The following is a 144,179-nucleotide window of genomic DNA, read 5'->3' on the forward strand; positions in this document are numbered from 1 at the left end:
TGTTTTTCCAGACCAACCGGCTTCACAATTGCAGGAAAATGATCCCGCCAAATTGCGGCACGTGCCACGGTCAGAGCACGTTCCTGGAAATTGACATTCGTTGAAATCGACATCACAAACGTCACCAGTCCAGCCACTGCGACACTGGCAACGGTAACCATGGGTTTCAGTGTTGTCGTTAGTACAATTTCCGTGATTGCAGGAATGGAAAGAACAAGCATCAATCTGGTCACAAAGTCGCCCGGTCCAGCCTCTAGAACACTCACAGCGGTATCCGTACGCTGGAACTGTAGAGTCAGTCACACAGTGGCCGCTGTTTTGGCAGGGATTGTTAGAACAGAGATCGGGAATGGAACAATGTTGACCAGTCCAACCTATAACACGGAGAAGATGGATCTATGGTGTAGAGTAGAAGATTTTGAGCTTTAAGTCTAATTTTTAAATAATATATATAAAGTTGTGCATTTTTAGTCAACATACCGACAAAAGGATGAGAGAAGCACAATTCTGTTTTTAATCTCGTACCGACAAGGTGGAATATAGTACTAGACATCCTTCATTCATTATTGAAAACAAACGTTTGGGGAGAGAATATTGAGAGTTTACATACCCGTCTGACATATCGGACCAACTCCTTGGATACATGTTCCTCGAAAGGCACCTTGCACTGGAAATATGGAACATTGTTGGGAACAGGCCACGCCGTAGTAAGGGTCTTTACACACCACCAGGCCTTGTTCATTACAGGTCTGGTGAAGGGAGGGATCAGCTTGGCATTGGAATATCTTGTAATCTGTCGATAGGCTGTCAGATACAAATGGTAAATTTAGCAAAGACAAACAATATTGTCCAGTCTGTCGGTAGACGAAAAAATACAAATGGTAAATTTAGGAGAGACAACCGTAGTTATTCCAGTGTATCTATCTGTTATTCAGTGTATCTATCTGTTATTCAGTGTATCTATCTGTTATTCAGTGTATCTACCTGTTATTCCAGTGTATCTATCTGTTATTCAGTGTATCTATCTGTTATTCAGTGTATCTATCTGTTATTCAATGTATCTTTCTGTTATTCAGTGTATCTATCTGTTATTCAGTGTATCTATCTGTTATTCAGTGAATTCTTGTTATGCAATGAATTTGTCCGTTATCCAGTGTTATCGTCATTTATTTAATGAATTCGTCTGTTTTGAAGTGAATCCATCTATTTCCTGGAGCGGTTTTCATTGAATACGTCACTTCGGAATCGATCGTAGGTACATTGAATACGTCACTTCGGAATCGATCGAAGTTACATTGAATACGTCACTTCGGAATCGATCGTAGGTACATCGAATACGTCACTTCGAAATCGATCGTAGTTACATTGAATACGTCACTTCGGAATCGATCGAAGTTACATTGAATACGTCACTTCGGAATCGATCGTAGGTACATTGAATACGTCACTTCGGAATCGATCGTAGGTACATTGAATACGTCACTTCGGAATCGATCGAAGTTACATTGAATACGTTACTTCGGAATCGATCGTAGTTACATTGAATACGTCACTTCGGAATCAATCGTAGTTACATTGAATACGTCACTTCGGAATCGATCGTAGTTACATTGAATACGTTACTTCGGAATCGATCGTAGTTACATTGAATACTAGTACGTCACTTCGGAATCGATCGTAGTTACATTGAATACTAGTACGTAACTTCGGAATCGATCGAAGTTACATTGATGTTGTGTCATTAATTGACATAAAGCAAGAAAACGGCAGCATTTTTTTTTTTTCATTTTCTCAACATTTTTTACATAAAAATTTGTCAAAATATAACTTTTCTGACATATGTGATAAACAATATCTTTAATTGGATTTTATTTCACGTGATGTTTTATGAAACTCGTTCCAATGCTTGCTCATCAAAGCTCGCAAGAAAACTCGTTTCATAAAATCTAACATGAAATGAATGCACGCGTAGCACGTATCCCTTGAATTCGCCCATATTTTTGTATAAATTTCACTAGTGTACTATATATTGGATCGTTTTTCATTGAGTGTGTCAGCTAAAAATCAAATGTGATGTCATTATATGGATAATGATGTTATGTGATGGCTTGAAAGTAGCACAACAAAATGGCTGCCTCCGTTTGATTTTGTCCTCTACACTTCAAACTTGTCAAAATCTAACTTTTCTTAAGTATGTGATAAAAAGCACTTTAAATTTGTTTTAAAATCAAACTCCTCTCGAAGTTCTAATTTTTCATCCTTAAAACTTCTAAGAATTACTTCATAAAATATCATAGTATAATTTTGGGCATAGCCTGTGTCATAGCGCATGTTTTTCTAGAATCATTGTTGGGTGTCCCAGATACAATACTTACGGTTACCACGGATTGTAAAACTCGGAAAAGTCCGAAACTACGGAGTATAACAACGAGGGTTACATGAAAATCCGGTTTCATTCGATCAAAGCTGTTTTATAAATCATTTTTATGTAAATATTATTTTGTATTCTCTCGTGAATGTGACTTTGAACGCGGTCATGCGTCTATGTGTACCTCCGGTACTTCCGGATTTGGAGATATTTTTTCAATTGTAAGTATAGATGAATTTCGTGGACTTCCATTAGCATGAAACTGTTTCAGCTTTAAGAAAGGATGTCTTGAGATAATTGATTTACAGATAAAATATACTCACGAAGCTCCTGTACGGAAGTACGCCATAGATGCGTGGTGAGTAACTGCGTGTAGTTCATCAGGGGCGATGTCCCTGGGATTAGGCTGTACCACCAACTGACCAATGATATTTTGAAAGTTGCCATCTGCATAAGCTGTAACACGGTATCTAGAACGACCCTGTAAAATTACAGGAAAACGAAACAATGATGAGTGAGAACGAAACTACTGCATAAAGTTATTCATAATATGAATTATGGCAAAGTCATCTGGAGCGAGCATATTAGTATCACTAACGTATTTCATTGTGGTAAACAAACGTAACAGATCACAATATTTATCTAACATGAAGTTTAAAGAACTCTTCATTCTTGAATATTGTATTTACTGTGTTCCTAACTATTTAATGGTATTGTCTGTTTCCAGTTTTAACCTTTCCGACAACCTCTGTAGGTTTGCCAGTCCAAATACTAATCGCTTAGACTCGTCCAGCCAGACACTTGTTTTTTTGTGCACGTGACGAAGCGTCTTGGTGAGTGAGACTATCTGTTGCTATGTCCGCCATGTTGCTATCCACCATTGGCGCAAAGCATTACAGTAAGTACGAACTTTTCTACCTTTTATTCCTGCGCACGTGCTATCTTTAGAAGCTGTTCGAGCTACGCTCGCAATTACCTGTCGTAGTTATATTGGACGCTTGACTTTTAAAACACAATACATCATTTTAGTGAGCGCATCTTAACGAACAAAAAAATATACACTAAATCAGACCTAGCAATCTACATTTATTCAAATTATATTCTAGAAATCGAAATGGAATGATGTAAGTGCCTGAAAGTTTCAGATTAATAAGTGTTCCTTAAATTTTATGAATGTTTCTCTCGACTGATAAGTCAGTTACGTGGTCCGGACGGGATATTTGAGGATGATGGCGGTGCCGATGTACACTGTACAGTAATATCGACACCCTAGTACCCATGCCTCTCACCACTATGCCTTATTATGCAGCTTTCCGCAGCGAAGTTTTTATCACAGAAATGTTGAACATCATTATAAAGTGGAAAGATGAAAACGACATTCGAGATTGATCAAATATTGATACGGACTTGATGTTGGTCGTACTTGAGAATTTGAAGCGCTTAGGCCTTTTGTCGGGTTTTCTACTTCTGGTTCCTACATAATTTCTCTTATCGTTTGTTGTATCTTAACCATGTTAAACGCTTGAATGCATTTTACACTTTATCTATAAGATATATAAATATTGATTCTGATGTCAAAGTACGATCCAAGGAAGGTGACTTTCAACGTAATTTCAAAATACCGTATTACCTGTTTTTTTCGCGGGATTATATTTTCGCTTTTTCGCGGTACATTAAAGTGGTTGTGAATATTAAGTCTGTGAAATAATGAGATACGTGTGTATAAGATATCTTTTACATCCAGATCGCAAAATTTTATTTCGTTGAAATAGCATTCGATCGTATTAAAAAAAACCGCCCCACCCCCACCCCCATTACAAGAACTACTTGTATATTAATAAAACCCCTAATATAATTGGACATATATATATCTATAACATACATTTGAATTTTTGGGAACTTGGTCGCTTCGTTGTTGGATTTCTGAAGGAGCTAAGTTTCAGCATTCTGATCTCTCAGAGTTACTTCACAGCCCCTTGGGGCAGATATTGGGTTTGAAATAAATGACATTTCGCTTTTACGCGTGCGCTAAAATTGTGTGTAGTAACACAGTAAACACGTCTCTAAATCTAGAGATCTGGAATGCCCCCACCCCCACCCCACCGCCTGGACCATGCCTTGAGTGTTTTTGACGAGTACTTACCGACCATGTTGGAATATGGATAATGACTGGATTAGACAGGTTCCCAATCGGTGAACCAAAATGGGTTTCACCATACCCCGCAGGAAGGACATTGCTGGTAAATGTTTTCACACAAGAACTGGAAGTGCTATCTCTGAAACAACCAACAAAGGTATGAAAGTTAGAAAGACGGGCTGGAAACTGTTTACGTACATTTCACGTACAGGGATATAGATAATGAAGCACTTTAAAATTTGGATACATTTATTTTTTTTTTTTTATTATTTTTTTTTTATTTTATTTTTTCTTTACATTTCTACTTATAGTAAATGTCCCTTATCAAAATCGGATCACCTTTTCACTCAATTTCATCCACGCGTGGCGTGTGTTAAAAAAAAACAAAAAACAAAAAAAAACTTTAAAAGTCTATAACCCTCTAAAACAAAGTTAAAGTTCCAATGGCTATAAATAGAGAGTATGCACTCTATGGGTCCAATGAAGGCACAACATCGGCTTGACATGCTGCGAATGAGGTGCCGTATAACCATATGTGGAACTCGTGGCAATTCTTGACGAAGACCATCAGCAAGGTAATGTCGGTTGACAGGAAGCTGCGGATGACTAATAATACGTTGTGTAATATGTCCTACGCATGCTCGATCGATTGAAGCTACTAATTCCTAATTCACATTTCTAGTTCTAGTCGAGCATTGTCGTCCTTCAGTACAAACTTAGGGCCAACAGCACCCACAAAGGGTTTCATCCCGGTACCGTAACGTGGGAGGCTACCACCACGTTCAATCAAAACTGATCGCCTGCCCAAACCATTACCTCTCACCCGTCCCATGCTAAATGTCTCCTGTCATCACGAATGTCCACATATAATTGTTCATTTTTTGTTGTTGATACCATGTGATCCCTATTGAAATGACTTGCGCCGAGTCTTCACCTCTCAAAACATGGGGATAGACATCAAAATGATTTCGATACCATTCATTGTTACTGAGAAATTGATAAAAAGATTTTCAGTAATGGCGGCCTTCATTTGCATATTGTTCGGAATCCCCAAGGATGACAGAGTGGCATCATACAGATTTTGAAAGCGCACATATCAGAGATATAGAAACAGCAAAAAAACTTTGTACGGACCGCGATGTACGCCTGATGGTGTCTGCCACCGGACTAAAACCTGGACTTACACTGACACAGGTGCCCTATACTGCCGAGCTACACGGTGACGGCGTGTGAATCAAGGTCGTAGAACGGGACTCTAATGGTATAGTCCAGAGTTGTGAAGTCTATTCCTCATTGTTTGTATAGAAATTCTTCTTCCAGTTACCTAAAGGAAGTCGTTATTCAATATGGTGGACTTGCAAACCGATTTCACCAAGTAAGACTGCTTAAATAAATATCCTGATAGGCTGTCGTACATCGTGGTCTACCGATCAACAAAGGTCATCTGGAATCTATTCGGTGATCGAGCAATGACACTCTGAAACACATTTTATTTGTCCAGGCCTCAGTTCGATGTGGTCGTCCTGTTTGCAGCATGCCGACTGTTCGTCCAGCCTCTGCAGCTGTCATGTGGCGTCTCATACTAACAGATGTTCAAATCAGGACGCAAAATGGCAAGACATTCAGAAGGAGCACAACATTTGTTAATTGATTTGACGTAAAGTCCATGCAGACTGTCAATAAAACCACAATTGACAGTCTGGTCTTAACCCAGGGTTATACGATGTCTTGTTGCACGTTTATCGTAGGTTGCACGTGCAAATCGTTACCGAAACGTTACCGTGCATACATTGGTGATAAAAAAGTGGTCAAGGAGTGTTAAACTTTATTCTTTTTGATGGCTGAAAAAAATCACATGTTCGTCATCTTTAACTTTTTGTGTCCAGTATTAATATTCGACGTATTAAAAAAAGAAGACAAAACAAAACAGAATTTCATCTCGTCTCATACATATATTCTCGCGAGAGTGCAACGCATCTATGTTTATCGTTGCTAGGAGAATCTAAATAGAAGGAAAAGATAACAAAACAAAGGAGAATTTCATCCTATCTCATACATATATTCTCGCGAGAGGAAAACGCGACTATGTTTATCGTTGCTAAGGGAATATGAATAGAAAAAAAATCAGCTGAATAATGAAATGAATGAACGCCGTGACATCGTAACATAACGGGATTCAAACTTAGCAGGTGATTCATTTTGAATAATTTTGAAGGTAAGTGACATGATGTAATAACAGAGCATTGTGTTAGCAAGGTGTCACACCAATAAAGCGAGGAATACTTACAAGTAGCAGACTTCTATGGTGATGGAACAACTTTCTTTACAACCAAAGATACCGGGGGGTTCGTAGTTTACACAGCATACAGCACCCTTTGTTTCAGTAGCCATGAGATTTTGAGGGTTGTTTAGTCCGAGTACTCTGACAGACAGGATTGTTTCTGAAGTAGCCTACATAGAAAACAATGTCATTTACCTACAGCTCAGCAAGCAGATCATTTCCGGTGTTTATGTTGGCTACAGCGAATGCACTTCCGGTCGCTTCACCCACCGAATGCAAAATGACACCTTCTGCCAGACAACAGTGATTGCATAAATGAAATGTTAATTTGAAAGACATTTTCATTGCTAAAAACGTACATGAATTAGTCTGTACGATTTTTCTCCAAAGGAATGACATTATACACATAACTGATACCTTTATCCTTCAATAGGACTCATTCTTAACGTTGATCACCTCAGAAAACACATTCCTCACAATAAACATTTGTTGTTTCCTTACAGTTCTTAAATTCAGAAGGTATCATACAATAAACATTCAAAGCTGTTCAATTCTCAACAGGTTCACTTGTTATGACTTTATTAGCATCGAAAAAATATTTACAATGTGCCGTAATCAAAGTGAATCATTTTATATAAAGGAAAAATAACTGTGCTTAGAAATAAAATTCTTACATATCAGTCAGTATTTACCCTAATAGAAGAAAATGAAAATAACCCAATTTTAAAATTAGATGGACTTGTGTTCCACTATTTTGTTGTACCCAATTGAAATGACATTCAAAGACCTGAACAAACAAGATTATTCTAGATCTAACCTGCAACAAAGTTAACACACGGGACCATTCCCGAGGTAACCTGCAATAAAAACTACAAGGAAATACCAATAGTTCAACACAATCATAATCAAAACTCAAATTCGATAAAACATGGCAAAAATTTATACAGATTCATTTCCGGTGTAACCTGCAACAAAGTGATCATACAGGGCAATTTCCGATGTCACCTGCAACAAAGTTAACAAACAGGACCATTTCCGGTGTGACCTGCAACAACGTGATCATACAGGACCATTTCCGGTGTACCCTCTAAGTTCCTGTTTCCCAATATCAAAACAATTACTGTGATACGACATAGTTTAGTATTGTCTCCCACCAGTCGTCATATTTCGGATTTGGACATCGGTACATTTCGGAGGTAGGTAAAATGGCTTCTGAACTCTCCAAGAAATAATTAGTGATACAATGCTTACTTATCTCCGACTTCATGAACCTTTCATTGCGAGGATAATATGTTCCCGACTGAATTCACATCATCATTTGTCTTAATTATTAAGGGAGGAAGACATGATTCCCGGTTGGCAGTAAACGAGATGAAGTAAATGTGACGTCATTGGTTTTGGCGTAAGGAACTTATAACAAACAAATCGTACCTGTTTTACGGCCAAACCCAACAATAAAACCACGTAAACAAACATTTCGGAATTTCCGGTTTTGCGTTCCAAGATTAATGGTCCTCCTTGAATTGTGCGCAAGAGTATGAGGCGTGGTCCGTTCTATATAAATTCTAGTCTTTCTTGATAACGATTATTTACTCCATGTGAACTGAATCAGTTGACCTGATCTAGTCCACAGGCGTCCCCGTGATAAGATAATGTTTTACAATGTAAATACTGTAAGTGACGAAAGAAGATATGACAGAGTTCGTGACCAGCTTACAACAACAGAGGAACATTATCTCTTCTTCAGATTATATTCTACATATTTTGAAAGTTTGATCAGTATGGTGCCACTTAACAGAACGTGGACACCAAATATGGACATTATGAGCAAAACACCGCAAAATGGCGGATCAGAAACGGGAAGGGGAGGTAACTCCTGTGAACTAAATTATACTTCAAAGATACGTTCCGTTGTTGTACTTGCGAACGTGATATTACTAGCGTTGTTTGAGCCAGATTTATAGTACGATTGTCGTCGATGACGCTAATTTTTCCGGAACACATGGCCGTATTCCTGTTGCACCTGTTTTATTAGTCTCCGTGTTCACATTTTTCTCTAGTTTTATTGAATTTGAGTTTGGATTATACTTATGTTGACAAAATTGTATTTCCATTGGGCAGCGAATATAAACACAAAAACAACCCGAGTTTTGTTTTTGATTGAAAATATTACATACATGAAAGAAATTAACAAATCTTAATCGGACTTAAAACCTCAATTGAAGGTTGGAGGTGAGTGGCTTGCTCTCTACTCTGTTATATAGTGTTGCCTAAGTGATTTAGAACACCTGCTGCCTGGGATAGACACTTTACCGCAATTCTCAATATAACATTCGAGACGGGCCTCCCGCATCATGTTCCAGGTGACAGCTATGGAAAGGAGGTATCACCATAAAATGACCTGTGCTTGTCACAGAGCGAGCAATTCAACAGCTATTCAATAAGCTTACTATACATTAGTTCAAAGTAATAACTTGAAAAGATAATATGGATTTTTTTCAAAATGAGATAACTGAAATATTTCAACGAAGGACATGGTAAGTGATATCAACTTATTTATTTGTTATGATGAGTTGTTGAGGATGACAAAAGTTACAATTTTCTTTTGACTGATCATTTACATATACTTAAATCTACCTGTTTGTTGTGTGTTAGAAACATTCACGTGCAAAATCGAACTGTCCGTACACCTGTACCTGTGTTATCGCCTCATATATCAAGGTAATCGTATAGTAAGTTAACACTTCGATGATAATAATTCTCCTGCAATTTTGTAAAACACTTCCATTCAGATCGTAATTTAATGTAAAATATCTAATCGTAAACTGATTTATTTTACAATATTCGGAATCTGAGACTCTCTGCAGAATCCTTATTTCACATTTCTGTTTTGTAGCACAGTGACGTAATAGTCGCCGGAAATTGTTGTTTAGAGTAGTCAATTGAATTGCAATGTAAACACTGTTATCTGGCTAAATCTGCTTTTCTCGATTTGAAATAAGGTTATGTAATTAACCGCTAGCAACCCTGTCGAAATGACGAGGATGATTATTTGAACTCCCTATCAGCACAGCTATTCAGCAACGACAAACAAAACACCACCATTAAAGGAATTCCATTTCATGTATTCAAAGCAAAGATAAATATTCGATGGTACGAAATGATTTTTTTATATAATCATTATAACAAAATAATTTGTAACAAGTATTTATAAATTATTACTGTATTTGAAATGTCGTCGTGTCTTTCCCCTTTGTTCTTTAAAGATTGACTCGGAAAAAAACTTTCTTACTACCTTAGTACATATTGGAAACACCTACATTATTGCATGTAGACCTGTCGCTGTTGTATATAACACACTAAAACAAAGATTATTGAATGTTAAAAGACAAATCCTTATACCTACATGTCGGTGACAACAATGATTTACAGTGTTATTAATGTAAGTCAACTGAAGCAAAACTTATAGAAATAACTAGAAGATTTAGATTGTCCGCGCATGACCTTAACATCAAAATCGGACGTCTAGAAAACACTCAGAGAAAAAGCAAACTGTGCAACAGTAGTAATAACGCTGATAAGGATAACTGGTTTTATTTGATAGTTACATCTCATAAAGAATTGATGGGGAATATGTAGAGGAGCATTACTTTAAAAAATCCCGGTATGTTTTAATTAAACATTTTTTGAGTGAAAATAGTATTAGATAGCATTGTAACTTGTCCATTGTATACATATCACTCTTTGTATACCATGTCGCCCACTGTATACCATCCCACCCACTGTATACCATCTCGTCCCCTGTATAACATCTCGCTCTTTGTATACCATCTCGCCCACTGTATACCATCTCGTCCACTGTATACCATCTCGCTCTTTGTATACCCATCTCGCCCATTGTATACCATCTCGCCCACTGTACACCATCTCGCCCACTGTATACCATCTCGCCCATTGTATACCATCTCGCCAAATGTACATTTTTCGCCCATTGTATACTATCTCTACCGGTGTATTCCCTCTCGCTCATTGTATACCTAAGAGCAATGTACTCTACACACAGGTCCTTGGCCTTGCGGCAGTGTTAGTCATCTAAACATTACACAGATTGTTCTTATTGGTGGTGATACAAGCCCAAAGAACGTGTTTCAATGTCCAATTTATGTTTCGTTGTTGTCAAATTACATAAGAATATCGAATTGATTTTTAAAAAATATAATATGCAATGAAAAAGTACTGAGCTTAGTCTCTAAGTTATACAAATCTCTATCAGGTTTTAGTGAATCCCTTAAAGACCTGTGTTTAACCTTCATTCCGGTAAAGTCCGGTAAGTCGGTAAAGTCCGGTAAGTCGGTAAAGTCCGGTAAGTCGGTAAAGTCCGGTCAGGTAAGTCGGTAAAGTCCAGTAGATATCATTAATGCCATTGATAAAAGATAAGTTTTAATGGGTCGATACTGCACTATTGACCAATGGAAACCTTAAGTCCGATAAAAAGCCACAGCGGCAATCGTTCCCATAGCCCGGCGAACACTTCACCAAATGCATGCAACTTGTAAGCAGTGTTAATATTACTGAAGTCAGGCATAATTCTATCTCGTGGGCGGGTAAAACAGGTAAGTTTTGTGCACTCATTCGCAACTATAAATCACCAAAATTTTGAAACGGACATTTTGCTATGTTTTGATGATAAATATATAATGTATTTTGAAAATTTCTCGTCACAAAACCACAACAACATTAGCTTATTAATAACTGAAACATATCAAGTAAAAGTATGTTTCCTATTCTTTCTTCTTCAGGGCGAGTAAGGAGATAACCGAATAAATATAGGTCTTACAGAAGAGACGAGAATAAAATGAAGGGGATGCCATGGACCCAAATGATGTGGATCGGTACATACCTGGTGTGGGTGACCGTGGGATATCCTGGATCGTGGAACTGTTCAACAGAGGTACTTGTTTAAGATAACACATCTCTCAACACTTACGGAAATTTTACAGAAGTTAAAGGTTAGGTCCACCAAACTTCAGATAATGATAAGCATCTTCATACATTGAGGTAAGAGAATAGGGGTTCGGGACAGTAGCTTGTAGTCACTCAGAAACAAAAAGGGATTTGTTTTGCTTGGGTTTTTTGTTTGTTTGTTTTTTTGTTTAAAAAAATCATATTTATCGGAATTAATATTTTTTTTTAAATATTTCTTTTTTTTATTTTTTCTCTTTTCATATTTTGTGAAATTAAAGGCTCTTTAAGCATTTGTTTGGATATCAATTGATTTCCGCCTCCAGCTGATAATGGCTTCCTGTTATAGTATTTATTAAAAAAATCATCATTTACTGACGTCTCCATGGTTTACGGTTAAACCTCGGATAAAGTTGATTTAATTGTGTTGTTGTTATACAGTTGGTCAACGTATCAAGGTGTACGGTACGGCATTTTATTAAGGATTTGCTAAATGGAAATTAGGATGATTTTCTCGATGTAATTCCAAACATAAACGAAGGTCACAATATCGAAGTGCTGCAATACATCGACAAGGTGCCTTATATAATCTAGGGTCATTATTTTGGAAGGTTTTTTAAACGCCGGCCAAGGGTGTCGCCTTCAAAAGTATAGTTAAATCATAGGTCTGATAGCATAGATGGCCCCTCTCTGCCTAATGTCCACTTCCCACTATCATCTCCCTACTCATTTCCCTGCCTTTTCTGGTCTAATGAAAGGTCGAGAGGTCGTAGTAGTGGACGTAAAACCCGTTAAACAAATAAATCAATCTAACGTTTATATTACATAATCAAGGAGAGTTTTTACTGTTTATAAACGAGGGACATTATATCGAGGTTTTACTGTATATAAACTAGGGACATTATATCGAGGTTTTACTGTATATAAACAAGGGACATTATATCGAGGTTTTACTGTATATAAACAAGGGACATTATATCGAGGTTTTACTGTATATAAACTAGGGACATTATATCGAGGTTTTACTGTATATAAACTAGGGACATTATATCGAGGTTTTACTGTAAATAAACGAGAGAAATGTGATTAATTTTTTAGTGTTTTTGCCCGTTAGTAAATCTAATAAAGTGTCGTCATCTTACGATTCATTATATAAATAAAATAAAAATAATAATTTAGGTCAGTTTAGATAATTGCAGGTTAAGATACGAAAACGTACTGAGGGACAGTATATCGAGTAATTAGGACATAGACATGTTCAATAGCTAAATGCAGATTCGATGTCAGTGTTTACTTTGGAATCATTAACAGATGCGTCATTTGTACGTCATAACGTTATGATGACGTTGATGGTTACTCGGTGTTAGAATATATTCAGTCGACATTTTTACATTTATCTACAGGTCACACGATGATGAGGAGACAGACCAAGCTTAACTTTGTTTACTTTAGACTTGGGACTCTTCTTCTTTGCCGAGCATCCAAAATATGTCCTTCCCTGCCTGTAGTGATAATTGCACTTACGTACACCTTACCTGGACTGGAGAGAGTACAAATTGTCTAACCCGTTCAACAAAAGTTACCATCAAGTGTTATTCAATATGCTGTTGTATATCATAATTTTTAAGCGGGACCATAAATTAAGGGTTACATCGTGCGGGTTTGAATGTATGCGCTTCCTGGCAGCAAGTTCCTGGGTTCGATCCTTCTGATTCGACCTAGGACGTATCAGTCGGTAACTTGTTTTACATGTACTAAGTCATTTATCCTCTGTAATTAAGAATTTATTATCATTACAAAATTTCATAATTCACCTTGTGTTGACCTAAGACGTATTAACCGTCTGATGACCTAGGACGATTTCTGCTTTCGTCGATCATTCAGCTTTTGTTGACAGGTTGTATTCAGTTTATGTTGACCTATGTGACATATTACCGTCAGGAGATTCACTCTCTCTTGACCAGGGACGAATTCTCTCTTTGCCTCTGTTACATTGTTGATGAGAGGTCCAGTGGTGTATCATGCTACCATGTCCGGGTGATGACATATAAGTTCATTTTTTTTCTCATTGAGATCGCTATCGTAATCGATTCTCTACTTCAGAGATAGTAGGTTTAAGAACACGGATATCAGACCAGATGCTCCTTATCATACGGATAATGTTGTGTGTAAATGTGGTGGAGAAATGTGGGCAAAGATAGAAATTCAGTAAATGTAAAAAAAAAAAAAAAAAAAGATAGAAAAAGCTTAGACTTTTGATATCACGCTTACTTTACAAACTGTTTATAAACAGGTGACATGCTTAACAGCTTTGTCGTTTTCTATTGGTTTCAGCCCGACGTTCCCTGCACAGCCTACGAGATCATTGACGGTAAGTGATTATCTCGACATGATTTCATTGTGTGTAAATATTCGAGTTGTTTATCAATATTGATAACTGCGTACTCTTGTCAAGATAGCTTGTCACTTAACACTGCTCAATAGTTAGGTTGAGTATTTCGGCGCTATAAAAATTCGTTTCAATAGCCTCAAAAATCTTATTCATATTTCACACATTTTTGGTTTGCATTCGTTGATGCTGTTGGCAGCGGTACATGTTTTGTTTGCTGCCCACGCTAATTACAATAACAGCTGACAAAATATTCTCATGAAATAAAACTTTAAAATTCTTAAAACCTACCATACTCTATCATAAAACAAGGTTTATCTGTGGAAACGAGAGCTGAAAGTTTGTGTTCGTAAACCAGCATTTGCTACTAAATGTTTGCTTTCCGTGCGCGGAGGTTTCCAGGTTACTAAACCATCTCCATTTTGTGTTGGACATATTCTATTTAAGAGACGATCTCAAAAGCACGAGCTTTGGTGAGAGAGTGTTTGTGTGTGTGTATTGTGTGTGTGTGTGTGGGGGGGGGGGGGAACTTTCGAAAAATTAACTATTGAGATAAGCAGAAGAAATAGCGTAAGCGTTAACCCCGACTTTTTGTGACCTTTTTCTTGCACAATAAAAGATATAAATAGACAGGTGGGTTTGGTCAACAATATCAGTTGGGTAGCAATGATATTACCTATTGTGAAATGTCGCTTATCAGCATGGAAAACTGTCAATTTCAAAATTGCCTGTCAAAAGCACAATTTGTTACATATCAAAGTAAGTAAAGAACAGGTTAATTATTTCCAATGCAAATTACGAACGAAAATGTCGGTACAATGTTTAATCTATAGTAAGATGACGGATTTATCTAACCCTGTATGGGGCGGTGCTGTAATGGATTTATCTTCAAAATGTGATATAATTAATACGAGTTCGTGATATCAATAAATCATTTTATAATATAAAAAAAATTCAAATTTGTGATATTATATATTTATTGATATCATTAGATATTTATTAATATCGCGAATTCGAATTATCGATATCTTTAAATGACGTAGTGATATCAAGAACTCGAATTAATGATATCACCTTTTGCAGATTGAGACTAAAACGGCGCCAAATAGCTCTCGAGGATATAACAATGCAGGCCATTAGCATCACAGACCAGTCTCAGAAGAACAAAACAATTGTTTGAATATTCGAATATTGAATCAGTCGAATTGATATCCCATTGTGTTTATGTATAATTTGTACAAATCCTCTAATTAATGTTCTTTTCTGCCTTCTGTTATCATGCTCCTATTTTCGAATTGATTCACAATTCACAATTATGTCTTGGCCGCCTCTGTGTTTTGAGTTTGCAGTTTGACATTTTTTCGTTAGTAATCGTCAGCTGATCGGAAGGTACATTTGATTAATTACGATTCATCGCATGTGTTTGAGATTAACTTCGTTACGTAAGTCAATATACGCCATCACCGTCTTGTATCATGGCTAACGTCATCATTATTGTTTATGAGTAAAACCAGCTCCTGGGTGGGAAAGCATGACTCACGAGTTATAGGGGTGTCTACCAGGGTCAGCTGAAACATGACTTCAGCACGAAATCAGGACACATTTAATATCTAGTCAATTCTACACTGGTATATACCTTGTCATTAAGAAATTGACACGAACATATTAGTTTTGTTTTAACCCGCGTGATCCTCTTCCATGTTACCTTCGACCTTTAAACATTCTCGTCACGTGCATTAATCGTTTATACACGAGAGCATCTGGTGCACAGACGCGATCTCCATAGAAGTACAGTCACCAGGATTATGTGATTATTCTTAAATCGAAATTTCAACGTTGCCGCAACACCTTCGATTCATATTCTCACTTAGAGGTAATCTGACGCTCCGAAACTGTTACAAGTGGGGATAAAAACACGGTTATTTTTCCTATGAAGTTTTCATTTATCATACTGTATTTTGTAGTTTGATATGTCTGTAAATAATTATTGATTATAGGTGATGAATAAACCTTTCAAGTTCAATCAGCTCGTTAATTCCTTGGATAAAAAATAGATAAAGTTCCAATATTGTTTTTTGGTATTTTATTTCCATCAGTGTCATTTTTTTCAGATCGGATTAAAATAGAAAAGTTTATTCTTAGTAAATCTGTTGTTGAACCACTTGACAGGGGACTCTTTCAGGTCATGGTTTGGTAGGAAACACATTTATGTCATGGTTTGATAGGGAACAATTTCATGTCAAGGTTTAATAAGGAATAATTTCATGTCACGGTTTGGTAGGGAATACTCTTATGTCAAGGTTTGGTAGGGAATACTCTTATGTCAAGGTTTGGTAGGGAATACTCCTATGTCAGGGTTTGGTAGGGAATACTCTTATGTCAAGGTTTGGTAGGGAATACTCCTATGTCAAGGTTTGGTAGGGAATACTCTTATGTCACGGTTTGGTAGGGAATACTCTTATGTCACGGTTTGGTAGGGAATACTCTTATGTCACGGTTTGGTAGGGAATACTCTTATGTCAAGGTTTGGTAGGGAATACTCTTATGTCACGGTTTGGTAGGGAATACTCTTATGTCAAGGTTTGGTAGGGAATATTCCTATGTCAAGGTTTGGTAGGGAATATTCCTATGTCAAGGTTTGGTAGGGAATACTCTTATGTCACGGTTTGGTAGGGAATACTCTTATGTCACGGTTTGGTAGGGAATACTCTTATGTCACGGTTTGGTAGGGAATACTCTTATGTCACGGTTTGGTAGGGAATACTCTTATGTCACGGTTTGGTAGGGAATACTCCTATGTCAAGGTTTGGTAGGGAATACTCCTATGTCAAGGTTTGGTAGGGAATACTCTTATGTCAAGGTTTGGTAGGGAATACTCTTATGTCAAGGTTTGGTAGGAAACAATTTCATAACTAGGTTTGGTAGGGAAAAATTCATGTCAAGGTTTAGAAGGGAACACATTCATGTCAAGGTTTTGTTGGGAACACATTCATGTCAAGGTTTGGCAGGGAACACTTTCATGTCAAGGTTTGGCAGGGAACAATTTCATGTCATGGTTTGGTAGGGAACAAATTCATGTCAAGGTTTGGTAGGGAACACTTTTATGTCATGGTTTGGTAGGGAACATTTTCATGTACCCTGCGTGAAAATAGAAATTAATATTGTATTATTGTTTTCGGTCGAAATTCAAAAAGGTTGAAAACCGCTTCAAATAGGTCCGGTCCAATACCGAGATATTTACTTGTAATGTGTACGATTTTAGCTTGTCCTTCCATTAGACTGTGACGTCACACGTTCAACGACTGATAGCAACCGCTATGAAAGGAAAAGGCCAGATTGAGAACAGTTATGCAACGTCAGATTGCAAGTAAACGTTTTATAGTTTACAGGAATAAGAAAATTCTGACAATTACATTATATAGACAGTAAACAGCGATCTCCTGTCTATATTTGCAAGAATATTTAGACAATGATAGATTTTAACATATTTATCGTCAACGGTGAGGAACAAGTAAATACAACTTTATGTCTTCTCCCAATATTTATTATGTATGGAAATATTTACTATCATGGAAACATGCACACATCTATAATAATCTGTATAGCATTAATGAAGGACAACACAAGCTTGGAGCTATTTGAATAATAAGCTCTGTGATAAGGTGAGGTTTCACGAACAAAATCGTATTTAAATTGAACGCAACATTCAAAGAAGTGAAAGTTTGGATCGAAATATTCATTTAAATGGTATAAAGATAGCACATCGAACGCAATGAAATATGTTTACACAGGGATTACCACACGTACACGACGGTTAATTTACTAAAGTGTTTACAAACAGACGACTCCAGAGTTTTACTATGGAGCTTAAAACTAAGACAAGTCCGCGATTCAAACAATTTCCAACAGTTGCAGCTCTTCATTTAATATATACAGATTTTGATATATATATGTATGTTTTCAGGATAGTCATTGTTTTCCATATATTAAGGTACATTGGGAGAAAACGTAATGTTGTGATAACTTGTGCCTCGTTCCTTGTGCTACGCTGGACAGTAAATATGTTAAAATTGATCGTTCTCTGCAAATTCTGCCAAATTTCATATGACTATTTACAGTCTACATAATATCTAATTATATAATTCCTCCAAATTATTAAACATTCATTTACAACCTAACGTTGTATGGTCTAGTTGTTCTCAAGCTCTCCTATTCTCTATGGCGGCTTGTGACTTGTGACGTCACAGCCGATAGCCCCCCCCCCCCCCCCCCCCCCTTCAGCACGAGTCACCCTTAGGCTGATTAGTAGTAGGACAGGTGAAAATCGTACACATTACACGTCAATATCTCGGTATAGGCCAGCCGATTTTGATGCGGTTTTCAACTTTTTCTTGTTTATTTTGGATCATAAAAATTATAGTACGTTCATGTCTATCTACGCTCCATGGTACACTATATCGTGGTTTGTGGATTGGTGTAGGCTTCCGATTTCCCATTTTACAACAATGTTCTTATTCATATATATTATTTGAGAGATGAATGGACGGTTCTCTCTCTGAAAATTTCCTGTATTAGGTTCGTACATTTAACGCGTATTAACTTCCTGAAATAGCTCCGGATGGCTTTGATAAATGAAGATATAAAACTGTTGCTAGTCATTATAAATACCGGTTTTTGTACTGTTGTACATGTATAGTAAATCTCAATTTGTAAAGAAAGGGTTGGTGGTGGGTTGTCGTTGATTTGGCTGAATTTTCAGTCGATTGTCAGTTTATGTTGTATAAAGCACAAACTAAGATAGGTCCCTGTGTAAATTTAGGGTTCGTCCTATTTTTAGAGACCAGTTGGATTATAAGAAGTATAATATTTACATCGCCGGATTATAAAAACACATTAATTTAGATAGCATCCGTTTAAGTGTTCAGTCATTCATATACAGTTCATTGTCTACTCAAAAGGGGATAATTTCGTACTTGAATTTGTAAAATTTATTCGCTGATGTATGAAGCGCTTTATTTATAACCAATAGAAGTAAGAACTAACGAAAAACACCACACGTAAGTAGGTAAAAAGCTCTCATATCGAACACAAAATGGAAGCTTCCGGTATATTCTATAGGGTAGTTTTCACAGCGAACTTGTGACGTCACTAATGTGGGCTACCCATATCGAGGCGAACGCCGTTGAGTCAAAGGTGTGAATTGCAGATAAATCACAATATTTCGGAAACAGAACGTTCGTACTTTCTTTATCTTTTATTGTTTAATTTGAAGTATTTCATAACCAAATATATCAAAACTCTCGGGGTACACCGCATGATCTAATGGTTTTATTTCACAACAACAACAATTCATTAATAGAGATCATTTCAATATGGACTCGTAACAATTTAAATATTGATGAACAGTGTGTGGCTAGTGTTGTTTAATGGATGATAAAAAGTAATAGTTTAAATTTTGAAAATGAAGTTAATTTCATGCTTATTGGCTTATGACTAGTATTGGTGATTACGGTTTAAATTCCTTCTCTTTTTCACAGACAGATAAGCTTTGCTGTGTAACGTATTAATGGTATATAACGAAAGCATGTTCACCCTGGTGTTGTAGATTCCGTACTTCCAGAGTCAGACTATTTCTGTTTGGATAACTTCCCTCTCAAGTACAGTCAAAATCACACAGAACATGGAGTGGTAATCAACTGGTCTTTCCAATTCAATGGTTTGTCAATCTTCATTTTTTTTCTTCTCGGAATATGACGTGATAATTTAACTAAATGTGACGTCATATTGCGGATTCTATCAATATCTAAGCATTTAATTACCTGTACGTATAAAACAGAAAGTTTAACAACACAAACAGAAGGAGTTTCAAGTATGACGTTTCGATGACTACACCGTCACCTTCACAATTTTGTCTGATGAAGGTGACTGATTGTGTCTCCAGAACTTTTCATTCTATTTATATAGAATATATTACCAACCTAATGAAAATGTTGTGAAAAGTCTGATTCATCAGATTCACTTAGCACATTATAAACAAACAAAATCCACATTAATTATTTGAAATATATCAGTATGACAATTTTCTCTTTGTAAGAGTGCTATTTGTATACCTAAATATATATATATTATTGAACATATAGATACATGTACAGCTGAAATTTGTTAACATGAGCTACATGTAGATAGGGCAATGAAAAAACCGATATTGAGAGGCTGTGGCGTGAATGTCAGGCTTTTCAAATCTGGGGTAAAAAACTACTTATTGTTACGGCAAAAACATCAAGAAAATAACAACGTGTCAACATAATCATAATCCAAACTCTGATTCAATAAAATAAGTGCAAGTTATGCACACAACAACAAAAAGCACAACGAGAATAAGACCGCGTGTTCTGGAAGAGTAAGCGTCTTCTGCTTCATCGATGACACCCGCCATGTAAACCATTGTCAATCCAAGTAAGTAATGTCACGTTGTCAAAAAAGAACAAGATATACAACAGCGGACCCAACAGGCAAACACAGTCTAAGAAAGCGTCACAAACTCCCTCTAATTCCGGATACTTTTCTCTAGATATCTGGACTGACGAACTACACGTTCACACTCTCTACCCTGACCACTGGCTTTTAAAACGGATCTCCCTCTCCTGATTAAACGGATTTTGCTATTTCGAAAAATGATTTACAAAATAATTTTCTCACTTGTTCAACTATACGGAAGGCTCAATTTGCCGTTGACTAGTTATAAGAAGGGACTTTTTCAACAATCGTTTACATTGAATCTCAACGCAAGATTGTACCCATAATTACCTGTCATACAGATGTAGATGCAGTATAACGGAGAACACTAAGGTGATTATCTGAGTTCAAATAAAATACCATAGATTGTAATATAAATACACATATTTTTTTCACTATATATATATATCTTAATACTCACTTCCTGTAGTAATTTACTTACTATTTCGTAAATTATAGTATAAAAATAAGTGACAGAAATAGATTCGATGTTATTGTACGTATCTAGGAACATTTTAAACAGTCTTATCTTTCTGTCTCTCTCTGCAGATACCCAGATAGACGGATTCTGTGTGGAGACACCAAACCTATGGCGAGTACTGCTGATACAGAATTTGGAAGAGAAAAGTTTTCCGTTCCCAGTAAGACTGTATATCATATTGAATTTAATAATGCTAGCTGCTCAAACAAATAGGGGGTGGTGTCGGGGGTGGGGTCGGGTGTGTGTGGGGGTGTGTGTGTGTGTGTGGGGGGGGGGGGGGTTGGTGGTGGGGGGGGGAGGTGTTCCTTTCTCGTTCAGATTTTGATTTTCGTTTGGTATTAAGAAATAATGTCCCCACCCCCCGAACCTGTGTCCGCCTTAGTAGATTTTCTATTGTATTCGGTTCGCAACTGTCAGTGATGTTTTAAAGTTCAAATATAAGTAGAAACGCACGCACGCACGAACACACACACACACACACACCCTCACACACAAACACACACACACACACACATATATATATAGATCATTTCTTTCAACAATGATGTGATTTTTATACTTAAATTTAAAAAACAAGGACTGCTTATGATATTCATAATGATAATAATATACCTATTATGACAAAGCCTGTGTTTTCCAAACAGACCTGACTAGTCAGATCTCCTCAGAACTAGTCTCATACTGTTAACAATATTTAGATCATAATGCCTTTTTAAAAGCTGAATCTGACAACAAGGATCGATGATAACGATGATGATGACGATGAAGAGATCTACATACACCCTCTTATGACGCAAAAAAAAAGTAAGTCAGGATTGGCCAACAATTCATTTGATACGTAAACAAAAACAAAAACAAAATTCAGAAGAATTTTTATATTGGTAAATTTGTTTGTTACTGAATATTCTTGGTCATAAGGTTTATTATTGTGATGAATAGTTTGATATGTACATTAAAACAAGCCCTTTAAATAATTTCCTCGTTTTATGAGTGCTAAATGACCATTTTTGACAATCTGTGATATTTGTCAAAATGTTTGAACTGGTAATTTACTTTTATATGTCCCCGGTTTTTTTTATGGTGTATATTTAACTTCGATTTTGACTATTTGGTATGCAGTGAAGTCTTTATCTTATACGCTGATAAATTGATACACTAGAAAACTATATTGGAAAAAGGAACATTAAAAACGTGATTCTCAGAGACCTGGAAAACTAGGTTTTAAATATAGTGGTCATGGTGTGTTTATTATAGAATGGAACCACGTGACTAGAAATACTGAATTTTACGTCCGTCAGATTTCCTCGGAAACTGTGACAATTGTCTTTACTCTTGATATGGCTGTTCAGTCCCACATGGTAGAACAAGTCGCTGGTAACTGTGATAGCTACGTGGACGAATCGGCTACTGAGAGCTTCCGGATTCACTCCGTAAGTAACTGAACAGACGAGAACACAAATAAATTTCAGTCTGACAAAGTTGCAAAGCTTACTCTGATTTCTCCAAGACTCAATGTTCTCCTTGATAAAGTCAGTTTGAATAGTAACCAACAACGGAAATATCAACTTGTCGACGGACTCATGATCCAAACTCAAATTATATAACACTACAGTAAAGTATTAACAAAACTCCCAGTACGTATTGTAATATTCCTTAATGAGAACATATAAATAAACAGAGCTACCAAATACAATAGCGATCCTTGCGTCATATTCCTTCAACACTTTATATCTCCAAAACAATCTTTCAAATCTCCCTAAAAATTGAACAGACATTTTTGCATACGAAAAAAGCAGCCATAAGCAACACTGCTCCGGTTACATCGACATAAACGGCACTCATCTTTAACTTACAAAACAACATTTATTTTCCTGTCCACAAAATCAGCACTCATCTTCAACAAAAACAAAAACAAAAACAAAAAAAAACAAAACAAAAACAAAAAACTAAACAAAAAAAATAATCATTTTTCCAAAAAATAGCACCAACAATCGACAAAAAAACTCACTCTTTTTAAACCCCAAAATGCAACACCTATCTTTTTCATTCAATACAAATTAAAAGTGAAGAGGAAGGTGTAGAGTAGGCCGAGACACATTGTCCTTTTAAAAATTATAGTCTGATTTCTGAGTAGGCGTATATTTATTTTGTTTCAGAATAAAGTCATATTTTCCAACCTGACCTTTGGAAATTACTGTTTTATGGTAAGTACTTCTTGTCTAAGCTGAAGTAATACTTATATAATGATAAGTTCAGTTTACTTAAGTACAAATAATCTACTCATCAATAAGACTTATCTTGTAAAAAATACATCTTACCTTATTATAAGTATAACTTATCCAATCATAAATACAGCTTACCTTATCATAAGTACAACTAACCTTATCATAAGTACAGCTTACTTTATCATAAATACAACCTAGTTTATCATAAGTACAACTTACTTTATCATAAGTACAGCTTACCTTATCGTAAGTACAACTTACTTTATCATAAGTACAACTTACTTTACTTACTTTATCATAAGTACAACTTACTTTATCATAAGTACAGCTTACCTTATCATAAGTACAACTTACTTTATCATAAGTACAGCTTACTTTATCATAAATACAGCTTACATTATCATAAGTACAAATTACTTTAATCAAAAGCAACTGACCCAAGATTGTCTGAAAGATACAGTGATGAATATCACATTTTAATACAAATTTAGTGTTACATACAGTAGAGCCAAAAAATGAATTGACCTGCATCCTACAGCTGTCCTTGTAGGATCGACAGAAAAGGCATTGCTTACCCGGAGAGATGCATTGACACAATAATTCCATACATTTCGGAATTTTCATGCATTTTAGAACAATGTCAAGTATATCATGTTCTGAATCGCGCTACTTTTTGTATGAATTTAAACTTAACATGCAAGTTATGGAAAACCTTAGGGAGTAAAGTTAAATTATAAATAAGATTTGTGAGATCATAAGTAATTATCATAACCACACTGTAGAGTAATACACTGTAGAGTAAGGCACTGTACAATTAGACACTGTAGAGTAATACACTGTAGAGTAAGACACTGTACAATTAGACACTGTAGAGTAATACACTGTAGAGTTAGACACTGTAGAGTTAGATACTGTAGAGTTAGACACTGTAGAGTAAGACACCGTACAGTTAGACACTGTAGAGTAAGACACTGTAGAGTTAGACACTGTAGAGTAAGACACTGTACAGTTAGATACTGTAGAGTTAGACACTGTACAGTTAGATACTGTAGAGTTAGACACTGTAGAGTAAGACACTGTAGAGTTAGATACTGTACAGTTACACACTGTAGAGTAATACACTGTACAGTTAGATACTGTAGAGTTAGACACTGTAGAGTAAGACACTGTACAGTTAGATACTGTACAGTTAGACACTGTAGAGTTAGACACTGTAGAGTAAGACACTGTTAGATGTTGTACAGTTACACACTGTAGAGTAAGACACTGTACAGTTAGATACTGTACAGTTACACACTGTAGAGTTAGACACTGTAGAGTAAGACACTGTAGAGTAAGACACTGTATAGTTAGACACTGTAGAGTAAGACACTGTAGAGTAAGACACTGTACAGTTAGACACTGTAGAGTAAGACACTGTACCATTAGGTACTGTATAGCCGAACAATAAATTAAGTTGCATGCTTTATTTCTATTGGATCACACCAGTTTACTCCCGTAGAACCATATCCACTCGACCCCGCCCACTGTGTGTGTTACTATGGTAGTACCACGCTCCGTCAATGTAACAGGTGTGGAAGGAGTGAAATGACATACACAATGAAAGAACTTGAAGAGGGTAAGTGTCATCATCAATTATGTGTAGTTATAAAAAAAATTTTAAAAAGTAAACCAAGAGGGAAACGTTTACTGTAAGCGTGTCACTTGTTAAGTCGTCTTTGATATTTGTATATTTTTAAAATTTGTAATGTAAATATTTGATAAAGATTATTACACAAAATCAATAAATAAATGCACAGATCGATAAATCAAATAAAGTACGTATACTGCAAAACTTGTTATTTTCAAAGGATTCTCTTTTTCACTGCTTTCGTGGATGGCGTCGGATCACGAAAAATATAAACATTGAAAGTAACGTTAAAAAACAACTTTTAAGCTTCCAGATTATGACTGAACTACTAATATCTTATCATTGAGAAAACAACCTTTACAGAAATGGAAAATGTTTTTCTGTAAAAGTCATGCTATTAAGGTCGTACTGAAAAGGTCATTCTCTAAAGGTCATGTTATTATTGTTTATAATGGATTCTTAAATCCCACAAGAATCCATATAAACAACGATTTGTCGTCGGGTCGTCTAGTTGTTTAACCAAGCCTTTGTCAAAGCCTTTTACAAACATTCTTAGTGCTATCAAATCAGGGTCATCCTTATAATGACACTGTTTTGTCTAGAAGTTGAAATGATGGTATGCAGATTTTAAAGAACTTAAAACATCCTCCTCTAAAACGGATCTTCTACAAGATTATATCATTTTCTAATGAGTTCACTACATGAATCATACCCCATTCCAAACTGAAGGAACGTGTTCGTTTTCTTGTTGTGATTGTGAGCGGTGGTATAAATATATGATTGTGAGCGGTGGTATAAATATATGATTGTGAGCGGTGGTATAAATATATGATTGTGAGCGGTGGTATAAATATATGATTGTGAGCGGTGGTATAAATATATGATTGTGAGCGGTGGTATAAATATAAAATTGTGAGCGGTGGTATAAATATAAAATTGTGAGCGGTGGTATAAATATATGATTGTGAGCGGTGGTATAAATATATGATTGTGAGCGGTGGTATAAATATATGATTGTGAGCGGTGGTATAAATACATGATTGTGAGCGGTGGTATAAATATAAAATTGTGAGCGGTGGTATAAATATATGATTGTGAGCGGTGGTATAAATATATGATTGTGAGCGGTGGTATAAATATATGATTGTGAGCGGTGGTATAAATATATGATTGTGAGCGGTGGTATAAATATATGATTGTGAGCGGTGGTATAAATATAAAATTGTGAGCGGTGGTATAAATATAAAATTGTGAGCGGTGGTATAAATATATGTATAAATATATGATTGTGAGCGGTGGTATAAATATATGATTGTGAGCGGTGGTATAAATATATGATTGTGAGCGGTGGTATAAATATAAAATTGTGAGCGGTGGTATAAATATAAAATTGTGAGCGGTGGTATAAATATATGATTGTGAGCGGTGGTATAAATATAAAATTGTGAGCGGTGGTATAAATATATGATTGTGAGCGGTGGTATAAATATAAAATTGTGAGCGGTGGTATAAATATAAAATTGTGAGCGGTGGTATAAATATATGATTGTGAGCGGTGGTATAAATATATGATTGTGAGCGGTGGTATAAATATATGATTGTGAGCGGTGGTATAAATATATGATTGTGAGCGGTGGTATAAATATAAAATTGTGAGCGGTGGTATAAATATATGATTGTGAGCGGTGGTATAAATATATGATTGTGAGCGGTGGTATAAATATATGATTGTGAGCGGTGGTATAAATATATGATTGTGAGCGGTGGTATAAATATATGATTGTGAGCGGTGGTATAAATATATGATTGTGAGCGGTGGTATAAATATATGATTGTGAGCGGTGGTATAAATATATGATTGTGAGCGGTGGTATAAATATAAGATAGTGAGCGCTGGTATAAATATAAAATTGTGAGCGGGGCTATAAATATATGATTGTGAGCGGTGGTATAAATATAAGCGGTGGTATAAATATATATATGATTGTGAGCGGTGTATAAATATATGATTGTGAGCGGTGGTATAAATATATATGATTGTGATATATAATGATTGTGAGCGGTGGTATAAATATATATGTGATGATTGTGAGCGGTGGTATAAATATATGATTGTGAGCGGTGGTATATATATATGATTGTGAGCGGTGGTATAAATATAAAATTGTGAGCGGTGGTATAAATATATGATTGTGAGCGGTGGTATAAATATATGATTGTGAGCGGTGGTATAAATATAAAATTGTGAGCGGTGGTATAAATATATGATTGTGAGCGGTGGTATAAATATATTATTGTGAGCGGTGGTATAAATATATATTGTGAGCGGTGGTATAAATATAATATTGTGAGCGGTGGTATAAATATATGATTGTGAGCGGTGGTATAAATATATGATTGTGAGCGGTGGTATAAATATAAAATTGTGAGCGGTGGTATAAATATATGATTGTGAGCGGTGGTATAAATATATGATTGTGAGCGGTGGTATAAATATAAAATTGTGAGCGGTGGTATAAATATATGATTGTGAGCGGTGGTATAAATACATGATTGTGAGCGGTGAGCGGTGGTATAAATATATGATAGTGAGCGGTGGTATAAATACATGATTGTGAGCGGTGAGCGGTGGTATAAATATATGATAGTGAGCGGTGGTATAAATACCTGATTGTAAGCGGTGAGCGGTGGTATAAATATATGATTGTGAGCGGTGGTATAAATATAAAATTGTGAGCGGTGGTATAAATATAAAATTGTGAGCGGTGGTATAAATATAAAATTGTGAGCGGTGGTATAAATATATGATTGTGAGCGGTGGTATAAATATATGATTGTGAGCTATATCCACGCAGTATGATGTAAAACATATGATAAAACATGATAAAAAATACACGGAGGACGAAATCATAAAATAGATCGAATTCCTGAGTGACATTACATTCGTGTATTTTGGCGTTAAGGTCTTCCAACAAACAATCGGAATACCCTTGGAAATCAACTGTGCTCTTCTTTTGGCTGACTTGTGTTCTGTTTTCATACGAATCTGAATTTAATGAAGAACTTATCAAGGCACACCACAAAGAATTCGTGAAATCATTCAATTTCACTGTCAAGTATATTGACGATGCCTGATTTTTCAGTTTTATTGACAATGCCCATGCTAAATACCGACCTGATCGGAAACAAGGGATATATCATACTATTCCACGTCAGCCGCTTATCTCGATTTATTCTTGCTACAAAGTCAACAGGGGTGGTCGGGTGGTGCAGTGGTAAAACTCTCGCCTTTCATCTTGCCGTCCGGGGTTCGATTCCCGGAATGGATGTGAAAAGGTAAGGGGTCACCTGCCCGACCACGTGGGTTTTCCCGGGTACTCCAGTTACTTCCCACACTAAGACCCATCGCGCGCTTCCGTCCGGGTCACCAAGAGTGATTTATATAAGTTGGAAAAACTTTTTCGTAATTGATGTAAAAAAATAATAATAATAAAGATTACGTTATATATATACAGCCTTTTTCAGCAATCTGCATGGTATGCGCGATTATTTCAATATCTAATGTAAAATTTTCCATTTCTTGAGAGTAACAACCGTGCATCCCCAACCTATGGTGTTTACATTCGATTTTACAGCTAATTTGATATTAGACTTGTTCTCAATCACGATTTTCATGACAGATGTCGGCAATTGAAAAGAAATTCAAAAGAAAGATTTTTGAGAGATGCAGGTTGGTGATGATGACGGGGAAGATTTACAGTCGTCCAAACGTTCTCATGGGGAAATATTAAATTTTCTTTTGTGCTATAAAGTTTAATGCTCGTTAGTTTGCCTGTTAATTTCCGTTGTTGTATATCTTGTTCTCATTTGAGAGCGAGATATTACCTATTGACTAAGATTTACATGGTAGATGTCGTCGATGAAGCAGAAAACGCTTATTCTTCGGAAACACCTGGTTTTATTCTTCTCACACATGTAATTATCCAGGAGTCTTTGTGTAAATCTTTCTTTTGTCCATATCTTGCCCTGGTTTTATTGACGTCAAAATACTTTTACTTTAATCGTAAAGAGTTCAGACTTTAAAACATTTCTTTCTGAAATCCAAGATATGATTGGTAGAATGAAGCTATTTCTATCAACGCAACTTTCCCATGTTTACAGGTGAAATATTTTCGGAGACTGTGACGGTGAGTGCAGAACTTCCGGAGGCTACCTCAACGCAGAAGAGAAGTAACCACGTTCCTTTAGTTACGCTGTTGGGAATATCTGGTGGGAGTATCGCCGCTATCCTAATAGTCATCGTTGTTATCATTCGTAGACAACACATCCGAAGTGAGTTATGGGCCTTGTCGATGTATATGTAACTAATGCTGCACACTTTCGTTTTAACGCCAATTAGCCGATATTGGTAGAAAGACTTGTTACCAGAATTTGACAAAGTGAGGTATTACGTTAACACGTCTACCTGTTAAATGGTCCCTTTATCCATTTACATACCTTTGTATTGCCATAAAATCACTGGTTCGTCCCCAAATAATCCTCAACACAATCTTATCACGGACCATCACTGTTTTTTTTTATTATTATTATTATTATTATTGAATTTGATATAAAAATTCATTCCTTAACATCAACACATCTTATTCTGTATTCGTTTCAGATTTTCTGGTAGGAGTTAAGCTACACAGAAGAAAGATTCTGGTCCTGGCAACAAACGATAGTGATATACACAGCCAGTCGGTGGAATGTTTTACTTACTGTCTGCAAACATATTGTAGATGCCATGTTGACGTCATCACCGGTGACAGCAAAGAATCTTTCCGAAACGTCGATATGGTCACTTTTGATGTGGTAATTGTCATGCTTTCTCAGAAACTTCTGACGTTGCTGCAAGAAATAGAATGTTGCTGTCTGAAAAACAGAAGACTTTTAGGGACTCGGCGGTCAGTTTTAGTCCAAACATTATCAAAACTGGTTGAATCAGATTCTGAAACCAGTGGCAAAGTCGTGACCGTACATTTCAACAAATCGCCAAAATTGCAAAATTTCAAAAACATTTTATCGGCGTCCAATTTCCACATTAGCGATGATTTCAAAATCTTGTTATTTAAAATTCATCATTCTAACCAAACCTTACCGAATGTTTCACGTGAGTGTTCAAAGATGATGAAGCAACTTCAAAACACGGACAAATTCAGTGAATTAAAATATCTTGTAAACTCTGTGGAACAGTTAGAAATGTCAACAGAGGAAGTCACTGCCTCCAAGATCAGATTGCAGAGTTTGAATGTAGATTCGGGCCTAGCGTCTTCAGTGTCACGCGTAAGCATAGCTGTTAACACACAATCGAGGTCTGATGAAAACACTGATGAACTCAGCAGTTGTTCTGTATGGTCGGATTCTGGAAGGAAACATCATGACAAAAACAGTCTTCATCACTCTAACGAATTATACTGTAGCAAAATCCCAGACTGTGCATACGATAGCAGTAGTCTGGCGACAATTGGAGAGTTCAGTGTTTGATTTTCGCAGAATGTGGAAAAACGGGATTAAGTATGGTAAAATTTCTCTCTCCAAGTACCCTCGTTGCAAGTGAATGTGCAAGAGAAAATATGCAGTCACACCTCAACAGAACAAGCTGGATGTGATTTGGCAATGAAAACTCGCTAGCTGCTTCTGATCCATGCTTTCACCACCTCTTAATCAAAACGATTTCCCGGTGAAAAAGGAATCAAGACATCGTGACGGAACCAGTTACATCACCCGAATGAAATTAAAACAAATTCCAACGGCTTTTTTTTTATGTCCGACGAAGATTTCTCTTAACATGAATGTTGACCTTTAGTCCGACAATTTTATTTAAAAAGAAAATAGGTAAAAATCTGAATATTGACATTAAATTATTCTGGTCTTGGTAACTCCCTACCTGCTTTAAGGGAAACGAATAACACAAGATATCCCCCAGTAAGTGTCTTTATATACACCATGTATCTATTCCGAGAATGCTTGGGAAACAGCCTGCTGGTAGACCGTAGTCATCAAAGTTTGTCGTAACTATCTGGACGGTTGGTTAGTTAAAAGTTTAATATCGGCGTTCACCATTGTACTTGTAAACAGTGTTAGGAAGAAGGTGTGACTTTCATTCACGCCTCTATGAGTCTAAGACACTGCCCATTCGATTCAGAAACTTTGTTATGCTGGGGTTTGGTCTCTGGAAAGAACTAGTGTATAGCATGATAACTCCAGGGTTCCATGATGGCAATCGTCCATGGCTCGACTTCGACATTCGGTGGATATGACCCCGCACGCTTAATTTGATTAATTTGAATAGTTGTACAGTTTAGAATAGAAATAATTTGATATAAAAGCTTATCAAATTTACAGAAGTATGTGGGTTGGAGTAAATGTTGCCATATACTATATCAGTAAAGATTTAAATTCTAATGAACCAAGAAAAACACTAATTAACCTGGTAACTTCAAAGTTATTATCATTTTAACATATTCACGTCTCCATTTCAAGAAGAAATAGGTGAACAAATCTATATACAACCCTTAAGACGTGTCTGAATATCTGTTTAATTCTGGGTAACCCCCTTTTTCAATAATTGAGAGATATTTCTTTCCATGCTCGGAAAATCCTGGTATACACCGCGATTTAGGAAAACTGAAGAAACACAGCATTAAAATCATAACAAACATTAGATATCTTTATTATTGTTGTCAACATAATTATTGCTCCATTCAAATGACATCATGAATCACAGTATATAGATAATAATGATAAAACGTGATGATACAATTAAAAAAAAAATACAGAAATGAGAATGTGTGACATATGCTTTAACGTCTAATACAAACTCACTTTTTTTCTTTATCACATTGTAATTCAGTACAGATCTAGCACCATGTTAATCTTTGACTCAAATTACCCAATTTTCACACCAATAACCTCTTAATTCCCATCCATCCATACACCATTTTGATCCCGGAGAATTGCTGCCCTCGTTTTTACTCTGTCAGTATGTGATGCTATAGCATTAAGCTTGAGAGCCGATGGGGGTAGAGAATGTCCAGACATGAAACATTTAGCTTCACAATAAGCTTCTAGGGACTTGCATTATGCTAGACGTCAAACAGAATTTCACCATCAAAACGATGCAACAATATCTCGATTTTTGTCATACACTCCATAAAATTCTGAAACTATTATGGGATATGTGCAAAGCAAAAAAATGGCAAAACAATTTAGCCCTGTGTGCTCTTTATACTAAAAAAGACTTAATGTAAAGAATATTATATTTAATTTCACAATCACAAATCTAACTGGAAAGAAATTTCACAATGGCCACGGTCTTTCATTTTCAGCCCCCAATGGCCGTCAATCATATCGCTACAGCATCTGAAAGAGTGAAACAAAGGGAAGTAACTCTGGAGATCAGAATGTGGTCATTCATAACATCATATGATTTTCTGTTTGTGATGCAATAATTTCTTTTCTTTATATACTAACCAACATCAACAAAATGTTTCACATGTGTACACTCCAATTATAGACTTGTTTTCAGGAGGATATGACGATTAATTAACCTGAGAAAGTTGAAATCCCCAAGGCCAATGTATTGATAAATCATTATATTAACCGGAAAACAGATTGATAACTGTTTTATCATATGACATTATTCACAACTTTTTTTTTACATTACAACGTGTTTATATCCTGTCATTGGATAAAGTGGATAGAAAGAAAAATTAGTGACTGATGGGAGAAAGAAAATGAGATGAATATGACAATAAAAAGTAAAAAATAAAAAGCAATGAATGATCTTATATTGATTAAATTTTTAAAAAAAAATGAGGCAAAGCCACGATTGGCCGAGTTGTGGGATGTGTGCAATGTTATATGGACAGTTAAGGGTGTCATCTTGGATTTTTCACGCCAGACTGTTGAAAATGACTAAGTTCTAAAGCCTTGAAAATCAAGAAGAAAAGTCCGGAATGAATCCTAAATTAATAGGTGCACATCTTCAACATATATTTAAACATCCTATAAAATTTGAAGCTTCTATGTCAAAAACTCTAGGAGTTGAATCTACAAAACTGGTACCCCTTTTCCCCGCCCGTTCGCCCGACATTCACTATACTATAACCTGGATTTGCACTATGTGCAACCCGGCCAATAAAACTTAACATTCACTAACATTTTGAGACTTGACAGTAGACAATGCTAATCAATTGATCAATTTTAGATAATAGAGACGTCTTATCATCATCATTGATTGATTTAATGGATTCATACATTTTGTCATTTTTTCAGCCAGGTGATAAGAATTAGAGTCAGCTTATCAGTAAAATGGGGAAATAACAAAATCGAGATTAACATAATTAATGCTAGAAATCCCAGAGAGATCTTGATCCCCACAACTGTTTGATCTTAATTCTTCTTTAAAGGTTGGATCTTTTTCTTTCTTTTCTCTTCCTTCCTCTGTCTGTTTTTTTTTTACGAAATTTGAACTTTCCTTTGAAGAAATATTGATAATAATCTGTAACTGCAAAATTCAGTCTGTCAGCCATTTTGTTCATCTGATCAGTCCGAAAATACAACAGGCATTACTCGGGACCAAGGGGAACCTACATATCAAATGTGACAGCGATCTATAGAGTACCTCTTAAGTAATAGTATTAAAAAAGCTCCTTGTAAAAATGCAATATGGGCATCTGTCAGGTATTTTGTTTTTCTGATCAGTCCCAAAATCAAACGGGCACAACTGAGGACCAAGGGAAACCTACATATGAAATTTGAGAGACATTTATCAAGTTCTTCTCAAGAAATAACAAAAATTGTTTACAGACACACAGACCTGTATGATGGGTTAAAAAGTTTGGTAAAATACTGATCTAACATGAAATTTAGATATTTCTCCACCCACTGAATATGTTATAGCAAAATCAAAAGAATCATGGTTTTTCACTGGATTTCTTGTTTTATAACTCTGAATATTTGCTTTGTAAAATTCTTTTGTCATTATCAAAAAAAGTAAGATATTTCTGGTTTTAAGCCATCTTGCCCACATATAACACAAAGAGGTCACAGATATTTCAGTTTTGAAGCCATCTTGCCCACATTATCCAAGGGTATAGAGTAGATTAAAATCTTATTAACAGAACTTTTTCATAGACATCTATTTAAATGTATGAATTATGTATTATACTATAATTTGTTGTTTTCTGGAACCTTTACATTTCAACTGTTATCAAAAAGATGTTTATTCAATGAGTGCAGTGGTTACCACATCTGTCCACATATACAGAGTGAAATAGTTTGTAAATATTCACAAAAAAATATCATACTCACAGAATCCGTATCATTTAGTTATTCCATCCGACATGTAACTGTAATGTTATAATAACTTGAGTACTAACCAGATTAAGAACACTATCATTCTCCTGACAAAACTTTGAAATTAAAATAAAACTTCAGTTCATGTCTCTTTCACCTGCTCCAGTTGTGAGAGGTCAGGAAGGTCACATCCTGTGTAGGCCTTGTTTTCTATGCAGTAATGTATTAGTGTTTGCCAATACTTATCCTGTAAAACGAAACCAAGCAGATTAATAACTATATGTAACTTTCTAACTACTCTGTCAACATTTAAACATGGTCGCAAAATTTCACCAAAAATAGTTGATGAAATCACCTTATTTGAACGTAAAAAGTGTGATTACAAGTGTGCAATATGATAAGTCAACAGTTGTAGAAGAAAAAAAAACCCAAATAAGTCAAATCAAGAAGCTAAAGGTTCAGGTCATCATCAAATGGTAGCCTCTCCTCCAAGCATCTTAAAATATCAGCACTCATGGACTTTTGCTTGTTGAGAAGAAGTCGTTTGTATATTTTAACATATTTGACCCCTGTGACCTTGAAAGTGGGTTGAGGTCATTCATTTGAATAAACTTGGTAGCCTTTCCTATCTCTCAACACACGTTATTGTAAGAGAACCAATTGATCACCACTGATAATCAGGATCCACTGGGCCTGTGAGACTTATATGTACCTGTGACAAAATACTTTCCTGCTGTTAGAGAATAAATGTATTTCGAATGAGACTTAGCTCAGAGAGAACAAATGTATTTCTAATAAAACCTACCTGTGAGAGACCAAGTGTATTGCCAATTGGTCTTACCTGTTCAGACTTACCTGTGAGAGAACAAACAGATTGCCAATATAACTTACCTGTGAGAGAACAAATGGATTGCCAATATAACTTACCTGTGAGAGAACAAACAGATTGCCAATATAACTTACCTGTGAGAGAACAAACAGATTGCCAATATAACTTACCTGTGAGAGAACAAACAGATTGCCAATATAACTTACCTGTGAGAGAACAAACAGATTGCCAATATAACTTACCTGTGAGAGAAGTTGCCTGGGCCTTCCAATTATTGAGAAGAAGTCGTTTGAATGAAAAGTTTACAGACGGCGCACGGCCAATATAACTTACCTGTGAGAGAACAAACAGATTGCCAATATAACTTACCTGTGAGAGAACAAACAGATTGCCAATATAACTTACCTGTGAGAGAACAAATGGATTGCCAATAATGATGAGGAGACATTGGGCCCTGGAGATGGCTACGTTGAACCTTTTTGGATTGCTCAAGAAACCAAGAGCATGCTTTATATCAAACCCTATGAGACGTTCATTGGATCGTACCTTCAAAAAAGAGAACTACTTTGATTGGAGAATTTGGAGAAAGCTCACCTTGTAATATATTCATATTTAGGAGATACTGATTATTGAGAATTATTAACATCGTTTATTTTTTAAAGAGAAAATTAAAAAATGTGTAAGAGCCCTTTTACATTTAGCTCCTGCATTCCCTAGTAAAGTGAAGACATGAATCAGTGACAGGGTACAGACATTGGTGAGAGTCCCCTCTACTCACCAACAGATACAAATCTTTCAGTTTATATCCACTTTAAATACTGACCGTTGATATGATGATGACCCTTCTCTCCTGACCTTGGAATTCCTCCACTGACCCAACCTTGACCATATCCATCCCAAGTTTGTCAATCAGCAGGCGAATTTTCTCCACCTAAAAAACAAATTTTATGTAGATTTAATCATTCTTATATACAATGATTCAGTCGATATTCAGTTACAACTTCAATGAATCCAGATCTTGTTAAACATTTAGAACAACAGATTAAACATTTTTGGTTCTATGTGGTTTACCTGTTTCCTATATGGAGTTATCACTCCCACATCTCCGGTAACCACACAATGTGTTTCATCTCGCATCAGTCCCTGTAGGTACTTTACCACCTGTACAGTTTCTGCTGGATTGAACCATGATGGACTATCTCCTTCTCGAGTATCCTCACCCTAGAAACATGTTGTCTCAAATTAACTATTACTTTGGCTTTTTTTAGAATCATTTTAAACTTTGATTCTGCAATTAAATTGACCAATGCTTTTTTTTTTAATTTGAAATACATGTCGCTTTGGTAACATTGATTTTCCTAATCTATCTTATGTTTTCAACTTTCCTAAGGAATGGGTGTTGTGTCTGACATTTTTTCTTTTTCAACATTCCTCTCTATTTCACACATTAATTTTTCAGGTAAAGTTGAGCTATGACTCCTGTAAAGGTTAATTGTGTCAGCTGACCAAATTTAGGAGCAAAACAAACAGACAGTGATCAAATAGACAATTGTAACACAGACAGTGGTAAAAACAGACAGTGGTAAAACAGTCAGTGGTAAAAACAGACAGTGATAAAACAGACAGTGGTAAAAACAGACAGTGGTAAAAACAGACAGTGGTAAAACAGACAATTTAATACAGACAGTGGTAAAACAGACAGTGGTAAAATAGACAGTGGTAAAACAGACAGTGGTAAAATAGACAGTGGTAAAACAGACAGTGGTAAAAACAGACAGTGGTAAAACAGACAGTGGTAAAAACAGACAGTGGTAAAATAGACAGTGGTAAAACAGACAGTGGTAAAATAGACAGTGGTAAAACAGACAGTGGTAAAACAGACAGTGGTAAAATAGACAGTGGTAAAACAGACAGTGGTAAAAACAGACAGTGGTAAAACAGACAGTGGTAAAAACAGACAGTGGTAAAATAGACAGTGGTAAAACAGACAGTGGTAAAATAGACAGTGGTAAAACAGACAGTGGTAAAACAGACAGTGGTAATACAGACAGTGGTAAAATAGACAGTGGTAAAACAGACCGTGGTAAAACAGACAGTGGTAAAACAGACAGTGGTAAAAACAGACAGTGGTAAAAACAGACAGTGGTAAAATAGACAGTGGTAAAACAGACAGTGGTAATACAGACAGTGGTAAAATAGACAGTGGTAAAACAGACAGTGGTAAAATAGACAGTGGTAAAACAGACAGTGGTAAAACAGACAGTTGTAATACAAACAGTGGTAAAAACAGACAGTGGTAAAATAGACAGTGGTAAAACAGACAGTGGTAAAAACTGCAATTGAAATACAGACAGTGGTAAAAATAGACAGTGGTAAAAACAGACAGTGGTAAAAAAGACAGTGGTAAAAACAGACAGTGGTAAAAACAGACACTGGTAAAACATACAGTGGTAAAACATACAAATGGAATGGAACCTACCCTTATCCCATGGAAGAGGACTGGAAAATCTTTGTTGGTCAGCATGTGCCAATCACACAAGGCATGTGTGACCTGTTTGTCAGCTTTTTCCCTTAGTTCATCATGATAAAACAGTTGTGATGACAATGATAGAATAGCTGAGTGAGAACGATAGTTGTCCACTAATTTTGTCACCTAGAGAGAAAAAGAAAACTTATTTCAGTGTAGAAGAACATTCCACCTATACCATGAACACTGGATGGTGTGATCATATAGTGTGTTAATGAATCTGATTAGGAGTAATTACCAGGAGAGGGTCATAACAGCCATGGTCAGCAAACATGCTTTCATTTCTTTGATACAATGGTGAATTTATCAGCCTTTCAAGAAAGGAGAGCTCCAGACCATATTTCCGTGAATGTTTGGATCGTAAAACCGGTCCAAGTTGCATAGGGTCTCCCGCCAGTACAATCTACAAGGAAAGATGACATCATCAATAATGGTGAATCAGAAGATATATAAAGGTAGATACAGGCAGCCATGTTACAACAGACAGAGGTCAATTAAGGCCTCCCTAACTGTTTCACCTACAACTCAATGAAAAATTACAGAGTGAACTTTGGTTTGCATCAGTTAAGCACTTTTAAACCTGAAAAATAATCAAACCTGAGTGAGCACAATCATCCATCACCATGGTAACAGATTTTCACTATTGAATCAGTTGTCCCCCAATTTCCCAAAAATCTTAAAATTTCAACCAATCAGCAGACTCACATGTGTTGTCATAGAAAACCTATGAAACAAATTTTGATAAAATCTAAATGATTCCAGAGTTACCAATTTTTTCTACAATGAACAGTGACCAACCAGTAACTACAAGTGTTAAAGCAACAATATTTTTCAGATAAGAATGGTGTTGGGCATGTACATTTGTATGGGAGAAACTTGAAGAAATACTGTAGAAATGAAAGAGTTGACAGAAAAAACAGATGGCTCTATGGCTACTATAAGGAACCTTCTTTTTATGCGGCACATTTATAATCATAAATTGCTAACAGCACAATTTGTAAAACAAATGTTATTACTCTGTATTATAACTCTCCATAGAAGCATGCTGTAAATAGATATGGCCGTTATTTATCATGAATATTTGACTCCGCACCACAGAACAAATCTCTTCCCTTACGGAGAAAGCATAGATCAAATTAAAGCCAATCTACCCAAGCAACGATCAATCACCAAGGAATCTAAGACATACAATAAAAAGAATTTACCTAAAGAGTTTCCTCCGGCCACCATCCTGTACAGAATCATAAATACACCATGCACATTACTTACCTGACCATCTGTTCCGGCCACCATCCTGTACAGAATCATAAATACACCATGCACATTACTTACCTGACCATCTGCTCCGGCCACCATCCTGTACAGAATCATAAATACACCATGCACATTACTTACCTGACCATCTGCTCCGGCCACCATCCTGTACGGAATCATAAATACACCATGCACATTACTTACCTGACCATCTGCTCCGGCCACCATCCTGTACGGAATCATAAATACACCATGCACATTACTTACCTGACCATCTGCTCCGGCCACCATCCTGTACAGAATCATAAATACACCATGCACATTACTTACCTGACCATCTGCTCCGGCCACCATCCTGTACAGAATCATAAATACACCATGCACATTACTTACCTGACCATCTGCTCCGGCCACCATCCTGTACAGAATCATAAATACACCATGCACATTACTTACCTGACCATCTGCTCCGGCCACCATCCTGTACGGAATCATAAATACACCATGCACATTACTTACCTGACCATCTGTTCCGGCTACCATCCTGTACAGAATCATAAATACACCATGCACATTACTTACCTGACCATCTGTTCCGGCCACCATCCTGTACAGAATCATAAATACACCATGCACATTACTTACCTGACCATCTGTTCCGGCCACCATCCCACAGGGTATCAAACATTCTGGTTCTGTCGCTTGGCCTGACTAATAAGTAAGAAATTTTTAATTAAATTTACAGCTAATGAATGACTTATATTTGCTTTGAACATTAACACAGGTCAGAGTGATCTATATCAAAAAAGTCTTCCTCTCAGTTAACTACAGGTCAGCAACTAAGCTTACAGATATTTGTACCCTAGGATTTGTCAAAGATTCCCTTGTTCTGTAATTGCCAGTAAAATATACCTATAAAGTTATGTTTTGAAAAATCTGAAAGACAAAAACAGTTTAGCTTATTGAAAGAGTTTTTTTTAACGGAATCTTCTATGTAGACAGAGTAAATAGCATTAAAATGAAAAATGGCAGAAGCATGCAATAAGATCCCATTTTACACTGACTGATCTATATAACAAGTCCCTCAAGGAAAGTGACACAAAACTTTCATGTTCAATCAAGGAATCATGAATTCTCCTTGGTGAAAGATACCTGTGTTGCCTATACATCATTCAACCACTCATTAACATCGACCTTAAATGTCACTAACCAACTAACCTCATCTACAAATACATGGGAGAAGTGACCAGCCTTGATCCCGAGGGTGTAGAGAATTCCAGCGGAAGCACAAGTACAAACCACCACACGGTAGTGACTGGCAAGGTCAAGATTATCACCATAGCAACAATATGGCTTCACGCAATCTGGAACAGTCTGGAAGTGACATTAACACAAAAACAACTATAATGTCATATTTGTCCTATCTATAATCTACTGATAGCTTTTTCAAGACAATCAGTCATTTTCCTAGTAAACCTTCTTTTTGATATTACAAGTTTTTAAAAGTATAAACCCCATGTTTTAAATCAGTGCCACACAACTGAAGACCAGAAAATCAGGACAAATACATCTCTTAACATCACAAAGGTGTTTAAAGTGACACAAATGAGTTCTGTAAGTGGTTATGTTTAATATCTCGTCACACTATTTTTGACCTTAGGGTCCATGGGATTACAGTACATCCGAAAAAAAATTGGTCTATTCCTTACCAACTTGTAAAAATGTACTAACCTCCATGTTTCTCTGGGCAGCGTTTAATCGCACCATATCAGATGTTTTTACTTGTCCACTATCATGTATCCTCTCTGCCTGGCAACACAAGACATTCACTGTTTCCAGCATTATATAAATACAAAATTTTTCTTGTTAGATCACATTTATTTACAGTTGTGGGATCATACAATGTTACAGACGATGTACACAGACAATGTACACACAATGTATGTACACAGACCATGTCCACACAATGTATGTACACAGATGATGCACACACAATGTATGTACACAAATGATGTACACACGATATATGTACACTGATGATGTACACACGAAAGATGTACACTGATGATGTACACAGACGATGTACACAGATGATGTACACAGACGATGTACACAGATGATGTACACAGACGATGTACACAGATGATGTACACAGACGATGTACTCAGACAATGTACTCAGACAATGTACACAGACGATGTAAACAGATGATGTACACAGACAATATCCATATGATATATGTACAATGTGCGTACAATGTTCTCAGTGCATTGTGTATTACCACAACTGTACATTATTCTTTAATTAGAGCAAACTAGTTTCAATATGAACAATATCTTCTTTAAAACAAATGTGCACTGGACACAAAAAAAGATAGTACAAATGAAACATAAACCATAGCTTTATTTAAATTCCTTAACGACATGAATCAGGTAGTGGGTAGGACAATATTCTCACCATCAACATGAAGCAATCATTTAATTTATATTAAAAAGTTATTCTCCTTAAAAGATATCATCTTAATTATAATAGTTTAATAAAAAAAAATCTATATCTAACTTTACTATAACGCTGCTATTTTATTTTCGTCTGAAGACTCATGTTTTGAACTGTGATTCATATTGATTTTAATATTGTGATAACTTAGCAGCAAAATGTGTCAAATTAATTCCGCCTCTTTCATGATTTCTTACAGATTGTGTGTATCTTGTATGTATGTAGAGTAATAGAAGATTTATATTGAGTGTGAAATATCATTTTCATGTTTTGCTTCGAGACTCTGCCATCGCCTGCATTCTCTTTTACAAGTACTTAAAGGACTCCCACAACTTAATCAGCCAATCAGCAAATGGGATTCTGTTTTACCCAGTTAAAGTTCGTACCTAAATTGAGATTTGGTCAAAAATCTGCAAAGTCAAATTCATAATTTATAACACAAGAAAGAAATCTGCATTGATTGGGCTTCAAGAAAATGTGTAATTTTAACACATTTCAATGTATCTGAGTTGGATTTAGACAGGTGTAAAATATCTGGGCTTTTCCCTAAGAGGATAGGTAGTTTCACCTGTAAACTTTCGAATGCTGACTTCTGGAGGTGATGGCAGTCCATAATGCCATTTAACCTACTAAATTATGGCATATATAGCCTTTGACAGGTATATTTCTATGAATATAGATAGTTGTGACCTGTGTTGAACTATTAATGCTATGTGCTTAAATGCTATGTAATGAGATACAGTGGTTGATTTAGTTGAGTGAGATACACTTTGACACCATAAGGTTCTTACTATAAGGTCTGCAGCACTGTTGGAAGGGGTACAGGCCAGGATCCGACTTGAAGACATCTTCTTCAGAATCTGAATTATGGCTTCCACTACTGTCATGGTTTTTCCAGTCCCTGAGAGACAAGAATATCAATATTCATGATTTGATATCGGACCTAACTTTAAACCACAATGTAGGTCGAGAGTGAAAACAACACAAACAGCTCCTCCCCAATTCACAATTTATTCTTATAGCAAGTTGTTGACATGTTTGGGAACCAACTTAGATACGTGTTCGTGTTGTCTTCACTCTCGACCTACATTCTACCCTTGTTCAGGTTCTCGACCTACATTCTACCCTTGTTCAGGCTCTCGACCTACATTCTACCCTTGTTCAGGCTCTCGACCTACATTCTACCCTTGTTCAGGGAGGACTCGGTATACACTTGTATCCACGGCAGTTCCCGGAATAATTTACTGAATATCATCGATTGTGGGATGTTGTGCTTCCACCTTCCGGTGTTTAAATCACAATGCATCAGGGAAATGTCCTAAAAATATTTAATCAAAATAATACAACACTACTTATTTTATAATAAGTATTGTACTTTTAATCTGTGATTACTCCTCAGAATTTTATGAGTACAAAACTCACTAAATGAAAACGTAATTACCATGACAACAGAGTATAAACTGGGTCACTTTAAATAATTGATCAGATATGGAAATCTCCAGTTGGAGAAAATTCTGATAAACTAACATCCTGTTAAATTCATGAGTGTTGAGGTTTATTTTCTAGACTTCAGGAGGATATCTAGTGGTATACAGACTTCAGGAGGATATCTAGTGGTATACAGACTTCAGGAGGATATCTAGTGGTATACAGACTTCAGGAGGATATCTAGTGGTATACAGACTTCAGGAGGATATCTAGTGGTATACAGACTTCAGGAGGATATCTAGTGGTATACAGACTTCAGGAGGATATCTAGTGGTATACAGACTTCAGGAGGATATCTAGTGGTATACAGACTTCAGGAGGATATCTAGTGGTGGTATACAGACTTCAGGAGGATATCTAGTGGTATACAGACTTCAGGAGGATATCTAGTGGTATACAGACTTCAGGAGGATATCTAGTGGTATACAGACTTCAGGAGGATATCTAGTGGTATACAGAGGTTCCTTAAAAGCAGTAAACAATTAAAAAATTTAAAAGAAGATCACCAACTCGTACAACCAGGTAGGCCCACCTTGCTTCAAGGTTTCTGCTTTTCTTTTTCATGTGTGAATTGTTCCCGAATTTTTTTGGTTTTATACAGTGGATGACATACATTTTTTTTATTCTGCTGAGTTTCCTTACCTGGAGGTCCAAAGAGAATGTAGGGTAGGGGGCGACACTGTCCCTGTAAGATGCGAGTTACAGCAGCCTTCTGCTGAGCATTAAGATCTGTGTTGTAGTAGGTCAATGACTGCACTTTGTGAGATGTATGTTTTTGTGAGTTGAGAGGAACTACATCTGCTCTGCTTTTCTTTGAGGTCAGCATGCGGGACAACTTTGGCAACAGCATGCTGGGAAACAGCACTACAAATCAAACTGACTGGTAAGTCAGAGTATATATTTATCAAATTCTAACAAAGTTACTGCCCGTAACAATCTAGAAAATCTAATGGAAGGTCAAGATATAACATGTACACGACGATAAGAGTCAAAATAACAGTACTACATTGAGATAAGAGGCCCATAGGGCCTGTATCGCTCATCTGGTGAAGATTGCTGAAACTGATTAACTTAAACTAAAGGAAAAGTATTTGAAACACTAATATTCCTTCCAGCCAGGTGAGCTAAAAATCAAGACGCTGTAAACTTAAACATCACACAGCTTTTATTAGTGATTTCAGAAGCTCAAGATTTACAAATTGAATGCCAAGACTTAAGAAACATGAATAAGTCCTCCACTCACCGTTTTCACCCAAATTAACAGCAAAGTTTATCGCCTGATGGCATCGTCTCAGAGGTGTCCTAGTGATACAACAAAGGACTGATGACGAGTTATTTATATGGGAAATGAATCAGGTTTTCATATCTATAACTACCATGTATATCAATATACTAGTATTCCATGTGTGGTCAGGTGGCACAGTGGTGACACACTTGTCTTTCACCTCAACATCCTGGGTTCCATTCCCAGAACGAATGTGAAAAGGTAAAGGGTCACAATTCAAATCATGTGAGTTTTCCTTGCATAATCTATAAGACCCCTCATGAGCTTACATCCAGGCCACCAAGAGTGATAAGTTGAAGTTGAAATAGCTTGTTTCACAATTGTTGTAAAAAAATCAAATTTATATTTGTATACCAAGATACTAGTTGGTGCAGCATCACCAGATTCAGTGTAAGATATCATCTTTATTATTCTGTCAGGAGATCCTTTCGAGTAAAATAAGAAATTATGAGATGTTTTACCTGTTGAAGGTGAAGACGACATTGAAATCCTTGCCGTTATTTGTCAGGTGGAAGTCTTGATTGAATTTTAACAGCACATCTTCACTCATCAGCTGAATCCACAAACATAACAGAAAATTAATGTCTACGAAAAGAAATGTCCATGAAAATTTATGATTTTTGCAGGAAAAACCTCTTATAGGCACTTTGAGATCAATTTTTGACATCCATTCAAGTTATCTTGTAGCAAACTAGATTTCTGGTTTTACATCAGTGACCTTAACCTTCTAATATGATTTTTTTTTGACATTTTAATATAAAACTATTTGTCCTTTATATTTTCAAGTAACATATGGACACAAAAGCCCTTTATCAAGTCTTGATTTGATTAAACAGCAAAAGACATGATTCTATTATCAGGAAAATTATATTGTAGGTGTTTAAACAAGATTAATTCTTCATTTTTAATTCAAATGTAATCTTCAAAAGCCTTTTCAAGCAGGAAAACCCATCAAGATTTATACATTGATAAAAGGAGTGTAGAAACCAGGGAGGATTTATCACACCTCATGAACATATCCTTCATAAGCTGGTCCAATCGAGTCCCCAGGCTCTGTGACGATAATCTTGTCTCCAATCAGGACCGAAGGACGACCTTCAGCCAGACCAGGTACCTTCAGCGCCAGAAACTCACGCATTGGACGGAAGTTAACCTGTAACATATGTTATATATTTGAATACAATTGCTCTGAAACAACGAAAACATTAATTATGAAATATTATACAACAAGATTTGACCTCCTTCCAGTTTCCTATATAGTCAAAGTATTGGCTTGATGAGTAGGCAGCTCTTTTCTAGAGCCCTGAAAACAAAAATTTCACATTTAGAATATCAGTAATTATCATGCATTATAAGCCCAAAGACCAACATACAGAGTCAAAGGGTGGGCTTATTACAGGACAAAAGTCCTGGGGCTGAAATACATGTACAAATTCTGACTAAAAGTCAGGGAGTGGGCTTATTACAGGACAAAAGTCCTGGGGCTGAAATACATGTACAAATTCTGACTAAAAGTCAGGGAGTGGGCTTATTACAGGACAAAAGTCCTGGGGCTGAAATACATGTACAAATTCTGACTAAAAGTCAGGGAGTGGGCTTATTACAGGACAAAAGTCCTGGGGCTGAAATACATGTACAAATTCTGACTAAAAGTCAGGGAGTGGGCTTATTACAGGACAAAAGTCTTGGGGCTGAAATACATGTACAAATTCTGACTAAAAGTCAGGGAGTGGGCTTATTACAGGACAAAAGTCCTGGGGCTGAAATACATGTACAAATTCTGACTAAAAGTCAGGGAGTGGGCTTATTACAGGATAAAAGTCCTGGGGCTGAAATACATGTACAAATTCTGACTAAAAGTCAGGGAGTGGGCTTATTACAGGACAAAAGTCTTGGGGCTGAAATACATGTACAAATTCTGACTAAAAGTCAGGGAGTGGGCTTATTACAGGACAAAAGTCCTGGGGCTGAAATACATGTACAAATTCTGACTAAAAGTCAGGGAGTGGGCTTATTACAGGACAAAAGTCCTGGGGCTGAAATACATGTACAAATTCTGACTAAAAGTCAGGGAGTGGGCTTATTACAGGACAAAAGTCCTGGGGCTGAAATACATGTACAAATTCTGACTAAAAGTCAGGGAGTGGGCTTATTACAGGACAAAAAGCCATGGGACCAACACACTCTGAATCAAAGTTAGGGTGTGAGTTTACTTAAATACTGTGGACCTTCAATAATCCAGATAATACAATTCTATCCCGATTGAAAGTTTTACAGCCTTATAGCATCAGGTGTACCTGTATATACAGTATATTGGTTTATGGAGGTTTAGTAATAAATATAAATATAAACTTTATTTGTTTTACAACAATTGCGAAACAAGTTATTTAAACTTATACTAATCACTCTTGTTGGCCCGGATGTAAGCGCGCGAGGGGCCTTATTGTGGGAGGAAACCGGAGTACCCGGGGAAAACCCACGCGGTCGGACAGGTGACCCCCTTACCTTTTCACGTCCGTTCCGGGAATCGAACCCCGGTCGGCTAGGTGAAAGGCGAGTGCGTTAACACTGCGCCACCCGACCACCCTAAACCCCAGGTTTAGTAATAGATATATGGTCCTTATATAGATACATCATTTGTCTATCTGTGAAATATATAAATATTCTTGTAGATAATTATTTATTTTCAATATATTTTCTTGTTATTTGATTCCACTTCATATTCAATAACTTTGGTTAAAGCGAAATTGATTTCATTAAGAACATTTTAATTATGGAATACCCTTTCCAGGTCAAACTCTCTGATGTCGATGTCCATCTGAATCTCCTCCAAATGCAGCAGAGCTTGGAATCTTGCAGTATAGTTCTCATATACCAGGTCCTGTACCACGTAAAGAAAAAGAAAAAAAATTGCAAGAATGGAGATTTACAGAAACATTTCAATGAAATACAACTTGGAAACTGTAATAAGATTAGAAATAAAGTGCCATGAAAACTTCAATTTATCTCAAATAACATCAAGCTATTAAAATTCTACGGGTCAAAATAAATATTTCTTAATTAAGGATATATGTGCCCTATAATCTTATCTGCCATGACTTCCTGAAGAGCTCTCTTTACATAAGCTTTATTACCTGTTCTATAACTGGAGCCACGTCCTCCACATCCTCGCCTTCAAGGATACAGTCTTGTAGTCTTTCTGGAACTGGAAACATCGGCAGACGACAGGGAAGATATAACTTACGCCATCCCATCCTATCAAGAAATCCACAGTATATAAAAAATAAGAAGCAAGGTACACCAGTCATTAAAGCATGAGACATATAGAATAGAACTTCTTATAACAAAATCAGTTGAAGGTTTGAGTGTGATGTTCCTATGTCTACATGGTCGCCTTCATCTTATAACACAACCAGTAGGAGATTAGAGTGTGACGTTCCTATGTCTACATGGTCGCCTTCATCTTATAACACAACCAGTAGAAGATTAGAGTGTGACGTTCCTATGTCTCCACAGCCACCTTCATCTTATAACACAACCAGTAGAAGATTAGAGTGTGACGACGACTACATGGTCGCCTTCATCTTATATTACAACCAGTAGAAGATTAGAGTGTGACGATGACTACATGGTCGCCTTCATCTTATAACACAACCAGTAGAAGATTAGAGTGTGATGATGACTACACGGTCACCTTCATCTTATAACACAACCAGTAGAAGATTAGAGTGTGACGATGACTACATGGTCGCCTTCATCTTATAACACAACCAGTAGAAGATTTGAGTGTGACGATGACTACATGGTCGCCTTCATCTTATAACACAACCAGTAGAAGATTAGAGTGTGACGATGACTACATGGTCGCCTTCATCTTATAACACAACCAGTAGAAGATTAGAGTGTGACGATGACTACATGGTCGCCTTCATCTTATAACACAACCAGTAGAAGATTAGAGTGTGACGATGACTACATGGTCGCCTTCATCTTATAACACAACCAGTAGAAGATTAGAGTGTGACAATTCTAAGACTACATGGTCGCCTTCATCTTATAACACAACCAGTAGAAGATTAGAGTGTGACGATGACTACATGGTCGCCTTCATCTTATAACACAACCATTAGAAGATTTGAGTGTGACGATGACTACATTGTTGCCTTCATCAGACAAATATGCCCAGTTAGATGTGTACTAGCACTGATGAACACAGTATTCGAGATGGTAAGGAATCAACTATTTTGGAATAATCTCAGTATGCTTTGTGGAATGATCTTTAAGTGCAGATTAATTGATCTAGGACTGGGAAAGTTTTCATGTTACCATCTTGTGTGTTTTTCGGTCTGTAATCTGTTTACTTTCTCATCACACTTTTTTCGGCATTAGTGCACATAAGATTATGTTACAGCCGAAATGTTGGCCGATTGTGTACCATCTTGTATGTCAGTGCTAGTACCCTTCATATTTGTCATTTGTCTGATAAACATAACCATATAGCTAGTCATCGTAACATTACACTCAAATCTTCCACTGGTTGTGTTATAAGGACTTTTATTCTATTGACATTACTCATCTGAAGGAAATATTCCAAAATAAGCAGGTAGACATTAAAAAAAAAAGATTGAAACTAAAAGAAATTCATTGAGCCCTCTTATTGGATTTGCACGAAAGGAGTTTTAATTTTGGTGAATTTTGCAATGATGTACTTTGTCAGAACATGATCTTTATGTATTTTGGGAATGGGGCCCATGGTTTTGACTGTAGGGTTGACTGAATGTAAATCAACAATGAACCAAATTAATCAGGTCACCTAAATAAACTCACAAACTGAAACAAACTGAATGAATATGTAGTAGAGAGAAGAGAAAATGAGAAGTCTGTTTGTACAGGGACATAAGGGTTTTACCTAAACACCCTTATATCCATCAAGCGTATTTGATTCTACTATATTTGTGTATTTAGAGGAAATTTCGTATTATTTGAAAAGTGCTTTTGACTTTGAACTAAAATTCATCAGAAATATAGTATCTCATCGTGCAGTAATGTTAGATAATTTGATTTATATTGAATTTAAATATCTCAATTGATTTTTTTTTTTTTTTGCTAAAAGGCGATTTTATTCTTGTTATATCTGGAATGAAAAAGATTAGTATGACTTTATGCCATTTCTGAAGAAATGTGTAGTTATCTTGTTATCATAAGCTTATTCTCACAAAGTTATCACAGTAGAATACTTATGTGTATACCTGGAAGGTTTTTCTCCGGGGACAGTCCAGCCTGTTGGTGTACTAACTGACCTTCGATACCTAGACAATGCATTTCTGTTCTGCTGTTGGTATTGTGGGCCAGAAGCCACCAGGTTACTGTAAGCATCCTGTATATTAGCTGTGATGTAGCGACCGATTCGAAAGTCCTTAAATGTGACGACAAAAAGCTGTTTCTCCAGGCCAACCGATCTTAAAAACAAACAATTTACATTTGCAATGTTTTTGACAGCTGAATTCATTTATGTTACGTGGAAATAATATTTATTTTTCTTTTTGATTTTCAGCCTAAATTTTTGGGATATCTCACTCAAGCATGGCAACGCTTGCTGATATTGGTATTTGACAGCATACCACATAGAAGATTGTCATATAATAAAGAACTTATTGCACCAGTTAATAATTTTTGTACAAAACATAATTCTTTTATTTCTTCGCCAAAAAATGTTGATGCAGCATTTTCATTACATTCACATTTTACTTATTGGCATCATACCTAGGCTCCAGGACTATATTTATATAGAGTGAGGCTGCTGGGTACAGAGTTATGTCCCCTGTTGCAGGCTGGTTTCCTGCAGCCATTCTGGCACCATGTTCCTGCAGTAACTTCACACTCTCCACTCGTAATTGTGTTGCCTCCGCTGGAAAGTGGCATCTCTGAAATAACTGGGGTGATTTCCCCTTATTTTCAATCCATATCAACATTTTCTTTGTTTCCCCAATTTTTATATCTCCATAGTCATTTTTCATGGAAACCACTATTCCATTTTTGTCTCGCTGCAAGTCCTCAAGGAAAGATGACTTTGTAGGACTAACTAGAAATTTAGCACTGAAAAATACAGTCATATAATGTTTATATTTTGTAAAAAGTAATTCATGGTCTACTATTGTCAATCAGATTCTGGAAAAAATATATTTTGTATCAAATAGCTAAACAAAAAAAATCACATTACTGAAATACTCTAACTCACAGAGTTTTTTTCAATGCATGATATTAATTGAAGGTATGTAACTTTTAGACTTAAATGTCAGATGAAACTATCTTAAATTTTGAATGACTTGAATTTTCAATTATCTTGTTACTTTGCAATGAATTGTATATTTTGACCAGTATAAAATGACACATTTCTAACCTCTAAAAACAATCCCAGCATCGATATGGGGAGACAAGCTGTGATATTAACTTCAGACACTTTAATTTACACATACCTGGGAGTATAAGATGTTGTTATCGGCTCTACCCTGACAGCACGCCAACTGTTTTTTCCCTGGGCACTCTCTATGGCAACAACCTTGACCTTGTCCCACTGTTGAGGGTGCCACTCTTCTTTACATACACAATAGTTGAAGAAGATTTCTCCGTCAATGTATCCATGGTTCTGTAATGCTCCAGTGACTTTGCCTTCTCTTTCCTCTACACGTAAAGGTTTGACATTCCGACCTTCAATTTGGCCTGTATTGGTTTTTGTAATGTCCACTGTGACATAATCTCCATTACAAGGACAGAAATGATCTTCCCTAACATCACTTTGCTGGAAAGTGAAATGAATATAACCATTAATGAACCCTTCTGTACCTTTAAAATTGGTTACAACACCAACAACTGCATCAGGTTCTGAGAGATCCTCAACAACATCATCTCCATCTTCATCCCAAAAATCATTACAAAGAATCACTTGTTCTGCATGCCAGCCTCCATCTGAGTGTTGTTGCTTGGCAACCCCTGTCACATTATCACCTACTACTGGATATTTATCACCCTGTACTGCATCAAAAGAAAAGTAAATTTCTTTGTCTATCAGGCCGTGGGTATTATAAAGGTGTGTCACTTTTCCATCAATACTTTTGGTCTGGGCAGAAGAATTTGATATACTTTTATTTTTCTCAGCGTCATTTCCGGTTTTTGGAGAAGCAACAATATTTACATTATGGCTATATTCTTCCTCTTCTGTCCAAAAGTAGCTCACAACTTTACCTAGCACACTGAACATCACATTTGTGTGGTATTAACACCATCTGAAAATTTTACAGAAATGCATACAATCAGTAAATGTTCACTGTGATAGCCAACATGTTGGACACTCTTACTGTCAAATGAAGCTATGATCAGTGATTAATTATGATATTTTTTATTAACTTTACATTCAATATTTACGGAGGAGGAAAACAACAAACCTGCAAAAGGTAACTTTAACAGTCTGTGGGGACGGACTTGTATGTAATATCCTTGATTTTGTTGACGCTTCCCTAACTAAGTCAAGCACTTGAAATTATTGCATTGAAACATACGGTTGTCTAAGTTCAGGAAAATGAAAACACTTTTTCAGTTATTACGGACGAACTGTCAGCGGCTAGCAGATTGTTTCCACATGCCTTCTCGATCAGCCAAATTGGAGTCTCATCTGCGTTTCAATTTCGCGGGGTCTGTCACTAAGCGTTTCAGTGATATTGCTGGAAAATTTCTAAAGACGTCACATCCGTTTTGGAAGGAAATCTTTGTCTGTTTGTTATTATTTGACAGTGGTGTGATTGGTTTTGTTAATCTTAATTTTTCAACATTATAGTGGACATTCTCGGCCTAGAAAAGGTAACTCAATATTTAGTGTGTCGATTTTTGCCAAATATACCTGAATATATATCGGATTTATTGGTAAAGTGTTATTCATAATGCCCATGGGGTCTTCGCTAAAATATTACGCATGCCATGTTGCTATGAGCAGGTCATTTTCTTTTAACAATAAATGTATATTTATGTATCAGAGTTTACTTAATTAGGTCTATTCCCATCATGCAAAATTTTCGTATAGTGTAATCTTTTTGATGAGAAAATATGGACTCAATCACGTGTACTACACTCGACTGTACGAAAAAATACGCAGATAATGGGTACCAAAATTGAAACGTCACTAAATATTTTATCTGTAATCACAGTATACAGGATTATTTTATTGTGCTGATCGAACTTTGGATGTGGGCCATTTTCTTTATTGGTTCGCAAGAGATATGTCCGTAAAATTGCACTTTCCTAATTGATGAACCAGCTGATCAACCAAGATCACTTGTCTTTTGACCAAAATGTATTGTTTGGCTTCTTAATTCCCAAATGTGCATTACGTATATACTTCCCTTGTTCCAATTCTCTTGTTTCTAAGCATATAATTATGCAATAATCTTGATTTTTTTTTGTGGGTTTTGGACATTGCTGGTCAATATTGTTACATCATTATCCGGACTTTCATGCACTTATAGGTGTGTCGATACACGTGGTTATTTATACAATCGTGATGTCATTATCATATGTCAAAGAGGATGTTAATATTTGACATGAAACTTTTTCCTGTTTTGATTTCATAAAACATTTCTTGAATAGGAAGCACCATTAGTCTCAAGTGATTATGTTTTAGATAGTCTAAGGAAAAGGATGATGAAACAACCATTTACAAATACATAACATATGTACTTCATTTTTCACCTGGTCTCTCCAAAAGGCTTCCATCTGGATAGTATTTCCCATCATCCATTAATAAGGGTACATACAGAATTATAGAAGTTGTACCAGACTTAAGGATTTCAAGGAATTGTATATATGTGTTGTTCTGGATAAATTGTATTGCACACTGATTGATATGATGATATTTGAGATTTAATCTTCTAAAGAATAAACAAGAAAGACTTATTTTGCTTTGTGGAGTTATTATCCAACACAGCAGCAACCCCTACTCCCTTCCTCTCCCCTCTTCTCCCAACCCACTGTACTCCAGGTATTAAAAAATAACACCTTCTTGTATATAATTATATCAGGAAAGAGAGAGATTTGACACCTTTCTTGGATGTTCTTTTATTAAGTACAATTTGTATTTGAAATGAATGAATATCAGTTTAATTAACATCCACTCAGTTAGTTTCTAGCATATTCATATACATTTTTTTAAACATGATATTCAACTGTTTGAATATATTGAATGTTAATAAATTTGTCAATGTTCATATTGCAGTGACAATCTTCAATTTGTTTTCATGAATCTTTTCAACTTGTTTATAAAATAATGGGTCCTGCAATATCAAATTTAAGTATATTTATTTCTAGAAATTCTGAAAGTCCCAAAAATATTCTACCAGTTCAGGACTCTTAACTCGCATATAGATTGATCATGGATATTGTAAATTAAAACCATTTTGCAAATAGATTTTTTAAATGAATAATTTCTTAATAAAAGCTGTCAACTTGACAGAATTATCAGAAACTCTTTCCTTAGGTCTATAATCTGGTTTAATTTGAAGCCAAGATGTTCCAGTCAGTAGATTATAAGTGTATGTTTAATGTTCCTGTTTCAGTGGATCTGGTGGTGTAGAGTACTTCAGACAGCCAGGGAGACAGAAATGTCTGTGGAGATGAAAAGTCAGGATTCAGATAACGATTCTGACTATGATCAATCCGATCATATGGACGAAGATGATGAGGATTTTTGTGGTTACTATGACAACGACACAGACGACCTTGACATTGACAGGCCAAAAAAAACAGATGATCCAGAATATTTTGAATATGAACTGTTGAAAGTTGAAGATGTTGAAAGATTGCTCAATGAGGATGTAGAAGTTCTATGTAGCTATCTTAAGGTAAATTCTAAACAATACACAACATCATTTGTCCAAGATCATTAAATTCATGAAACAGTCATTTGAATGAGTTCACTGTCATCATCTCCAAAATTGATAATTGATACATCAAATTTATGTAATATTCTTGGAAACAAGGACACTTACCATCTGGCAAATGATACTGCCTGTTATCTTTATATACTTAAGGAACTGCAAAGCTGTCATTGTTCTTGTGTTTTTAGGTAAATCCACATCTAGCCATTGGTTATAATAACTGTCATTGTTCTTGTGTTTTTAGGGTAAATCCATCTCTAGCCATTGGTTATAATAACTGTCATTGTTCTTGTGTTTTTAGGGTAAATCCACATCTAGCCATTGGTTATAACTAATGTCTTTGTTCTTGCTTTTTTAAGTAAATCCACATCTAGCCATTGGTTATAATTAATGTCATTGTTCTTATATTTTTAGGTGGATCCGCATCTAGCCAAAATGCTGCTCCAAGTCCATCATTGGAAGAAAGAATTAATTATGGAAAGGTGAAAACAAAGTAGTTTACACTTAAAATAACTTCTGACCTTAGTATGACCTGGAATTTTCTGGTCACATATAAAATCAAAGAATGGTCAAAGATTCTAATTTGACGTCTTCTGGTATTTTACTCTGTCTAGACAGTTAAAGAATTTGATATTTAAGAAGAATTATGCTAATTATATATCTCTTATTGATCCCTGATTGACAGTATCAGCATTTTCAAGCAAAACCAAAATAAATGAAATTTTACTCTACCTTCCTCCTCCTCTTCTTCCTTCTCTTCTTCCTCCTCCTCCTCCTCCTCCTCCTCCTCCAAAATAACAATTTTTTCTTGATTAATGATAATTGTGTAAACACCATAGATATTGATACATTGTAAAACCTGAAATGAAAGTTTTGTGATTGTCAAAATGAACTCAAATATACACTTTTACCCCAAAAACAACTGCATTTCTGTTATTTCTCAAATTCTGTTTTTTTTTATTGCGATCCCATTTTGTCTTGTGTCATAAACTTTATCATTTTTACTTCTTCTGGAAAACTCCTGAACCAATTTCAATGAAATTTTTCAAATATCTTCCATGGCTTATGGTGCACCAAACTTGTAAATTATATGGTCCCCAACCCCAAGGGGCCTGAGGGGCAGGGCCAAAAAGTGTCAAATTAATTGAAACTTCAAAAATCTTCTTCTCAAATCCCAGGTATGGTAGAATCAAGTTCTCTACATGGATGGAAAGGCCTTCACATGCTTTACCAACATTATAAATTTCATGACCCCAGGGTGTCACATTTCCCATTGGAGAGGGGGTAAAGTTTTGTATAATTTTTATAGGAAAATCACAATTTTTAACATTATTTGTTTATTTTCTATTGGAAATAGTTCAAACCTGGATAGAATTATTATTTTAAGAAGACAGTTTAATGAGATGCACATATCAACCTTGACAAACTCCCAGGGGCTGATAGGCAGTGTTAAAAGTGGGTCAAATTGGCACATATCGACCATGACGAACTCCCAGGGGCTAATGGGCAGTGTTAAAAGTGGGTCAAATTGGCTGAAATTTCAAAGACATTCTACTGTTCCTGAATGGAAGATTTTATGCAGGAAAATTCAAATCTTGAGTGAAATTTCTTTTAATTCAAACTTGGTTAGAAGCTTTAGCTTGGGACAGCAGGTAATGTATACACAATTTAGATTTGTATTATGTATACAATATAGTTAAAGTTATATAACTCTTTTTAACAAAATCATTTCTATGACGTGTTACAAGAACCATTGTGACACAGGTGACCATTAAGGCCCTTGGGCCTCTCGCTTGTTTTGTATTTGTATTTGTCCCCAAAATACACCAAAAGGTAAAGTTGATGTAATCTATGAATTAAGACATACTGTATATATGTACTTAAGGAGAAACTGAGCAAAAAACAATGAAGCTTGTTGGCGTATGTTGTTAGAATCTGGAGATATTGTATGATGGATATGTTGGGGTGTTCAGTATGTGATCTAGATATTTATCAAGTGAAATGTTGATGATGATGGTGTCAGAGAGTTATACTGTAGCTTATGTGACATAATACCGCAGAAAACAGGAATATTGGTAATCGGAAATGGGAATATCGATTGCATCAATTATATTATAAAATTTTTTAGTTACATTGAGTGTGTGTATTATATTATATTAAATCATCAATACCTTCTGGAGTGATATTTACTGTATATGTTATATTACCAATATCTCTAACATTATATTGAGTGTTTAAATAATATTGATTTCTTTTAGAGTTACAGAAGTATACATTATATTACACCATCTTCCATTAGAGTTACAATGAGTGTGTGACCCACATATACATTATATTACACCATCTTCCTTTAGAGTTACAATGAGTGTGTAACCCACATATACATTATATTACACTATCTTCTTTTAGAGTTACAATGAGTGTGTAACCCACATATACATTATATTACACTATCTTCCTTTAGAGTTACAATGAGTGTGTGACCCACATATACATTATATTACACTATCTTCCTTTAGAGTTACAATGAGTGTGTGACCCACATATACATTATATTACACTATCTTCCTTTAGAGTTACAATGAGTGTGTGACCCACATATACATTATATTACACCATCTTCCATTAGAGTTACAATGAGTGTGTGACCCACATATACATTATATTACACCATCTTCCTTTAGAGTTACAATGAGTGTGTGACCCACATATACATTATATTACACCATCTCCCTTTAGAGTTACAATGAGTGTGTGACCCACATATACATTATATTACACCATCTTCCATTAGAGTTACAATGAGTGTGTGACCCACATATACATTATATTACACCATCTTCCTTTAGAGTTACAATGAGTGTGTGACCCACATATACATTATATTACACCATCTTCCATTAGAATTACAATGAGTGTGTGACCCACATATACATTATATTACACCATCTTCCATTAGAGTTACAATGAGTGTGTGACCCACATATACATTATATTACACCATCTTCCATTAGAGTTACAATGAGTGTGTGACCCATAATATCAATTTTCTTCTAGAGTTACATTGATTAGCTTCCTTTTACAGATACAAGAGAGATCCTGCTAAATTCCTTGTGGATTCCAAAATTACACCAGCTGTCAAATACAAGGTAATTTTATAGTTTATTAAACTTACTGAACGTAAAATTCACCTCTATAGTAGATTGATTATCTTGTAATTATATCCAGACATCACAGATTACGGTAAATGTATCATACAGGTTACAGTCAGTGTATCATACAGGTTACTCTGTCAGTGTATCATACAGGTTACTCTGTCAGTGTATCATACAGGTTACTCTGTCAGTGTATCATACAGGTTACAGTCAGTGTATCATACAGGTTACTTTGTCAGTGTATCATACAGGTTACAGTCAGCGTATCATACAGGTTACAGTCAGTGTATCATACAGGTTACAGTCAGTGTATCATACAGATTACAGCCAGTGTATCATACAGATTACAGCCAGTGTATCATACAGATTACAGTCAGTGTATCATACAGAGTACAGCCAGTGTATCATACAGGTTACAGTCAGTGTATCATACAGATTACAGCCAGTGTATCATACAGGTTACAGTCAGTGTATCATACAGGTTACAGTCAGTGTATCATACAGGTTACTCTGTCAGTGTATCATACAGATTACAGTCAGTGTATCATACAGGTTACTCTGTCAGTGTATCATACAGGTTACAGTCAGTGTATCATACAGGTTACTCTGTCAGTGTATCATACAGGTTACAGTCAGTGTATCATACAGGTTACTCTGTCAGTGTATCATACAGATTACAGTCAGTGTATCATACAGGTTACAGGAAGTGTATCATACAGGTTACAGTCAGTGTATCATACAGGTTACAGTCAGTGTATCATACAGGTTACTCTGTCAGTGTATCATACAGGTTACAGTCAGTGTATCATACAGGTTACAGTCAGTGTATCATACAGGTTACTCTGTCAGTGTATCATACAGGTTACAGTCAGTGTATCATACAGGTTACAGTAAGTGTATCATACAGGTTACAGTCAGTGTATCATACAGATTACTCTGTCAGTGTATCATACAGGTTACAGTCAGTGTATCATACAGGTTACTCTGTCAGTGTATCATACAGGTTACAGTCAGTGTATCATACAGGTTACTCTGTCAGTGTATCATACAGGTTACAGTCAGTGTATCATACATGTTACTCTGTCAGTGTATCATACAGGTTGCAGTCAGTGTATCATACAGGTTACAGTAAGTGTATCATACAGGTTACAGTCAGTGTATCATACAGATTACTCTGTCAGTGTATCATACAGATTACAGTCCATGTATCATACAGATTACAGTCAGTGTATCATACAGATTACTCTGTCAGTGTATCATACAGATTACAGTCAGTGTATCATACAGGTTACAGTCAGTGTATCATACAGGTTACAGTCAGTGTATCATACAGATTACAGTCAGTGTATCATACAGGTTACAGTCAGTGTATCATACAGGTTGCAGTCCATGTATCATACAGATTACAGTCAGTGTATCATACAGATTACTGTCAGTGTATCATACAGATTACAGTCAGTGTATCATACATGTTACTCTGTCAGTGTATCATACAGGTTGCAGTCAGTGTATCATACAGGTTACAGTAAGTGTATCATACAGGTTACAGTCAGTGTATCATACAGATTACTCTGTCAGTGTATCATACAGATTACAGTCCATGTATCATACAGATTACAGTCAGTGTATCATACAGATTACAGTAAGTGTATCATACAGGTTACTGTCAGTGTATCATACAGGTTACAGTCAGTGTATCATACAGATTACAGTCAGTGTATCATACAGGTTACAGTCAGTGTATCATACAGGTTACAGTCCATGTATCATACAGATTACAGTCAGTGTATCATACAGATTACTGTCAGTGTATCATACAGATTACAGTCAGTGTATCATACAGGTTACAGTCAGTGTATCATACTTTTTTTGTTTGATGACCTCCATATCAAAGTTCTTTTAACTTTACATTTATTTATTGAAAACAGGAAATGTAAGGAGCTCTTCTGGCATACAAAAATAAGTACAATATCCTGATGTTATATATGTCGATCATTTGTTGTGTCATGGCCTGAAGGAGGTATTAAAAGATTGATTTTACTTACAATTATTTTGTTCTAATCTGATTGTGTTATTTTCCTGTTGAACAGAGTGCACCACTTGGGCTACAGAACACATGTTCTGTATGTTATAAAAAGCTGACAGCTGATCATTTCTGTCACCTTAGCTGTGGTCATGTGTTCTGTAGGGAATGCTGGGACAGCTACTTCCAAGTTCAGATTCAACAAGGAGTTACATCAGGTAACGTAAAGTTAGATAGATCCAACAAGGGGTTACATCAGGTAACATAAAGTTAGATAGATCCAACCAAGGGGTTACATCAGGTAACGTAAAGTTAGATAGATCCAACCAAGGGGTTACATCAGGTAACATAAAGTTAGAAAGATCCAACAAGTGGTTACATCAGGTAACGTAAAGTTAGATAGATCCAACCAAGGGGTTACATCAGGTAACGTAAAGTTAGATAGATCCAACAAGGGGTTACATCAGGTAACGTAAAGTTAGATAGATCCAACAAGGGGTTACATCAGGTAACGTAAAGTTAGATAGATCCAACAAGGGGTTACATCAGGTAATGTAAAGTTAGATAGATCCAACAAGGGGTTACATCAGGTAACATAAAGTTAGATAGATCCAACAAGGGGGTTACATCAGGTAACGTAAAGTTAGAAAGATCCAACAAGGGGTTACATCAGGTTCCAGAATACAAAGAGTCCAAATATTTCACCAGTAGGTCTTCATATAAATGATCTTGGCATACTTTCAAGGTCACAGGGGTCAAATATTTCAAATTTTGTAAAGAATTTTTCTCTACAAGTTCTAGTCACAGACCATATGATTATTATATCACTGTTAATTGATTCAACATCAATGTGAGTGATACAGGCCTGTTTAGCCTCTTGTTCAAAATGGCTTCTTGGTTTATATTGCTTAACAGCCAATCAAGAGCTAGGGTCATTTAGCGATAGCAACCCAGTGTGTTCGTGATAAGTGAGTGTGATAAGTGAGCATGTGTTGAATAGATAAGTTTTTTTGAGGCTGCGATATGTACGTATAAGCATCTTTGTGGTAGTGTGGAGCTGAAACAAAATTTATAGTGCTATCACACTGAAGCATATTGTCAAGTGCCCTCATTAAAATAACCCGCTAAAATGGCTTCTAGAAAATAAGCTAAGAATATGATATGCAGACAACCACAGTGCAGGGATATGCAGTCCCACTAGGCTGTAATTTCAATGAAAAAATCAAGTTAAAATTTTCATAATTTTCATGTAAATAGTTCAGATATAGAACCATTCAATGACTTAATAAGTTATAAGTAAATTATTAATGATTTTGTTGTATGGCTGTAGTTGAGTGTTTCACTGACGATTTTCAGCAGTTTTTATGTCATCATATCCTGCTGTTAATATTTTCTTCATGCTGAGGAAAATAAAGATTCATCGTAATTTCATTGAGGATGAATAATGTTTACTTTTGTTTCAAAAATGTATTGAGTGTTTGAAAGTTATATCATAGTCTTTATCATTGAAAAGTGATCATAAAAGATTTAACACACAGGTATTGAGTGCATGGAAAACAACTGCCACATCTTAGTACCAGAGGATTTCCTTTGTCGATCCCTGTCCAAACCCGAACTCCGTGACAAGTACACCAAACTTTCTTTCCTGGATCTTGTCAATGTAAGTATAAAAAAAATGGGGCAAAGCCACAATTGGCTGGTTCGCGGGATGAGTGCAATGTTATATGGTATTTATAAGACACTTAAGGGTGTTCCATTTGTTGAGTATGTCCGGAATGAATCCATAATAGGAAGTGCACATCTTCAACATATATATAAACATCCTTCTAAGTTTCAAGCTTCTACGTCAAAAAATCTAGGAGGAGTTGATTCTACAAAACTGGTACCCCTTTTCCCCGCCCGCCCGACATTCACCATACTATAACCCGAATTTGCACTATGTGCAACCCGGCCAATAAGCAGTTTCTATGTTCATTCTTTAGACAAACCAAACCCAACATTTTATAGTAAGGTTGTTTACACTGTAAAAATTCCTTTTTTACGATGTGAACTTATCTTTACGCTGAAAGAATAGAGTATCGGTCAATTTTCATAACCAGAAACATGATGTTGTTATGAATTCCCTGATGAACTTGATGTTTTTTCTGGAGTCCCTTTGTGTTAGCGGAAACTCCAGCTGAAATTATGTATGTGTATTATAATGCAAGAATCAAAGTTTACATGCAGATATCGCTGGGACAAGTGAACTTGCTCCAAGTCACACATTATGTGGTAAAAACCTAAGGAATCTTTAATTTAGTATTCCTATTTTGATTTAATATCTATTTTGACAGACACATCCACAGCTGAGATTCTGCCCCGGGCCAAATTGTTCCAATGTTGTGAGAGCCAAAGATACAAGGTCTAAAAAGGTTGACTGCGCTCAGTGTAAAACCATATTTTGGTGAGTACAGGATTGAAATAATTAGGTGGTAATTCAGGAAAGTAAAACCAAATTTTGATGAGTACAGGATTGAAATAATAAGGTGGTAATTCAGGAATGTAAAACCATATTTTGGTGAGTACAGGATTGAAATAATTAGGTGGTAATTCAGGAATGTTTGTTAAGGAACTAGACTAAGTGTCGTTTGTGAAAAATGTAACTATTTACAATATTACAGACCTAATGTAATTACTATCTTCCTTGTCTTAATGTGTGATTATTGATTTTCATGAATTGGATTTCATAATGAAACATGAAAGGAAGTTTATTAACTGTATCATTTGGTACTTAAGGAATGATTAAACAATCTTATGTCTTGTAACATAAATAAATCAACCACAATGCTTTTGGATTCAGCTTTGGATGTGGCATCGAATACCATGCCCCGACAGACTGTGCCACCATTAGGAAGTGGCTTACCAAATGTGCTGACGACTCAGAAACGGCCAATTACATTAGTGCTCACACTAAAGATGTAAGTGTGTTCTAAAAACCTTGAAATTCTGAGAAAACATTTTGTTTATTTTTATGTTTTTAATACTGCACAATGAACTTACAAGGATCAGTGTCACATACGACACAGTTCCGTTCGAACATATTACACAAGAGGCATTTCAAACCATGCTTTGCTTTTGTAGCTTTCTATTGTCAATTCAAATCTTCATCTCAGTCCTTCATTGGTCATTTGGATTTGACCTGATTATAATGAACTCTTTGTCATATGCCTTGTTCTGAGTAGTATATATCAGGTATTTTAAATGTAATTAACAGTTTTCTTGTTTATTACTTATTGTGGAAAAAACATACATAGACGTATAATGTATACATTCCGCTATTAGGGGCTACTTACGTTATCTCAATTCAACTCGCGATTAATTTACAGTATACATAGAGATAACAACACTCCAGTTAACTTCAGTATAGCTGGGAAATTGCAAATTGAAAGGGGGATTTCCCCTGAAACGTTTATCATCACATGCAAAAGGTTTAACCTATTTTGCATCATTATAGGCTGATGTTGATTTCAGTAAGAATTTGCTAAGTACTTTTTCATCCTTTGAAGCCACAAGTTCATTTTCCCCAACAAACATGATGGAGCTTGGCATATCATTTAATATATATAGTCTTCATCTAGGGAATACTTCTTCTTCTCCAGAGTAAATAAGTTTGAGTTGAATTTTATTGCAGGACTGGATGTGCTTTGGCAGACATGAGATTTACACATTTTATTATTTTATATCTGTGTATGTTGAGATTTCTTCAGTTTTAGTGTTGAATTTGTGGATAAATTCAGACAAAATCACTACTGACAGTACTATTTAATCCTCAGTATAATGTAGACCTAATGCATTGTATCTTAAAACCCCAAGTGTTAGGGTTAAAGGTTAAGTTATCTCTTCACATTATAAATGACCATGACCCTGGAATGTGGAGGACGATTGCCATGTAATCCGTTAAAAATTTTTTGCTGCTTTAAGAAAATGGTCTTCTCTGTTTTGTAGTGTCCAAAATGTCATGTTTGTATCGAGAAAAATGGAGGCTGTAATCATGTGGTAAGTTATTAAACCTGTCACCATTGTTCTGGTGAGTGTTCCTTATATAGATTTTTATGCCCTGACCATTATATGATTGGTTGAGAGGTAGTGGGGATGGCCTGTCATGTGACCCCTGCCAGTCCCTTCCTGTATTGTCTTGTTACATATCATTGTCATCTGATGCTTCCAAACACAACTGTGATCTTGGAACATGGTCCAAAGGTTAAGGTCACTGTTACTATTTATAGAATTTTTTAGACATTGATACAAATTTGTAAAGATTGGAGTCATTCATATCTCTCAGACATTTTCTAGTTGTTTGTCGTAGATGATTGCATTATAAAAAATCTATCCTAAAAAAAAATAACCTGGGTAAGTCTTGCATGACTTACCATAGAACAGCATTGGACGGGTAGGTCTTTCTCCTTATAGTAAATCAAATGAGACTGTTATATGTATATTATTCACATGGTTTAGATACTTAGAATACTAGATACTTAGAATACTAGATACTTAGAATACTCGATACTTAGAATACTAGATACTGATACTGACACTGATTTTATAAAAAGAAAAAAAAAACGAAATTGGCATTAATTAATAAAAAAATTATCTTTACTATTTCATAGATAACTTGATAGGGAAAATATGTTATTTTACTTGTCTATTTTACTTGCCAGAGATACATTTCAGAAATTGGATTTAAATTATGATTTGGAGCAAAACACCTCTTAAAATATACCATGTGATTAACGACAGATTGTCATATTGAATATTTTAAATGTGTCATTTCTGTTTTATTTTTACAGCAATGTACGAAATGCAAAAATGACTTCTGCTGGATGTGTTTAGGAGGTCAGTAGTTTATTGCTTGGTATTTCATTTGTCGATAAATTTGACCAGATTAACATTGATTTTGTCGGAGGAATGCATCCTTTGCAGTTTCTTTAGGGGAGAGAACTGTTGATGCTTAACTTTAAATAAAAGTATTCAAATCTGCTCCAGGTTAATAAAGATAGATAATATATATGATAATTTTGACATTATGGTCATTTTCAGCAATTTTTGTATGGAATTGTGTTGTGACAGAGTTCTTGATACCATTGATACATAGGCCTTGAGAAAGGCCACAAAGCACACTTCGTGAATATTAGCCGTAGAACGTTTTGTCAACTCGGTGCATTTACAAGGCTGTGTTACCTTGGCAGATGTAATACACATTCAGTAAACATGGGTGTATTGCTACTGACCGACCAATACTACACAGATAGAGACTAGCAAACATTTATGATAATTTCTCTCCACCTAACTGTGGTTAATCTAAATCCCTTAGATCAATGATTTGGTCATCATTTTCAGATTGGAGAACCCATGGAAGTGAATATTATGAGTGTAGTCGATACAAAGAAAATCCTAACATTGCAAACGAGTCAGTTCATGCTCAAGCCAGGGAAGCCTTAAAGAAGTACCTCTTCTACTTTGAACGGGTAACATTTTTCATTTTTATATTTTATTTGTTAAGAGAATGTTGTCAACTTAAGTTGAAGAATTTGAAGTATAAGAAAATTTCAAGATTGTGTAGACATTTTTTGTTCATCATGATAAGGAAATCAAGAAATTAATGCTAATTACTTAAAAATTAGCGACTTTCATTTGAAACCAACGATGAAAAAATAATTAAATTTTTCATTTTCACCATTCTTTCTCCTCCTTTACTATGTATATACAGTATGAGAATCATGCCAAGAGTCTGAAGTTGGAGGAACAAACACTGTCTAAGATAACAACTCGTATCCAGGAGAAAGTCATGAACAATTCAGGCACTTGGATTGACTGGCAGTACCTCCTTGATGCTGCAGTCCTGCTCAGAAAGGTATGTAAACAAAAAAAATCACTTCAAGGGAGGTAACCATACCATTTACTAAAAATACAAGATCAATTCAGCATTTATTTTAATTTGTAAAATTTTACATCAAATATGTAGCCTAGATAATGTTTTTATAATGAGACTGAAATAATTATCTGAAGAAGAGTATATTTTTATAGTTTCACTGATTATGCAAAATGTACAAGATGTACTGTGATAAACTGAAAAATGTATTATGACATACTGAAAAATGTACTTTGACAAACTGAAAAATGTATTATGACATACTGAAAAATGTACTGTGATAAACTGAAAAATGTATTATGACATACTGAAAAATGTACTTTGACAAACTGAAAAATGTACTGTGACCAACTAAGGAAGCCCTCTTTGAAAGAACTATGATTGAATCAGTATAAGTCAGCAGATTCCTGTCAGATATTGAGATGGATCAGCCTCATTTCTTTTCAACCAGTCTGGCAGAAACAGGAAAGTGCTTATTAAGTAGCTTTCACTATCTCCATGAAATATCTTAACCCTTGTCGTAGACCAGAAAAGCAGTTCACTTTAGAATTTCAGAACAGTACTTTCTTGATTGATAAACACAGAAAACAATTTATCCCACAAACATCACCTGTTAATCAATATTTATTAAAACTTCGATCTTAGGCTAAAAGGTTGCAATAGTGGGCGTATAGTCTGTTCAATAAATGAATACTTTTATCATTGACAGTGTCGTTACACTCTCCAGTATACATATCCCTACGCATACTACATGGAAAAAACAGCCAGGAAACAGCTTGTAAGTACATACAGCACATATTCTTTTTCTTAAGACTCGACTGTTCACTCTAATGAATATTTATAATGTGTTTAAATGCAGATGTATAAAATGTTTTGTTGTTGTTTATCAATTTGAACATTTCAGTCATTTTCGTGTACAGTGGACCTGCAATAATCGAGTTATTGATAGTAGGGAAAACTATGTAAGGAAATTTTTCGGAACAAATTTCGGTAATGTAAATTTGCAATCAACTGTCCAGAAATTCTAATTTTAGTTCCAGAACTATTTTTAAGGAAGGGAATGGACTTTTCATAGTAATATCAAGTCTATAGTCTTGACTTTTTTTGTTACAATGTGTAGGAAATTGTGTTCAGTCAACTGTGTTAGAGGTGGATAGGTTACTGCAGGGCACTGTTTAGTCATTACAACTGCTGTCGGATCATCATGTGATGCATTCACCTGTTGAACTCCTGTCAGAGTAAACAGTACTTCTACACAGGACAAAGTGAATTAATCGAAGGAAAATACCAGTCTTGCTCTGGTCTTGTTTTCGAAAATTTGGCAATGATTCCTGGATTATTTAATATGTGGTTACATAGAAAATTTTATACAGAGAGAAATGTTGTTACTCCCTGTGTAATGCACATCTTCGTTGATAGTAACCTAGATATAACATTTAAACGTAAAGTGTTCATGAGATAGAATAGGGGAAAATTGTAATTAACGCTGGATATGAATTATAAAAAAAAACTTGATCAGACTTTTAACAATGGGGTCATCGTCCCTCAATATTTCCACATAACTAACGCAAATAGACACGACACAGATGTCCTTGTTAGCAGTCAATTGATTCTTATGAAAGTGAATGGAGAGAAAAAAATGTTTTCATATTTCAAATGGCAGTATTTCATTATATTAAAATTTACAAGTCTCAAATGTGAATATATATTTATATGTATGTGTTAATCGTGCGGTCATTCTGACCAACCCAATAAAGCATGAGTGTAGAATACTCCTAGACGACAACAAATTGTCTTCCTCTTTGGATAATTATCAAGGCATATGGTATTCAAAAAGCATGGTTATTAAAGATTTGTTTTGTAAAACATTACTGTTGATCCCGAGCAGGTATTCAATGAATAGTCTGCAATACTGGACTTCATTCGATACAACTTTTCAGAGTTAATACTATATAGACATTCTGAAAAACCACAGCATCATTTAGACAGCTTTATTATCGTGTAATCAAAGAAATTAATGCTGGATATATTGATCACTTGACTGAACTCTTCAGTCTGGAAAATTCTCATCCAGACATTTTTGGCAGAGAGCAAAGTTGTCTAGATTATTGAGTGTCCGCTGTAATCCAACAGCTCCACTTAACAACCTGATCTATGATAATAAATAGTTTGTTTGAAAATCATAATAGCAGTTAATTGTTTATTTTGATGGTATTCAAATGTTTGATTATAAAGTGATACAATCTACATATTAACATGTGGTTATCTATGTTGTTGTGCCGTCCCTTTTTAGTGTAGAAAAAAAAATTCAGTTTCAAAATTTTCAACAGGAATTCAGTATTATTTTGTAGACTTAATTTATGGACATTGGTTTCCATGGGGATGAAAACCAGAATTTAATTTTTCAGGTTTTATGTGGTATGAATTTTATAGTTTTTTTCTTTTCAGTTTGAATATCAGCAAGCCCAGTTAGAGGCAGAGGTGGAGAATCTGTCTTGGAAAATTGAACGTGCTGAAATAACTGATAGAGGGGTAAGTGTTAAAATCTCTCATTCAAAGCAATCAGTATTTTTTTTTACAAACTGATCCTCTCTTGCTTACTATGCCTCAGTCTCTTGTTGTGTTCAATTGTGCACTGAAACGATGTAGGCCTCAAGTATGTCTAGTTATGCTCATTGAAGGGAGAGCATAAAGTTGTCCGTCTGTTGGTCCGTCATAACTTTGTCTGAAGCATCTCACAAAAATTACAAGAGGTATTAACAAGAAACTTCAGAAGGTAGATAGATCTCACTAAGGAGAAGTACAGGGTACAAGAACCATAATTCTCTCATGCATAATTTAGGTGTTTAGAAACTTAGTGTATACATTAGTCATACTAAGAGAATGTGCAGTATACCAAAATTATTGGGGCTGTGACTTCTTAATTACAGAATTATTGCCCTTTGATTAAATTTTGTGTCCATTAAAGTCATTTGCAGGGAGTATTCATCAGCTTCTGTGATGTTCTTGTTACTAGATGTTTCCTAGGCGACAGGATTCGTGTTTTTCATTGTTCTGTTTTACTTGTAGGATTTGGAAAACCAAATGGACATAGCTGAGAAAAGAAGACAGACACTACTCAAAGACTTTTTAGAAATTTAAAGTGTGTTCTAAGTCCACAGTGCGATAAACAAACATTTGACTCCAGTTTATGTAAGCTTGGACTCAGGGAAGGGGTGTTGGGCACCATGAAGCGTGGACTCGGGAAGTGATGGTTGACAGCAGGTGAGGACTCCGTCTTGTACAATATCATCTAATGTTTGAATTCAGGAATGTTTGTGCTCATTGAGCATGGCTTAAGATATTTGTCCTCAAGATAAGTGGTGTTAGATATTTCAGCCCATGGGACACGAATTCACATGGATATGCTCTTACAGAAAGCAATGGGAACCTGAATCCTGCATGGAAAATCAGCCTATCAAACTTACAGACAAGCTGGATATCTTGCCATAAGTAAACTAATGCTTGCGGTGTTGAAGAGGAATGGTAAAAATGTGAAGTGTTTGAGATATACTGGAATTGTTGTTATGTTTGTATGAAACAACACCTTCAAATGGACGTGCCAGGTTCATGTTTGTTTGGGTGTCAAACTATTTGAAGTAATTGAATGTTTTTTCTTTGAATGTATACGTAGTGCGAAAGAAATTATATTAATTTATGTAATCATTAATACAGTCAACGTACAATCAATATATATATATATCTCATACATAGAATGTATGACTGCCAGAATCCTGGTATGTGATTGGTGAAGAGATGTCACATGACCATGCTGCTCTTTGTATTACACCCATTACTCAACTTACTTCTGATGTTGCCCGTCTCAGAAACTGTATGGTGACACAAATCATTTCAGTATGAATACTTACTATTGTAAAACTTGATACGTGTCATGTTTTTTAGGTATGTCTTATTAACCTTCACTGCCTATCAGTTGGTAGTGTGTTTACAGGGTCTATAAAATAACACGCTGACCTCATTACAAGTCAGTAATGGTGTAGTTGATGTAGTTGGACCACTGGTTATAATGGTGTGATTATTGTTAGTGTAAATGTGAGATGGATGTGATTAAGTCTTCTGCAAGGCTAAGCTAACATTGTCAGATTTAGTATAAAATATCAGTATATATATGTATTAGGTGTTGTTAGATTCTAAATCTTCACATATCTGTGATTAGATGATAAAAATCTTATTAAAACTTCAACAATAAACTAAACATTTTTTCTTCTTGGAAGTGATGATCAATTAGAGCAGTGAAAAGTTTGTAGGTGTAGTTAATTTGTACCTGTAGGTACTTTGTACTCGGACTGATATCATGGTCATGTTCTCTTGCTACCTATTGTGTGTATCTAATTTATCTTTTTTTTAATAAGATGTTTCTATAAATTTTCATTAACTCAATGAAATTCAATGTGGTTCTTGATACTGTATGAAATAAAAGAAATCAGAAAATTATATATGAAAAAAATCAAGTAAATTTTCTTTTCTTTCAAGTTAGTCTAAAATGTTTGCTATGAAAAAAGTTTTCAGTTGACAATTTCCAAAAGAATAATCTGTGACTGTGATGTTCACAAATTGATGAGTATCACTTCAGATTTTTTTTTAATAAAGAAAATTATTTGATAGGTTGACATTCCAGAAATTATGATACTAGTGATAAATAGTTATTTATAGCGATTTTTTTACCCGTCTTTGATGAAATTCATGTTATATTATTGGTCAGAATGACATTTCACAGGGACTTGTAATAAGATTATATGACACAGGGACTTGTGATTAAGATCATATGACACAGGGAATTGTGATAAGATTATATGACACAGGGACTTGTGATTAAGATGATATGACATAGGGACTTGTCATAAGATTATATGACACAGGGACTTGTCATAAGATTATATGACACAGGGACTTGTGATTAAGATCATATGACACAGGAACTTGTGATAAGATTATATGACACAGGGACTTGTGATAAGATAATATGACACAGGGACTTGTGATTATGATATGACACAGGGACTTGTGATTATGATATGACACAGGGACTTGTGATAGATGATATGACACAGGGACCTGTGATAAGACTATGTAATACAGATTATATAATCAAAACTATTATGTTTATTCTATTGTTCTAAACTTTTGAAACTTGATTCTGATATTTATTATTGATTATTCCTATTTGTCAGACGAAGAAATGCACAGCTGGTCATAATTCCAGACTTTTGTGTAAAGAAAATCAGTAATTACAAGTTTTGGAGTCATATAGAAACTTTTAAGCACTGAAGAATTTCCTATTGCATCTACAGTTCATCAAATAGCGGCTATTTAAGAGTATTATCATCTGACAGGCATGGCAATATGTTACAGCTTCAAACAACTAATTATAGTGATGTCATAATCAGTTGATATATAATCCAGTACACAAGACCCTGTGTTAAGTTACTAAACACAGATTGACACCTATAGTAAAAACCTAAAGCTATGATAAAATGCCAAAATGTTTGTCCTGTTAAATATTTTTTCCGTATTTTGTGTGATTTATTTGGAATTTTCACGTGACACATTTTATAGTGCCATATACATACCCCTGTAGAGTTTTTTTATTTTTCTTTTGAACATTTTATTCACTGTAGTTAAAACAAACTAATGTTTTCCTTTCATCATGTTTCACAATAGTAATTAACTTATAGAAAGAAACTTACATTCTAAGATTGTATCACCATTTTTATTGAGAAATGAATCCAGAAGGCCAGCACGTAACAAACAACATCTGAGTCAAAATTAGGGAGTGGGATTACAAGTGTTACAGGACAATAAGTCCAGAAAGCAACATAAACCATTGATTCACATTCAGTAGGATCACTGGACAATAAGCCCAGAAAGCAACATAAACCATTGATTCACATTCAGTAGGATCACTGGACAATAAGCCCAGAAAGCAACATAAACCATTGATTCACATTCAGTAGGATCACTGGACAATAAGTCCAGAAAGCTACATAAACCATTGATTCACATTCAGTAGGATCACTGGACAATAAGCCCAGAAAGCAACATAAACCATAGATTCACATTCAGTAGGATCACTGGACAATAAGTCCAGAAAGCAACATAAACCATAGATTCGCATTCAGTAGGATCACTGGACAATAAGCCCAGAAAGCAACATAAACCATAGATTCACATTCAGTAGGATCACTGGACAATAAGCCCAGAAAGCAACATAAACCATAGATTCACATTCAGTAGGATCACTGGACAATAAGCCCAGAAAGCAACATAAACCATAGATTCGCATTCAGTAGGATCACTGGACAGTAAGCCCAGAAAGCAACATAAACCATTGATTCACATTCAGTAGGATCACTGGACAATAAGTCCAGAAAGCAACATAAACCGTAGATTCACATTCAGTAGGATCACTGGACAATAAGTCCAGAAAGCATAAAGTTTGCCAAGAACAGGTCTGCTGGGAGAATAAAATATGTAGAACATTGAGACGTGAAAGAAATCCCTTGTACCCTTGTGCCCTTAAGGACATCCTGTGTATTATCCAATTAATTTTACTTGGACTGATTTTACTAAGACATCTGGCCCCTGTATATAGGTATTCAAATTTAATTTGCCACCTGGCTTCTTAAATGCAAAAACAACCAAGATTGCACGGTCTGTCCTAGTGCATCAATCCCTAGTAACTTCAGTAACATTTGAAATATCTGACAGGTATAACGTTAAAGATAAACACAAAACAAAACCAGTTTTATCTGTAAATGTTTTTGTTATGATGACAAACCATTTAACAGTGATCATGAACATTCAGATGTGCAGTGATATTAGGTTTTTGATACACATTTTCCCTTTAATTCAGTATTTTATTAAAGTCATTGTTAATTGCATCTGCCATACTCCAGAGGTTGCAATCACTTTTGCCCTCAGAGAGTGAAAGTGATTGTAACCCCTTGCGTATCGAGGATGGTGCCAGGGATACAGAGTGAAAGTGATTGTAACCCCTGGAGTATGGAGGATGGTTCCAAGGGTGTAGAGAGTGAAAGTGAGTGTAACCACTGGGGTATGGAGGATGGTTCCAGAGGTACAGAGAGAGAAAGTGATCGTAACCTCTGGAGTATCGAGGATGGTTCCAGGGGTGTAGAAAGTGAAAGTGATCGTAGCCCCTGGAGTATGGAGGATGGTTCCAGGGGTGCAGAGAGCGAAAGTGATTGTAACCCCTGGGGTATGAAGGATGGTTCCAGGGGTGCAGAACGAAAGTGATTGTAACCCCAGGAGTATGAAGGATGGTTCCAGGGGTGCAGAACGAAAGTGATTGTAACCCCTGGAGTATGAAGGATAGTTCCAGGGGTGCAGAACGAAAGTGATTGTAACCCCTGGAGTATAAAGGATGAGCGATTGGTAGATTATCAACTTGGTGCCATTTTAGTGAGATTTTTTGTATGTTTGTTAAGACAAATAAAGTCAGTAATAAACTCACATATAGTAGTGTGATTGGTTTCTGAACATTTTTAATGAAAAATGTCAAATGTTTATCCAAAGCAGATAACAAAATTTGCTATCCATTTTAAAATAGTAAATAAAAAAATTGACATGTGAAATATTTGAAATCAAATTGATCTTAATCATTACATTTGATTATTTCTCCACCAATGCTAGTAGTACCTTTATCACCATGCTATATAAATTCCTGGCTTTAATCGAGTTTGTTTATAAGAGCTTTGGTGGTATGTTTTTAAGACATTGTTATCGTCCATTAATATCCTTTTCTATTGGTGTGTGGTGATCATTGATTTAATTGAATGACTGTTGTTTTTGATTCATCTGCTTAGTACCTAAATACTTAAAAACCAGAAATAATCAAAATTTGGTGATTCTGTCGATGCCAAAGAAGTGCAACAACAGTGGGGGGTTTTTTCAAATCATTTTTAAGCAAAGCTGTTTGATATTTTTGATCTAAGGCTGAATGCAGCTATTTTTTTTTAGTGACATGGCTCCATAATGTTAGAGAGGTAATGGATTTTTTTTCCTGTATTTTCTTTAAAGAGAAAGAAATTATATATCACTGTTACCACTTTTACGAAACAGTTTTAGGATTTTTTGAGCATGGGTCATTCAAAAGGTTAAGTATAAGACATTGTTTGACATATTTAGGTACTAAGTAGGTATAAGTAAGTTATATTTGTTTATCATGTTTTTTTTGGTAAATGATGACTTGTTATCAAACTTGTATAGATTTTATCATGAGTCAGTCATACAAACAGATATAGATATGGTTGACCACATGTCCTTTGTTTTTATAATGAGGGCATGTTGCTGTCGTCCCACGATTATTAATATGCCCACACGGTGAATTAAATACAAAGAGTGTCACATGTTGAAATCAGCGTGTACAATATACAGGTCATACAGTAAGAATATATCTAATATATATATCCAGTCCACTCCATTTTGAAGAGCTACACATCTGGTGGGATTTTATTACAGATAAAATCACAGGGACTTGGAATGAATTCCCAACCCACAGCCCATATATACTCTAATATGTATGGAATGTGAGTTAGGAATTTGTGTGATGTTGCTGTGAGGACAGCGAGTCGCTGTGGTAACGATGAATTGTTGCAGGGGTAATAAGTCGCTGTAGGGACAATAAGTTGCTGTGTCGACATTAAGTCTCTGTGGGGACAATAAGTCATTGTGGGGATAATAAAGTGACAATAAGTCTCTGTAGGGACAATGAGTTGGAGTAGTGACAATAAGTCTCTGTGGGGACAATAAGTTGCTGTGGGGATAATAAGTCACTTTAGCGACAATAATTGATGAAGACTATTTGTATTTTCCTTTCATTTGTCAATTTTCATCTTCTCTATATTATTCTTTTTTGTCTCCTAGAAAAATACTGTACTGTCTGGACTTTTATAAAACCTTTTTCACCTTGAGAGAGTGACAGAGCGATGTCCTGTTTCTAATGTATAGTTGGATATTGTAGTCTCTTTCTTACCTATTACCATGTCTTATTTATTTTTTTGATTCATTTGTTAATTATGGATAATGTGAAGTATAATATATAAACCATATTGATCATTCTTTTAAGTTTTGTTGATGTGTATTTAGTATAAAATGGAAAAAAATTTTGAGAAAAAAAAATAAAAACAAAAATCATGTTTGTGTTTTTCTGTTGTCTTTAATACAATATTGTTTATTAAACTTATCTATTTTAGAATGATTGTAAACAAATTACTTTATTCATTCTTGTTGGCCTGGTTTGAAGTACATAAAGTGTAATTACTTTATTCACGCTTGTTGGCCTGGAGTGAAGTACATGAGGAGTTATTCCAACTTACTTTATTCACTCTTGTTGGCCTGGAATGAAGTACATTAAGTGTTATTCCAACTTACATTATTCACTCTTGTTGGCCTGGAGTGAAGTACATGAGGAGTTATTCCAACTTATTTATTCACTCTTGTTGGCCTGCAGTGAAGTACATGAAGTGTTATTCCAACTTACTTTATTCACTCTTGTTGGCCTGGAGTGAAGTACAGTCTTACTGTTGGGGTAAACCTATGTAGTCAGGCAGGTGATCCCATACTTTTCATGTTCATTTGGGAAATTGAAGCACAGGTGCCTAGGTGAAAAGTAAGTGTATTACCACTGCGTCACCTGACCACCCAATATTGTCTATAAATTAGAAGATTTTATGACAGAAGTGTAAACAGCATGGCGCTTTTCCATAGTAATTCAACTGACAAAGAATCTCTGTTAAGGGTGTTTTTTTTCCTTCTAGTTTTTGAAATATATCTTTTTCCAAAAGAGTTTTGCACCAAGAGATAAATGAAACAGATTTCATGAAAATGACATCTGATAAATGGATGAAGAAGAAAACAAGAAATTCTTTTATTTTACAATTTTGTATTGCGTAACAAAAATAAAATTACTGTTTATATATATATTTATGCTTACATATATACAAGTTACAATAAAACTATCACAGAAACATATTTAAAACTGAATTTCTTCGACTTTCCTACAAATGCTGCATCACCTTACAGTAACTGATGTGAAGCATTTCTAGACCATTTCTGTATAACAAAACATGATTATCACACAAATAGTACGTAGTAGCAAATACACCTGTATTGAAAACAGAACCACCTTTATAATCAACACCAACAAAGAATGCCAGATATCTGTACGTATAAATAACCCCAAAAAACCCATTCACTCAGAGATTACAAAATTACTCATAATTCATAAGAAAATATTTACAAAATAAATAGATTTCTGATGTACAAAACCTGTTCTCACGATACATTTGTAGGCATTTGAAAATTGACCTATATAAACATATATAAATCTTAAAAGATACGATTAATATCATCACAATTTTTACATATGTACAATTGTATATATATACAGCTATACATTCACGACTGATTCAGCATATTTTGAATAACATATATGATAACTTTATCAGTAATTAAAACAACTACTTTCATCATATTCTCTTGCACATGTCCCATTTCTTTAATCAAAGCTCAGTCCAACCAAATACTGTGTAAATATTATCTGTACTTAAATTTTTTATTGTTTTTCAATTTTAATTGCCATTTAAAGTTTAGGGACAGTATAATAATCTAATCTCGTAATATTAATTTTCAAGTAAGATTTTTGGCCGTTAGTGTTAGATTTCTGTCACCAATTTGTGAGAAACACATGCAAGCTTATTCCAGTCTATGTATGTGTACTACTGGTAGAGTTCATTGTCAGATGAATCAGCAAAAACATTGATCATGACTAAACACTAAATAAAGAAAATGAATTTAAACATCAGTAATACTGTTCTCTGACAAAAATTAATATTGTATGTTCTTTTCCAGTGAGACAATCTACTGCTCCATGGTTGTTCTGTTTACATCTCTACGTAACGAGTTGTCTGCCCTGCACCGGGGTTCTTTTCCCTAAACAGAAGGTACTTCCTCTGTAATTTTCGTGGTGCGGAAGCCAGAATAGATGTAAGGACTGGCTCGACTCTTGAAAGTGGCCGCACTTGTCTGACCAAAGGCTGATGGTACTTTGTAAGCATTTGCAGCTGGGTTACCTCCCCCTGTAGAGAAATGATGATATCAATAGATTGATTATGTCTCAAAGTTATCATTGTTTTTATTTACCAGTATTTGTTTTATTTTCCCTTGGATAAAGTTAATATAAAGTTAAAATATGCCTTCCATTGGTTTGAAAAATGAAAATAAAGTCTGTCTCTGACTTTCTATATCTTGTCACTAGACAAATTAACAATGATTCAGTTCGATCTCGTCCCTGAACAAGCTTGTGATGTTTTGATTTCCCATTAACAACGCTAGGTTGACATCTTGATATCACACAGATACATCACGTGTTTCTGATTTGATATAAAAATCAAAGAAATGTATAGAAATTCTATCTTCCAAGCTTACTTCTGTTGCTCTTAGGGCGACTGGTCATGGTGTATTTTGGTGTTGAGTCTGCAAGACTTGGTGTATAGGCAGCAGGTCCTGGGCTCACCTTACCTTCAATGTGACAGGTTTATTCATGATTTCATACACATATATATAGCTATTCTTTCTTAAACGAGAAATCTTAGCTGGTGCCTCTTAATTACACATACATCAATGTATGGCTCCATCTTAAAATTGTAGACTGTATGATAGGAGATTTTTGCCAGTATCATCTTGTAGTTTAAATGTATGGTCATCAATTCAAGAATAAAAGCTTCCCTTAGTGATACTTCATATACTAAAAATACACATAATTATCATATATTAAATCTTTTTTGTTGCATTTTATTTTCGTGGTTTGTCCACAGCCAGAAAGAAAATGAAAGTTTCTACACAATGGTTGGGTTTTTGCATTAGCAAATTCTCCAATATTTAGTTTTTAACAAGAATTTCCTTCAATTCTAATTTTCATCATCATTTTACAAGATGTTTTTAATCTGTATATAGACAACAGGGGAAGTTATCCATCATCAAGATTTAAAAAAAAAATGATTATATCAATCATGCCAAACTTACTGTCAGGAACTTCAAAACGTTTGCCCATGGAGAAGGAGGGTGCTTTGCGGCCACCAGGAACGGTGTCATTCTGCTCTGCTTTGTAGGAGTTAGGGGCGGGGTTTTCATCTGTCAATCAAATAAAGATAAGTGAACGAGAACTAACATAACCAGCTGCCAGGTGTGATGATATGGTGTAAACATGAACAAAGTCTGTCAATTGGTTTATGAAATATCTTGTACGCATGATTATCTGGGACAACATACTTATAGACACTCAAACGTATTACTACAATCCCTTACATAAAGTGACATCCTTACAGAAACAGGGAGAGTATTTGGAATTCAAATTAAAGTACAGATGAGTAAACAATATAATTATTCTACATAAAAATTGATAAAACAAGTCTAAGAGACTGTAGAAGTGGTTATTTTGGTAACTTACAACAGTAATTTGTCAATGTGTAACATTTGACTATGTGTAACATTTGACCCTGACTGTAGTCTGTAACTTACAACAGTAAACTAACATACAATCCCTGACTGTAGTCGTAACTGACAACAGTAATTTGTCAATGTGTAACATTTGACCCTGACTGTAGTCTGTATGTAGTTACAACAGTAACAATGTTTTGAATTTGTCAGTGTAAGACAATATAATTTGTCAATGTGTAACATACAATTTGTGTTAACTACAACAGTAATTTGTTAACTGTGTAACATAATCGTAACTTACAACAGTAATTTGTCAATGTGTAACATACAATCCCTGACTGTAGTCCGTAACTTACAACAGTAATTTGTCAATGTGTAACATACAATCCCTGACTGTAGTCTGTAACTTACAACAGTAATTTGTCAATGTGTAACATACAATCCCTGACTGTAGTCTGTAACTTACAACAGTAATTTGTCAATGTGTAACATACAAACTGACAACAGTAAGTCAATGTGTAACTTACAACAGTAATTTGTCAATGTGTAACATTTGACCCTGACTGTAGTCTGTAACTTACAACAGTAATTGTAGTCCGTAACTTACAACAGTAATTTGTCAATGTGTAACATACAATCCCTGACTGTAGTCTGTAACTGACAACAGTAATTTGTCAATGTGTAACATACAATCCCTGACTGTAGTCTGTAACTGACAACAGTAATTTGTCAATGTGTAACATACAATCCCTGACTGTAGTCCGTAACTGACAACAGTAATTTGTCAATGTGTAACATACAATCCCTGACTGTAGTCCGTAACTGACAACAGTAATTTGTCAATGTGTAACATTTGACCCTGACTGTAGTCTGTAACTGACAACAGTAATTTGTCAATGTGTAACATTTGACCCTGACTGTAGTCTGTAACTGACAACAGTAATTTGTCAATGTGTAACATACAATCCCTGACTGTAGTCCGTAACTGACAACAGTAATTTGTCAATGTGTAACATACAATCCCTGACTGTAGTCTGTAACTGACAACAGTAATTTGTCAATGTGTAACATACAATCCCTGACTGTAGTCTGTAACTTACAACAGTAATTTGTCAATGTGTAACATACAATCCCTGACTGTAGTCTGTAACTTACAACAGTAATTTGTCAATGTGTAACATACAATCCCTGACTGTAGTCTGTAACTTACAACAGTAATTTGTCAATGTGTAACATACAATCCCTGACTGTAGTCCGTAACTGACAACAGTAATTTGTCAATGTGTAACATACAATCCCTGACTGTAGTCTGTAACTGACAACAGTAATTTGTCAATGTGACTGTAGTCTGTAACTGACAACAGTAATTTGTCAATGTGTAACATACAACCCCTGACTGTATTTGTCAATGTGTAACATTTTGTCCCTGACTGTAGTCAGTAACTTACAACAGTAATTTGTCAATGTGTAACATACAATCCCTGACTGTAGTCTGTAACTTTCAACATTAATTTGTCAATGTGTAACATACAATCCCTGACCTGTAACTGACAACAGTAATTTGTCAATGTGTAACATACAATCCCTGACTGTAGTCCGTAACTGACAACAGTAATTTGTCAATGTGTAACATACAATCCCTGACTGTAGTCCGTAACTTACAACAGTAATTTGTCAATGTGTAACATTTGACCCTGACTGTAGTCCGTAACTGACAACAGTAATTTGTCAATGTGTAACATACAATCCCTGACTGTAGTCCGTAACTGACAACAGTAATTTGTCAATGTGTAACATACAATCCCTGACTGTAGTCTGTAACTGACAACAGTAATTTGTCAATGTGTAACATACAATCCCTGACTGTAGTCCGTAACTGACAACAGTAATTTGTCAATGTGTAACATACAATCCCTGACTGTAGTCCGTAACTGACAACAGTAATTTGTCCGTAACTGACAACAGTAATTTGTCAATGTGTAACATACAATCCCTGACTGTAGTCCGTAACTGACAACAGTAATTTGTCAATGTGTAACATTTGACCCTGACTGTAGTCTGTAACTTACAACAGTAATTTGTCAATGTGTAACATACAATCCCTGACTGTAGTCCGTAACTGACAACAGTAATTTGTCAATGTGTAACATACAATCCCTGACTGTAGTCCGTAACTGACAACAGTAATTTGTCCGTAACTGACAACAGTAATTTGTCAATGTGTAACATACAATCCCTGACTGTAGTCCGTAACTGACAACAGTAATTTGTCAATGTGTAACATACAATCCCTGACTGTAGTCTGTAACTTACAACAGTAATTTGTCAATGTGTAACATACAATTTCCCTGACTGTAGTCTGTAACTGACAACAGTAATTTGTCAATGTGTAACATACAATCCCTGACTGTAGTCTGTAACTGACAACAGTAATTTGTCAATGTGTAACATACAATCCCTGACTGTAGTCCGTAACTGACAACAGTAATTTGTCAATGTGTAACATACAATCCCTGACTGTAGTCTGTAACTTACAACAGTAATTTGTCAATGTGTAACATTTGACCCTGACTGTAGTCCGTAACTTACAACAGTAATTTGTCAATGTGTAACATTTGACCCCTGGCTGTAGTCCGTAACTGACAACAGTAATTTGTCAATGTGTAACATGATCCCTGACTGTAGTCTGTAACTTACAACAGTAATTTGTCAATGTGTAACATACAATCCCTGACTGTAGTCCGTAACTGACAACAGTAATTTGTCAATGTGTAACATACAATCCCTGACTGTAGTCCGTAACTGACAACAGTAATTTGTCAATGTGTAACATACAATCCCTGACTGTAGTCTGTAACTTACAACAGTAATTTGTCAATGTGTAACATACAATCCCTGACTGTAGTCTGTAACTGACAACAGTAATTTGTCAATGTGTAACATACAATCCCTGACTGTAGTCCGTAACTGACAACAGTAATTTGTCAATGTGTAACATACAATCCCTGACTGTAGTCTGTAACTTACAACAGTAATTTGTCTGTAACTTACAACAGTAATTTGTCTGTAACTTACAACAGTAATTTGTCTGTAACTTACAACAGTAATTTGTCAATGTGTAACATACAATCCCTGACTGTAGTCTGTAACTTACAACAGTAATTTGTCAATGTGTAACATTTGACCCTGACTGTAGTCTGTAACTTACAACAGTAATTTGTCAATGTGTAACATACAATCCCTGACTGTAGTCTGTAACTTACAACAGTAATTTGTCAATGTGTAACATTTGTTGATCCCTGACTGTAGTCTGTAACTGACAACAGTAATTTGTCAATGTGTAACATACAATCCCTGACTGTAGTCTGTAACTGACAACAGTAATTTGTCAATGTGTAACATACAATCCCTGACTGTAGTCTGTAACTGACAACAGTAATTTGTCAATGTGTAACATTTGACCCAATAGTAATTTGTCAATGTGTAACATTTGACCCTGACTGTAGTCCGTAACTGACAACAGTAATTTGTCAATGTGTAACATTTGACCCTGACTGTAGTCTGTAACTTACAACAGTAATTTGTTCGTAACTGACAACAGTAATTTGTCAATGTGTAACATACAATCCCTGACTGTAGTCTGTAACTTACAACAGTAATTTGTCAATGTGTAACATACAATCCCTGACTGTAGTCTGTAACTTACAACAGTAATTTGTCTGTAACTTACAACAGTAATTTGTCAATGTGTAACATACAATCCCTGACTGTAGTCTGTAACTGACAACAGTAATTTGTCAATGTGTAACATACAATCCCTGACTGTAGTCCGTAACTGACAACAGTAATTTGTCAATGTGTAACATACAATCCCTGACTGTAGTCTGTAACTTACAACAGTAATTTGTCAATGTGTAACATACAATTGACCCTGACTGTAGTCCGTAACTGACAACAGTAATTTGTCAATGTTTAACATACAATCCCTGACTGTAGTCTGTAACTGACAACAGTAATTTGTCAATGTGTAACATACAATCCCTGACTGTAGTCTGTAACTGACAACAGTAATTTGTCAATGTGTAACATTTGACCCCTGACTGTAGTCTGTAACTGACAACAGTAATTTGTCAATGTGTAACATTTGACCCTGACTGTAGTCCGTAACTGACAACAGTAATTTGTCAATGTGTAACATACAATCCCTGACTGTAGTCTGTAACTTACAACAGTAATTTGTCAATGTGTAACATTTGACCCTGACTGTAGTCCGTAACTGACAACAGTAATTTGTCAATGTGTAACATACAATCCCTGACTGTAGTCCGTAACTTACAACAGTAATTTGTCAATGTGTAACATTTGACCCCTGGCTGTAGTCCGTAACTGACAACAGTAATTTGTCAATGTGTAACATTTGACCCTGACTGTAGTCTGTAACTTACAACAGTAATTTGTCAATGTGTAACATACAATCCCTGACTGTAGTCTGTAACTGACAACAGTAATTTGTCAATGTGTAACATTTGACCCTGACTGTAGTCCGTAACTGACAACAGTAATTTGTCAATGTGTAACATTTGACCCTGACTGTAGTCCGTAACTGACAACAGTAATTTGTCAATGTGTAACATACAATCCCTGACTGTAGTCTGTAACTTACAACAGTAATTTGTCAATGTGTAACATACAATCCCTGACTGTAGTCCGTAACTGACAACAGTAATTTGTCAATGTGTAACATACAATCCCTGACTGTAGTCTGTAACTTACAACAGTAATTTGTCAATGTGTAACATTTGACCCTGACTGTAGTCTGTAACTTACAACAGTAATTTGTCAATGTGTAACATACAATCCCTGACTGTAGTCTGTAACTTACAACAGTAATTTGTCAATGTGTAACATACAATCCCTGACTGTAGTCTGTAACTGACAACAGTAATTTGTCAATGTGTAACATTTGACCCTGACTGTAGTCTGTAACTGACAACAGTAATTTGTCAATGTGTAACAACCCTGACTGTAGTCTGTAACTGACAACAGTAATTTGTCTGACCCTGACTAGTCAGTAATTTGTCAATGTGTAACTTGACAACAGTAATTTGTCAATGTGTAACATACAATCCCTGACCTGTAACTACAACAGTAATTTGTCAATGTGTAGTCTGTAGTGTAACTTACAACAGTAATTTGTCAATGTGTAACATTTGACCCTGACTGTAGTTACAACAGTAACTGACAACAGTAATTTGTCAATGTGTAACATTCCCTGACCTGTAACTTACAACAGTAATTTGTCAATGTGTGACCCTGACTGTAGTCTGTAACTTACAACAGTAATTTGTCAATGTGTAACATACAATCCCTGACTGTAGTCTGTAACTGACAACAGTAATTTGTCAATGTGTAACATTTGACCCTGACTGTAGTCCGTAACTGACAACAGTAATTTGTCAATGTGTAACATTTGACCCTGACTGTAGTCTGTAACTGACAACAGTAATTTGTCAATGTGTAACATTTGACCCTGACTGTAGTCTGTAACTGACAACAGTAATTTGTCAATGTGTAACATACAATCCCTGACTGTAGTCTGTAACTGACAACAGTAATTTGTCAATGTGTAACATACAATCCCTGACTGTAGTCTGTAACTTACAACAGTAATTTGTCAATGTGTAACATACAATCCCTGACTGTAGTCTGTAACTGACAACAGTAATTTGTCAATGTGTAACATTGTGTAACACCCTGACTGTAGTCTGTAACTGACAACAGTAATTTGTCAATGTGTAACATACAATCCCTGACTGTAGTCTGTAACTTACAACAGTAATTTGTCTGTAACTGACAACAGTAATTTGTCAATGTGTAACATACAATCCCTGACTGTAGTCTGTAACTTACAACAGTAATTTGTCAATGTGTAACATACAATCCCTGACTGTAGTCTGTAACTGACAACAGTAATTTGTCAATGTGTAACATACAATCCCTGACTGTAGTCTGTAACTGACAACAGTAATTTGTCAATGTGTAACATACAATCCCTGACTGTAGTCTGTAACAGTAATTTGTTACAACAGTAATTTGTCAATGTGTAACATTTACCCTGACTGTATCCCTGACTGTAGTCTGTAACTGACAACAGTAATTTGTCAATGTGTAACATTCCCTGACTGTAGTCTGTAACTGACAACAGTAATTTGTCAATGTGTAACATTTGACCCTGACTGTAGTGTAACTGACAACAGTAATTTGTCAATGTGTAACATACAACAATCCCTGACAACAGTAACAATGTGTAGTGACCTGTAACTGACAACAGTAATTTGTCAATGTGTAACATACAATCCCTGACTGTAGTCCGTAACTTACAACAGTAATTTGTCAATGTGTAACATAAAAACCATGAGTGTATACCGTAACTTACAACAGTAATTTGTCAATGTGTAACATCAATGTGTAACCCTGACTGTAGTCTGTAACTTACAACAGTAATTTGTCAATGTGTAACATACCATCCCTGACTGTAGTCTGTAACTTACAACAGTAATTTGTCAATGTGTAACATACAATCCCTGACTGTAGTCTGTAACTGACAACAGTAATTTGTCAATGTGTAACATTTGACCCTGACTGTAGTCTGTAACTTACAACAGTAATTTGTCAATGTGTAACATACAATCCCTGACTGTAGTCTGTAACTGACAACAGTAATTTGTCAATGTGTAAATTTTGTCCCTGACTGTAGTCTGTAACTGACAACAGTAATTTGTCAATGTGTAACATACAATCCCTGACTGTAGTCTGTAACTGACAACAGTAATTTGTCAATGTGTAACATACAATCCCTGACTGTAGTCTGTAACTTACAACAGTAATTTGTCAATGTGTAACATTTGACTGACTGTAGTCTGTAACTTACAACAGTAATTTGTCAATGTGTAACATACATTTGATCCCTGACTGTCAATGTGTCTGTAACTTACAACAGTAATTTGTCAATGTGTAACATTTGACCCTGACTGTAGTCCGTAACTTACAACAGTAATTTGTCAATGTGTAACATTTGACCCTGACTGTAGTCCGTAACTTACAACAGTAATTTGTCAATGTGTACAACAGTAATTTGTCAATGTGTAACATTTGACCCTGACTGTAGTCTGTAACTTACAACAGTAATTTGTCAATGTGTAACATTTGACCCTGACTGTAGTCTGTAACTTACAACAGTAATTTGTCAATGTGTAACATACAATCCCTGACTGTAGTCTGTAACTGACAACAGTAATTTGTCAATGTGTAACATTCAATCCCTGACTGTAGTCAGTAACTGACAACAGTAATTTGTCAATGTGTAACATTTGATCCTGACTGTAGTCTGTAACTTACAACAGTAATTTGTCAATGTGTAACATACAATCCCTGACTGTAGTCTGTAACTGACAACAGTAATTTGTCAATGTGTAACATACAATCCCTGACTGTAGTCTGTAACTGACAACAGTAATTTGTCAATGTGTAACATTTGACCCTGACTGTAGTCCGTAACTTACAACAGTAATTTGTCAATGTGTAACATTTGACCCTGACTGTAGTCTGTAACTTACAACAGTAATTTGTCAATGTGTAACATACAATCCCTGACTGTAGTCTGTAACTGACAACAGTAATTTGTCAATGTGTAACATACAATCCCTGACTGTAGTCTGTAACTTACAACAGTAATTTGTCAATGTGTAACATACAAACTGTAGTGTAACTTACAACAGTAATTTGTCAATGTGTAACATACAATCCCTGACTGTAGTCTGTAACTTACAACAGTAATTTGTCAATGTGTAACATACAATCCCTGACTGTAGTCTGTAACTTACAACAGTAATTTGTCAATGTGTAACATTTGACCCTGACTGTAGTCCGTAACTGACAACAGTAATTTGTCAATGTGTAACATTTGACCCTGACTGTAGTCCGTAACTTACAACAGTAATTTGTCAATGTAACATACAAACCCTGACTGTAGTATGTAACTTACAACAGTAATTTTTCCATGTTTATCAATTTACCCCTGACTGTAGTCTGTAACTTACAACAGTAATTTGTCAATGTGTAACATTTGACCCTGACTGTAGTCTGTAACCAGTAATTTGTAATGAAAAACATCAGAACATACAATGATATATCACCACCCTAGCACCATGATCATCTTACACTTAAGAGTGATTTTTTTAACTTTACATTGGCTAAAAACTGCACTGTTATAGGGTGATGACTTGTATGTAGGAATAAGTTAACAGTGGTGTTATAGGGTGATGACTTGTATGTAGGAATAGGTTAACAGTGGTGTTATAGGGTGATGACTTGTATGTAGGAATAGGTTAACAGTGGTGTTATAGGGTGATGACTTGGATGTAGGAATAGGTTAATGGTGGTGTTATAGGTGATGACTTGTATGTAGGAATAGGTTAACGGTGGTGTTATAAGGTGATGACGTGTATGTAGGAATAGGCTTAATGGTGATGTTTTAGGCTTAAGGGAAGGAAGGCATGTTTCTGTGTCTATTTACCTTTAGATGTGTAGTGGAGAGAGTTGGAGACAGAAGACATGTTTCTGTGTCTATTTACCTTTAGACGTGTAGTGGAGAGAGCTGGAGACAGAAGGCATGTTTCTGTGTCTATTTACCTTTAGATGTGTAGTGGAGAGAGTTGGAGACAGAAGGCATGTTTCTGTGTCTATTTACCTTTAGACGTGTAGTGGAGAGAGCTGGAGACAGAAGGCATGTTTCTGTGTCTATTTACCTTTAGACGTGTAGTGGAGAGAGTTGGAGACAGAAGACATGTTTCTGTGTCTATTTACCTTTAGACGTGTAGTGGAGAGAGCTGGAGACAGAAGGCATGTTTCTGTGTCTATTTACCTTTAGATGTGTAGTGGAGAGAGTTGGAGACAGAAGGCATGTTTCTGTGTCTATTTACCTTTAGACGTGTAGTGGAGAGAGCTGGAGACAGAAGGCATGTTTCTGTGTCTATTTACCTTTAGATGTGTAGTGGAGAGAGTTGGAGACAGAAGGCATGTTTCTGTGTCTATTTACCTTTAGACGTGTAGTGGAGAGAGCTGGAGACAGAAGGCATGTTTCTGTGTCTATTTACCTTTAGATGTGTAGTGGAGAGAGTTGGAGACAGAAGGCATGTTTCTGTGTCTATTTACCTTTAGACGTGTAGTGGAGAGAGTTGGAGACAGAAGACATGTTTCTGTGTCTATTTACCTTTAGACGTGTAGTGGAGAGAGTTGGAGACAGAAGGCATGTTTCTGTGTCTATTTACCTTTAGACGTGTAGTGGAGAGAGTTGGGAGACAGAAGGCATGTTTCTGTGTCTATTTACCTTTAGACGTGTAGTGGAGAGAGTCAGGGAAGGAAGGCTTGGTCCTCTGTCTATTTGTATATACAGGGTTATTTTTCATATTTTTTTTGGACAGAGAGTAGTCTGCAGGTCCAGGAGTTGTTGGCTCTGTAACAAGAAAATAACACATAAAAACAAAAGATATCTGGTGTTTGAAAAAGAGATAATGCCGTACATCGACAGTGTATCAGTCATTTAAACATTTTTACAGATAAATATTTATATAGAGAAAGGACCAGGCTACAATTATCAATAATGTCGTCAATAATCCAGGACAATATCATACATTTTATGCCTGAAACCTGACTTACTATATACAGTCTCAGTATTGAAAGATGATTCTGTTTGTATCTTGTGCCTTATGCTAAAAATTATAACTATATTGGTTCACAAGCTCAAAGCTTCAGAATCAACAAAAATATTTTATCTCCCTGTTAGACTTCTCCAAGGAGTCTGAAGCCAGGAATCTTTCCTTTGTGTTCTTACAACTAAAGTCTGGACTGCTTCCTATCAGTCGTGACGACTAAAGCCAAAGCCAGGACTATTTCCTATCAGTCCTGACAACTAAAGCCTGGACTATTTCCTATCAGTCCTGACAACTAAAGCCAGGACTATTTCCTATCAGTCCTGACGACTAAAGCCAGGACTATTTCCTATCAGTCCTGTCAACTAAAGCCAGGACTATTTCCTATCAGTCCTGACGACTAAAGCCAGGACTATTTCCTATCAGTCCTGTCAACTAAAGCCAGGACTATTTCCTATCAGTCCTGTCAACTAAAGCCAGGACTATTTCCTATCAGTCCTGTCAACTAAAGCCAGGACTAAAGCCAGGACTATTTCCTATCAGTCCTGACAACTAAAGCCAGGACTATTTCCTATCAGTCAACCTAAGCTGGGTAAAAGAATATACTCTCCTTGTTTTTATGTTCAACATTATCTTAAAACATGACAAGTTAAATCTCAATGATAATCATGCAATCATTGTCAAACATTAGATATGAGCAAGTTCACTGCTGGGTATTTCATGATTTTCTATACAAAAATACCAGACCTTCTTAAATTGACACAAAAATGTCAGTCAATCATGCTGTGAATGTTGTATGTTAAAATAACTGAAAGTGAGTAACTATCAAAGCACACAATATTATAAATAAGTGATCATTTTAAACACAAGTAATCTTCATGACATGATATGCTTTGCTTCAAACCCAGGGAGATAACTGAAGTCAGAGAAAAGAAATAAAAAATTAGACCTTCAGACTTTTGTTGGTAGATGCATTGGTATCAATATTTGAATGTTCGAGTAGATATGGATATATAGTCACTGTATTATACAGTTAGCAAATACCTGGTGAAATGATCGGTTACATGAGTGCCCAGTATTAGCCTGTGTTTATATATGTAGCTCAAATGGTAAACCTATTAAATCCAGCTTGGTGAAGTGGTGTACGTATTAATCAGACCCACAAATCAAAACCAGCTTCAGTAAGCACATGCAGGGTGAATCCGCTAGCAATTGTTAATATCATTTGTTTTACCTCCAAATAATGAATGGAGTCGTCTGCCCTTGAGGGCCACCCCAGGCTGATTGGATTGCTTTAATTTGTCTACACTCTTTGCGTAAATATCCTCTATTTTTGAAGGAATGTAACCTTGACGACGTGGACGACTTTTAGCAGCGTCAGGTCTCCTCGGTTCCAAGTCATCTGCAAGGTGCACTTTCTCAAACATTTCATTAGATATAAATGGTCTTTGATTTGTTTTAAAAACCTTGGATTTTCCCAGTAAAGCTGTTTCTATAGCACGTCGTCCCCAAAGTGGAGCAATGTCATATGCACCAGGTCCAGGGTTGGAGTTTACCAACTGCGGCAACAGGAAAATAGCATTTGTGCCCTTAGCTTCATTAAAGGGATGCCTTCTACTACCCTTTAATGTAAAACCTTCCTTTGGGGGCTTTTGTGGTGTGGGTGCATACTTGAATGCATTCTTAGCCTCCCAAAATCCATGGTGATGTGGATTCACATCAAGTGGATCAACATTTGGTTTGAAGGGATCTACACGGAATCCCTTTAAGCTGACAGCGAATCCAGTCTTACCGAGCCCTTTATTATCTTGAAGGTTGTAGGTGTTTGGACCGGGAGTAACATCCAGAACCCGTGGAACCAGAAATGTTGACCCTTTTTTTATTGGGGTATAGGTCTTCTTGCGGTCTCCTGTGAGACTGACAGCTATAGACGTTCCTACTGTGGTCTGAATATTGTAAGCATTTGGTCCTGGAGTATTTTCAAATACCCTAGGTCTAGTACCACCATTATAGGCAGATTTTGGGTCGAAGGAACGTTGGGTTGATGTTCTATCAATGGACATCCTTGAAAATGTTGAATTTAATCTGAAATAATTTGAAATGAAAATGACAGAATTTTTGCTCCATTATCAAGAAAAGAGAGATTGATATAAAAAAAACACACTCACCTTCAGGGTCAATCCAACGACACGCCAGAGTTATCGGCTTTTTGTTAAATTTCATAGAGTTGCGCAAGTAGTAGGTGGCAGGAGATGGGCTCTGAAATACTGTAGCATAGCAACACATGAGTTTTTTACCATGGTAACATTAACAAATTAGTGAAGAAGCCCCTGAAATACTGTTGCATAGTAACACATGAGTAACCATGGTAACATTAACAGATTAGTTTAAGAGGGGTGCTGAAGTACTGTAGCATAGCAACACATGGATCACCATGGTAACATTAACAGATTAGCTTAAGAGGGGTACTGAAATACTGTAGCATAGCAACACATGAGTCACCATGGTAACATTAACAGATTAGTTTAAGAGGGGTGCTGAAGTACTGTAGCATAGCAACACATGAGTCACCATGGTAACATTAACAGATTAGTTTAAGAGGGGTGCTGAAGTACTGTAGCATAGCAACACATGAGTCACCATGGTAACATTAACAGATTAGTTTAAGAGGGGTGCTGAAGTACTGTAGCATAGCAACACATTAGAACACACGAAGACCCACCTGCACGTAAGAAATGTCTTCACAAGCCTTCCCATCATATTTGTATCATAAGTGACTATATTGGACTTCCAGAAGCTTAAAAGTTTCGTGTTGATTTTACAACATACTATTTGCTCCAAATATGTCACAGTAACCTACTTTCAGTATACATGAATTAAAATTATTATGAATTAAAAATACGTAAGTCACCATGACAAGGTGCAGGTCACCATGACAATATTTTAGTCACCTTATCATGTTAGTCATCATGACAATATATTTGTCCCATATTGTAGTCACCATTACAACATTTTAGTAACCATAATACATTAGTACCCATGACAATATGTTAGTAACCACAACATTGTGTATGTCACCATGACAATAAATTATAGTAACCATTATGATTTTTCATTCACAAAGACGATATTCATACATGCCGATATATACTAGAGATCTGCATACCTCCGTGGACAATTTCCTTTGCCTTCCCGGAGATGGTCACAGATGTGGCTTTACCGATGGTGGTTCCAAGATTATATGTTCCTGGGCCTGGACTCTCTGTAAAGGTTGCTGATGAGAAAAAGAAAATCTGTCAATATTTTTTATCAGGAATCCCATTATAAAGGTAACTTTGTCCCCTGAGGGACAAATAAAAACAATTTATGAACAAATCACGCAGAGGTATATTGAGTTTATTACATTATGGTAATATGGGCTAAGGGGCTATAACAGCTGTGGTGCTTGCCAAGACATTGAAGCTGCTAGCTGAGATATGTACCTGAAGAGAGGCAACTTAACTATTTACTGCCAAATAGAATTCTTGGGGGACTTTAGAATTACATAATGAAGTAAAATGCCAAATTGAAGATGTACCACAGCTGAAAATTACAATAATTATCATTGTCAGAAAAGCTTAAATCAATTAATATTCATGAAATGGAGCTCTACAATAAGCCTAAAAATCAATTATATCTTTAAATTTAAGTTCATTTAAAGTTGCCAAATTAGGAAAAAAATTCATGCATTTATCAAATTTGTATATAAAATTTAGAAATTTAATTTGAAAATATCTATCATTAGAGAGTTGATAATATTCTGACTTCCTTTACCTTTCCATTTTGACAGTGACAATAACTTACCTCTCTTAACACTGGGAGTTGGTGGGAGTTTGGATCCAAAGGAATAGGAGGCTCCAGAAGGGGGATCCTTTATGTAGTAGTCCCCTGGACCTGTCATTTATAAATCATACCAAACTTATTGGTCTCCTCCACAAAAGAGTTCCAAACATAAATTAGAGGGGATGAGCACATACATTTGGTAATCTGCTTCTATGATCTTGTTTGATCAATGACTACAAAAATATTAAAGGAAAAACAAAGCATTTGATTAAGTTCTTTTTGATATATAAGGGATTTTAATTCTCAAATTGAACAATTAAAGACGCATCTTTGCTGTAAAAATATTTTAATTTTTTATCAAAGATTATTTTCTCAGAGGGCTCATTTGAATTTACCAAACAACTTTTGGATGTGGCCATTGATATGTAATTGATACCTGGAGGTGGTATCATGGAGCTACACATTGTAACATACGATACCTGGTCCTTCAGTGTAGCTGATATTTCTGGCTGAACCAAAGGATTTTTCGTGGCCTCGTTTCCAGTAGCTTGAGTTTGGACGGTAGTTGGGGCCAGGAGTTTGAAACCCTGAACAAAATTAACACAGAAAACTATAATGGAACAGATTTATTCTCAGTTTACTTTATCCAAAATTGATGACACTGATTTCTACATTAATATGTTTGATCAAATAAATGAAATAATTTTACCAGTGACCAGGCAGATGATTTAGACACACTCGAGTCTAATGTACATACTTTACATTAGTTTTATTTTGTGATTTCATATATATAATCATTTCCTATTGAAACTTCCATAAAGGTGAATTTGGAATTTTTTTCATGCACACATATATTTTACTGATTTCATCATAACATGTTTGTCAGCAAGGTAAGACATCAACTTTATAAGTTATTGTCAAATTATCACAGGAGATGTTCTGGATACTTTACCGTGTGTGTCTGCAGGTTGCACACTACAGTTTGGTGGCCCGGTATAAATCACGGCAGGCTGTTTGTGGGCAATGCTGTATTTTGGCCCCTCTTTGCCGAGTTTGTGTTCCACATTATATTTAGCAGGTCCAATCACAGTACAACTTTTGGCAGCTTCCTCATCAAAGAAACTTTTGCCCCGACTTTTGAGTGTGGAGTTTTTCTTCTTCCAGATCAAATCTCCTGTAGTTATATAGTCAGAGGGCCCTGGTAACCCTTTACCTACTGTAAATACCACACAAGTTGTTAATAAAGGACGAAAGGACAATAAAAAAGACAAAAAATATACAACAGTTTTGACACACAATAAATTGATTAAAGTAAAAACATCATCAACTGTCAGAAAATCTCAACAGTGATGTCATTTCCTGCTCCGAGTGAAGCACATTGTCAAATGTGAGTTTGATTTCTGATAGTGACATCATTGTGGACCATGCTAGGTTACAATTTTGAAGTACACTGTACATTACTATAACATAAACTGTAAAATCCTTAATTTTTGTGAGTGGATTATTTTCTCTGATATTGCTGGTACTCATTAGATATTCCAGGAATCAATAAGCTATTAAAGTATTAATGGTTAGATACAGAAAGAGGTCAGTAAACAACTTGATGAACACAGAACTGGGATGGATGGGTCACAGAATGCGGATGGATGGGTCACAGAATGCGGATGAATAGGTCATAGAATTAGAATGGATGGGTCATAAAATTTGGATGGACAGATCACAGAATACGGATGGATGGGTCACAGAATTAGGAATGATGGGTCATAAAATTTGGATGGACAGATCACAGAATAGGGATGGATAGGTTACAGAATACGGATGGATGGGTCACAGAATACGGATGGATGGGTCACAGCATTAGGATGAATGGGAAACAGAACTGGGATGGATGGGTCACAGAACTGGGATGGATGGGTCACAGAACTGGGATGGGTGGGTCACAGAACTGGGATGGATGGGTCACAGAATGGGGATGGATGGGTCACAGAATACGGATGGATGGGTCACAGAATGGGGATGGATGGGTCACAGCATTAGGATGGATGGGTCACAGAACTGGGATGGATGGGTCACAGAATTCAGATTAAAAGGTTAAGGAAGAGCAGATTTTTTGAGAATGGAATGGAAAAGAGAAAAACAGCAAGATTGAGAGAGAGGTAAGTAAACACCTTGATGGACACAGAACTGGGATGGACGAGTCAAAGACGAGATGACTAACCTTCATTGTTAGCGCGGTGCTTGCCTACAATGGAGTACTGTGGTGCTGACTTGCCAATATGGGGGAAGTAGTTGGCTGGTCCAGGGGCAGGGTCACCTGCAGAGGTCAAATGAATATATATATATTATTCAGTGAAGATCAAAGGTCACATGACTGTTGATAAGGCTATAAATGTATGTCATGCTATTATTTCAACAAACAATTGTAGGGATATATGGGAAGGTCAAAGGTCAGAAAAATATTTTAATTTATTTATCAAAAAGAGACTTGTTAAACAGATAACACACTCCTGGTGAAAAACTCTTAATACTGTAATCAATTTGTCATAATTCTTTTTAACTCAAAACTAAAATTGAGAAAAAATTGAGAAAGTACCCCAGTCACATGTATTTGGAGTTTCAGTAGAAAGACTAACGAATGTTAAATAATTGTCTCGTCATAATCCTCTAGATATACATCAGTACATTTCAACCACAATTCTCCTTCCCCATCCCTACATCTTCCTTACTCTAGAAATACATCATTAATAATACAGCTTGTTTGTCACAAATTCATACAGTTATGATAAACAAATAACACAAAAACAGAAACAATTCAGTGAAATTACAAAGATACCATATGTCCCCAAACAATTAAATTTAAAATGCAGACACCTGAAAGCAAAAATACCTACCTCATTTAATCATTGAAAGAGGTTTCATATAGAGACTAATCCTATACACCTGGACAGTGCCAAGCTATGACTTCATATCTAATGTTGTCTCATGTACAGATCACGTGAATCAGTAATTTGAGATCTTCAAAAATATCTGTCAAAAATACTGGGCAGTTTTTCAAAGTTTAAGACATAAAAACTGGCATTACAGTTTTACACTGACTTCAGTTGGATTATAAGTTAATCTGGACATGAAACTGGACCCCACTAGGTCTTCGGTGTATGGAGACAGGTAACAGGAAACAACACAGGTGTATTGTTACCTGGATGTAATTAATACACAGGTGTGGTAATCCACACCATCAGGGACATCACATGTACTGTTACCTGTTCTTTGGTAAACCACTCAGGTGCAAAGAGGTATTTATCTAACAAGTCATTTAATACACAACACCATATAATTGATTAATTAAAATGTGATGGCTGAACAAGAGGTCCATGGGGCTTGAACAGTCTGACTATATCAACACCTGTCTGTAATAACACTGATAAATATTAGCAGGAAGATCGTAATACAGTTTAACCTTATTTGTTCGCAGCAAGTTTCTTTTTTGACAATTTTTAAAAATCATATGACAAGGTGGAAAAAAATTGTTAACTCGAACTTCTGAACATTTCTGCCATCTATTATCAGTTCAATGATAATGGTGGAACTGAACAATTTCTATTGTTTTTGTGCTCTGTCTGTCTGTCTGTTGTCAACTTCAACCTTACCCATAACTATTGAACTGTAAGAGGTAGGGCTTCCATATTTGGTATGTATATTTCTTATGACAAGACCTTTCCAGTGGTACCACAATTTTTTACCTTGACTGTGACCTTTGAACTACATGAAATAAATTTAACATTGGCCATAGCTATTGTTTCATAAGAGCTATGGGTTTCATATTTGGCATGTGTGTTCCTTGTGACAAGACAGTGGTAACAAACTTTTTTACCTTGACCGTGACCTTCGATCTACATGAAATAAATTTAACATTGGCCATAACTATTGCATCATAAGAGCTATGGGTTTCATATTTAGCATGTGTGTTCCTTGTGACAAGACCTTTTCTGAATTAACACATCTTATTTTTCAATTTGTTTTTCAAGATGGAGGCCATGGCAACCATCTTGGATATTTTGTACAAACCGGAAAACAGCAATATTTGGGACCATCTCACAATCATTAGAGGCAAGTTTCAGTTAAATCCTGCTTGTGGAACTTGAGAAGTTTTAAAATGTGTGTTGATCAGAAATTTTGCAGTCAATCATTTGCACCGTGACTACAGGTAACAAGTCAGACTTTTGACCAAGTACATTGCTGGCATCCAGTCAATAAGAACCTCACCAATCTATCACAAACTTTGTCAGAGTTCATCCTTGGAACCTGACAGCAAAATGCCGTGCTTCTGTGCCTTATGGTTAGTCAGAAGAAATTGTTTAAATATGTTAACAAATTCGGTCCACGTGACCTTGAATCAGGGTCAATGTCATTTCTTTTTCAATTTCATTTTCAAATAATTCTATTGACAAATAAATACATGTATGACAAAGGGACTGGCCATCAGGCAGAGACAGTTTAATCCTCTCACGCATGTTACATCACAGCGATACAAGACAATATACACTAACATAAAGGATACCGTTAGTTATTATACAATAACATTGCAATATAGCACAAGGGAAGCAACTCTACGTTAATTAGTTATTGTGTATAGATATAAATGGAATAAGGAACTCATTGGTTAGAATTATAATTTCTTCTCAAATACGTAGAAAATCACATATTTATATATTCTATCGCTAGGCTATATATTTGTAGTCATTAGCTCATCAGATACTGCTGGGCTTCATCCCAGTAACCCACCAGCCAAATGCGGCGACATTTAGTCTGTAAATTATTGAGAAGAAGTCGTTTACATAGAAATGCTGATGCCGGACGGATAGGCGAAGGATATACCGACGGACGACGGACGCCGCGCCACAGCATATATTTTGTAACCTATTTACTACCTGCAATTGTCATCCGTTTCGACTTACCCAGTGATGTTAGTGCCTTCCCCCCTGTCGGGACAATGAACTCGCCCATGGCATTGCGGATAGCTGAAATCAAAATCAAATGAAAACATTAAAACAATAGTGGAACTTTTTAAACGATCTCGTGGAAGCAAGAACCTTGACATCTACTTTGAATCTCTCCGGAAGGGCTCGCTTTTGTGAAAAAGAATCAACATTATTTCCCCTACATTTAGAAAAGGAGTGATTTCCATGTTTTGTTTATGATGCCGATATATAGCTGTCTGCCAACTAAAACCAAAACACACCCCATAAATCACGTGTACGCTGCAGAATTTCTGTCTAGTCGTTTATTGATATTCAAATCGTTAATGGTCGTGATTTCTCTGTTGTTATCCTGTCACAGCTTTTACGGCAGTTTTATTGTGTATTAATGCAAGTTGGTATTGACATGTTAGACCAGACACACCTGTATATATAGACAACCCGGTCACACTGACTGTTCGATCACGTCGGGCATGTTTCTTGTACGTCTATAAAATCATTGATGTAACCAGTTTTGACAGTGTGTATATCGGGCAGAAATTGTGACAGTTTGAACTAGGTTTATTTCTTGCTATAACATGACATGTCCCTATTTCCTATTTCCAAGATTCAAGCACTTTCCCGGCCATAATTCTCAGTTTTCCAGGAGCATTTTTTTCTTTTTGTTCCAACTTGCAGTGAATAGGGGTGTAATATGTTGTTTTTTTTTTAATTTGAACAAAGTAACAAAAAGAACATTACATTGAACAGTCAAACATGTCATCGTATATTCTATTTGTTATGAAATAAAGAACTAGTCCCAGCACAGAGTTTCAGCAGGTTTTTAGGTGTTCCGTTTTGGACTCAAGTTCATTATTCACTTTCCTCTCACTGGAGGTACTGCTTGTGTACGGCATGCATTCCAGCGCTTCTCATACATTCGTGAGGGAACTCTTTCACTTTTCCAGCACTGATCCCTAATTCCAACATTTTTCCAGCTCTGACCCATAATTCCAGCACTTCTTCAGCAGTGTCCCTCTAACCCCAGCACTTTTCCAGCACTGATTCTTAATTCCAGCACTTTACCAGCACTGTCCCCCTAATTCCAGCACTGCCTCCCTAATTTCAGCACTTTTCCAGCACTGACCTCTAATTCCAGTCTGATTCCAGCACTGACCCCTGATCTCACCACTAGTAAAGGATTCTTGCACTTTTCGTCCCCTATACTAACCATGTTTGATGGCCCGACACCAAAAGAAATTTGTTATCAAATTAAATAAAACTACTGCAAAATTTGAACAAAAGAAGGATTTACAAGGAGACTCCTGAAAAGGTGCAAGAAGAATAAGATCAGATGTGCCGAAAGAGTAAGCGTCTTCTGTTTCATCGACGACACCCGCCAATTAAACCTTGGTCAATCCGAATAAGTAATGTCACGTTCCCAAATAAGAACAATGTATACAATAACGGAACCAGCAGGCAAACTAATAAGCATCAAACACGTCCAGTTTCATTGAGCTTAAAAATACAGAATATAGCTCTATGAGATCACTGAAGTTGTTCTAAACGATTCTGACGGTAACCAATGTGTTATAATAAAAATGAGCCGAATTGTAACTGCGCCAACAAAGTTTGTGTTATGTGGTGAACATGCAATGCCGACCCGCTAACAACATGTCATGGGAGTGTCCTGTCTACTCAGCGCCGATGATGTGGCAACTAAGCCAATGTTGTATGTCAACACATCATGCGTCATCAGAACGTATTTATCAAACGCAATTTTTGTGTCTGAGTACCATTGATGTCAGGTAGCAGTAAACAGTTAATTTGCATTTTTCCTGAAATTATTTGTCATGTTTGAGATATACAGGTATAGCAGATTGGTTATGAAAAATACATCATTACATGTATATATATTTATAAACTGTATAACAATTACATTAACAGTAGAGAGATGAAATTTGTGTAAAAAAAAAAATTCCTCTGATTTCTGACATTTGATTGTCATGGTTACCTACTGAAAAAATGCTAAAAATGCAAAAATACTGCTAATTCCAATCCAACACTACAACTTTCTAGGAGAAATTTAATTCTAATCACCTATCTTACAATCAACAACACTGTCGTGGTAACAAAGTACTTACATTTCAGCAAATTCCAACTCGGAAATTCTTCATAACATGACCACATGTAAACACTATGAAAATTTCACTTCCTGTAAAGCTAGTTTTTGGTGCGTAGACACAGATTCGAGACTGCCCAAATAGTAATCTCCAACACAAAGCTAAAATATTATCCTGAAAAAAATGAAACCCCACATTGTCCACTTTAACATGACAGGACCAATTTTAGCAAGGATTTTTTTTTTCATTTTTAATTAAAACCTTTATAATGGGGTAATCTAATGAGCAAAAAAATCACCCATGGCCACACCGAGAAACTGTGTACTGCTACCTCAACAAAATGTGTCAACAGATCTCCACCAAAGCACTTAAACATTACACCGAAGTGACCCCAACCGAAGCACTGAAACGTTTCAAAAGAGCGCCAACCGAAGCACTGAAACATTTCAACAGGGTGCCAACCCAAGCACTGAAACGTTTCAACAGAGTGCCAACCCAAGCACTGAAACGATTCAACAGAGTGCCAACCCAAGCACTGAAACGATTCAACAGAGTGCCAACCCAAGCACTGAAACATTTCAACAGTGCCAACCCAAGCACTGAAACATTTCAACAGTGCCAACCCAAGCACTGAAACGATTCAACAGAGTGCCAACCCAAGCACTGAAACTATTCAACAGAGTGCCAACCCAAGCACTGAAACGATTCAACAGAGTGCCAACCCAAACACTGAAACGATTCAACAGAGTGCCAACCCAAGCAATGAAACGATTCAACAGAGTGCCAACCCAAGCAATGAAACGATTCAACAGAGTGCCAACCCAAACACTGAAACGATTCAACAGAGTGCCAACCCAAGCAATGAAACGATTCAACAGAGTGCCAACCCAAGCACTGAAACGTTTCAACAGAGTGCCAACCCAAGCACTGAAACGTTTCAACAGAGTGCCAACCCAAACACTGAAACGATTCAACAGAGTGCCAACCCAAGCACTGAAACGATTCAACAGAGTGCCAACCCAAGCAATGAAACGATTCAACAGAGTGCCAACCCAAACACTGAAACGATTCAACAGAGTGCCAACCCAAGCACTGAAACGATTCAACAGAGTGCCAACCCAAACACTGAAACGATTCAACAGAGTGCCAACCCAAGCAATGAAACGATTCAACAGAGTGCCAACCCAAGCACTGAAACGATTCAACAGAGTGCCAACCCAAACACTGAAACGATTCAACATAGTGCCAACCCAAGCACTGAAACGATTCAACATAGTGCCAACCCAAGCACTAAAACGATTCAACAGAGTGCCAACCCAAGCACTGAAACGATTCAACAGAGTGCCAACAAAACATCAGTAAGTCAGCAAAAAAATCAAATAAAATCAGATGTTCCAGTTCATACTTACTTAATCTGAAAATTAAATTTTATTTAAAATGAAATAGACCCAAAGACGTGTCACATAGACAAATGAAGGGGTCTCCTCCGTACTCTTTTTGCAGTGTTCAGTCGATTCTAAATTTGTGTGGTGCGTACAAAGTATTTTTTCATAACTGACTGAGGAAATCAAGATGACTCGTGTTTTTACGAGGTCATTTAAGAAGACAATAAAATTGTTATTTAAACTCCTTCGCGTATTTACTAGGCCGTGTTATATTTTATATAAATCTTACTATCGATAATTTATTACTTTTTATGGTGCACGTCTAGTAAGAAAAACACCAAACAACAAGGACACATTATTTGTTATCTAATTTACGCTATTTTATTTCAGAATGGTTTTATCACTGAATGTTCAACTATTAATTTAAATTTGTGTAATTTTTATACTTGTTTTGTATATCAACAGAACTAATGAAGTTTAAGTTGGTTGTTTATGTTGTGTACTGATATACAGTGTATTCGTCTGAGTAGCTACATCAGTAATTAAAGTCAATTAATTCTACGTCCACACGAGATCATGTCAAAGTACTCCATTAATAGGTTAGTGGAACACACAAGCCGCTGCGGGTCATGATCAGCAGAAAATTCTGTTCTCACTACACGTAGTACTGTCATCAATTATATACACGTGTAAATTCACTGTCATATCAGTAACACTTCTATATTTAATAAACCTATTTCAAACACACGTCCACTTATACCAGTTATTAAATCTTTTTTATCCATGATAAAATATATATGTAAAGAATTCTGAATTTCTTATTTCATTATAGTTGTTGCATCAATTTTGCATGGGATAATTTTATCACGAAAAAAGTATATTTGAACGTAGGCCTAATGGCCAATTACCCAAGAATTAGGAAGTCAATTAAATGATGGTTACATATATATTTCCATATAACCGAACAGATGTCTCATTCCATTTCTTACCTCATAAACGAGGTAGATACTAGAGTATGTAGTTGAATGAGAGACGTACATTTAATCATTTATATAAAATAGTTAAATGCTACTCACGGAATTTCCGAGTTTTCTCAGCAGTGTCTGACTTTGAACACACGTTCCATTGTTTTTCTTCAATGATCGCCGCTTCAAATCTAGTCTTCCGTGTTTTCACCATTGTTTACATTAATTTAGCGGGAGATCTTAACACATCAAGCATGGCTCTGGTTGTGGACCGGACGGTAACTAAGCGCGCTTTCTGTGACGTCATAAATTGTGCCTACTTCCGGTCCGGTTGATCGAGTTTGCACCGCAATTATTTATAAACGACAAACATGATTAGAAACATTAAACAGGATCATTTCTACATCAATATATTTACATATTTAATTCATTAGCCGCGGAGGTTGACTGGTTTCATCGATTTTCTCGTTACAACCTATCTCATTACAAAATGGAGATGAAACGTGGTTGCCTGTACTGAAGCTGATTGAAAGATACCACCGTTTATCTAAGTCGGTCAGAGCTCAATAAACTTAATTGACGAGAAGCAAACGGGTTACCTGGATATGGGCTACCTGGATTGTAGCTTACCTAGATATGAGCTACAGGTATTGTTGGTTCCCTGGATCGTGGTTTACTTAAGTTACCTGGATCATGGGTTACATGGATTGTGAATTACTTGGATCGTGGGTTACCTGGGTTGCTAAATCACATATATTGCGGCGAATCCCTGAAGTGCTGTTTCCCACAAAAATGTATTTTGAATTTTTCGTTGATCTCGCAATTTTGCGCCTTACATGTATGGTGAAATATATTTCTCTTCCATGATTAGGGCAACGAGATCTGTAAGGCCGTTCAGTGTGATTAACTTGAGACTTGTCGGTCTATCGATATGTAATGGGAAATTTACTACGAAGCAAGGCAGTCCGTACTAATAATGAACATGCGATCTTTTTTAACTGAAAGTTTTATAAAAAGAATGTATAAGAAATACTGCCGATCACATATTTTTAAATATATTTTATTATGACTGCGAGTACAAACAAAAAGTGATTACCCGGAATTTAACTAGGTCTAGCCGTGCCTTGGTGAGGCTTTCCAATGGTCTCTATATAGATGGTACTCTTGCTTCCTCCCTATTAGTATCCGTAAAATATCTGGCTCCATGATATATGTTGGGCGTTCCTTCTGAATAGATCAGGTATTTATTGCCGAGTGTGTGTTAGTAGAGTTTTTATATTTAATATGTAAGTTATCTAATTTACCTTTAACGTACCTATCTGCTTACCTGTCTGTTTCACCTTTAATTTACCTATCAGTTTACCTGAACTTAATCGGTCTGCTTAACCAGTTATTTACCTGTCTCATTTAGCTGTTTCCTTTAATTTACCGGACTGTCTTACCTGTAATTTACCTGTTTGTTTTGCCTTTTTACCTATAAATTACCTGAGTGGATTACCTATAATTTACCTGTATGTCTTACCTGTAATATTCCTGTTTGTTTTGCCTTTTTTACCTATAAATTACCTGAGTGGCTTACCTGTAATTTACCTGTATGTCTTACCTGTAATTTACCTGTTTGTTTTGTCTTTTACCTATAAATTACCTGAGTGACTTACATATAATTTACCTGTATGTCTTACCTGTTTGTTTTGCCTTTTTTACCTATAAATTACCTGAGTGGCTTACCTATAATTTACCTGTATGTCTTACCTGTAATATACATGTTTGTTTTGCCTTTTTTACCCATAAATTACCTGAGTGGCTTACCTGTAATTTACCTGTATGTCTTACCTGTAATTTACCCGTTTGTTTTGTCTTTTTACCTATAAATTACCTGAGTGACTTACGTATAATTTACCTGTATGTCTTACCTGTTTGTTTTGCCTTTTTTACCTATAAATTACCTGAGTGGCTTACCTATAATTTACCTGTATGTCTTACCTGTAATTTTGCCTTTTTACCTATAAATTACTTGAGTGACTTACCTATAATTTACCTGTAATTTACCCGTTTGTTTTGTCTTTTTACCTATACTTGCCCGAGTGACTTACCTATAAATTACCTGACCGTCTTACCTGTAATTTACCTGACTGTCTTACCTATATGTATTACTTGTAATTTACCTGTTTATTTTGCCTTTTTTACCTATAATTACCTGAGTGGCTTACCTATAAATTACCTGACTGTCTTACCTGCAATTTACCTAGCTGTCTTACCTGTAATTTACATATTTGTTTTATCTTTTTACCTATAATTTACCTGTATGTCTTACCTGCAATTTACCTGTTTGTTTTGCCTTTTTTACCTATAAATTACCTGAGTGGCTTACCTATAATTTACTTGTATGTCTTACCTGTAATTTAACCTGTTTGTTTTGCCTTTTTACCTAAAATTTACTCATCTGTTTTACCTGTAATTTACCTGTCTGTTTTACCTTAAAGTTACCTGTCTGTTTTTGTGATTATCTCCACATTGAAGTGTAAATAACAACTGCCCACACGTAAGTAGAGACGATGTGGTATTGACTAATAGGTGAGAGTAAGTACACTGTACCAGCACATGTAGCAATATTAAAAAATATCAAAATTTAGACGTTTAATCCTTTTTTATACATTCATTTTGGTTGTTGTTTTTGTTTACTGTGTATTAAAAGTAAACAGTGGATGACTTGATTATTCTTTAATTTTTATTTATATCAAATTATATACATCAAAGTACCTTAATATCAGTAAAAAGAGTTGACAAGTGTAAATTAAACAAACAACACAAATAACAAACAACTTTTTCTGTTTTACAAGAATTATACAACAACAAATGTAACCAACCAACCAGTAGATACAAGTAGTGCCAAGAAAACAAGTGACCAACCAACCAGTAGATACAAGTAGTGCCAAGAAAACAAGTGACCAACCAACCAGTAGATACAAGTAGTGCCAAGAAAACATGTGACCAACCAACCAGTAGATACAAGTATTGCCAAGAAAACATGTGACCAACCAACCAGTAGATACAAGTAGTGCCAAGAAAACAAGTGACCAACCAACCAGTAGATACAAGTAGTGCCAAGAAAACAAGTGAACAAAGTATTACATTTAATATCCTATATATTCAGCAGTAAGTTAATACCTGGTAATAAGTCAGTGTTTGGTAATAAGTCTATGTCTGCTTTAAGGTCCATTTCTGGTTTTAAGTCCATGTCTGATAATAAGCCCATGTCTGGTAATAAGTTTGTGCCCAGTCTTAAGTCCATGCCTGGTAATAAAGTCCATGTTTGGGAATAAACATGTGTCTGATAATAAGCACATATCTTGGAATAAACCTGTGTCTGATAATAAGCCCATGTCTTGGAATAAACCTGTGTCTGATGATAAGCACATGTCTTGGAATAAACCTGTGTCTGATGATAAGCACATGTCTTGGAATAAACCTGTGTCTGATAATAAGCCCATGTCTTGGAATAAACCTATGCCTGATAATAAGCCCATGCCTGGGAATAAACCTGAGTTTGATATGAAATTCATAATTTGCAATACGCCCATAAGCATAGACTTTTTATTGTACTTCACAAGTTATAATAAACCACTGTTGTTTCTTTATTTAATAAGCCCGTGTGAAGTACTGACCCAAACCCTGCACTTATTGCAGGATGGATACAGAAAAAAAAATACACATGTAATTGGGGTTTTTTCACATTCACTCAAATACCTTCATTCTTTTACTAAAAGTATAATTATGAAATCATCGACTAAAACAATTTCTTGAAGTCTATGGAACATAGTTTATCATTCCAACATCGTAATTAAACATGAATAAGTAACAAGATGAATAAGCTTCTGAGTAGAATAATAAAATGTATAGAGACAGCAATATTTTCCACAATTTCACACTCTGAACTAAAACCATGAACTTATTTCATCAGCTATCACCAGGAGGAATGTACACATAAATGGGACTCCCTTGTGAAATTTATAAAATTGAAAAACATTCTATAACATGGCAGTTAAAATAAGAAGTTATAAGGATAGGTTTTAGAATCAGGAAGATTCTTTAATTTCTAATTTAGCAACAACCATCAGATGGTCAGAAGGAAAGAGTTCTTCATCCATTACTGAATATATCGTACCAAGACTCTGTCCGAAATTCCACCACCCAACGGTCATTAATGAAATAGCACTGATCAGTGACATAAAAAATAGAATATATGGTGGAAGTCGGAAAAGTGGCCACTTACTCAGACCACGAAATATTCGGAATTTCCGGCTATTAAAGTTGAGAGGTTTGAAGTTATCAGGACTACATAGACAACAGTTGCATCCTAAAATAGCAAAAACAGCTTCACCTTTAAAATCAGCTCCGCTTATGAGGAGACAAATGATAGCATAAAATAAATGAATAATAGTGAAAATAATGAAAATTACAAATATCACAGTAAAAATAAATATGTGACCAGAACATTCATCACAATCCGGTGACATACAAGTTGAACCTACAGGGTGGTCTCCCTTTACACACAATCCACATCGACAGTACCCACGGGGGCCACAATCCTGAAAACAGGAGTACCCAGTTACACCATACCAAGACAGATAGGAAGAATGAAGGAGAGTTCGGAACCTTTCGGTGATGATCCTCTGATAGTAATGAGTTTTGTATGCGGTACCGTTTCCAAGAAGGTAAACCCCATGTGGTTCAAAATTTGAGGTGGCTAAAATACGGTCTGGTCTACTTTCAAACCCAGGAGTTGGCTGTAAAATAAAAATATGAATCAAATTATCCTATTTAGAGGAAAAAAGCCATCTGAAAGTGCCCTCACATGTATGTATATGAGGTTTGTAGATAAATTTCAAATAATTATTTACAGAAAGCCATCGTCCTACTGTTACAAACCCTTGAGGACCTTCATTAAAAAGGAGACTTTTCTTTTAAACACATACAAATTAAAGTATATGACATTATTTTAAATATGATAAAGCATTCTTTAAAGAAATAACCCATATCTTTCATTATAAACATTATAAACATTATAAACATTATAAACTTTATAAACATTATAAACATTATAAACATTATAAACTTGTGAAATCAAGGCTTAAAGATGTTAAACTTACAGTAACACAAACACCACAGTTTATCTACAGCCTGTAAAGAATTAAACTATCTATACTTGTATCTAATATGGAAACAATTTTTGACATAAATTGAAAATTTTAAAAAATTTTCACTTTTGAAAAATGTGAAGATATATGAGTATTTCATCAGGCCATAGTTACGGTACTTAAACACACTTTAAGTCTTGTTTTAACAAGAAATCTTTTTTTTCGCTAAACAAGGAAATAAATAAATACTTTGGTAACTTCTTTAACTAATAATTAAATGGATACCATGTTACTGAAGGTTCTACCAGCACTGGGATGTCCCACCATTTCCCAAACATCCCTCCACGGTGACTTTCCCCTCAAACTCAGGAACTTCACATCCTGTATGCGACATTCATCAAGTGTCTTCTGATTGGGTGATGTAAACATCTTCACTGGCCAATCAAAGTCATTGTAGGTGTTGAAATCGCCCAGGACAACACTACGTAAATGTTCAGAGGAGCTTTCCTGATCTAAGTAGAAAGTATACAGATGACAATTACAATGTAATGCTGATTTCTATGAAACTTGTTATAACCTTAAACTCAAGTAGATGTGTTTATTAGATGTTGTAGATGTTAATAATTACAATATCATTTTTGCGATTTTTTTAAATTATAACATTGTAATTTACAGAATAAAAAGAAATGTTTACTCAGTATCTCAACTTTGACCTAACAGGAAGTGCAAATCAAAGATGTAATTCCTCACATCTGTGATAAACACCCAAACTTGAAATACATATCCCAAATAACTTATCTGCGTCACAACAAACTTGGCCCCAGGGACCAAGATCAACTTTTCATACAAAATTGAGTTCCCTTCCCCGAAAGAAGCCCTACACCCTGAGTAAAATTTTTTTACCTTTATTTGCCCTATCATACCATACCAAATTAAGACTCCTTCATGCAAGGATGCTTCAGATCAAAGTTGGGCAAAATCCTATCATTCATAGGATTTTGAAGAATTGACAAAATATCCCCAACTGGACCCTGCTCATCAGGTTTTGGAGGCCCAGATCCATCATTAATAATAAAATATTTTCCCACTTCCTCCGAAAGATTTTTCTGGTAATATCTTTTAAAATCTGAACACAGCACTATAGGATAAATTCACCATAAACCAGCCAACGTTTCTAAAGAAGACTTCTTTATACCTCTTATAAGTTCAATCACAGACTTGGTATTTCCACACTGTTGATGGCGGTCGTATGACAGGTGTAGAGCAGCAACTTGGACAGTAATCTGGGGACTGATGAAGATCTTAGCTAAGATGAGAACTCGTCTATTGGTGTCTGGTCCTGGCACATGTGGCAGCGTGTGTGTAGAGAACAACGTAATTGGCTTACGACTCAGAATCCCGATTCCTGGAGTAAAACAATCGTTAAATTTCAGATCTTTTAACAAGGTAGACCTTAACATGTTATATTATATACAAGAATATTAGAAAATAAACCATTTCAGAAAATTGATTGATTCTTTTTGGTTTTACGCTAAAGTCTTTATAAAAAATGGGGCAAAGCCACAACTGGCTGGGTTGCTGGATGAGTGCAATGCTATATGGTATTTATAAGACAGTTGAGGGTGTTTCATATATATGAACAGCATACAAAGTTTCAAGCTTCTACGTCAAAAACTCTAGGAGGAGTTGATTCTACAAAACTGGTACCCCTTTTCCCTGCCCGACATTCACCATACTTTAACCCGGATTTTCACTATGTGCAACCCAGCCAAAAATATTTAAAACATATTCAAGAACTGATATCAATCCCCTGAGTAGGAATGATACTAATCTTAAGTCAAACTAAAGGAAATATTTTCAATCTATTTAATCATCTTAAACTATTCAGTCAAACAAGACAAAACAATTAACATAAATGTAATTAACTTTATATTCTGTATCTACAGCAGATAAACCAAACTATCATTTTTTCCCTAAATGCATTAAATTTTTGTACAATAGTTTAATGAAATTTGGACCTTCTTTCTCCCAGCCAGGCCAGTTAGCTCCCTTGGGTTTCTGAACTTTGTTGGCTTCACGAAACAATCGCCATTTGTAGTCTGGGAGTAACTCCTGGAGTTCTATAACCTGGTTTCTGCCTCCATCGGTATGGAATCTTACTTCTTGGAAAGTCACTACATCTGGTTTTGCATCATTTATCTGTTTGACAAGAGATTAAATGTACATTATTAGTCAGATCATTCATCTGTCACCAGAAAATGGAAGAGAGAAAAATAAATAGTTAAGATGCACATATTAAGTGCAATTTTTAAGAAATTACTCACCCAAAAAATTGAAATCTATTTTCCAATCTTTGACAAAAACCAGACTGTATAGAGTGTTCACTGTATATTAGCAACAAAAATTATGTAAGTCAGAGCATCCAGTTTACATGTAGTGATGGTTCTGTTCATTAATTCAAAATAGTGTGGTGTCACTAATACATCAATTACCCTGTAATAATCTCTAAAACCTGATCTATAAAATTGGTATCAGTCATTAATACAAAATGAAGTGCTTACAAATCGCTTAACATCAGCACACTGTACAGGTCTTTTAATTAGTAATGTGACCATCATACTCTACATGGGTTCATTTTCAAAAGACTTTTTGGATGAATGTAAAATACTAGCCACAATCTACCGGTCAGCTAGAGAGAACTTCTCTTTAGCTCGATCGGTTGAGCATCAGACTATTAAGGTTCAAATCCTAGCAGAGGCATTAGAATAAATTCACCACTTTTATACTGACGTCCATGGAGGGACTCAGGAATAATATGTATTATTGTCTCACAGACATCACTATGACTCTTGGAAACTAGAGGACGAGTTATTTCCAGGAAGAAGAGTATGTAACCCCGGTAAAATACTAGCCGCAAAAATACCACTCTGCTAGAGAGAACTTTAGCTTGATCGGTTGAGCGTCAGACTAGTAAACCAAAGTGTTTAATAGTCAATATCAAGATTTCAAACTGTGATCATTCACAAATCTAACATTAAATCATCTATTTAAGAAATTTCTATAAGCTACTTAAAATGACCACAATGATATTCAGTCTAGACAGCCACAACATGACCATGAATGTGGGACAAGGTCATTCATTTCAACAAACTTTTAACAGCTCTTGACCCAATACGCTATTAACACAGCAGGAGCAGGTAAGTGGGGCTTGTACTCTGTGTAAGGATTGTCCACTCTCGCACACTAAAGATCCCTCTGTGGGTTTTCATAAAAATAGTAGGCATGATAACCCCAGGAGTTTAGGGATAGTGTAAGGCTACACAATAAATTTTATGGCATTTAACAGACTTCATAATTAGTCTGACATAAATAAAATCTAGGTGGATCCACAATTCTTCATTTCAGCTTCTGGACAAGTTTCAAATGCTAGAAGTAGGATAAGCCAATGTCAGGCCCTGAAGCCGTTTCTAAAACTAGTATTATCAAATGTTCACCGCTACAGACAGTTCCATCCCACTGAGGGGATGCAGGTCACCCCTCACGTCGTCAGAACACTAACGTGTACTGTACAGTACAGAAATCGTTCAGAATTATACAAGGAGACAAGCATATGCTTATTCCTACCATTTGTGCTATCCTGTATTTTCTGACGTTCCAGTTGAACATAACATTCCATAGATTACAAGTAGCGACTGTCATTTCATATGGCAAAACCACATCCACATATAAACAACCTATCATAAGAGCCAAACTCCAGTGAGATTTTCCCATCTTCACGTGTAATGCGTTCTTTTATGATGTTGAGGCGACTAATTTCACAAATTTATAAAGCCACTACACATATCATAACACCACACATAAGTTGATATACAAGGAAAAATAAAGTAATAACCTTATATTAAGATGTAATTTTAATTCCCACTTGCCATTTTCTTCTCAGGCAAGTGGAAAACTGATTTGAAGTAATCAGTCCCATTGCTAAAAGAAAGCGCCCCATTGAAGTCTGCCTCAGATAGATGTTTGTATCATACGTATATCTCCTATCCCAGATCAAAATAGAATTTTACGCTGATGATAACAAAACTACGTCGAAAGAAAGATGGATCTCAAAAGTTTAAAAGCAGAAATTGAGCGTAAAAAGCGACAACTGGAGAAGAACAATGATATAATGGTAAGTACCATTTTCTGTAGTTTCAAACTGTCGTCCTTATTTATGTTCAGCAGAAAGCTTTACGATAATAAACAAAATAAGTATCACTGATTCCCAGCTGTTAGTCTAGTCATGAGCCAGATGGGTCAGCCCGTTTCTTTCTGTCCGAGCACAGGACCACGTATAGTCTTATATTATAATATGAAAATGGCAAAGCCTGGCAGGATGACAACGTAATGATTAAGGAATCTTACTGAAACAATGCACAGCTATCTTTGATACAGGATAATGTACGTGGCTATACATTGATACATGTATATAATGTGAATGTGAATGTGAAATAAATAGCAGGAATCATGCCCAATTTATGAAATTCTTCAGTTGATTTTTGTATTAGTATATTGATTGGTTGATGTTTTAAATGTGTTTTTGTCTGATTTGTCGGTGTAGTACTAGTTCTGTTATAAAAGTTATTTATATAGTTGCTTTTCTCTAGATCTGGCACCAGAATATTTTCCTAATCAAAATAATGAATTTCAAATTAACTTGTTCTACAAGTTACATGTATACTAAATTTGACCATGAGACAATCTTAAGATGAATAAAGATATATATTCTTGTATCAATTTAAATCTAGTGTCACACAGTTGTCAACAGTTGTTAGATCTCTTGATGAAATTTTCAAGAGATGGTTGAGCAAAATTATCATTCCACGGGAGTACAGTTTCCAGTTTAAGGAACATGTGATAATCATAGATAACACCTATGGGAAGGGGAGGGGGTAACTCTTCAATATATTTATTATCTATATTTATTGCTAATTTTGTCATATATGAGTATACATGTCCCTATTGCTGTCTAAACAACAATCTGCCTTGACTATGATAATCAAACCAAAAGACCTTACATTTGCACATTATATTACAAATATATATATAGAAGATACATCTCTTATGTCAATACCAAGTCTGGCTCCTACACCAGACAGTAGATGTTATGACAGATATACCTCTACATACATGTAATGATCATGAGCACATTATAATTTCATCTAGTTGAGAGACCTAGGGTGAAAACTAGAAGTTGTTGAATTGTCTAGATGAAGAGAGTTCCAATCAGAGGTTGTTCTAGGGGAAGACAGTTTTTTTTTTCATTAGCTGAATACTTATAGAACTGAAAGAGTGTTCTGCGTTTGATATATGAATGCATACTTCAGTGTGCATGTCTGGTGTGATGGGATTAACAAAGGAGGTCTCTTCCTTATGAACATTTTGTTTTGTATAATTTTGTGTAGGGTTGATAGTTGCATATTTTTCCTCCTGTTTTCTAAAAATGTTGTGTAATTTTTCAGATTTTTATCCTGAAGAACTTTTATATAGAACTACTACATATGTGAACAACAGTAACAGGCCTTTAAGTATGCCATGTTGTGACATAATGCAAGATTGTGGCCAAAACCCTTGGTCTTCAAAGATGTTTACACAGTATGCAAATTTTATATTTAGAAATATCAGATCTTTTCATTTGTCACTGGACTGTCAATTCTTTTTCAGGCTCCAAACAAGAAGTATTTCAAACGTGGAGATTTGGCAGCAAAACAAGAAGATGAATATTGGAAAAGACATAAACAGCTTAGCAAAGATCAACAAACATCATCTCAGGTATAACATAAATCTAACTAGCTTAAATACAATCTACATATCATAGATAACACTTGATGTATACAGAGCCAGAAAAAAATTGAGAAGTAGGAAAAATTATCTTTATTATGTGTATTGTCCTTAAGGTGTCAGTTTATAAACATGATTTTTTATTTCTAGGTAGTAGTGAACAAGGAAGACAATAAAACAAAAGACAAAGAAGAAAAAGTACCACAACTTCCCAGGAAAGAAGTAAGAAATGGAGGACTTCGAAGAGTTTGAAAGCAGAACACTAGGATTTTCAGTGACAAAATGATCAATGACTTACAATGATTTCATGTGTACAAAAAAAAATTCCTCAAGTTTTTGCGATCTCTGATTTAGGAAATGTTAACCACCCTCAAGAATTTTATTTTTTGTAAATACTTGTCGTAAAATGTATGAATCAATTTTTCTTCACATGTAGGATAATTACTAGTGAAATAGATCTCTCTGATATTGAATGATAAATTGCGAATACATATTATTGTGAAGAAAGATCAATTTCATGTACATATAAAATTGATATGTTACCAATATTAAGATCGGAATTTCAGGTGTGGAATTGTTACCTTTTCCATCTGTAAATGTTTTCTTTTTCTAGTTATAGAATGTCTTTTTGTGAAATTGCTTTCACACATGAACCATCTTTTGTACTATTTGGAATATTTCTGGAATTCCATGTACTATCATCATTACAGTATAAGCCTTATAGTTGATTCTAGACTCTTGTTCCAGTGAAATGATACAAAGTTGAGATCAAAGATTTTTAGTGTGCAGATAATCCTTGTTCTTTCTAAACTGGTTAGATTGATGTATCACAAACAAATGATGTAGGTATTATTCCGTCTCTTTTGATTGACGTAGGTTATACGGCGTTTGAGAGAACGAAACGAGCCAATCAGACTGTTCGGTGAAAATGACTATGAAGCCTTCCAGAGACTTAAGAAGCTGGAGATGCTTGAACCAGACATTAAAAAGGTTTATTTTGTTGTCATTTAGACCGAATTCCATGTAGTGTGTGTCAACAATTTTAATTTAAAGTTAAACAAAAGTAAGAAACATCACAGGTAAATGATTATGCTACTTGAAGGAGAAAGAGAAGTCTTAAGCCACAAATTCACCTGGCAACTGCCTATTTTTTGTTCTCATAAAATAATTTATTTATGTTTCCATACAAGACATTACAAATATTTTTCTACATATCACTTTAAAAATTTGAAAGGGAAATAACTTGTACTTGATGATGGTGTAACTGAAATTTAATGGATAATAAATGTCTTAATTCATTTTTTAAAACCATTTAGGCTCTTCAGGACACACTTTATAAAAGTTCTTTAGTGTATCCAGTGTGAATGTTAAGAGAATTCTATTTTTTATCCAGTGTGAAGGTTATGAGAATTCTATTTTTTATCCAGTGTGAAGGTTATGAGAATTCTATTTTTTATCCAGTGTGAATGTTAAGAGAATTCTATTTTTTATCCAGTGTGAAGGTTATGAGAATTCTATTTTTTATCCAGTGTGAAGGTTATGAGAATTCTATTTTTTATCCAGGGTGAAGGTTATGAGAATTCTATTTTTTATCCAGTGTGAAGGTTATGAGAATTCTATTTTTCATCCAGGGTGAAGGTTATGAGAATTCTATTTTTTATCCAGTGTGAAGGTTATGAGAATTCTATTTTTTATCCAGGGTGAAGGTTATGAGAATGACTTCAAAGCTGCCATGGACAGAGTAGATCAGGAATTCATTAACGAGATCATCAACGCTGGTTCAGGGCAGTCGTCTAACAATGTAGCTGTGAGAGACGATGGAACAACGGAAGAGGACATTAAGGTGAAGGTCACAGCAAACTTTGTCATTTTAATATTTGGAGTTATTATAATATACTTGATACACACCAGTCTTCATAGCTTTAATGGCCTTTTAATTAGTTGTCAACCCTGAACCATTTACACTAAAGTTCAAAACATTTTTCATGGTTTAAACATCTCTAGCATCAGTATTGTTACCACATAAATAACCTGTTCTATCAGGAACCATGTACATGTGTAAAAACGATTGAAATCACAACTTTAATGCCAGTTTTATGTACGGAAAAACATGCATCTTCAAACTTGTAAATTGGTCTGTGTTAAAATGAAACTGACTGAAAGGTTTTCACTAATGGTGGTGTCTTGTCAGTATTGATTAAACGATAAATAGAATCTTACATTTGTGACCAGGATATAGCGAGATATTTTAGAGCTTGTTCAGGCAAGTTTTATCAAATTATTGTACAATTTTTTGATGAATTCAAAACAACAGGTACATTTATATAAGATTGTGGATTTTCAAGATATATATAAAAAGTAATTTCTTTTATAATTCTAGTCAACTTTTAAATCATATAAAAGAAATTGTTGACCAAATATACTTAAGTCATAGTTTCACCATTAAAATGTTTCTACTTTGGGAAATAATTCAGAAAAAGAAAACACAATTTGACTGGGGTTCTAAAATTGATTTTGATTTACTTAATATGAGTACCATCAAAGATATAATTTTGATATATTATTGGTGTGAGACAATCTGGAGAAGATGTTAGGAATTACATTTCAACATTAAGTCTGACTCGCTGATAGTTAAAAACATGACATTGTTTATACTAGTGTGTAGCAAATCATATCAGTCGTTTTTTGCTTTTTTAAATTTACAGAAAATGAGTGATGAAATAGGGAAAAATGGCAGTGATAGAGATCAAGAAATAATTTTACGGTTTTTAAAGGTAAGTACCCATACAAAGACAATGCTGCAGTATTTTGGCATTTAGTATCCTGAAATGAGGCTTTCGAAATTATTTTTTTAAGAATGCAATAGACTTTCTTTCAACATCCAGTTTTGTTACCAGAATATCATGTAGACTTTAAATGGTTCTGTGGATATTATAATATTCTTCTCATACACACATATCATTATGGTAGCATCGGCCTTTCACTGGCTGATCAGTCCTGTTGACAAGATTTCTACAAACAACATATGATTTAGAATATACATTTAAAGTGCTATATGAATTATATATGTCAGCATGTTATATTATTTTATTTTGCCAGGATTACTATCACTAAAGTAAATGTCAAGGCCTTTTTTATGCTCCCCAAAGGAAGAGCATTTAGTCACAGCTTTGTCCGTCTGTTTATCAGTCAGTCTGTCCATCCAGGATAATTTTGTCCAGAGCATATCACAAAAACTATAAGAGGTATCAACCTGTAACTTCTTAGGTAGATAGATCTTGATAAGGAGAAGTGAACTGTACTAGAACCACAACTCTTTTTGCTTAATTGAGGAGTTATTGCCCGTTGTTATTTTTCATCATTTATTCAGGGAGCATCTACTGCATTGTATTGTATTTGGTGCTGACTTATCTATGTAAAATAATGCATTGATTGTTTACCATATTTTTGCCACCAAAATATTTTGATAAAGTAATAATGAATATTAATAAATTCTACACATTGATCATTTTATGTTCTGAATGTTGTCAACTTTATATGGTTCATTTGGGGTGACTTGATGATATTAGTATGAATGATATCAAATACGAAGTTTAATTAATTTGCCAAATGTAGAAATTTGTTCACAACATCTCAGGTTATGTCGACCTGTTAATAGAACACCAGTTTCCTTCAGGATATTTTCCAGTTAATAGATCACCTGTTGCCTTCAGAATGTTTCCTGTTAATAGATCACCAGTTTCCTTCAGGATATTTTCTTGTTAATAGATCACCAGTTTCCTTCAGGATTTTTTCCAGTTAATAGATCACCAGTTTCCTTCAGGATATTTTCCAGTTAATAGATCACCAGTTTCCTTCAGGATTTTTTCCAGTTAATAGATCACCAGTTTCCTTCAGGATGTTTTCTTGTTAATAGATCACCAGTTTCCTTCAGGATGTTTTCCTGTTAATAGATCACCAGTTTCCTTCAGGATATTTTCCAGTTAATAGATCACCAGTTGCCTTCAAAATGATTCCCAGTTAATAGAACACCAGTTTCCTTCAGGATTTTTTCCAGTTAATAGATCACCAGTTTCCTTCAGGATATTTTCCAGTTAATAGAACACCAGTTTCCTTCAGGATATTTTCCTGTTAATAGAACACCAGTTTCCTTCAGGATTTTTTCCAGTTAATAGATCACCAGTTTCCTTCAGGATTTTTTCCAGTTAATAGATCACCAGTTTCCTTCAGGATTTTTTCCAGTTAATAGATCACCAGTTTCCTTCAGGATATTTTCCAGTTAATAGAACACCAGTTTCCTTCAGGATATTTTCCAGTTAATAGATCACCAGTTTCCTTCAGGATATTTTCCTGTTAATAGAACACCAGTTTCCTTCAGGATATTTTCCTGTTAATAGATCACCAGTTTCCTTCAGGATGTTTTCCTGTTAATAGAACACCAGTTTCCTTCAGGATGTTTTCCTGTTAATAGAACACCAGTTCCTTCAGAACTTTTTTCTGAGAACATCAGATTCTTCATCATGTGATGATTGGAACTCCATCTTACTACATTTCTCAAAGCCTGTAAAAACAATACATCTTCCCTTTCAAGTTTAAGGTAAAAATTACAAAAGACTCTTAAGTAATCTTTTAATACAAATTATTTTCGTGTTTTGAAACAGTGACTAGAATACAACATTTTTAGAAATGGATGTTCAGGTTTGTTCTGATGATAACTATATTAACATTTAGTCCTTCTCCTTCAGTTCATCCTTAAAAAATGGGGTGATGATCTAAATTGTCGAGATGAAGATAACAAAAGGTCAAGGACAGGAAAAGAAGCAAGTGCAATCCATGCACAAACAGTGTCCTACCTCAAGCCACTGTTTCGGAGTCTGAAACACAAGGTAACTACTGATTTGAGGCTCAGGATCAAACTTTGCAAGAGTTCAACATAATGATCAAAACTTAATAAGCAACCCAGGCTCTAGTGTTCAACTGTTGATAAATTTCTTTGAAACTATAACCGAGGTCATAGTGTTGAGCTATTTATTCTTCTTCAGAACTGTAAACCAGTTATTGGATACTTTTGTAAGAACTGTAACCAACGCTGTAGATTTTAGCTGTTGGTAATCTTTGTTAGAACTGTAAACCGGTTATTGAATGCTTTTGTAAGAACTGTAACCAACGCTGTAGATTTTAGCTGTTGGTAATCTTTGTTAGAACTGTAAACCGGTTATTGAATGCTTTTGTAAGAACTGTAACCAACGCTGTAGATTTTAGCTGTTGGTAATCTTTGTTAGAACTGTAAACCGGTTATTGAATGCTTTTGTAAGAACTGTAACCAACGCTGTAGATTTTAGCTGTTGGTAATCTTTGTCAGAAATGTAAACCAGGCCACAGTGTTAAGTTATTAAAATGTTGTTTTTTTTAACAGTTTTAATTACAGTAAAATCTTTTCTTATCTATCAAAATCATTTAAAGGTAAATGTTTTAAAACCTAGTTGCATTTTTTACATCAGTCTGTTGATGTGAAAGTCAAGGAAAACAATTGCAATATTTCAAATCTGAAGGATGTAATTATGTCCCCTGGCCATTTTAAAGGTCTGTGTGATTACTGGATATTTCAATAGATACTTGGTAAATTCCTGGTGTTTTATGTAATGCTAAGGTAAATTAAATAACAGTAGATCATTCCTAAAACATTGTCCCTTTTAATCCAGAATTTACCTACTGAATTGTTTGGGTAAGATTATGGGAAAGTGAAAATGGTCGTGAGGTGACAGTGAATTGTAACAATGAAGTTGTTTTGAAAAACTTGACATCATCATTAAATTCTGTATTAATTATGGATTTTCAATTATGAGGTACCAGTAAATGAAATTTTGTGTGATTTTTTTTGCAGACAATTGATGTAGATATTTTAGAATGCTTGGTGGACATCTTGAAATTTTTAATGGACAGAGATTACATTAAGGTAACATGTATTATAGTCTGTATTTCACTTTTATGATTATTACATTACAGAGTGATAATTATATAACCTTTACATGACCTTTATGATTATTACATTACAGAATGATAATTATATAACCTTTACATGACCTTTATGATTATTACATTACAGAATGATATTTAAATGACCTTTATGATTATTAAATTACTAAACAATATTTACATGACCTTTATATGATCTTTATGATAATTACATTACTTTATGGCTATCAGACAGAATTGTACTTGTCACTAACATTTACTTAACAATGTTTTTTACTTACCATAAAATAGTTCAGCGTTTATTGTGTATATATTTATACAGTCATATATACTTATTTATAATTAGGAGCTTAAGAGCTGAAAAATATTGTTAATAAGCCCACCCGAAGAAAAATGTTTCATTTTGTCATACCGTTAATTTCATCACATTATGGCTTTCTACCATTTATAAATATTGACTGAAGTAAGTGTGACTAAGTATGACTAAAAAGTTAAATGCCCTGGACTTCTTTTTCGTAATAATTGGAATATAATGTGAATGATTTCAAATTAATTAAAACACCTTGATCTCTGTAAGAAAACTGAAATGTTGTGAATTTTTTTCAAAAAATTACTTTTTCAAAGGCACTTAATTTTAAAACTTTAAAAAATCTTCTATTTTTATTTTAGCAGTTCATGGATATATGAAATTCATGGATTGAAATTACACATGATATCAACTAAAATTAAATCTGATGCAAAAATGAATGATTTCACAGTAATAGGAAATTTCAAATTTTTCTTCTTAATTTTAACAAATTTATTTTTTGCTTTATGTTCTGTTGATTGAATGAATTCTTATCCCCATTATCAGAATTTAATTTTTATGAAATAAAAAATATTTTCTAAATGTACTTAATATATATACATAATACTGATATATTTTCAGGCGAATGATGCCTACCTGGAAATGGCAATTGGCAATGCGCCTTGGCCCATTGGAGTAACTATGGTGGGTATCCACGCACGTACTGGTAGAGAGAAAATCTCATCCAGGAATGTCGCCCATGTACTTAACGATGAAACTCAGAGAAAGTACATACAGGTAAATATTTCTTAACAATAGAACACAAATTCCTCAGGATGAAACAGATGAAAATTTTGTCAGTAATCTGCTGTGTAATTTCAGAATTTTAAAATCTTTTATCGACAAAAAAATCCTGGTGATAAGTCAACAAATATTAATTGTTGTTTATTAAAATTATAAACTTATCATATTTGATTGACCATTGGGGTCCAGTAATAAGCCCATCCCTTTACAATAAATGAGGAGTAATGTGTAGACCCATGGGGTCCTGTAATAAGCCCACCCCTTGACTTTAAATGAGAAGTAATGTGTTGACTCCTGGGGTCCTGTAATAAGCAACCCTCTGACAGAGTAAGAAGTAATGTGTTGGCCCCCTGAGGTTCTGTAATAAGCCCACCTGTTGACTTTGAGTGAGAAGTAATGTGTCAAACCCAGGGTTCCTCTGGTAAGCCCACCCTCTGACCGAGTAAGAAGTATTGTGTTGATCCCAGGCCTCCATACTGAGTATGTACTGGAAGTCCCATTTGTTTGATGTTTTTGCTTTGATAGGTATGTAAATATTCTTATGTTGTGTTTTCTCACAAATGTTTTACAATCTTTTTTTTTTCTCTTTTTTTTAACAGGCACTTAAAAGGTTAATGACACAGTGCCAGAGAATATTCCCCACAGATCCATCACGGAGTGTTGATTACAAAAAAGATCTGACAGTATGACAAAATATTGCCCACAGATCCATCTGGGAATGTGTATTACAAAATAGATGTCAATATGACAGAATATTCTCTACAGATCATTTTTGAGATGTATATTTTAAAAAAGGTCTGACAGTATGACATAGAACATACACTGATGTATGGATTTATGTTAAACATTTGACGATAGTTTAGAAGTCTGTCAAACAAAAGCTTTGAAAATAACCATTGCCTGGTGTCTGTTATACATAGTTACCAAGCAGAATAAGGATATTTCAGGTCGAACTTTACAAAATAGCAACTACAAAATACTATTTGGCATTTTTATTATGTATGTGTGTGAACGGCCATATTTCAAAGAATACTCACAATGAACCAAGAAATTTCAGTTGAAATAATTTATTATATGACGGACTTCAAACCAGGAATGGATAACTGGTGATTATATACACACAACAAAACTGTAATAGTCAAGAGCAGGACAGTGATGACTATAGTGGTCAGATAACTAAGTCATGTGATCATCATGTGACAAAGAAATAAAATAATGGTGTATATTTCATATTGTCAATTATGAGGTTAACTTGCTGTCATTTTTGATGTGCATGTCAGTGAAACAGACATCCATGGGGAAAAAAATCTGTTTCTTTTTATGTCAAGTTAATTCAGATCAATAACTGATGTTACATTTTTATTGGTTTTGTTGTAACTCATGAGCATAACTCTTGATTTAAAAATCCTGTTGATTCTACCAGAACTAATTAAAATGTACATCAGAAGTGTCAAACGTCTTGCTTCAAATGAATTTTGTGAGATTTTAATTTGCCAATTAAGCTATTTCCTCAATCTTTGTATAACTATATTGAAATATTTTCTGACGAATTTCTGGGTAATATCAAAAATCAAAATTGATATTTTTATATTCCTTCAACAAAGTTTGGAGGAAGGGAGGGAGGGAGGGAGGGATAGGGTATAATAGAATCACCCTGTCTGACCGTCTGTCTGTCCGTAATATTGTGTCTAAAATAGTGCTGAAGCAATATTTCTCAAAGTTGGCATACTATATCCTTATCAAATTATGCCCTTTAGCTTTTCGTAAGATTTTGACAACATTTGGTAGAGTTATGCCCCTTTTTGCAGATATTCTGTCCGGAATATTGTGTCAAGTAGATCTAATAAAGTACAGAAGCAATATTTCTCAATCTTTGCATACTATATCCTTATGATAAATGGTTGTGCTCTTTGGCCTTTCATGAGATTTTGACAACATTTGATAGAGTTGTGCCCCTTTTTGTAGATTGTATATTATAAAGAGTAGAAGCAATATTTCTCAAACTTGGCATACTGCATACCTATGATATGTAGTTGTGCCTTTTCACTTTTCATTTCAACTAGATCAAATGCTAAAGCTAATTATAGCTTATAATTTGACATATTAGGTGTTCCTAAACCGTTACATGGAAACACTTTGAAGAATTCTCATTGGTGGAAATCAAGGTTTAGGGGGATGACAAATACAATAATACCGTATTTAGTTTGATATAGGGAAAAGTTTAGATATACTGTCCATAGAACAATTTCAATTCAAACACAAGCCAATACATTAAAGATTTATGTAGGTGTTGATGCATGTTAATAAAAAAAATTCTCTAATGACTGATTTCTAGAATGAAATCAGTCTTCCATGGTAATTAAAAATAAAATATATTTAGGTTTACTGATATAATTTTATTGACTGGAGCAGCCGATTGGATCAAGATAACTCATAGACAGAAATCACTCATAGGTTATGACACCATCGTGTAGAGATTTAACCAAAGTGAATTTTTTACTACACAGGAATTTGATAGTCATAATTTCATATCCAGTTCTTGTTTGGTAAAAGTTAGCTGAAGTCTTATGTAAGAAAATAGTTGTGCTATTTTATATTAAATCCCTATTCCTGTCATCACACTAAAACAGCCATGCGTGATAGAACACTGGTTCAGAGGTACAAACAAGAATGAAATGATGACTTTAGGGGTACAACTTAACAAAGTAAAAAATTAAGATTTAACATTATAAGATACCGTTGTAAACCAGGATACCGAGCGAATTGAAACCACTCTACTATCTTACTTATATTATTTTCAAGAAATTGATTTTCACATTTTCTAACCTGATGAAAGGCAAAGTAATATCAGACGGTTCCAACATTTTTCATGATTTGAGCACAGAGCAGGTCATTATATATTCTGGCCCCCATCGCCTGTCAAGTTTGTCACCATGCTGAAAACATGAAAAGAAGGGAAGTAACTCTCGGAGATGAGAATTGTCATGCTGCGACCACAGTAGCAGACTGACCAAACTAAATCAAGAGAAATGGTATTTGTATTGTGTCGACATATAAATATGTCTTCCCTATATAGTACCGGTGTGTATAACAATGAAATTATTTAACAGGATATTGTTATAACCTTTTGGTTTTAAAATATGTGAAAACATTTACCTCTACCTTGATCCAAGGTCACAGGGTCAGTTAAAAACTCATGAAATGTCTAGAATTATGGTATTTGGCAAGGAGATTCCGTGGATTAAGCCCCGATAAAGTTTGGGGTGGGGGGAGCCGGGGATGCACGACATAGATCCCAGTCCGTGGTCATAGGATTTATTTTATTTATTTATTTTTTTTTTTTTGAAACTCTCATACAACTCAATTACTAAGAGGCCCCGAATCAGAATATTGGGGTTGATGTTCCTCCAAATGACTTCTCAAAAGCCAAAAGGCTCAGAAGTTTTATATCTGGCTGGAAGGGTGCTGAAATAAAGCCCATTGGAGTTTGTGGAAAGAAATAGCCTTGAAACATATTCAATGAAGACTTTGATTGATTTGGAACATTAACGTATTTGTGAAAAGCACTGAATACCAGGTAAATGATGCAAATCCATTGGGCCTTACGTTTTCTTGTTGGGAACGCAGTAGATGTTTCCGTAATACTGTTACGGAGTGCCGAGACTGGATCGTATGCCGTAAGCTTTTCTTCACTCCGCCGTTCAACAAGCGATCGCGCGAGTGACAGTCTAGCGAAGTTGAACTGTACTGAGGCTGGTAATCCAGTTTACAATCACTAATAGTCATGAGGTACCGTCAAATTCTGACGGAATTTCTATTATATATTCCCGATCGATGTTTACAGAATTTTACAAGTTGTCACTGATCGTTAGAGAGAACCCGAGTCTGTTCTCACAATAACTAAGTTCCACAAACGAAGAAGAACCAAACACAGCAACTTGAGGTACGTTTGTCTTTCTTTCACGTTTACGTTTCTGGATTATGTATCCGAAACCGTTCAGGATAACTTCCAAGTTTTTTAAACACATCAATCAAGTGACCTAGTAATGTCTTCTGTTAAGTGGTATAGCTTCCAGTGTGGTGCTTCTTCGGTTATTTCCATGGAAACAGGTTGTGCAATTCTCAAATTCCAGCGTTTCCAGAATATATCTATTAAAACCCTTTAATATATCTTTGGCTTTCATCATCACTTCCATTACATCCTTAACATTGACCACTACATGTACCTCTAAAACATGAAGCTATCACTCCCATGACTGGACTTCCTTGCCGGGGATTTGAAGTGCTGTGTCCCTATTCTAGTAAAACGGTAGAGAAGGGTTGTCTCAGACATTCATTACTTGACTTTCTGTGAAGGGAAAATGTCCCACAGGTTTGGCTAGAACACTGCATTCTACTCAAATGATTTGCGACGTGCGCATGCGTATATTTTGCAACTTAGGTATGACAGGGACAAGGACGGTTTATTCCTGGCTGGACCAAAACTGAATGATAATATTTCTTAACTGTCCCAAAAGTATGTTTGTTGTTAAAGTGGCTAGTGTCCCAACGTGTTGTTTCAGCAGGTCACTTGTCCCCAAAAATACATGTAAATAGGATGTGACATGTGATAGTATATAGATAAATGTAATTGAGAGATGAACAAAATGTATAAATATATTTTTCTCTAAATATTTTGAAAAAAAATCAAAGTTAATTGGAGATTTGTAAATGTGTTTCTAATTTTAAAATTATAATTAATGTAAACTCATAATTTAGAAATATATCTTTTATTCATGGTTTTATTATAAGTTTTAAACTATCACTTACAATTATTTTTCTTCAATGAGTAAATAAGAAATTCTCATTAATGGATGTCAATATCAACAATTCACACCAAAAAGATGGTGAGGTGAACACCCAAGCTTGGAGTGAGAGTTTGTGAGTAATCCAGCTGCTGATGAATGGAGTACATTGAGGTGAACACCCGAGGTTGGAGTGAGAGCTTGTGAGTAATCCAGCTGCTGATGAATGGAGTACATTGAGGTGAACACCCGAGGTTGGAGTGAGAACTTGTGTGTAATCCAGCTGCTGATGAATGGAGTACATTGAGGTGAGCACCCGAGGTTGGAGTGAGAGTTTGTGAGTAATCCAGCTGCTGATGAATGGAGTACATTGAGGTGAACACCCGAGGTTGGAGTGAGAACTTGTGAGTAATCCAGCTGCTGATGAATGGAGTACATTGAGGTGAACACCCGAGGTTGGAGTGAGAACTTGTGAGTAATCCAGCTGCTGATGAATGGAGTACATTGAGGTGAACACCCGAGGTTGGAGTGAGAGTTTGTGAGTAATCCAGCTGCTGATGAATGGAGTACATTGAGGTGAACACCCGAGGTTGGAGTGAGAACTTGTGAGTAATCCAGCTGCTGATGAGTGGAGTACATTGAGGTGAACACCCGAGGTTGGAGTGAGAGCTTGTGAGTAATCCAGCTGCTGATGAGTGGAGTACATTCAGGTGAACACCCGAGCTTTGAGTGAGAGCTTGTGAGTAATCCAGCTTCTGATGAGTGGAGTACATTGAGGTGAACACCCGAGGTTGGAGTGAGAGCTTGTAATCCAGCTGCTGATGAGTGGAGTAAATTGAGGTGAACACCCAAGCTTGGAGTGAGACCTTGTGAGTAATCCAGCTGCTGATGAATGGAGTACATTGAAGTGAACACCCAAGCTTGGAGTGAGAGTTTGTGAGTAATCCAGCTGCTGATGAGTGGAGTACATTGAGGTGAACACCCAAGCTTGGAGTGAGAGTTTGTGAGTAATCCAGCTGCTGATGAGTGGAGTAAATTGAGGTGAACACCCAAGCTTGGAGTGAGACCTTGTGAGTAATCCAGCTGCTGATGAATGGAGTACATTGAAGTGAACACCCAAGCTTGGAGTGAGAGTTTGTGAGTAATCCAGCTGTTGATGAATGGAGTACATTGAGGTGAACACCCAAGCTTGGAGTGAGAGTTTGTGAGTAATCCAGCTGCTGATGAGTGGAGTACATTGAGGTGAACAACCAAGCTTGGAGTGAGAGTTTGTGAGTAATCCAGCTGCTGATGAGTGGAGTACATTGAGGTGAACACCCAAGCTTGGAGTGAGAGTTTGTGAGTAATCCAGCTGCTGATGAGTGGAGTACATTGAGGTGAACACCCAAGCTTGGAGTGAGAGCTTGTGAGTAATCAAACTGCTGATGAGTGGAGTACATTGATATGAACACCCGAGGTTGGAGTGAGAGCTTGTGAGTAATCCAGCTGCTGATGAGTGGAGTACATTGAGGTGAACACCCGAGGTTGGAGTGAGAGCTTGTGAGTAATCCAGCTGCTGATGAGTGGAGTACATTGATGTGAACACCCGAGGTTGGAGTGAGAGCTTGTGAGTAATCCAGCTGCTGATGAGTGGAGTACATTGAGGTGAACACCCGAGGTTGGAGTGAGAGCTTGTGAGTAATCCAGCTGCTGATGAGTTGAGTACATTGAGGTGAACACCCAAGCTTGGAGTGAGAACTTGTGAGTAATCCAGCTGCTGATGAGTGGAGTACATTGAGGTCAATACCCAAGCTTGGAGTGAGAGCTTGTGAGTAATCAAGCTGCTGATGAGTGGAGTACATTGAGGTCAACACCCAAGCTTGGATGAGAGCTTGTGAGTAATCCAGCTGCTGATGAGTGGAGTAAATTGAGGTCAACACCTAAGCTTGGAGTGAGACCTTGTGAGTAATCCAGCTGCTGATGAGTGGAGTACATTGAGGTGAACACCTAAGCTTGGAGTGAGAGCTTGTGAGTAATCAAGCTGCTGATGAGTGGAGTACATTGAGGTGAACACCTAAGCTTGGAGTGAGAGCTTGTGAGTAATCAAGCTGCTGATGAGTGGAGTACATTGAGGTCAATACCCAAGCTTGGAGTGAGAGCTTGTGAGTAATCAAGCTGTTGATGAGTTGAGATGAACACCCAAGCTCGTGTAGTATATATATAACTGAAGCTTTAATAACATATCATCATTCCATCTGTGGCTAACTATCAAGTTCAATTCACAACTAACTAGCGCGGAGGCCGGACACTTCATCAAGCCGGATTCAGCTACATGGTAAAGAGGAACTACCGAGAAACAACCTACTGGAGATGCTGCATTCGAACCTGCCCTGGCACAATCAACACTACCAACGACATTCCAGTAAAGATGGGTCACCAGCACAACCACCAACCAAACCGCTTTGAAGTAGAAGTGCGGAAAGTCATGGACAACATAAAGAAGAGATACAGAGAAGACGTTAAAGCAGTACCTGCCATCTATGACGAAGAAATCGCCCAGCTACAGACGCCTGACTGGACTGCTGACAAACTAATGGTGCAACAGATTCTTCAAGTTTAGGAATAATTTAATTAATTTAAAGTACTAAGATTTATGACTTGTGAATTGTATATAACTATATAAATATAATGTAATTTGTTGTAGTGCTGCGACCTACTTACCTAGATTTACCTGTGCTTCAAATAAATTGTGTAATTACCACCTGATCTGTTGTTTCCTTTGTCATTACTGTCCTATATACACAATTCCTGACTGTCCAAAAAAAGTTTTACATGAAAATTAGGATTTGGGACAGTCAGGAATACGCCATTAGGATGTGGTTAATGGTAAGATGGAGGTGTGAAGATATCACGAATTCAGACGGCGATATTTTATATTATTTGACGAGTCAATGTTTTAAAACTCTTATCTAATGAACTAGTTAGGCCGCACGTGGAATATATGCTCGTGTGTGAAATCCATAAAACACCAAAGACAATGATATTATAAAAAATGTACAAAGATAAGCTACTAAACTCGTACCTACATACGAGCGGCGTTTTCAACGACTCGGCTAACCAACCTTAAAACATTGTCACACAACAGATCTTATCATCACCCTTAAGATCATAAAAAAAATTATACGACAAAAGAGTCACTGAGAACGTTTTTGATATTGATAGTGATGGTAGGACAAGTAGACATTTAATAAAAAAAATATTTTGCCGTCTTGATGGAAAAAAATTTTTGTTTAGTTTCCGTGTAGCTGGATATTTGGATAGTTCACCTGAGCACGTGGTTAAGGCTTCTACTGTGAAGCAGTTTGAGATTATGTTCGATGAACATTGGAAAATGATAATATGAACTATTGAACAACTGATTACCTGAACGTTTGCACCTGAAGTATTGTACATTATGATTTTTAGATGTATCCGACATGGATATAGAGGTTGTAAGCCTGTGTCCATTAACAATCGAAATAGATATCAGAGACCGTATAAGAAAAAAAGACTCGCCTTTCAATAAAATTAAGATTTAGGCTCACTGGAACTACAACGCATGAAACTGTACCGTATAGCTGTCCTTCTAGGACTCGTCTGTATTGCCAAGTACCTACATCCTCAAACTTAGGTCTAAGGAAGATCGAAAATTGTTGAAATAAATAACAAAACGACAAGAGGAGATGAACTACCCCCAAAATTCGATTTTCAATACAGAGTTATCTCAAAATTAAAGAATATATAATATTCTGTGTATTAGGAACAGTGCCACTGTTTACCTAGGTCACTTAAGATTATATGAATCTCACACTTTCCGCAGTAATATATCAATCACGGATATTCATTGGAATATCTCTAATCGCTTTACTCCAGTAATCACCAGGGTTAGCCAACGTTTTGGCCAATACTGTTTTAACACCACGCCCAAACTAAGCTCCAATGAACGCCTCACAGAAAATGTCGCCTTTACTTAAAAAAACAAAAAAAACAAAAAAGACAATGTAAATCTGTGACAATGGAAAATAATTCGTTTTAAAACGTGTTAATTTTATAATAATCATTTCGAACAGGTTATATATACTGACCATTTTGATTAGTTGTTATTTTTGAAAATAAAACAAAAAGTTGAAATCATATTGCGTCAGACTAACGGACAGACAAGGGACACTATTTGGTCTATATTCATGTTCATAGATCATCATAGGATATTCTGGTATTCATTTTTATTTTGAGAAAAATATATACATATATTAACTACTTAAAGGTAGATATTCATTTCATAACTAATAAAAACATCATAACATTTAAATATCTGTTAAAAGTTGTTTACTTTCTTTTAATTATGATATTTTAAAGTTTTCATAATCATTTTATCAACAATGTCTAAAAATCAAAATAAAATAGGAGCGACCCAACACTAATTCATATCATTATCGTTCGGAGAGTGTAAACAATGTCTTTGTGCATGCAATTTTAGATTCAGATTAATTCAAATTCATTTATTTCGCTCTGTCACGCATATAGCGTGAAACAAGAGGTCGTTTTACAAAGTAAGAATTGAAATTAAGTTTAGGCTAATTACGTAATTATACATAGTAAGAAATCATATCAAAACGGAGAGTTAAAATAAGGCTCCGAAAGGTCACGTGATGAAATCGGCTATCTCCGATCAAAAGCGAGTGTCGACTAGTGTTAGTTTGAAGCTGAAATTCTTTATCAATTTCTCTCAGAGAGTCTTCTGATTTTGTAGAGTCTAATTTTTAGGTATTACAATGCTTGCCCTAAATCAAACGCATCGAAAAAAAATAACGAAATATAACCATTGGGTGCTTTTAATTGTGCTGATAATTGTCACGTGACCCTATAATTATCTTTATTATATATTTGTGGATCCTTGAAGCGATGAATTGTGACGGTGTGATATAAATAAGAACCTAAATTAGGGTAGTATGCATTAAAATAATGTTACGGAGCACATTTGATAGTATCAGAACAGTTTTAATGCAGATCTGGCATTCCGTTCCCTTCTGTTAAATACCAATGATCTATTTAATGACGTCAAATTACTTATTGGCAATGCCAAGGTGAAACGTTATCTCCAAAACCGGATATAGACAGCGTGTTATATAAAGAGTGACGTCACAGAAGGGTCGATATGAAAAAGTAAAGCAGACGTGTTAATATCACAATTCAGTCAAATCTAGTATCAGATTGTACAAAAGACACACAATTGAATAACACTTTTGAGTACAATTTAAGTCAAAGATAGTACAAAAGACACACAAGTGAATAGCACCTTTCAGAATGATATAATTATTTAAGAATTGCATACTGTAGAGTCAAATATTATATTATACTGTTTTACACGACTGTTTCGTCCTTCAATGCTTCATCATTGATGCTAGTCGATAACTCAATAGTGATCGAAAGAATGTACACCTGTACGCCACGATTCGATTGAATTTAAACTTGAGATACATGTTACGGCAAACTTCGATGACTGAACTCCGCCAGTAATCACACAGATCGCACAAAAGCTGCACCCTAGAATAACACCTTTCAATCTAATGTTAAAATCGACAGTGAAGGCAAGTGCGGAATGTTAGAAATTCTTTTTTTTTTTATCTAAACCACTTAAACTTGTAATGTAAGATACAAATAAACATTAAAACAAAATCACAAGAGAGAAATCAACCATTCGTGACGGTCAATAAGTTACATAAACTTGATCGTCGGAAACCCGAGACTTGCCGGATTTCATCATAACGGAGAAAAAACCGCGGTTCACTTTACAATGGGCTTCATCCTTGTCATACTGCACCGGAATTATGTGGCAATATATTTGAGTGTCGAGGTGACGAAGACGGTCACCGGCTGTGACAGAAAACAGGAGGCGATATGTTAACCTCTTTACTTGAATAGACGTTTCTAGAAGCTTATAAACATATTTTTATAAATGATTCTTGGCGAACTATGTTTTATAAATGAAATGATGTGATTTTTAGCCTGTACGGTTTTTATTTTAAGATGCTCTTTGTTTACAATCGGTTTCCAAAAAGGTTATATACCGGATATCATCGCGACACTTAAAAAAACTATTGGAAGTCATTAGTCTATAAATCCATAACTGATGACGTAACGACTGCTTGGAAACAAAGAATGTCTAACGACGCTGACTTCAAACGATTTTTTAATACGATTGTTTGAACCCGCACTATTTATGGAAACTAGCTCTATGTCACTATTGTGCTTGTATCTATGCATATATAGTGAGTCTTGCTATTTTACATTATACTGAAACAGAAGACATCCGTGATGATCTATGGTGTGTAAGCCCCTCTTCTTCAAATATTGCTTTTAGATAATATTAACACAAATTTTATTGCGCGATCTTCTGATCTTTCAATTTTCAATAATGTTATACTGTAAATATAGCATCAGTTGTCCGGTAATTACACATCGGTTATAATGTTATACTGTAGAACTAGCATCAGTTGTCCGGTAATTACACATCTGTTATAATGTTATACTGTAGAACTAGCATCAGTTGTCCGGTAATTACACATCGGTTATAATGTTATACTGTAGAACTAGCATCAGTTGTCCTGTAATTACACATCTGTTATAATGTTATACTGTAAATATAGCATCAGTTGACCGGTAATTACACATCGGATATAATGTTATACTGTAAATATAGCATCAGTTGTCGGGTAATTACACATTGGTTATAATGTTATACTGTAAATATAGCATCAGTTGTCCGGTAATAACACATCTGTTATAATGTTATACTGTAAATATAGCATCAGTTGTCCGGTAATTACACATCTGTTATCATGTTATACTGTAGAACTAGCATCAGTTGTCCGGTAATTACACATCGGTTATAATGTTATACTGTAAAACTAGCATCAGTTGTCCGGTAATTACACATCTGTTATAATGTTATACTGTAGAACTAGCATCAGTTGTCCGGTAATTACACATCGGTTATAATGTTATACTGTAGAACTAGCATCAGTTGTCCTGTAATTACACATCTGTTATAATGTTATACTGTAAATATAGCATCAGTTGACCGGTAATTACACATCGGATATAATGTTATACTGTAAATATAGCATCAGTTGTCGGGTAATTACACATTGGTTATAATGTTATACTGTAAATATAGCATCAGTTGTCCGGTAATAACACATCTGTTATAATGTTATACTGTAGAACTAGCATCAGTTGTCCGGTAATTACACATTGGTTATAATGTTATACTGTAAATATAGCATCAGTTGTCCGGTAATTACACATCTGTTATAATGTTATACTGTAAAAATAGCATCAGTTGTCCGGTAATTACACATCTGTTATAATGTTATACTGTAAATATAGCATCAGTTGTCCTGTAATTACACATCGGTTATAATGTTATATTGTAGAACTAGCATCAGTTGTCCGGTAATTACACATCGGTTATAATGTTATACTGTAGAACCAGCATCAGTTGTCCTGTAATTACACATCGGTTATAATGTTATACTGTAGAACTAGCATCAGTTGTCCGGTAATTACACATCGGTTATAATGTTATACTGTAGAACTAGCATCAGTTGTCCGGTAATTACACATCTGTTATAATGTTATACTGTAAATATAGCATCAGTTGTCCGGTAATTACACATCTGTTATAATGTTATACTGTAAATATAGCATCAGTTGTCCGGTAATTACACATCTGTTATAATGTTATACTGTAGAACTAGCATCAGTTGTCCGGTAATTACACATCGGTTATAATGTTATACTGTAGAACTAGCATCAGTTGTCCGGTAATTACACATCGGTTATAATGTTATACTGTAAAATAGCACCAGTTGTCCGGTAATTACACATCTGTTATAATGTTATACTGTAAATATAGCATCAGTTGTCCGGTAATTACACATCTGTTATAATGTTATACTGTAAAAATAGCATCAGTTGTCCTGTAATTACACATCTGTTATAATGTTATACTGTAAAAATAGCATCAGTTGTCCGGTAATTACACATCGGTTATAATGTTATACTGTAAATATAGCATCAGTTGTCCGGTAATTACACATCGGTTATAATGTTATACTGTAGAACTAGCATCAGTTGTCCGGTAATTACACATCGGTTATAATGTTATACTGTAGAACTAGCATCAGTTGTCCGGTAATTACACATCGGTTATAATGTTATACTGTAGATCTAGCATCAGTTGTCCGGTAATTACACATCGGTTATAATGTTATACTGTAGAACTAGCATCAGTTGTCCGGTAATTACACATCGGTTATAATGTTATACTGTAGAACTAGCATCAGTTGTCCGGTAATTACACATCGGTTATAATGTTATACTGTAGAACTAGCATCAGTTGTCCGGTAATTACACATCGGTTATAATGTTATACTGTAGAACTAGCATCAGTTGTCCGGTAATTACACATCGGTTATAATGTTATACTGTAGAACTAGCATCAGTTGTCCTGTAATTACACATCGGTTATAATGTTATACTGTAGAAATAGCATCAGTTGTCCGGTAATTACACATCTGTTATAATGTTATACTGTAGAACTAGCATCAGTTGTCCGGTAATTACACATCTGTTATAATGTTATACTGTAGAACTAGCATCAGTTGTCCGGTAATTACACATCGGTTATAATGTTATACTGTAGAACTAGCATCAGTTGTCCGGTAATTACACATCGGTTATAATGTTATACTGTAGAACTAGCATCAGTTGTCCGGTAATTACACATCGGTTATAATGTTATACTGTAGAACTAGCATCAGTTGTCCGGTAATTACACATCGGTTATAATGTTATACTGTAGAACTAGCATCAGTTGTCCGGTAATTACACATCGGTTATAATGTTATACTGTAGAACTAGCATGAGCATAAACAGAATTCATTTTAATGTATGATTTTATTTCATCCTGGTTGAAACATAGAATCCCACCCAATTTGCAATATTTATAATGAATACGATTTCTTCAATATTTCAATAGTATCCTGTCAAGTTCTGCGCGATGCAATTTCTATGGACAGATGTCTTACCTTATAAGATACCCGTGTTTTTGCACTCCATCTGTGACTATCACATTGATCGTATATGTCATCATCATCATTACGCAATATAACCACGTATAAAATCATTTATTTGCTATGATGTAAAAACTTTATGATTGCTTATAAAACAGTGGAGAACTGGTTATGAAACAGCTATCACGCAGCTGTTGGCGGTCCTGATCGATGTACCTTTTACGTAATAGTTTACGGAACGTTGATCAAGTTTTTTTATAACAAACAAGAGATCCAAGGTCACATGAGTTCTAGAAATGCTGACGTTGTTCATGTTACTTGTGTTTAACCGTGTTATGTATGATAACTTGAACTGCATTGTAAACATAATGCAAATGTATACCATGTTTAACATTACCTGCCATTTATGTGGAGAATTCTAACCATTTTTGACTTAAAATGTAGTTTTCCAATTTAAACAAATAGTGAACATAAGTTATCTCAAGGGGAACATGATATCAAGAGGTCATCAAATTCACTTGAGGTCAAGAGGTCACCAAATTCACGTGATACCAAGAGGTCATTAAATTTACATGAGGTCAAGAGGTCATTAAATCCACGTGATACCAAGAGATCATCAAATTCATACTGCAGCTTTAAAGCATAAAGCAGCTTCCGTTCATGAAAAGTACTTGATTCCGCCATATCTTCACATGGAGGAAAACTTTTGAAATCTGGGTCAACGTGCCCTCTTTTGGCCACACCCATCGTCGACTGGGGGTCAGGCAGGTTTTTTTTTTTTTTTTAATTTTGGAGAAGTCGAAAACATAAAAAGTTTTACGGGCGCGACTGCATCTAAAGGTCTAAAAGGAAAACCTGAACCCTTTAATTCGAATGGAAATATCGAACTAAAATGAATACTTAAACCCTTGAATAAAGAGCAGGAGTATTTAATTTTAATGAAACCTGACCTCATTCAGTAATTGAGGTGTATCCCTCTGACTGAAGATATAGAACTCTTTAATCAATCCGAACATTTTACCAATATTATATGCCCTATTCCAGCGTCATCACTGCGACCAGGTATATCTCTAGATCTATTACCTCACATTTAAACCCAAGGGTACTACTACCCGCCATCTTGCGGATGTCACGATAATAATACTGACCACGTGTACATATATCTATTTATATAAGCGTGCACGTGATACCAAACCTTGTCAAGTGATGCCCAGGATAAAACATCCATTTATATATATCCTTAATATGACACATATTCACTGATCTGTTCGAGATTTGGTTAATTTTCATTACGCTTCACAATACATATATTGGTGCTATTAAGGTGAATATGTAGCTGTTTGTCTTGTGTTATTAACACATAACATAGATCGGTCTCGTTGTATACGTGTACAAAACATCCCCACATCATGCAAAATAAGACATGTCGATGATATACAAAGTTACACGGTCAGTAATAATAAAAGACATTATCGTGAGCCTTGACCTTAATCCATAATTGACGTGTGTAAACAACACGTGGTCAGATAGCTCGTGACTCTTCGATTTCGAGATTGATTTGAATATTAATTTACTTAGTGCTAGAAGCTATACATGTGTAGATAAGACGAAAGACAACACTTGACTTAAACATTTAATCAAATGGGTTCACGTGCACGACAACTACTGTACATAAAATTGTGGCTTAAGATAGGTTATGAAACCGCTATAAATTTGTTACGAAACAGTTCACATACAGCTGTCAACAGCGGTCGAAGAATTACGCAATATTTTGCGGGGACAGTAGTACTTCGAGACAACACTATTGGCTGTTTAAGCTGATCAAGTATAATGAACGCTGTCGAGGTAATTCGTCACCAACCAATTAATGACTGTCACGTGACAAAACACCAACACTGTGTGATGTTAATATAGATACATTTTCCTGTTTCAAAGTCACATGGTCATTGTTAGTTGGAGGTGTCCTGCAGCTGCACATAGCTCGGATTCGCTGACCATTCGGTGCCACTGTCCAGTTTACGTGTGCTTTATTGTGGCACACAGAATCAGTCACCTGCTGCACGTGCTCGTTCCCGGTAAGTGTTGTTAATTTCCGGATGCCTGATCCTTCTTTATCATGGCGGAGTACCATATACTTTGTGGTATAGAAAGAACGTTTTCGTTTTGTTGTAGAAGAACAACTGTAAATACTTAGCTATGAAGGACAGAAATCCATCTGGCTTGTATATTGACTGTGTTCATTTCGTGTATCTGAATTGAGAGCGAAAAATACTTTATTCAGAATTTTTACATACATGTACAGCAAGTTATGAATATGTCAATCAATGCATGCATAATTCTCATACATTCCATGAAATTTCTTTCAGACATGATATAGGTGACATGTATGAAAATTGAAATGGACATGATTTATAAAAACGTTACTTTTAATTTTCTAAACAAGACATTTTGCAAAAGCTATCAGCATATTTCATATACAAAATGAAATATTTTATCATGAAAATTAAGATGTCTTCTAAAAACAAAATAATTATAAATTATAAATAAAGTGCCCTCCATAAAGCTATTAATCCTGTCAGCGGGAATACAAGGCTAATTATGAATTAATTAATTTCATTTACTATTGTCTATGTGCCATAACATAATCAATGTTTAATGTACTGTTTCCTTCCTTCCTTCCTTCTTTCTTTCTTTCTTTCTTTCTTTTTTTCTTTCTTTCTTTCTTTGAAATGTTTCATCCAGACATATATAAACATTAATTCGACATAAAAAAAAATAATCGTTATACTTCAATCATCCGTACGTCAAATATTAAAACTGATCTTTAGATCAAATCATGACACTGAAGATTTCTAACAATACCACGTTCATCACTATAGTTTAGTGAGGTATTTACTGACAGAACTATCCAGGTTGACAGCCACTGGATCAAATAAAATTGTGTCTCTTTCTTCCGTATGCCTCCTTTATTTAAAGTTAGGGAAGATGAGAATACCGTTTGAGATTACTAACATAGATCCGGTATACTGACTCGACAATTAATGTCCATGGACAGTAAATGTCAGTTGAGACATCACGCTGAAGCTTTGCATTGAATGCTTTTTTGTACAAATCCAGAGTTACAGAGTGTGACAAGGGTGGCTAACCGCAGGCGTAACAAAGGGTGGCCGTACCGCGGGCGTAACAAAGGGTGGCTGTACCTCGGACGTAAAAAAAGGTGGTTGTACCGCGGGCGTAATAAAGGGTGGCCGTACCACGGGCGTAACAAAGGGTGGCTGTACCGCGGGCGTTAAAAAAGGTGGTTGTACCGCGGGCGTAACAAAGGATGGCAGTACAGCGGGCGTAACAAAGGGTGGCTGTACCGCGGGCGTAACATAGTGAGGCAGTACCACGGGCGTAACAAAGGGTGGCTGTACCGCGGACGTAAAAAAAGGTGGTTGTACCGCGGGCGTCAAAGGGTGGCCGTACCACGGGCGTAACAAAGGGTGGCTGTACCGCGGACGTAAAAAAAGGTGGTTGTACCGCGGGCGTAACAAAGGATGGCAATACAACGGGCGTAACAAAGGGTGGCGGTACCGCGGGCGTAACAAAGAGTGGCCGTACCACGGGCGTAACAAAGGGTGGCTGTACCGCGGACGTAAAAAAAAGGTGGTTGTACCGCGGACGTAACAAAGGGTGGCCGTACCACGGGCGTAACAAAGGGTGGCTGTACCGCGGACGTAAAAAAAAAGGTGGTTGTACCGCGGGCGTCAAAGGGTGGCCGTACCACGGGCGTAACAAAGGGTGGCTGTACCGCGGACGTAAAAAAAAAGGTGGCTGTACCGCGGTCGTCAAAGGGTTGCCGTACTACGGGCGTAACAAAGGGTGGCTGTACCACGGGCGTTACAAAGGGTGGCTGTACCGCGGACGTAACAAGGGTGGCCGTACCACGGGTGTAACATAGTGTGTCCATGACATTCAATTCCTTTATTCCAAATGCAAGTAGCATATAGGATTACAAAATTATCATATTTAATATTACAGTTCATTATAGCAAAATGGCGGATGACATTACATTATCATCAATATATATACACCAAAGAAAATGTACAGTGATTATCAGTAGCATTAAGCTAGAAAATATACCATAGATTAAATGTTAAGAGGAGACTTTTTCGTAGAAGTAGCTTGTATCAAATATTTTTATAAGATTTCTCAAACTTTTCATATTTTTGCAGGAAGACAGACGGACGATAGAAGTAATAGAGTTTAATATATTTGATTCTGAGCTCTGATCAAACTGGAAATAATAATATGAGACGAGTTTCATCCTCGATATCTTTACTATTACAAAGAGAACAATATTTTTGGGCTCTGGTTTCACCGTACTATCTGTCCGTGTCTATAGGACGATTCAAGAAGCGAGTTATCTTTAAGTTTAACTTTGTTATATGGGTCTGTAACCGATACTTACTGAGGTTTTTTTATACTAATAAGTAATAGATTTGATGAGGTTAAACTGCACATCGTAATTATCAACAATGTATCTATAAACATGGAAGAATTTTCTCGAATGTTTCTCACCTCTTGAATAGAACAATGTTTCACGCGTTTGGTGTATGAGAACACCAACTGTTTTTCACTACATATGAACGGATTTAACCGAACATCACAAAGGCCTGTTCTACATAATTCCTGTTTCGCTTGGTAAACAAAATTAGTTTTACAATTAGGTTTATTCGAATTTGATTCGACAAGATCCTCGTAACAAGATCTCAAAGTGTAATTATAAGTACTCAGTAACTTTATCCAGTACTTAATAATTTATATTTTACGTTTTATTTGTGAAGGAAATCGTCCTAATTCGAGGTAAACAACAGAATTATTTACTTTTTAGACTTTTTAACTCCAAGAACTTCCTTCAAAAATAAATGTTGTTATTACTTTAGTTTTACCTATATTTAAATTCCAGCGTACAAAAACAAGTGATCAAGCAAATTCTGCAGATCGACTACTACTTCAGAAAACAAGACCATGTCGTCCGTATACAAAGTTATACAAAATGTTTAGCAACTGTAATTGATTACTCTGACAATTTGAATTGATAAGTTCGGACTCCATATCATTGATAAACAATGAAAATAAAATCGGAGATAAAGATTCCCCTTGTAATAATCCGATCCGGAGGTCGTACATGGGATATATAGCACCATTTAATTTTACACAAGATTTAACATTATCATATATAGATCTAATAACATTTTGGAGTCGATCTCTAATACCTGACTTCCATAGTTTGAACAATAATTCATGTGGCCGTACCGCAACCATAACAGAGCGTCACCGTACCGCAAGCGTAACGGAGTGCGGCCGTACCACAAGCATAACTGAGCGTGACCGTAACCAAAGCGTAACAGAGCGTCACCGTACCGCAAGCGTAACGGAGTGCGGCTGTACCACAAACATAACTGAGCGTGACCGTAACCAAAGCGTAACAGAGCGTCACCGTACCGCAAGCGTAACGGAGTGCGGCCGTACCACAAGCATAACTGAGCGTGACCGTAACCAAAGCGTAACAGAGCGTGACCGTACCGCAAGCGTAACAGAGTGCGGCCGTACCACAAGCATAACTGAGCGTGACCGTAACCTAAGCGTAATAGAGTGTGACCGTATTGCAAGCGTAACAGAAGGTGACCGTACCGCAAGCGTAACGGATAATTTTTTTAAGAACAGCAAATTTATTTTGTAAGAATTATGCGAAACTCGCGTCAGAGAAAACACCAGATTCTGATTTCAGACAGTTCCTATGTAAAAATATAATGCAGTTTTAATTATTTGAAAGTGCCTGTCAAATTCTATTTTTTTTATCTAAGGGTGCTATGCCTGGTTACTGAGGATGAAAGTAGGAACAATTCTGTCAGTTGTAATTGCCTTACATTAATTAAATGGGCAGACCAGGACCTGAATGAATTAAACATCAGGTAATGGTGAACAAAATTCTAGTATACACATGTGTATACTGTAACATCAGATACTTTCGCGGGGCTCAATTTTCGTGGTTGAAAAAAAAAAACACCTTTTTCGCGGACACTTGATTACATGGATAAATAAAGCCAAGTAAATATGCCTTTATTAATTTTAGCTTGGTCATATCAATTCGTTAATTTAGAGTACCCATGAATTAAGCGAAAATAAATCACTTTTCAATATTTATGATCATATAGAATCCTTTCTTTTTATTCTCAGGTTACCACACATTTGTGAAATAAACAGATGTCGGACGAAGAAACGAAAAGACATGTCGATGTGCCAAGGGATGAGCAAAGGTTTCAGCCAGTTATTTTAAGTACCAGCTCATTAGGACGAACGACACAGTCTCGACAGACGAAACGAACAGTTCCGGATTCTCTCAAAGATGATAAGTATTGGGAAAAACGCAAAAAGAACAATATTGCAGCTAGACGATCAAGAGAAAGTAGACGACGACTGGAGACAGATATTCGCCTGAAAATAGAATTTCTCCAAAACGAAAATACGCTTCTTAGAAAAGAAGTTTCCATATTGAAATCAAAGTTTGGTATTCCATCAGAACAATCCATCTTGACGGACCAAGAAAAAATTGAATGCTTACAGGCGAAATCTATTAGTTCGGTTAGCAATGGTGATTCCAAACAGTCCCATAGTTGTCAGGACTGCAAAATTAACTGTTTAAATGTCCCTATCAAGACAGTGCCAGAAAGTGAAGAAGATTCCCCTGTGGTCAGTGAGAACGGACAAAGTTTGTCAATCGTTAAGTCATCCGATGGCATGGTGTGGTCCACATGCTTTGAGCAACTACCTCTAATGAAACAAAATGGCTGTGATCGACAATCCAAAATCGAAAATTATTACAAAATGCAAGATCTACATCCACATTTCCCGATTGGACAATCACATTACCACTACCTCCCGCAGCACGTGAGCTACCACAGTCATGAACAGGGTCTATATATGGGAACCGGTAGAACTCACACTTCGGAAAATCGGTTTCTTACTAAAGCACACGAAATCAGAAGTGATTATACACCCGCTGACATGTTGACTGTGCGTGACTCAAGTCCCGACATGAGTAAGGAAGGCAGTCAAATGCACTTAAGATCAGAGGTCTGTACGTCACATGAAGAAAAAAGTGCAGATCATGCTAATTTTGAAAGACAGAAACTTAAAAGAAAGATTATTCAGTTGTCTGCGCAATGCGAGGAAATGAAGGAATTAGTTTTAAAGACATAATTGATGTTTCCTCATGAAGAAGTCAAGGACTTGGTATAAAAAAGACGCATTCTGGCGGACATTGTATGTTTTGAATCTTTTACAAGGAGGTACCTACACTGAGGATACAAGTCTGTCAGTCTGAAATAGGATGATGGTGACGGAGTTGAACGCTCTTTTACTGAAATAGGATGATGGGAGGTACGCTCTCAAGACAAGTCTGTCACTGAAATAGGATGATGGTGACGGAGTTAGGACACGCTCTCAAGACAAGTCTGTCAGTCTGAAATAGGATGATGGTGACGGAGTTAGGACACGCTTTCAAGACAAGTCTGTCAGTCTGAAATAGGATGATGGTGACGGAGTTAGGACACGCTTTCAAGACAAGTCTGTCAGTCTGAAATAGGTGATGGTGACGGAGTTAGGACACGCTTTCAAGACAAGTCTGTCAGTCTGAAATAGGATGATGGTGACTAGGACACGCTTCAAGACAAGTCTGTCAGTCTGAAATAGGATGATGGTGACGGAGTTAGGACACGCTCTCAAGACAAGTCTGTCAGTCTGAAATAGGATGATGGTGACGGAGTTAGGACACGCTCTCAAGACAAGTCTGTCAGTCTGAAATAGGATGATGGTGACGGAGTTAGGACACGCTCTCAAGACAAGTCTGTCAGTCTGAAATAGGATGATGATGACGGAGGTAGGACACGCATTCAGGACAAGTCTGTCATTAGGGTTACTATTGCGGAAGTAGAACAGATTTCAGGACAAGTTTGCCAAGGTAGGAAATATTCGAAATAAGCCTCTCACAACGGTGACAGCGACGAGTGTTGGGCCCACATTCTAAAGCAAGTCAGTCACTCAGACTGAAAATGACAATTTATTTCTGCCAAACTTAACAAGCCAATCATTCATATTTTCATACATGTTTCTGACGAATTAATTTCTGTATGTGACAGGTGACTTATCTTGATACAAATGTGTAACAAAAAACTGTACATGCATATTGTACAATCAATAACCAGCCCGACTCCATTTTTACGAAAGTTAATTCACTTTTGGATTTATTTATCACAAAATCAAATGAAATGAGTGCGGAACGAAGAAAAATATTCTTAACTGAAATTTTATTCCTTAACTCAAACATTTTCCTTACAGAAACATTTGTTAAGAAAATTCACAAGTTAACGACCGTTAAAGTTAAATTAGGAGCCCAAGGCATTTTGTATAAAACATATGTAAATTTGTGTAATTCTGAGTTCATATGTTTGTTTCTGTTTTTTTTTTTTTTTTTCACAAAATATTATATGCTTTCTTCTTCGATGTGATGGTTATCAAAATACGTAGTGCTTATATTGTCATTATCTCAGTTCTCCGTTTGAGGACGTGAAATTATTTAATTTGATATACAGGTATTGTGTATATTATAGTCGAGTGCCGCATAGAAGATGATTTGTCGTTCAGAACACCTGGTGGTATTTTCCTGATGTTTCTGATGATTTATGTTGTATTTATGTTTCTGATGATTTATGTTGTATTTATGTTTCTGATGATTTATGTTGTATTTATGTTTCTGATGATTTATGTTGTATTTATGTTTCTGATGATTTATGTTGTATTTATGTTTCTGATGATTTATGTTGTATTTATGTTTCTGATTGTTTATGTTGTATTTATGTTTCTGATGATTTATGTTGTATTTATGTTTCTGATGATTTATGTTGTATTTATGTTTCTGATGATTTATGTTGTATTTATGTTTCTGATGATTTATGTTGTATTTATGTTTCTGATGATTTGTGTTGTATTTATGTTTCTGATGATTTGTGTTGTATTTATGTTTCTGATGATTTATGTTGTATTTATGTTTCTGATGATTTATGTTGTATTTATGTTTCTGATGATTTATGTTGTATTTATGTTTCTGATGATTTATGTTGTATTTATGTTTCTGATGATTTATGTTGTATTTATGTTTCTGATGATTTATGTTGTATTTATGTTTCTGATGATTTATGTTGTATTTATGTTTCTGATGATTTATGTTGTATTTATGTTTCTGATGATTTATGTTGTATTTATGTTTCTGATGATTTATGTTGTATTTATGTTTCTGATGATTTATGTTGTATTTATGTTTCTGATGATTTATGTTGTATTTATGTTTCTGATTGTTTATGTTGTATTTATGTTTCTGATGATTTATGTTGTATTTATGTTTCTGATGATTTATGTTGTATTTATGTTTCTGATGATTTATGTTGTATTTATGTTTCTGATTGTTTTATAGGTTCAGTGACTTTAGTGTGTGTTTATTGGTAATCCTTCATCTTTTATTTTACAAGTGTTTACATTGAATAATCATATATGGTCAATATGATTATGATTTAGGTCTGGTGTACTTTATGAAGCAGAGCTACTCCGGTAAGTGATATAACATATGTTACTCTGTATACGGGTTTATAGAATTTATTTTGGAATTAAAATAAAATTTTTGTCCAAACAACCTACGTTGTGGTATTTTGTCATTTTTTCCTTATTATATTAAAAAGAATGATAATCATGTTCAATGTGTATTGAAAGGAACATAATTCGTGAAATAGGAATGTATCCTCTGTACGATTATATAGCTGTTGAATATTCACATCGAAACTTAACAGTTTATAAATTAATGTCTTCATTTGTGGATAAACCAGAAAATCACAGAAAATTGAAAATTATGATAAGATATATGATTTTACAACATTAAATAGTTGAATTCATAGAGGCAATTTATATGGCTTAATTGCAAATGTAATTATTTACTATGACAGACCTGAAAACCATACTGAAATATTATGCATAAAACATTTTTAGTTTTAAAATCAGTATAGTGGCATTTAAAAGACAAACATTAAAACACTTCGTTATATTTATTGCCAATGTTAAAATTTTCAAAGGTCACGGTCAAGGTCACAGGGTGAAAAAAATTGATACCACCGGAGAAGCCTTGTCAATAGGAACATATATGTCAAATAGTTCCACCTCTTAGGGTGTAAGAGTTATGGGCAAGGTTAAAGTCGGCAACAGACAAACAAACAAACAGAAAAACAAAAACAAACAAAAAACAAAAAAACAATATGACCCCGATAATGGTATAAGACAGAAACTTGCATAGGGAATGTATATGAATACGCAGAATATACATATGTACTTGACGCCGTTCTAAAATTTCTGATATATGAAAATTACGGAATTTATTTAATTATGGGACTGCTGCACCTCCCCATCTAGCTTTGACCTTTGACTTCCTATCACTTTGGATTTCCTCAGTCGCAACATAGTCTTCAAACTTTAGGCCCCTAGCATCACTGACGAGTCCAAGAAGGATGGAACAGCTGTATGATGTAGCATCACTGACGAGTCCAAGAAGGATGGAATAGCTGTATGATGTAGCATCACTGACGAGTCCTAGAAGGATGAAACAGCAATATGATGTAACATCACTGACGAGTCCAAGAAGGATGGAACAGCTGTATGATATAGCATCACTGACGAGTCCTAGAAGGACGAAACAGCTGTATGATGTAGCATCACTGACGAGTCCTAGAAGGACGAAACAGCTGTATGATGAACCATCACTGACGAGTCCTAGAAGGACGAAACAGCTGTATGATGAAGCATCACTGACGAGTCCTAGAAGGACGAAACCTAGAAGGATGAAGGACGATCAACAGCTGAAACAGCTGTATGATGTATGATGATGTAGCATCACTGACGAGTCCTCCTAGATCACTGGAGTCCTAGAAGGATGAAACAGCAGTATGATGTAGCATCACTGACGAGTCCAAGAAGGATGGAACAGCTGTATGATGTAGCATCACTGATGAGTCCTAGAAGGACGAAACAGCTGTATGATGTAGCATCACTGACGAGTCCAAGAAGGATGGAACAGCTGTATGATGTAGCATCACTGATGAGTCCTAGAAGGACGAAACAGCTGTATGATGTAGCATCACTGAAACAGCAGTATGATAGCATCACTATAATCAGTAGCATCACTGATGAGTCCTAGAAGAACGAAACAGCTGTATGATGTAGCATCACTGATGAGTCCTAGAAGGACGAAACAGCTGTATGATGTAGCATCACTGACGAGTCCAAGAAGGATGGAACAGCTGTATGATGTAGCATCACTGATGAGTCCTAGAAGGACGAAACAGCCGTATGATGTAGTTTGTTTCATTGTTTGGCTCTACTCTGTCTAGAATTGATAAAAGATGTTATTTACGTGCGTGTCTTTTGTGCAATCTTATATAAACATTTGACTGACTTATACATTAATTAGGACCATATCAAATGACAGACTTTTGCAGCC

At 35.7% G+C, this 144,179-nt stretch overlaps 6 protein-coding genes and 1 pseudogene across 6 annotated transcripts in view; 3 read left to right on the plus strand and 4 right to left on the minus strand.

Annotated features, from left to right (window-relative positions):
* The window catches only part of LOC132562660 (neurogenic locus Notch protein-like), a 31,142-nt gene extending 23,222 nt beyond the window's left edge, over nucleotides 1-7,920 (minus strand). Inside the window, exons 1-6 of the mRNA XM_060227416.1 lie at nucleotides 7,852-7,920; nucleotides 6,793-6,956; nucleotides 4,512-4,644; nucleotides 2,692-2,849; nucleotides 611-804; nucleotides 1-374 (exon numbers count right to left, since the gene is read on the minus strand). The exon at nucleotides 1-374 is cut by the window's left edge and continues 25 nt beyond it. Of these exons, the coding sequence (XP_060083399.1) occupies nucleotides 1-374; nucleotides 611-804; nucleotides 2,692-2,849; nucleotides 4,512-4,644; nucleotides 6,793-6,956; nucleotides 7,852-7,920 (1,092 nt within the window). The remainder of the gene's footprint in view (nucleotides 375-610; nucleotides 805-2,691; nucleotides 2,850-4,511; nucleotides 4,645-6,792; nucleotides 6,957-7,851) is intronic.
* Nucleotides 7,921-31,716: 23,796 nt separating this feature from the next.
* On the minus strand, nucleotides 31,717-51,774 carry LOC132562670 (RNA helicase Mov10l1-like). Its single transcript, XM_060227425.1, has 20 exons — nucleotides 51,650-51,774; nucleotides 50,684-51,490; nucleotides 49,971-50,303; nucleotides 49,457-49,666; nucleotides 47,342-47,462; nucleotides 46,990-47,088; nucleotides 45,214-45,360; nucleotides 44,669-44,760; nucleotides 44,166-44,224; nucleotides 43,565-43,786; nucleotides 42,226-42,335; nucleotides 40,670-40,747; nucleotides 40,157-40,312; nucleotides 39,584-39,649; nucleotides 37,923-38,087; nucleotides 37,637-37,810; nucleotides 36,229-36,378; nucleotides 35,981-36,088; nucleotides 35,563-35,703; nucleotides 31,717-34,575 (listed from the first exon to the last, which is right to left on the minus strand). The coding sequence occupies exons 2-20, from the start codon at nucleotides 51,463-51,465 to the stop codon at nucleotides 34,471-34,473; spliced, it is 3,318 nt and encodes a 1,105-aa protein (XP_060083408.1). The 5' UTR covers nucleotides 51,466-51,490; nucleotides 51,650-51,774; the 3' UTR covers nucleotides 31,717-34,470.
* A 199-nt stretch (nucleotides 51,775-51,973) lies between these two features.
* Nucleotides 51,974-73,978, plus strand: LOC132562667 (potential E3 ubiquitin-protein ligase ariadne-2-like). The gene is made up of 15 exons (XM_060227421.1): nucleotides 51,974-52,061; nucleotides 53,810-54,094; nucleotides 54,545-54,612; nucleotides 57,216-57,279; nucleotides 59,376-59,526; nucleotides 60,847-60,968; nucleotides 61,642-61,751; nucleotides 62,148-62,265; nucleotides 63,293-63,343; nucleotides 64,135-64,180; nucleotides 64,685-64,812; nucleotides 65,055-65,198; nucleotides 65,926-65,994; nucleotides 67,665-67,748; nucleotides 68,286-73,978. The coding sequence occupies exons 2-15, from the start codon at nucleotides 53,855-53,857 to the stop codon at nucleotides 68,355-68,357; spliced, it is 1,467 nt and encodes a 488-aa protein (XP_060083404.1). The 5' UTR covers nucleotides 51,974-52,061; nucleotides 53,810-53,854; the 3' UTR covers nucleotides 68,358-73,978.
* LOC132562674 (uncharacterized) lies at nucleotides 58,489-59,109 on the plus strand (the record flags this gene model as incomplete). Its single annotated transcript, XM_060227430.1, has 2 exons — nucleotides 58,489-58,716; nucleotides 58,963-59,109. Coding segments are annotated over exons 1-2 (375 nt in total), but the record flags the coding sequence as incomplete, so codon positions are not given.
* Nucleotides 73,979-75,944: 1,966 nt separating the features above from the next.
* LOC132562677 (outer dense fiber protein 3-like) lies at nucleotides 75,945-93,519 on the minus strand (annotated as a pseudogene).
* Nucleotides 93,520-103,406: 9,887 nt separating this feature from the next.
* LOC132562661 (uncharacterized) lies at nucleotides 103,407-109,601 on the minus strand. Its single transcript, XM_060227417.1, has 5 exons — nucleotides 109,455-109,601; nucleotides 107,849-108,029; nucleotides 107,026-107,235; nucleotides 106,116-106,342; nucleotides 103,407-105,479 (listed from the first exon to the last, which is right to left on the minus strand). The coding sequence occupies exons 1-5, from the start codon at nucleotides 109,599-109,601 to the stop codon at nucleotides 104,769-104,771; spliced, it is 1,476 nt and encodes a 491-aa protein (XP_060083400.1). The 3' UTR covers nucleotides 103,407-104,768.
* Nucleotides 109,602-109,922: 321 nt separating this feature from the next.
* LOC132562671 (pre-mRNA-splicing factor 18-like) lies at nucleotides 109,923-120,171 on the plus strand. The gene is made up of 10 exons (XM_060227426.1): nucleotides 109,923-110,001; nucleotides 111,534-111,641; nucleotides 111,801-111,872; nucleotides 112,527-112,640; nucleotides 113,350-113,493; nucleotides 114,356-114,424; nucleotides 116,396-116,536; nucleotides 117,535-117,606; nucleotides 118,555-118,710; nucleotides 119,316-120,171. The coding sequence occupies exons 1-10, from the start codon at nucleotides 109,930-109,932 to the stop codon at nucleotides 119,403-119,405; spliced, it is 1,038 nt and encodes a 345-aa protein (XP_060083409.1). The 5' UTR covers nucleotides 109,923-109,929; the 3' UTR covers nucleotides 119,406-120,171.
* Nucleotides 120,172-144,179: the final 24,008 nt, after the last annotated feature.

The sequence above is a fragment of the Ylistrum balloti genome, unplaced genomic scaffold (genome assembly GCF_031769215.1).
Source record: "Ylistrum balloti isolate Yb309-2 unplaced genomic scaffold, AGI_CSIRO_Ybal_v1 Utg371478, whole genome shotgun sequence".
NCBI classification, from domain to species: Eukaryota; Metazoa; Mollusca; class Bivalvia; order Pectinida; family Pectinidae; genus Ylistrum; species Ylistrum balloti.

What these genes read in the sequence shown, in the direction of transcription:
- LOC132562670 (XM_060227425.1), bottom strand. Translation starts at nt 51,465, where the DNA reads ATGTTCAGTGTGCTAGGTAAAGTTGTGAGCTACTTTTGGACAGAAGAG. An exon ending in GTCGTCTTCACCTTCAACAG is followed by an intron (nt 44,225 to 44,668) that starts GTAAAACATCTC and finishes TTGTATCACTAG; the next exon opens with GACACCTCTGAGACGATGCC. An exon ending in TAACTCCATATAGGAAACAG is followed by an intron (nt 36,089 to 36,228) that starts GTAAACCACATA and finishes TTTGTTTTTTAG; the next exon opens with GTGGAGAAAATTCGCCTGCT.
- LOC132562671 (XM_060227426.1), top strand. Translation starts at nt 109,930, where the DNA reads ATGGATCTCAAAAGTTTAAAAGCAGAAATTGAGCGTAAAAAGCGACAA. An exon ending in AGAAGAACAATGATATAATG is followed by an intron (nt 110,002 to 111,533) that starts GTAAGTACCATT and finishes ATTCTTTTTCAG; the next exon opens with GCTCCAAACAAGAAGTATTT. An exon ending in CTCAGAGAAAGTACATACAG is followed by an intron (nt 118,711 to 119,315) that starts GTAAATATTTCT and finishes TTTTTTTAACAG; the next exon opens with GCACTTAAAAGGTTAATGAC.
- LOC132562661 (XM_060227417.1), bottom strand. Translation starts at nt 109,601, where the DNA reads ATGGGAAAATCTCACTGGAGTTTGGCTCTTATGATAGGTTGTTTATAT. An exon ending in AATACAGGATAGCACAAATG is followed by an intron (nt 108,030 to 109,454) that starts GTAGGAATAAGC and finishes CTTGTCAAACAG; the next exon opens with ATAAATGATGCAAAACCAGA. An exon ending in GCCTGGCTGGGAGAAAGAAG is followed by an intron (nt 107,236 to 107,848) that starts GTCCAAATTTCA and finishes GTTTTACTCCAG; the next exon opens with GAATCGGGATTCTGAGTCGT.
- LOC132562667 (XM_060227421.1), top strand. Translation starts at nt 53,855, where the DNA reads ATGTCTGTGGAGATGAAAAGTCAGGATTCAGATAACGATTCTGACTAT. An exon ending in AAAGAATTAATTATGGAAAG is followed by an intron (nt 54,613 to 57,215) that starts GTGAAAACAAAG and finishes TTCCTTTTACAG; the next exon opens with ATACAAGAGAGATCCTGCTA. An exon ending in CTTTCCTGGATCTTGTCAAT is followed by an intron (nt 60,969 to 61,641) that starts GTAAGTATAAAA and finishes CTATTTTGACAG; the next exon opens with ACACATCCACAGCTGAGATT.